Source organism: Trifolium pratense, linkage group LG2 (genome assembly GCF_020283565.1).
Source record: "Trifolium pratense cultivar HEN17-A07 linkage group LG2, ARS_RC_1.1, whole genome shotgun sequence".
Lineage (NCBI taxonomy): Eukaryota > Viridiplantae > Streptophyta > Magnoliopsida > Fabales > Fabaceae > Trifolium > Trifolium pratense.
This window is the reverse complement of record NC_060060.1, coordinates 58,931,682-59,061,386: the sequence shown is the minus strand read 5'-3', so window position 1 is coordinate 59,061,386 and position 129,705 is coordinate 58,931,682. Positions and strand designations below refer to the sequence as shown.

The 129,705-nt window shown below is 33.4% G+C and overlaps 9 protein-coding genes, 2 long non-coding RNA genes and 1 pseudogene across 26 annotated transcripts; 4 read left to right on the top strand and 8 right to left on the bottom strand.

Annotated features, from left to right (window-relative positions):
* Nucleotides 1-4,023: 4,023 nt before the first annotated feature.
* Nucleotides 4,024-4,738, top strand: LOC123909006. The gene has a single exon (XM_045959773.1). It carries the CDS (start codon nt 4,225-4,227, stop codon nt 4,663-4,665), a length of 441 nt encoding a protein of 146 aa, XP_045815729.1. The 5' UTR covers nt 4,024-4,224; the 3' UTR covers nt 4,666-4,738.
* Nucleotides 4,739-5,460: 722 nt separating this feature from the next.
* Nucleotides 5,461-6,860, bottom strand: LOC123908828 (small heat shock protein, chloroplastic-like). The gene is made up of 2 exons (XM_045959553.1): nt 6,475-6,860; nt 5,461-6,011 (listed from the first exon to the last, which is right to left on the bottom strand). Exons 1-2 carry the CDS (start codon nt 6,764-6,766, stop codon nt 5,575-5,577), a joined length of 729 nt encoding a protein of 242 aa, XP_045815509.1. The 5' UTR covers nt 6,767-6,860; the 3' UTR covers nt 5,461-5,574.
* A 14,376-nt stretch (nt 6,861-21,236) lies between these two features.
* LOC123908894 lies at nt 21,237-22,209 on the bottom strand. The gene is made up of 2 exons (XR_006809779.1): nt 21,923-22,209; nt 21,237-21,695 (listed from the first exon to the last, which is right to left on the bottom strand). It is a non-coding gene; the product is annotated as an uncharacterized LOC123908894 (long non-coding RNA).
* Nucleotides 22,210-29,997: 7,788 nt separating this feature from the next.
* LOC123906262 (probable LRR receptor-like serine/threonine-protein kinase At3g47570) lies at nt 29,998-33,596 on the top strand. The gene is made up of 2 exons (XM_045956127.1): nt 29,998-32,933; nt 33,066-33,596. Exons 1-2 carry the CDS (start codon nt 30,344-30,346, stop codon nt 33,482-33,484), a joined length of 3,009 nt encoding a protein of 1,002 aa, XP_045812083.1. The 5' UTR covers nt 29,998-30,343; the 3' UTR covers nt 33,485-33,596.
* Nucleotides 33,597-47,845: 14,249 nt separating this feature from the next.
* Nucleotides 47,846-51,569, bottom strand: LOC123906260. Of its 8 annotated transcripts, none has more exons than XR_006808820.1 (3): nt 49,059-51,516; nt 48,910-48,976; nt 47,846-48,162 (listed from the first exon to the last, which is right to left on the bottom strand). It is a non-coding gene; the product is annotated as an uncharacterized LOC123906260 (long non-coding RNA). The 8 variants fall into 8 exon arrangements; XR_006808819.1 differs by lacking the exon at nt 47,846-48,162 and adding an exon at nt 48,360-48,802 and having other exon boundaries at nt 48,910-50,184; nt 50,317-51,569; XR_006808816.1 differs by lacking the exon at nt 47,846-48,162 and adding an exon at nt 48,360-48,802 and having other exon boundaries at nt 48,910-49,965; nt 50,098-51,540.
* A 1,461-nt stretch (nt 51,570-53,030) lies between these two features.
* Nucleotides 53,031-56,514, top strand: LOC123906259 (LRR receptor-like serine/threonine-protein kinase EFR). The gene is made up of 2 exons (XM_045956126.1): nt 53,031-55,670; nt 55,795-56,514. The coding sequence occupies exons 1-2, from the start codon at nt 53,078-53,080 to the stop codon at nt 56,214-56,216; spliced, it is 3,015 nt and encodes a 1,004-aa protein (XP_045812082.1). The 5' UTR covers nt 53,031-53,077; the 3' UTR covers nt 56,217-56,514.
* Nucleotides 56,515-58,151: 1,637 nt separating this feature from the next.
* On the bottom strand, nt 58,152-61,619 carry LOC123908963 (growth-regulating factor 7). Its single transcript, XM_045959716.1, is given in 5 exon segments — nt 58,152-58,425; nt 58,427-59,003; nt 60,180-60,570; nt 61,026-61,157; nt 61,325-61,619. Coding segments are annotated over 5 exon segments (1,374 nt in total). The 5' UTR covers nt 61,548-61,619; the 3' UTR covers nt 58,152-58,374.
* A 20,045-nt stretch (nt 61,620-81,664) lies between these two features.
* LOC123909179 (probable galacturonosyltransferase-like 3) lies at nt 81,665-85,090 on the bottom strand. The gene is made up of 2 exons (XM_045959956.1): nt 83,675-85,090; nt 81,665-83,435 (listed from the first exon to the last, which is right to left on the bottom strand). Exon 1 carries the CDS (start codon nt 84,762-84,764, stop codon nt 83,748-83,750), a length of 1,017 nt encoding a protein of 338 aa, XP_045815912.1. The 5' UTR covers nt 84,765-85,090; the 3' UTR covers nt 81,665-83,435; nt 83,675-83,747.
* A 400-nt stretch (nt 85,091-85,490) lies between these two features.
* On the bottom strand, nt 85,491-86,200 carry LOC123907318 (annotated as a pseudogene).
* A 4,049-nt stretch (nt 86,201-90,249) lies between these two features.
* On the bottom strand, nt 90,250-94,690 carry LOC123911129. Of its 2 annotated transcripts, XM_045962483.1 has the most exons (3): nt 94,485-94,690; nt 90,567-90,700; nt 90,250-90,495 (listed from the first exon to the last, which is right to left on the bottom strand). In XM_045962483.1, the coding sequence occupies exons 1-2, from the start codon at nt 94,605-94,607 to the stop codon at nt 90,587-90,589; spliced, it is 237 nt and encodes a 78-aa protein (XP_045818439.1). In that variant the 5' UTR covers nt 94,608-94,690; the 3' UTR covers nt 90,250-90,495; nt 90,567-90,586. The 2 variants fall into 2 exon arrangements, with proteins under 2 accessions (XP_045818439.1, XP_045818438.1); XM_045962482.1 differs by having other exon boundaries at nt 90,250-90,700; nt 94,485-94,688.
* Nucleotides 94,691-99,613: 4,923 nt separating this feature from the next.
* On the top strand, nt 99,614-102,885 carry LOC123909449 (GRF1-interacting factor 2-like). Its single transcript, XM_045960292.1, has 4 exons — nt 99,614-99,781; nt 100,450-100,526; nt 102,241-102,334; nt 102,430-102,885. Exons 1-4 carry the CDS (start codon nt 99,728-99,730, stop codon nt 102,673-102,675), a joined length of 471 nt encoding a protein of 156 aa, XP_045816248.1. The 5' UTR covers nt 99,614-99,727; the 3' UTR covers nt 102,676-102,885.
* Nucleotides 102,886-107,135: 4,250 nt separating this feature from the next.
* Nucleotides 107,136-115,130, bottom strand: LOC123909926. Of its 8 annotated transcripts, none has more exons than XM_045960864.1 (16): nt 113,937-115,130; nt 113,157-113,207; nt 112,841-113,071; nt 112,480-112,578; nt 112,331-112,386; nt 112,128-112,239; nt 111,859-112,038; nt 111,367-111,636; nt 110,252-110,464; nt 109,964-110,167; nt 109,757-109,867; nt 108,965-109,246; nt 108,763-108,861; nt 108,050-108,534; nt 107,873-107,905; nt 107,136-107,435 (listed from the first exon to the last, which is right to left on the bottom strand). In XM_045960864.1, coding segments are annotated over exons 1-16 (2,553 nt in total). In that variant the 5' UTR covers nt 114,063-115,130; the 3' UTR covers nt 107,136-107,434. The 8 variants fall into 8 exon arrangements, with proteins under 8 accessions (XP_045816820.1, XP_045816817.1, XP_045816814.1 ...); XM_045960861.1 differs by having other exon boundaries at nt 108,965-109,252; nt 113,937-114,437; XM_045960858.1 differs by having other exon boundaries at nt 108,965-109,252; nt 112,841-113,077; nt 113,937-114,434.
* Nucleotides 115,131-129,705: the final 14,575 nt, after the last annotated feature.

Genomic DNA, 129,705 nt, shown 5'->3' with positions numbered 1-129,705 from the left:
GATATTAAGTGGTTAATGAGCTCAATCTAGAACGAATCGTTTGGGAGAATTTGCGTTCCATTCCTGATGGGACAATTCTTAGCCAAATTTTCCTAACCTCGCAGTCAAACTTTGAATTATTGGGATCTCTTTCCTCTGTAAACAGAAGACTAATGCCACAAAAAAATAATTATACAATATTTACATCATCGATCCCCTCAAGTTGATGAATGAATATCAATCTTTTTCAAGCATGCAAGTGTTGGTTGAATCGTTTTTTTATTGGTAAACCCTTTGTTAACATGTCTGCTCATTCTTAATTATTTGAAGTTGCTCGATGTTTATAAGGAATACTTGAAGATGAAGTATAAGAGGATAATAAAGTGGAATAAAATGTCATCTGATTAGTAGCATCAGAATCAAGAATCCAAGCATTGTTATAGGGATAATACCACAAACACTAAAAGATCGGAAGCACACACTCTTACCAATAATTTCTAGAGACTCGGTCCAAAAGACTTACTAATGGAGGCAAGAATATATTGTAAACGTTTCATGTCATTCTGACCGAAGGAGGACAAGTAAGTTTACCCCTTTGCAAACCTACTTGGATTGGTGCATTGATATTGATTTGGGACCTGGGAGTGTGCTCCTCTTGAGGTCTGAGGTTCGATTCTCTGGCGCCAATTTGGATGGACTAATTTAGCTTCTTCAAAAAAAAGTTAGGACTTATTTTGGTGCATATTTCGAGAGCCTCTTCCTCAACTAAGAACTTGCTTCTTCCCATGTAGTTTGAAACATATGTTCTTTGTATGTTAGGACTTTTTGTAGTACTCACGATAGAATATATCACGAATACTATTGAATGTGGACGGTGGTGTCTTGGTTTGCTGCCTACGAGTGCTGACACATCAAGAAAATGCTCGCTAATCATAGCATGACGACGAGTCTCTTCACTATGAACCATGTAAAAAACTTGGACATCCAATTAAAAGGATGCACAATTGCACATATACTACTTCCTCCGTCCCGAAACTTTGGTTCTTTTAAGATTTTGATTTTGTCCCAGAACTTTTGTCTTTTTAAGAAATCAAGAAATAATTACACATTTTTTTCATTCATACCCTTGTTAAAAAACAAAAAGTTAAAACTAGGTGGAATCTATGTTGTATGGGTACTCCATTTTAGACCAAGTACCGGTACCGAGTATCGGTATGTGTATAGTACTCTCCCAGTACGCACCGACGCCGTACCTATTTTTTTTTTTTGTTTTTTGCAATGGGTACACGCGTTGTACACCCTTGGTATGCGCGTGGTATACCAATCCACAAAAAAAAAAGTTTTTTTCTCCTTTTTCTTTTATTATTAGTTTTTTTTTATAGGAAGATTTATGTTTTTTATTTGTTTATATAACATAAAAGTCGCAACTATTGCTAAAAAATAATAACAAAATAGCCGCCGAAATTATTCACTAATTCATTGAAAATGAATAGACTCAATTCAAAGAGAGATGAAAATCTAATTTTTATTCATACCAATCTTCGTCTTCTCTCAAGAAAGAGAAATATTAATACTTATAATGAAAGTACAACAAAAATGTGGGATATTCGTAGATATGAATGAGATTTATTTAATATATAGTTGATATTCTTGAAATTGATAGTCTTTTTCGCGGTGAACCTAACTAGAGGTCACTCTTTTTAGTGATGACGAAGAGGGAAATAATTGACTCTTTTTGAGCTAATTGGTTTTTAATTTCATATTTTGATGTTTCGAACAATTTAAATTACATTTAAAGTGTGGTGTGATATTTTTTATGTTTAATTATTTGTTTTAACAATATAACTCTATTATTTGATATATATAATTATATTTTAAAAAAAATTATAGGAACGTATCCATACCTTAGTTTTTCTAAAAATGACGTACCCCATACCAGTACCGATACACCACTACCGTACTCGCATCCGGGCAACATAGGGTGGAATTAGTTAGAAAATAGGCATATGAAGAGTTGCATTGCATGCAGGCCGAACTGTTCTTGAAAAAGTAAATGAGCAAACACTTTTAACTTGCAAGTGTATTACGTGTTCTTGAAGTACAAATTTAATACAAATTTGAATAAAAAAATAAAGGAGAATGTTAACATGTGCACTAAAGGCACATGTTAAGAAGATAAATGTGGTAAACATTAAATGCTAAGTTTGTAAATTCAACTCTTTAAACATTAAATATTTTGTATCATTAAATGCTATATTTCCTTTTTAGGTAGCTTAACATGTGCCCTCTATGCACATGTTAACATGACCCAAAAATAAATAAGTAATGAGGGGCAAATAAGTCCATAAAATTTAAAGTTAACTATTTCTTAATCTTTGTGCCCAACTTCAAAAGGACAAAAATTCCGGGACGAAGGGAGTAGTTTATAGGAATATTAATTTTGTACGTGTGTAGTCAATTAACTATTTGCTTTAATTAACATAATCTATTTGAATAATAAAAAAAAATATAATCGAATTTTGAACTTTATACTGGTGAGAGATAGGTTCATTTGATAGGCAAGTGAAGGGGGTTAGGAAGGTGCGATGTCAGCAAATTCTAAATAAATTACTAAACAAAAGGGACTTTGGGGATTTAGAAAATCTTTGTCTAATTATGTTTTAATTATCATATAGGACAGTGACATTTTATGTTGGGCCCAAGGCTACCTACCGGCACTCAAAGCAAAAAAGACTTGTTATTAATTTTTTTTCCACCGGACCGTCTAAATTTGATTTAAAGTTCTGAAATCAAGTGGTTACAACATCCTTTTAATCGTAGTTGTTGGGATTGAATTGTGGTCCTCCTTACTAAGTCCAGTGTTATTCACCACTTGACGAACTAATGACTTGTTTATTGGATTTTGATACTGCATACTTGGTAAGCAAAACCTCTAACGATTAATTTTACATAAACATAATATTCCTGGATCATCATTTAGTTATGAACTTATAAACCCAAATTGTGTTTCTAACTTTATATCATACTAGTATTGATTTGTATGTACATAATATATGGTTGAGAAATTCCTGTGCATTGGAGCACTCTCAACTCAAAGAGTATGACACACTAGTCACGGTCACATGGCCAATTTTAAAAGTAGTCATGAAATGTAGATACATGATAATTTAGTATAAATGAAAGTGCAACCTACTATACCTAAACTCTTGGGCCTTATATTACCTGAACCATATCATATTATCATTTGTTACGCCACTGCCTCAGCATGACACACACATTAATCTTAATTAATCTCAACTTGATTTGGTAGTGTCTATGAAACAACTCTTTATTTACTATATCTTTGACGTCACAAAAACCATGAACTAATGCAAAATGCAATATAAATGGTTCAATATCTAAGATATATCATAGATGAATATATAAGGAACAAAAATATCTCTCTCAACTTCATTTGAATTTAAAAGTTGTTTTTTTTTTAGTTCCACCAAATTGGGACATTGATATTTGATAGTTAGTTCAAAATGAAAGCAAGCCACCCACCCTATCATATTCATGAGCATAAGAGTAAAGTTGCATATTGGTCTAAAGGTTCTTAAAAAGTACTAAGTTAAAATGATCAAATGCAATTTCCCCACTTTCCACTAACCGTCCTTTTGTTGCATGCGTGTGGACAAATATTCCATGTTCAATTCTCAAATGTACCCTCATTCAATTCAATTTGGATTGTATGCAACAATCAACCACGTTTAAACTTTCCGATCAAGATCGAATGGTCTATATTTCAATACAGAGAATTCCTTTCACCAACTTTAATACCATCTTAGAAGCTTTACAAAACCGGCTTGTAAGGTGAGAATTACACTCACTTATAAAAATATATTCAGGCTATATTTTAACTCAATCCTACAAAACCGAGAATTACTCTCACTTATAAATATATATACAGACCATATCGCAACCGATGTAAAACTTCTTACCTCTCTTATTCTCATTCATTCTTTCCCTACTCCACAAGTTTTATACTCAACTAAAAAACAGCTTTCTACTCCACTCCACACGAAACAAACCCATCTATTTTTAAAAAAGACCTACCACACTAGTAGTCACACTATATATCTTACTTTCTTTCCCTTAAATCCCACATAACTTGCATTTTCCTCTTTATCTTTCCCTCACTCATTAAACTCCTTCCATTTTGTTATTACCACCATCAGTTCCAATTTATACTCATTTCAACAAAAAATGGGTAATTATCTTACCCTTTGTAAACCAATTTCAAGATCATGTTACATATTTGACACTATGGAAAAACATGTTAAATTTGTTAGAGTAACAAAAGAAGATGGTAAGATACTAGAGTTTAGTTCTCCAATCTATGTCAAAGATATATTAACAAATTTTCCTGCTAATAGTATTGGTGTTACAAAGAATGCAACAGAGACTTTATCACAAGATGATGAATTGAAGGGTGGAAAATTATACTACATGATTCCACATAAAGAGGCAGAGCCAGAAGCTGGAATAAAGAGGATCAAAGTTTTGATAACAAAGAAGCAGCTTCAGCAATTAGTGACTGAACAAATATCATTACAAGAATTACTATCATTTGTTAAAACAGATGGTGTTAATTTGAGATGTGATAAGAAGTCAATATTGGATTCTATACCTGAAGAAAATGAGTAACATAGAATTAATATATGACTATTTGTATTATTTTTCATTATTTTTCTAGCTGGTTTAATTAACTTTTGGTTTCCTTCTTCCATGTTGTGCTATTGTTCTTTTTTATTTTTTTTTATGTAGAAGATATATGGTAGATTTATTAAAGTTTTTGTTTTCTTTTTGGTTATAATTAAGGACTCACAGAAAACAATTAATGTAAAGGCAACCATATAACCTAATATGAAATAATTAGTTGGATATGTAGTTTACACTTGTGTTTTTATGTAATAATCATGCTCCTAAATTAAGATATGCACATATTAATGGAGGTTATTGATAAAATGTTTGTTAAGAATTCTCACGTCGATATGACCTGAATATATGTTTAAAAAGTAGAAGCAATTCTCATCTTACAAACCAGTTTTACAGGGTTGAGTTAAACTTAATATTCAATTCAAGATGGCATCAGAGCCTCCTCCATGATCCGCAGTCCAATTGAGCTGGGCGCGAGGGGTGTGTTAATTAAAAAGTCTCGCATTGATTGCAAGATGATTTGAACTCCTAATACTAGGATGTTTTTAGTAGTTAGTTTATAGTGGTTTAGTAAGTTTTAGACGTAATTACATGGAAAAAATAAGGAATTTAACTTAGTTGAAGAGAGTACAAAAGTTTGAAGACAAATCAGAAAACAAGCTAAAACTTTTGAGTCATAAATCAATTTTGTTACCAAATAACCAAACACTCACCATCTCTCCAAAAAAGAACCAAACACTCACCAAATATATAACAGAATGAGAAAGTAAACATTTGAAGATATTAAGAAATAGTAAATCATCTTATTTATTCAACACTTGATTAAACATAGTTACACAACAACAAAAATGGAAAAGCACACTATCTCAAGAAGACACTATAAAAAGCCTTAACATATCACTGAATTTGGACATCAATAACCTTGCGTTCAACTTTAGTCTTAGGAACACTAATATAAAGCACACCATTTTTCAACTCAGCCTTAACCTTATCCTTCTCACAATTATCAGGAAGCTTGAGCCTTGAATCATAAGAACTATAGCTCTTTCTTGACCAAGAATCTTCTTCACCACTTTCTTCCTTCTTAACATCACTTTTTATGACAAGAACATCATCCTCAACTGATACCTTAACATCTTCTCTAGAAAGACCAGGCATGTCAAAACGCATTTTGATTTCATTCTCTTCATCTTTGATGTCCCAAGGGACACGAATCTCGCCACCTCCAACTCCAAGGTTTGTTCCTGGGAATATCATTGCATCTTCGAAAATTCGGTCCATTGTGTCTAGAATTTGACGCATGCTCCTCATAGGTGACCATGGATCCAATAAACCTATAATAATTAAGCCACATCACAAATTAGTATTATTAGTAATATTGAAAACAACGAACAAGTACTCTAGTTTTTTTTCTTCTGGAGATATATGTCTGGTGTCCAACACGTGTCGGTATTTTCAAAACACATCAATTAAACCACTTATTCTTGACAACAAATTAAACACTTTTATTTTCTTCTACAATTACATACTCCTCTGATCTCATATATAAATAAAAATTATTTGTTCAGATTCATTAAATAACTAATATATCAGGTTCATATTATGAACTAGATACATGAGTTATTCAATAAACATTAAAAAAAATTATTTACCTACATTTTAGATCGGAGGAAGTATCTGAAATCCGATGTCCAACACGTGTCAGTGCGTTCAGACACATATCAATTAATTCATGTTTTCAATGTTAACGAAAAGGAGAAAGCAGTGCTTATATAAGAGAAAGATAAACTCACTTACCAAATGGTGAAATGTCGATGGAACTACCTCGGCGAGGCTTCCTCTCTACGGCGGTTCCTTTATCGCCGCCTTCATCGTATTTGTTAACATGTTGAACTTCCAAAGAATTGTCTTTGTTATCACCACCAGCCTGAGCTCTCACCCTTCCTAATCCTAGCCTTGGAAATTGTCTCTGTGATCGAAATGTGGCCATGCAAGGTGCAATAGTATTGTTATGTGATTTTACAGAGTACCCTGTTTTTTGAGAAAGCAGAGGTGAAACAGTTGTTGACAATGACACTGATTGAGCCATAGTTTTTACTATATGAAAATATAAAGAAATGAGCAATTAGAATGAACAACAAGAATTGGTTCCTAGAATGAGTATTTGCAATTGTTGATGAGAGTGGGAAGTGAGAGTTATGAATATATAGAGTTGATGTGAAAAGTTGAGAAGGGTCTTGAGAGTTTGAGAGAAATTATGAATGTTCTGGACACAATACTTGTCTTTTGCTATTTGTTTTTGTTTTTATCTCTCACTCTCATAGTTTCTGGAATTATCATCAAAACTCATTTCACATCATCACTAGGGAACAAATATGAGTTAATCTTGTTACGTTTTTGAGTCTTTTGTTTTTGTTATTTAAGATAGACCATGTTTCTTCAAATTTTCGACTCATCGTATTAGCTAAATTAGTCCACCCAAATTAACACTAAAAAGAAAGGAACCTGAAACTTTAAGAGGAGCAGTGCTACTACTCTCACTTAGAGCTGTAAAAAAGGGGCCGGACTATCGGGCCGGCCCATTAGCCCTATCATTTTAGACAGACCGAGCTTCATAAAATGGGGCCGGGCCTTATCGGGCTGGACCTTATCGGATCAGACTTTTTCATGGGCCGGCCCATGGGCTTTTGGGCCGGCCCATTAAAGAATTAAAAAAATTATTTAAAAAAATTCTATAATCTTTTTATTATTATATTTTGGTCCTATTTTTATGCATAAATTCATATATATATATATATATATATATATATATATATATATATATATATATAGGGGGCTGCTAACTTAGACTCAGTTGGGTCTAAGTTAGCAAGGTGCACCTTTTCAGTTGGACCAAAATACCTATTCTTTTTAATTAATTAACCAAATTACCATCAATGGACGCGGATCCAGTGTCGCGCGCGTACCGCAGTACCATGGTTACAGGCTGTTGATTTCCATCAGACAGCCAAGATCTGATCTCATCAAGACTGTCTGATCAATCAGACAGCCCAGATCATCCGAATCCATCAGATTCCAGCGCGTGCACCACACTGGATTACACCCTGGAGAGAAGAATCTACTTTTTAAAAGCAGGACACGTGTCGCTGTCTGATTGGCTGGGCGTGATTTTTTTCCATTTAATATTTTGAACTCAATTATTTCGTTGTAAATTAATTTTTTATTTATTTTTTTATACCAAAATTCATAATTTTTTTTCTCTACAAATAGAGACTTGGTTCGTTTGATTTGGACACAGAAAAAAAACCCAATTTTTCACTACCTTAATCTCATTTTTCACTACCTTACATCAACTCACTGAAACCATTCTACCAGCAAAATGGTTTCAGATTACAACTCTCTGAAACCATTGTACCAGATAAATGGTTTCAGAAGCAAACACAATTAATAAATTACTCACTGAAACCATTCTACCAGTAAAATGGTTTCAGAATACAACTATGTGCAACCATTCTACAAGCTAAATGGTTTCAGAAGCAAATAACTAATAATCAACTTACTGAAACCATTCTACCAGCAAAATGGTTTCAGATTACAACTCTCTGAAACCATTGTACCAGATAAATGGTTTCAGAAGCAAACACAATTAATAAATTACTCATTGAAACCATTCTACCAGTAAAATGGTTTCAGAATATAACTATGTGCAACCATTCTACCAGTAAAATGATTTCAGAAGCAAACATTAGTTTTTAATTACAGTTTTATCTCATTTAATTAACTAAAAATAGTTTCAGGTCTCCAAAAATTTCATAAAATATACCAAAACTTCCAGAATATTATCTACTATTTTCCTGGTATAATGGTTTCAGTGAGTTGGTTGAGTGGTGCGTGTTAAATTACAACACACAAGTAACGTATTTAGTAGACAAAAAATGAGATTAAGGTAGTGAAAAATTGCGTTTTTTTTTCGGTGTCCAAATCAAACGAACCAAGTCTCTATTTGTAGAAAAAAAAAAATTATGAATTTTGGTATAAAAATAAAAAAATAAAAAATTAATTTACAACGAAATAATTGAGTTCAAAGTATTAAATGAACAAAAATCACGCCCAGCCAACCATTGTGTGACACGTGTCCTACTTTTAAAAAGCAAATTTTTCTCTCTCCAGGTTGTAATCCAGTGTGGCGCAGGCGCTGGAATCTGATGGATCAGGATGATCTGGGCTGTCTGATTGATCAGACAGTCTTAATGAGATCAGATCTTGGCTGTCTGATGGAAATCAACGGTCTGTAACCATGGTCCTTCGGTACGCGCGCGACACTGGATCTGCGTCTACTAATGGGTATTTTGGTTAATTAATTAAAAAGAATGGGTATTTTGGTCCAATTGAAAAGGTGCACCTTGCTAACTTAGACCTAACTAGGGTCTAAGTTAGAAAACCCCATATATATATATATATATATTTTATTTTTTTTATTTTTGTTGTTTTATTGTTATTATTTGTGTTTTGTTCCTATCTGTAATCTGTTTTATTCCTATTTTTAAGCATATCATGTTTTTATTTTTATTTTTAAATTTGTTTTTTTAAATTTTTTTTTGTGCAATTAGAACGAAGGATATAAAACTTGGAATATGGTTATTTTAACCCTATCATCTTTTTATTGTATTTATTTTATATTCTTTCTATATTTTTATTTTTTTTTTTACTTAAATTACAATGGATGAATGAAAGATATAAAACTTGGAATTTTTGTTGGTAGTAATAATAATAATATGACAAAAAACTTATTGGATTAAAATGAGATTATTTGTTAGAGATTTGTTTGTTTGTTTGATGAGGATAAAGAGGAAGATATTGTTATTTGAGAGATTATGTGAGAAAATATAAGAATACGAATTACCTTCTTGAAGATTTAATTGAGAAATATAACATAAATTTAGTATAATATGTTTTTTCTTAAAAAAAAAAAAAACTATGAAAACTAGTGGGTCAGTCCATCGGGCCATGTAGACTTTTGCTTATCGGACCGGGCTAAGCAGGCCGGGTCATGAAGTTAACGGGCCGGGTTTAGGCAACCCCTTTATTTGACTGGGTCAGGCCGGACCGGGCCGGCCCTTTGACAGCTCTCACTCCCCACTCCCATCATCTCTATATATTCACACTCCCACCCAAATATCTTCTGGAGCAGTGCCACTTGCTAGCTTAAAAAAGACCAAAACGATAGACAATAATATGATTATTTTTATTTAAAAAAATTAAGTGATATTTTTGGATCTAGATTCTCTTCGGCCCTTCGTCTTACGTTGCCCATTCTGGGTCAATCATTTATCTTTTTCTTTGTCTTATGTTATGTTCTTTTTTATTTTTTATTTTTGGGCATTCAACTATTGGATTAACAAAAGGAGAAAGGGTTGAACAATAACGGCAAGAGAAGATTCAATTTCAATTTTTTTAAAGCAAGAAAAAATGAGAGAAGGGTGAAGACGACAAAAAAAATAATATTTTTATAAGGTTCGCATTCTATAAAGAGAACTTAGTTTGCAGTTTACATCCTATTAATTAAAGTTTTTTTCTTTTCTTTCTTTCTTCTGTATATCTTCAGGAGCAGTTTTTTTTAAGAAGTTAAATTAGCCCACCCAAATTGACACTAAAAAGAAACGAATCTGAAACTTTAATAGGAGCAGTGCTACTACTCTCACTCCCCACTCCATCATCTCTATATATTCACACTCCCACCCAAATATCTTCTTGAGCAGTGCCACTTGCTAGCTTAAAAAAGACAAAAACGATAGACAATAATATGATTATTTTTATTTTAAAAAATTAAGTGATATTTTTGGATCTAGATTCTCTTCGGCCCTTCGTCTTATGTTGCCCATTCTGGGTCAATCATTTATCTTTTTCTTTGTCTTATGTTATGTTCCTTTTTACTTTTTATTTTTGGACATTCAACTGTTGGATTAACAAAAGGAGAGAGGGTTGAACAATAACGGCACGAGAAGATTCGATTTCAATTTTTTTAAAGCAAGAAAAAATGAGAGAAGGGTGAAGACGACAAAAAAATTTTTTTTTTATAAGGTTCACATTCTATAAAGAGAACTTAGTTCGCAATTTAGATCCTAGAATACGAACTCTTTTTTCCCCAAGTTTTGCTATTTTCACACTCGTTATAATATCGGGGGTGCGTGTGAGATTCGGGGGAGCGAAAAGCTCTAGACATGTTGGGCCGGTCAGTTTTTTTGTTTGTCTCTTCTTTTTACTGCTACAGAACAGCTCCAGTCTCTCTTTTTTTTTTGGTTAAGTAACTCTTGTCATTAATTACTTGGCCGTGTTGTGAATGATACTACTACATATGATTGCTTTAAAATTCGACATGCCAAATTATTGTTATAGCACAATAATAAAAATATTGCTAAAAAAGCAATAAATAACTTAAATTTGGAGAAAGATGCCATATTTCTAGAGAAACAAATTAAATAACTGCAAATTTGAGGATGAGAAGTACATATTTATAGAGAAACAAACATGTTTAGAAGCGTGTAATCATCCTTGTTGCTGACTAATTCTTGCTCACATACATACAATAGTAAATATTCTTATACGTACATTACAGTTAACTCATGTGACAAAAATAATTTATTAGTTGGGTATAGTTTGTCACATCAAATTAATTAAAAGTTCTAAATAAATTGTGACCACAACTTCTCATTTAATTTACCAATGGTCATGCAACATAAGGTATGACCAATATTTCTAAACGATGAAATCAATTTCAATCCATACATTGTTGTAAATTTTAGTGTCAAAACAAAGAAACTATAATATGTTTGTTGATAGTGATTTGCCTTTAATAATTTATTGTCAAAGTGAGATGATGTTAGCATAAAAAAAAAAAGAAAAGTAAATGATGGATGAGTTGTATATTATGTCACTTTTGATTTGAAAAGGTCAATACAACAAAATTCTTCAACTTGTGTGTTTTATATTTTAGTCGAAAATTTGTCATGACTTCACTCAAGCAAAGTTGGACTGTGTTCTACCGTGTATGTGATTTTAAGACGCGTCTGTATGATTTGATTAAATGAATGTTTATAAGAATTGATTGATCATACTTATCTAAACCAAAAAGATATAATAGACTAATGATTTAAATCTAGCAAGAGATCTATTTACTCAAAACTTTAAAACATTGATAAACCAATCGTTAGTTGGTTCAATGATAATTAACGCTAAACTTGGTAGGGAGGATGTAACAAGTGTAAAATTGAAAGGATAAAGACAAGGGAAATTGTATTGAATTTTCTGGAAATTAAATCCAACTCTAGTGAGTGGAAGGATACAAGATGTGAACATAGAGAGTTTGGGAGAGAAGAATAACAAACTTCACAATTCACATAACTCACAAAATACTCCTACTATCCTATTAATAGTAACTCATGTCTCCACATAGTCTCATTATTTGGGCTTAAGTTGACTAACTCCTATTTGGGCCTATCCAATATGGTGGGTTCATTACAATACCTTCCCCTTTAAAACCAACCTTGTCCTCAAGGTTGTAGCAATTGCTCACAACACCAATTTTACCCGGATCCCATTGCTTGAACTTGAAGGAGCCAATTGTTGTACACATTTCCAAATGGTGACCAGGGTCCCATTGTTTGCAGTGGGCAAAAGAAATTAGAAACTGATTACAAAAGGTCCAAATGGATGTCTTCACCACCTCAGTTAAGAAAATTTGAGAATTCAAACTATCAACTTCAAGAAGATCCATAATTTGAACATGGTAAAATTCAAGTGCATCATTCCATGATGATGACCGAAGCATCTTCTTATGCCTAATTCTTTCCATCATTTCAACTTCAACAACCTTGATGTCACAAATAATTTCCTCATTGTAAAGCATATTTGTGAACAGACAGGAAATCAATACAACATTGATCATATCATTACCAACTCCTCTAAAAGTGATCTTGTCCTCAAGATCAAATGCTATATTGACAATTAGCTTTGATGATATTCCAATGTGGAGCCAAGTTGCCTTCTCACACTCAACTTGATCAATAGTAGCATGACATTTTGAATGTAGTTGTTGACTTTTAATTTTGATCAAGGATGGAACAACCGTGATAATGAACAAAGGAGTGGAATTTATAACTATGTGAATATTGTTACTCATGGAAAGCATGTAGAGATTGAGTATAAAGACTAGAACATTAGTTCCATTTGAAGCTAGAAATGCTACATGTTTCATATTGGTGTCAGGCATACGAGTAAGGATGATTGGAGAGTTCTTAACAAGGTTATCAAAACCGGACCGGACCGGCCGGTCGGACCGGTCGGACCGTGAACCGGTCATGAAAACGGTTCGGTTTTGAGCAAAAACCGGATATGAAACCGACCGGCAAAAAACCGCTTGAACCGGGGTCGAACCGGGTCGAACTGGCCGGGCGGTTCAAGTGGTTTTGCATATTTTTTATTTTTTTTAAAAAAATAGGGCAAACGACGTCGTTTTAACTTTTTTTTTTTAAAAAAAAAAAAAGAAACAAAACAACGACGTCGTAGGAATAGGAAAGATTTTTGTTTTTCATCTATTCTTCATTTGGTTTGAATTATAAATTTTATTTTATTTTGACTTGTGATATTTTATCTTTTTAATGTGTGAAATTATGAAATATTGAGCAATTATTCATATATTTTTATTTATATATTAATTAAAATATATATTTAATTAAAAACGGTTCGACCCCGATTGAACCCGGTCCGACCAATTGAACCTTGAACCGATGAGCTCGCCGGTTCGATGACCGGTCCGGTTCTGACAACCTTGGTTCTTAAGCATTAATGAAACAACACTAATACTAAGGTCTGGATGAAGTTGGCCAAGTAAGCCAAAATTCCAAGGCCTAATAATGACAAGCTTAACAAAGGAATCAACCTTTGTGAGTGTCATAACATAAACAACTGCTTCAAAATAAACAACCTTCACCATTGCCACATCAAAAATTTGGTTCAAATGAGAGCGTGAACTTGGAAAGGAATTAGTTGTTGGATGCATCCGGTACAATATACCGAGGGAGTGATTTGGTTGCTTGAATGAGCTGAGAATGACAATGAAACTTTTAGCAAAACTCATTGCAACAGAAACCACTGCTAGTAGCTTCTCATGAAGATATAACAACTCTTCCAATGTTTCACAAACATTATTATTTCCAAACAACAAAGCTTGAAAATAATCAAGAAAGTAATTAAGGGAATCCCAATCTTCCAAGTTAGGTTCCATAATATAACTTCCAGGTCTAAGAGTACACAAAATCAAATCACAATTTCGGGGTGATAAGGCTATAGATATAAACCTTTTGTTGACAGTTTCGGGAATCCAAAGTGGACTGCATTTATGATGAAAACATAACCAAGTGTTTGCAATTGTCTCAAGAATCCACTCCTTAACAAGTAACAATCTCTCTTCCTTTAAAGGTTTGTATGGCTCCAAAAAGTGTGGCTTAGAATATTTGAGAAACAAACTAAGAGTGACACCCTCAATAAAATCATCGAATCGAATGAAGTGAAACTGCTCTCCAAATTTCACAGCAAGATATTGATGCCATGAGACAACTCCTCTAAGACTCATAAGCATGAAGGAAGAGACATATAGAGCACTCTCAAATGAAGACAGAATGTACAATGACTTTGCTGTTGCTTTCTCCATATGAGTCCATTTACTCAAATTTACTCCACCTTTTGCAACTGATCTTGTGTTCAATGAATTAAATTTTTCAATATCAAGTGGAAGACTATAAGAATAATTAGTTCCAACCTCTAACATGTGGTTTTTAGACCAATGCAAATAAACACTTAGGAACTGCCAAAAGAGGTCAACAAGATGTGTCCAACATAACAAGCTTGAGTCACCCATGTCTAAAGCTAAAACATGTCCCAAGTCATAACCAACATAAAGATGTGTTGAACTTTGATCTATGTTTATAGAATTTGTGAAACCATTAATCTCTAAATTTTTCAAGGTTTGGAGTATATGGTGAATCCATTGTTTTGTATCACTAGTAAGACACAACACCAAGCCAAATATGTTGAAACTATGTTGAACATACATAGAACTAGTGTGATACCAAGTAATCTGGTTTCTATGAGGCATATAATCAAACAGCTTTTGTGCATCAAACAGCTTAGCAGAATTTCCGCCAGGGTCAAACGATTGAACGAGGTGTTGTGGTGGTGCTGTGGATATAGTGTTCAGAGCCGTCTTCATCGACAATGGTACCACGGGTGTAGGAGCAAATGTTGCGAACGCTAAGTGGGAATCGTAAACCAAATCTGGAATGACAAAATTAAAACCGAAATAAACTCTTTGATCTAAATCCTTACCAATTGCATTGACAAGCTCCTTTTGTTAAGCAATAACCACCGGAACCGTGTCGGCAATAGCGGAGAATTTTCTCCCTTTTGTTATGAGCTCATACGGTTGGAACTTGTTGTCGTCAAGCTTTGCTGTTGCGGAAAGATCCAGAACATCTTCAATTAAATCACTCGTCGGAGTTACCATTTCCACCGATAGACTCTGCTCAAGAGGAGAAGGGATATTGATCTGTTCGACGGGAGGAAGTAACTCATCTTAGGTTGGCATAATAACACTCAACGATTCTGAAATTGGCTTAGCGAGGACCTCGATCTGTTTTGCAGATGAACGAATTTCATCCTGAATCGGAAGATTGACATTGAATGGCTCAGAAGTAGGGATGTCTTTGGATGAGTTCGATGCACCATGGGAAGAGCTCGGCAAGCAGTTGTAGTGTTGAAGTAGAATCTCCAATTTGGAGAGGATTCTGTCGAAAGCAACATTGTTGCGAGCGTGCATTTTCTCCCATCGATCCCATGGATCCTTTTCGGCGATGTTCTTCACGTACTCTGCCATGGTGAGAATGAAAGCACCAATGTAACAAGTGTAAAATTGAAAGGATAAAGACAAGGGAAATTGTATTGAATTTTCTGGAAATTAAATCCAACTCTAGTGAGTGGAAGGATACAAGATGTGAACATAGAGAGTTTGGGAGAGAAGAATAACAAATTTCACAATTCACATAACTCACAAAATACTCCTACTACCCTATTAATAGTAACTCATGTCTCCACATAGTCTCATTATTTGGGCTTAAGTTGACTAACTCCTATTTGGGCCTATCCAATATGGTGGGTTCATTACAGAGGATCACGGTTCGATCGCCCGCAACTGCGATCGGGTGGGGGCTAAAACTACTTGATGCCAGAACTGACCCCGAACCAGATTAAATTGGTGGTGAAAACAAAAAAAAATTAGAACATTGATAATATGCATATTTTTTATATTCACCATTAAAATCATTCGCAGTCTATGCGAGACCGACCACTATACATCAAACGATCATAATAATACTAATAAGTTTATAATTAAATAGTACTTGTTTGCACATTGAGATTTATATAAGTGTAATTAACATCATTATTACTTTACCTCCTTAGTCACTATGATCATATGTTTACATATTCATCATTTTCATGGCATCATTTGCAACAACATCACATAGGCTACCATTAAAAATGGTTAAAATGGACGGTTATAGACATAGAGAGGCAGTCTAGAGACTGTCCAATACATGTTTACGATGAATGGAGGATTGATGCCAAAAAAAGCACTCCAAAATATAAAGATAGAGAGAGGGAGACAATTTGTCTACTTTTCATATATATATATATGTTTGTCTGAAATTTGTTTACTTGTTTAACGTAAGTTTGTCATTTTCATTAAATTTTGAGTTAATTTTATCTATAAAAAAAAGAAAGTGAAGCATTTCCCTAAGACAAGTAGAGAGGTTTTGGTAAACACGGTATCACTAGTCATTCTCATTCTCAGTTCTCACGTATTGTATGAGTACGTCTCTTATAGTTATAATATACATATATGGAGTTGAGCGAGTAACTCATCTAATTTAAAGTAAGGATTAAGGGAATTAAAAGTTCAAAGTTTAAGTTCTAACAAAAGTGAAAAATACTAATTATAACAACTCATTACTAATATTAGCCTTTTTTTTTTTAAAAAAAAGAAATCTCAGGTAGTAGTTAAAAGGGGGCTTAAAAACATCCAATGATACAATTTTCAATAGCAAGTTGGGTGAAAGGCTTTGAATAAATTAAGGTGTGTTCACTAATAAATCATGTAACTGGTATACATGAAGACAAGATGTTTACAATCCTTATTTCAATCATATGTAGCTTAGAACATCCTTAATATAAAGTGTAGATTGTTCAAATATTTTTTCTTTAATGCTATAAACTAATTTATCACTATTTTTTTTGTCAAACAAACCCTAAATTTGCTATATAAGACGAATTAAGAGGGATGCAAATTATACATGCTACAAAACAGCTCTGATGATTATTGTATTTATTTTATATTCTTTTTATATTTTTATTTTTTTTTTACTTAAATTACAATGGATGAATGAAAGATATAAAACTTGGAATTTTTGTTGGTAGTAATAATAATATGACAAAAAACTTATTGGATTAGAATGAGATTATTTGTTAGAGATTTGTTTGTTTGATGAGGATAAAGAGGAAGATATTGTTATTTGAGAGATTATGTGAGAAAATATAAGAATACGAATTACCTTCTTGAAGATTTAATTGAGAAATATAACATAAATTTAATAGAATATGTTTTTTCTTAAAAAAAAAAACTATGAAAATTAGTGGGCCAGTCCATCGGGCCATGTAGACTTTTAATTTGCTTATCGGACCGGGCTAAGCAGATGATAAGTGCCCAATCTTAGTTATAATGTTTGATAATTATGAGCACTTACCAATACTTTTATAAAGAAATCTTGATTAAAACCCCTTTTGGTGTAAATATAACAGAGGAATTGATCCCAAGGCATTTTTTGTTAGGAATGGCTAGAAAAGCAGGTTTTGAAGCCTTCGCTCAGCGAAGCCATAGCGAGCTACAGCGAACTAAATCAGTGGATTAAGGGTCCATGGCGAGCTTCAGCGAGATTCAGCGAGCAGGATAGCAAAATAAACGTTCGCTCAGCGAAAGATAGCGAGAGATGGCGAGCACAACCCGGGAGGAAGGGTCTGTTAGCGAGAGATAGCGAGCATCGGCGAACAAAGTGATGAGTCAAGCCTTTTGCTACGTGTCAAGAAACCCCTTGCTTAAGTAACTAGTTCGCTCAACGAACGTCATTTCGCTTAGCGAACTCCTCTGTCCTGAAAATCTATAAATAGAGCTCAGAAGCCATTTTCTTAGATATAGAGTTTTGTAATAGTTCAGAAATATTAGTAACATTAGTTTTAAGAGTTCTTGAAGGTGAATTCATCATTGTACTTGAGAAATCAAGAGATGTTCTTCATCCCTTTTTCTTGTAAGTTTACTTTTATCATGTCTAGCTAAATTCCTTTGTTGTTGGGATTAGATGTAGTTATTTTGTGAACATGTAGTCAATTTAATCTTAATATATGTGTTTTCTTTATCAATCATTATAAGTGTTATCTTGTTTTAATTGTCTATTTCTAAAAGATTTGAACAACATAGACATATATTGTTTGAATCAAGAGTAAAAGATAATCACTTATTAAACTTCAATGTTTAGACATAGATGTCGAGTTTAGTAATCACGTCAAATATCAGATCTTAATGCTATTATGTCGATTAATGATTCGAGACATCGAACGTTGATAGAGATAATAGATTTCACGGCGTAATCCGAACACGGATACGTTCGATGTGTGATATGTGATAATAATGATTGGTAAATGAAATATATATAGTGAGGTTAATTGATACATGCTAACGAGATAATGAATCTAGTTCCGACAACTTTTTATCATCCGAAAGTTTAAAAATCCTTTTATCCAATTGCACTTTTATGTTTTCGAAACAAATCTTACAAAAACCCGCACTTAAAATCATGGAAATTGCAAATCAACGTTTGATATCACACTAGTCTCTGTGGATACGATATAACGAAAATACTTGCTTTTGTATTTCATCAGCAGACCGGACCATAAAGTTAACGAGCCGGGTTAGGCCGACCCCTTTATTTGACTGGGTCAGGCCGGACCGGGCCGGCCCCTTTGAGAACTTAGTTCGCAATTTACATCCTAGAATGCGAACTCTTTTTTCCCCAAGTTTTGCTATTTTCACACTCGTTATAATGTCGGGGGTGCGTGTGAGATTCGGGGGAGCGAAAAGCTCTAGACATGTTGGGCCGGTCAGTTTTTTTTGTCTCTTTTTTTACTGCTACAGAACAACTCTAGTCTCTCTTTTTTTATAAGGTTCACATTCTATAAAGAGAACTTAGTTCGCAATTTAGATCCTAGAATACGAACTCTTTTTTCCCCAAGTTTTGCTATTTTTACACTCGTTATAATATCGGGGGTGCGTGTGAGATTCGGGGGAGCGAAAAGCTCTAGACATGTTGGGCCGGTCAGTTTTTTTGTTTGTCTCTTCTTTTTACTGCTACAGAACAGCTCTAGTCTCTCTTTTTTTTTTTGGTTAAGTAACTCTTGTCATTAATTACTTGGTCGTGTTGTGAATGATACTACTACATATGATTGCTTTAAAATTCGACATGCCAAATTATTGTTATAGCACAATAATAAAAATATTGCTAAAAAAGCAACAAATAACTTAAATTTGGAGAAAGATGCCATATTTCTAGAGAAACAAATTAAATAACTGCAAATTTGAGGATGAGAAGTACATATTTATAGAGAAACAAACATGTTTAGAAGCGTGTAATCATCATTGTTGCTGACTAATTCTTGCTCACATACATACAATAGTAAATATTCTTATACGTACATTACAGTTAACTCATGTGACAAAAATAATTTATTAGTTGGGTATAGTTTGTCACATCAAATTAATTAAAAGTTCTAAATAAATTGTGACCACAACTTCTCATTTAATTTACCAATGGTCATGCAACATAAGGTATGACCAATATTTCTAAACGATGAAATCAATTTCAATCCATACATTGTTGTAAATTTTAGTGTCAAAACAAAGAAACTATAATATGTTTGTTGATAGTGATTTGCCTTTAATAATTTATTGTCAAAGTGAGATGATGTTAGCATAAAAAAAAAAAAGAAAAGTAAATGATGGATGAGTTGTATATTATGTCACTTTTGATTTGAAAAGGTCAATACAACAAAATTCTTCAACTTGTGTGTTTTATATTTTAGTCGAAAATTTGTCATGACTTCACTCAAGCAAAGTTGGACTGTGTTCTACCGTGTATGTGATTTTAAGACGCGTCTGTATGATTTGATTAAATGAATGTTTATAAGAATTGATTGATCATACTTATCTAAACCAAAAAGATATAATAGACTAATGATTTAAATCTAGCAAGAGATCTATTTACTCAAAACTTTAAAACATTGATAAACCAATCGTTAGTTGGTTTAGTGAAGATTGACGTTGAACTTGGTAGGGAGGGCCACGGTTCGATCGCCCGCAACTGCGATGGGGAGGGGGCTAGAACCACTTGATGTCAGAACTGACCCCGAACCAGATTAAATTGGTGGTGAAAACAAAAAAAAACTTTAAAACATTGATAATATGCGTATTTTTTATATTCACCATTAAAATCATTCGTAGTCTATGCGAGACCGACCGCTATACATCAAACGATCATAATAATACTAATAAGTTTATAATTAAATAGTACTTGTTTGCACATTGAGATTTATATAAGTGTAATTAACATCATTATTACTTTACCTCCTTAGTCACTATGATCATATGTTTACATATTCATCATTTTCATGGCATCATTTGCAACAATATCACATAGATGAGACTTTCATGTTTGTTGGTTTTTTTTTTGTTTAATTACATATTTGATTTGATTTCTTACGTTATTGATGTTAATGTAAGTACGCCATTTTCATTAAATTTTGAGTCAATTTTATCTATAAAAAAAAAAGAAAATGAAGCATTTCCCTAAAACAAGTAGAGAGATTTTGGTAAAGACCGTAGCACTAGTCATTCTCATTCTCAGTTCTGACGTATTGTATGAGTACGTCTCTTATAGTTATATTATACATATATGAGTTGAGTGAGTAGCACATCTGATTTAAAGTAAGGATTAAGGGAATTAAAAAGTTGAAAGTTGAAGTTCTAACAAAAGTGAAAAATACTAATTATAACAACTCATTACTAATATTAGCCGTTTTTTTAAAAAAAAAAAAAGAAATCTCAGGTAGTAGTTAAAAGGGGGCTTAAAAACATCCAATGATACAATTTTCAATAGCAAGTTGGGTGAAAGGCTTTGAATAAATTAAGGTGTGTTCACTAATAAATCATGTAACTGGTATACATGAAGACAAGATGTTTACAATCCTTATTTCAATCATATGTAGCTTAGAACATCCTTAATATAAAGTGTAGATTGTTCAAATATTTGTTCTTTAATGCTATAAACTAATTTATCACTATTTTTTTGGTCAAACAAACCCTAAATTTGCTATATAAGACGAATTAAGGGGGATGCAAATTATACATGCTACAAAACAGCTCTGATGATGATTATTAAGTAGCTCTGGTCATGATATTACACATGGTTGCTTTGAAATTGAGATTCTAATAGTACAACCAAATAATAGGATACAAGTAATTTGAATTTTGAATAAACCCCTTAAATAAAAAAAAATATTAAATACTCCCTCTAAACACTATTATAAACAAAAAATCACTTTTTAATTTCATTAAAAAAGTAATGTATTTAGTCTATATTACTGACCATATAACTAATTTTTCATTGAATTTAAAAAATGATTTTATTTATTTATTTATTTATTTTTATAATAGTGACAGAAGAGATGACTAAGTAATGTTCCGTAAAGTTGAGATTTTCCATGTATTTTTTTATTTATTTATGGATAATGATATGCTCCGCCTCCACCTGGGCCAGTAGTAGGATAACCGCCAACATAAGTGTTTTGGAAAAGTTTTCGTCCTGCGCCATAATAATTAAAGTAAGTCAATATTGATTTAATGAAAAAGAAAAAGAAAAAAAAAATCATGTCCACTACTATAAAACATAGATAGATGCATTGTATGGTTAATTAATATATTTTGAATTTGTGTATGATATTTTTTTTTTTTTTGAAAGAAATTTGTGTATGATATGATTCTCACAATTTTATTTTAAATAAAATTATATAAACAAAATAAAAAACATACCGAGTTTAACGTTGGATTGGGCAGCAATAGCCATAATAGATGACATGAGTAATAAAAGTATTGCTAAAAGAGAAACAAGTGACTTCAATTTGTAGAGAGGTGCCATATTTTTCTTACAAAAATAAAATCTATTTATATATGTAGTTAATATTAATTGCAAGTTTAGGATGAGAAGTACATATATCAGTTGTTGAAGAGTAGGTATTTATAGAGAAACAGAAATGAAGAAATCAATCTCAAACCCATACATACATTGTTGTATACTTGAAGGTCAAACCAGAGAAACTAAAAAGTAAAAACATGTGTGTTGAATGTTGATCGTGATTTGTATTTTTTAAAAGCTAGTTGATATAATATTAGTCTAAAAAAAGTAATCGAGGATGAATTGTATTATTTGTATATGATATCACTTTTGATTTGATTTGAAATGGTCAGTACAACAAAAAGTCTACCACTTTTGTGTTTTAGTCATGGAGCAAGACTTCCATGCTTGTGCGATCATACAATCACACTCATATAATTTTTTAATTATTTATAAAATAATTAAAAAAATAAAATATAAAAGTAAATTTTGTAAGACTAATTAAAAAATTTATATTTGGTCACGTGACTAATTAATCAATTCTTTTCTTTGTCTTGTTAGAACATTTGTCGGGGGTCTGCTGCAAATGACTTGAACAAGAAGAAGATGATGAACGACATGATGAATATATTGCACAAATTCCAAAGCATGTGTATCATACTAAACTTTAGGTTCGATTCGCTCCCACCAGTTTATGTAAACCGGATGCAAAAGGGTTAACCGGCGAATCCCCTTCAGGATACTTTGGAAACCTTGACATGGATTGCACATACACATCAAGCATATCGATCAACGATATTTTACGGAATAAAGTTTCTTCAATGATCCTTGTGCACTAGAGAAATAAAGAAATGATTTAGAAATAATTTTGACAGAATTGACTCATGAAATTCATGATTTCTCTTATGTATTTTCTGTCTCCTAAGTGTCTCTATTTATGGTGAAACTTATGTCAAATGATGAAGGGACACAACCTTTAAAAGGATTTCAAAAATGTAAATTTGAATTTCAAATTAACCATTGCAACCTTTCAAATATATTTTGGAAAATCTACAACAACCCCCCACCATTTTCAAAATATATCTAAATCCATTATTCCGGAAATCTCATGGATTCAATAAAGGTATCTCATGATTTGAACTATTATTTAGTAAGTTAAGTTTTCACTCATCCCCGAATAGATTGGTAGACAAGCTTTGAACCAATTATCCATTAGAACAAGTGTTCATAACTCACACATGAAATCTCAGTACCATTGATCGAATTTATCAAAATGACACATTAAGACCTTATGTCTCATATTCTTTTCATGAGAATTTAAGAGTCAAGCCGTTGAACTCTATGAAGCGGCCCCACTTCATTCTCATATAGGTAGACTATATCGTGATATATGTCTATTAAGAGAAAAATCTCATCCTAGCACGTTTTCTTTTATGGTCCAAGTACTTTTATCCCTTGGGATGTATTTGTTATTGTCAAGTACTTCAATCACTCTAATAGTGTACTTTCATCATTGAACTCAAGACTTGATGTTATTCAAGTGTGAGTTGAGTTTCCACCATTGGTGATCAATTAGATATGGGCTTGTACCACATCCCCAATGATGTCTTCAATTACTTAACCATCATTATCCGAAAACATCATATCTTTGTCAATCTTTTCGTCAAAGAATTGCAATATTTTCCAACTTTATAACCTTTGAATATTCAATCAACCACATAGCTATGCTTTTTAGAAACTTTGAATATTCCTTTATATTCTTGATAGTTTTAACCGCTATCACAAAACCATGACTTTTTGTCATTCTATTGTCATTGTGTCATATACTCATATGCACAAACTTTATATCATTATTCTCTTGTTACATATTTAATAATCATTTCAATTTGAAGTTCAACTTTCACTTGAATGTATACATTCAATACATTAAATATGTATAACATCAACAAATATGATCATAAAGATTTGTCATGACCAACATTTATTTCATAAGATGGTTTCACACATGTAAGTCATATGAACTTAAAAATACATTAATACTCTAGAATTTATTTCATTTTTATCACAAGAAACATTTTCATATTAGTTATCATATAACTAATACATGTATCATAAATTCTAAATGTCAAAATCAAGCTTCATGTATAATATGTTCTATGGAAAATTCAAATAATCATCATAATAGAAAGATAAACAATGATTCAAAATCATTAATATTTTCTATAACATAATTTCCTCCATGAATAATTACCAACTTACAATAATTTCAAATACTCAACCAATCTTATTATCAATATAAGCAAGAAATTAACAATAACTTTCATATTTATCATACACATATAATATGAGATCATCACTTTTAAATTTAATAACTTCTTGCACAAAATAATAATAATAACACTAAAATATGTATTTCATATTTTGACAATTCATATACCCTACTTTTATATTAAAAGAAGATCATATAAAAGTATGTCTATAAACCAAACTTATTCAAACTTGTCAAAATTCACAATTCACATACTTTGAGTAGTTTCTGAATCATACATATAATAATCATATATCCATACAATTTAAATATGTACCTTTCACCGTAGTCATTATTATATGTATGTTCATCTTTCATTCAACGTTGCTTGTTAAAATCAACACTAAACTGTCTATGAATTGGATTTAGTCGGCAATCCATCATGCACTGCCGTAATTCTTCACCAAATGACATATCATCGGTTGGAAACAAATAAATAGTAGAAAAATCATGTCAAATTTAAATTAATCAGATACATAGAAATGAAATGGTGATACATTTTTCCTAAACAAGGCTTCCATACACACATATCCATAGCCTATAAAATATTCTAAGCAACTTCTGAATTTTAAAAAACGTTATATTCCAAATATAATGACTATATATCCATTAAAACCAATGTGATTTCCAACTAGTATGTATTGCTTAATACACTCAAGGAAACATAACACAATTTATCATCATATATGAAATACTACAAGTCAAATTAAAATTATCCATATAATCCATTCACGACAAATTTCACATCATCACAGAAATAACAAACACGATTTTGATTGTAATTAAAGATCATATAATCCAAGATAAATAACAAGTACAATTGATAACAAGTACAATTGATGACATTGTATATAAAATAAGAATGGATAGTTATACTTATCTATTTTGCCATTCGTTGCAACGGCTATATGATCTCCTTTAAAAATTGCAGCCACATAAATAAATCATAAATTGAACCTAAAGATTGCAGAACATTTGTCGGGGGTCTGCTGCAAATGACTTGAACAAGAAGAAGATGATGAACGACATGATGAATATATTGTTCCAAAGCGTGTGTATCACACTAAACTTTAGGTTCAATTCGCCCCAACCAGTTTATGTAAACCGGATGCAAAAGTGTTAACCGGCGAATCCCCTTCAGGATACTTTGGAAACCTTGACATGGATTGCACATACACATCAAGCATATCGATCAACGACATTTTACGGAATAAAGTTTCTTCAATGACCCTTGTGCACTAGAGAAATGAAGAAATGATTTAGAAATAATTTTGACAGAATTGACTCATGAAATTCATGATTTCTCTTATGTATTTTCTGTCTCCTAAGTGTCTCTATTTATAGAGAAACTTATGTCAAATGATGAAAGGACACAACCTTTAAAAGAATTTCAAAAATGTAAATTTGAATTTCAAATTAATCATTGCAATCTTTCAAATATATTTTGAAAAATCTCCGACATGTCTTTCAATTCTTAAGAATCTCATTCATATAATCTTTTCTTTGCGATGTAAGAGACAAATAATTAATAATTTCCAATATATTTCTCGTCAAAAGCAATTTAAAAATAAATTCATTGCAAAGTATTCAATAATTGACAGGCTATAACTCGTTGATATGAGCATAAGCTATCTTTAACAATATCATCATACACATAAGGTACCACAAAATGAGCCTCATCTAGTATATCTCTAGCTCTTGTTAGTGTACTTTTTGATTCAAGCCACAACCATTCTCTCTAATGTTTCGTTTATTTTAAGAGATTGACTTTCTTGTTAACCACAAAGAAAAAAAACAAAGAAATATTATCATTCTTTTTAACAACCGTCACAAGTGCCAATTGGAGTTAGTGAACAAAACAATACCATTTTTTTTTTTTACAAAAGCAAAACAATAAACATAGAATGCACAATTATTGTCTTATAGGACCAAACCTTTCAGGTCATTAAATTCGCCATACATATTAGTAGCTACATCATATACTCCCTCTGTCGCATAATGAGTGAGCCAGTTGACTACGTCACGCATGTCAATGCATGACTTTGACGATTAATATTTTTAATTGTATAATAATAAAAATTATAAAAATATGATATTTTGAAAATAATCATCGAGATGAATCCATCATCTTATATGCTAATATTTGTTTTTATTTATCAGTAGAAAAATAGGGTCAAAACAAGATATGTGAATAATGCATATAGTCAAAATGACCCACTCATTTTGGGACGGAGAGAGTACTTCTTTGCAAACTCTTGACAAACTTAAATTGAACTTTAATGACTCTAATGCTAACTTTAAATATATTGCACTATAAATTTTTCCACTCTCTCGGATGCTTCTTCTACTTTAAGAGATTGACTTTCTTGTTAACCACAAAGAAAAGTATCATCTTCTTTTTAACAACCACCACAAGTGCCAATTAGAATTGGTGAGCAAAACAATAAAGGGTAAATAGTGTTATACCCCCTGCAAAATAGGCGAGTTTTGCGTTACCCTCCTGCAAAATATTTTTTTGAGATTACCCCCCTGCAATGTCAAGATTCTTTGCGTTACCCCCCTGGCTCAACAAGTGGGCATATGACATGGAAGAATCTTGACGTGGCATGACACGTGGAAATTAATTAATTTTTTATTTATTTTTAATTGCCAACTCATTAATTAATGTGGGTTTGTAATTAAAAAAATGAAAAAAAACTTAAAAGTTGTTATATTTTTATGAACTTACTTAAAAGAATTTTTTTTTTTTTTGACTAAAAGTTGTTATTATATATATAAAAAAAAATTCTTATATATATATAATAACTAATAATAGAGTAACCAAAAAAAAAAACGAAGATGAAAAAAAAACTAATAATAATAATAGTAACCAAAAAAACTAATAATAATAATAATAATAATAACTAATCATAATAGAGTAACCAAAACAAAAAAAAAACTGCAATCACATAGTAACGTAAGAACAATCGCTTTGCCCTAACCCCCAAATTGAAATTGAAAACGAATAACAATCGCTGCATATGAACGGAACGAAAAAAAAAAGTTTCTTTAAATAAAAAAGTTTCTTTAAAAAAAAGTTTCTTTAAAAAAGTTTTTTTTTTTAAAAAAAGTTTCTTTAAAAAAAAAGTTACCGTAAAAAAAAAGTTTCTTTAAAAAAAAAGTTTTTTTCATTTTTTTTTTATTAAAAAATAAATAATTACTAAGTTGGCAATTAAAAATAAATAAAAAATAAATTAATTTCCACGTGTCATGCCACGTCAAGATTCGTCCATGTCATATGCCCACTTGTTGAGCCAGGGGGGTAACGCAAGGAATCTTGACATTGCAGGGGGTAATCTCAAAAAAATATTTTGCAGGGGGTAACGCAAAACTCGCCTATTTTGCAGGGGGGGTATGACACTATTTACCCAACAATAAATATAGAATGCACACTTATTATTTATAGGACCAAATTTTTCATGTCATTACATTAGCCATACATATTACTAGCTACATCATCATATACTTCTCTATAAACTCTTGAAAATGCATCAAAGAGGCAAAAACACACGTTCACTTAGTTGATGTATTCAGAACCGTCGAATTTTAGTCAAACAAATTGGTAAAATAAATTTTAAAATTTTCAATTTTAAACTTGATCCGTCCCATCAAGATCAAAGGACTTTATACATGCCGATTGTATAAATGTGAGATTTTTCTGACCGCTGGGAATTGGATCCCCTTGCTGACTAATTCTTGCTCATACATTATTGAATATTCTTGTGCATTACAGTTAACTATGACAAGTGATTAGTTGGGTAGTTTGTCACATCAAATTAGTTAAAACTTCTATAAATAAGCTTTGACGATAATTGTTGATTAAATAAACTATTAATTAAAAGCTCGGCATTGAACAACATAAGGTAAGACTAATATTACTAAATGAAGAAATAAACTCAAACAATACATACATGATACATTGTTGTAAACTTTAGGGTCAAACCAAAGAAACTAAAAAGGCTGACTTTACATAAAAGAAAATTAAGGATCAATTTGTGGAAAAAATATGTTTAGAAGCGTGTTAAATTCTTATTCATATATCATCATATTTTGTGGAAAAAATAAGTTTAGAAGCGCGTTGAATCCATTATTCATATATCATCATATGTTTTGACCGTGGACTAATATAATTCTTCTCATATACTCACTCCGGCCTTATTTATAAGTAAAAGTCAACAAAAAAATTTGGCCTTAAATATAAACAAAAGTCACCAAAACCAACTTTATTTAATGCTATTTTACCAAAATTACCCTCATTAATTGTTCAACTTTTTATGATGATTGTAGAATCCCAATGTAAAATTAATATATTATAAGGGCATTTTAGTAATTGTAATAGAACTTTTACATAAAATCAAGACAAAAAAGCAACTTCTTAATAAGTGTGCAAATTGGAATATTTGCTTATAAAAGAGGCCCGAATAGTACATTACCATCAACTGAGGTGCATTACAAAGTCACTAGGTTTGGTCTAGTGGTGAGAGGTTTGAATAATATGCTATAGGTCTTGGGTTTGATCATCAACTCATTGTAAACAAAAAAACTGAGGTGTATTACACACTTAACCGTGACAAAAGTCCTTACTTAATTGGGTAATTTGTCATATTGAATTAATTTAAAAAACTAAACACCAGCTAATAGGCGACTCATACTATTTTGAACCAAATACTAATAATAATACAATCATACTATCACCGCCAGTCAACAACCGAATGTACGAGTAAAAGAAAAAAAAACCGAACCTACGATTAATATTGCAAAAAATTTAAAGGGATAATAAAAATCTAAAACAAATCTCTTACCTTTAATCTGAGATGTGATTACTTATTGAAGTTGATATGGTTTTTTGTTCTCTCATAAGTCTTCTTTACTCTGCCAGAAGTGTTACATGCATTGTAAGCACAAGAGCAAATAATACTTATGAGAAAACAAAAAACCATATCATGTTTTTGGTTCATGTAATATAATCACTTTTATTATAATGAATTGATCTAAATAATAAATGTTTGATTTATATCTAGTGCGTAAGGAAAAAATTCAGTTGAGACTTGAGAGAGAAGAACTTACCTTATGTGCCTTCGATGAAATTAGTCGAAAAAAATAATTACCATTTTTTTACACAAAATAAAGAAGTTTTTAAGTGCACACATAAGCTACTATTTGTAGCTTCTTCATTTTCACGTCCAAAACAGTTTTGGGATGCGAGAAAGGCCAAAGAAACGTAAATTCAAACAATATTTTATCATTTGCAATACATTTTTTTAGATTCTACCTATGTGACAAGACAAAATTAAACATAATTATTATATTATAAAGATCAAAAGCAAATAGAGAACCAACTATAAGACCAAAACATAAATTACCCCAAAGATTTTCAATTTATTTTACATAAACCAAGTATTCTCTACGAGCAACTATAGAGACTATACCAACAAATTTTGTGGAATCTAAATAGACGGCAAACTCTTACTAAAAGTTTTAACGATGTTGCATGCCTAAAGCCGAACTTGATTATTCAAATTTTAATTTTCAACTTCAACCATTATATGTACGAGTTTTCATCATTGTAAGTAGTAATAGATTTTTCACAATAGACATTAAGATCTCGCACTTTTATAAGCACCCTACTTTTGTGAGAGTAGTATTGAAAATTAAGATAAAGAAAATAAGTTAAATATAACTTTTATACATATATAAAAGAGAAGAAATATCAAAAAATTCATTATTCTTTGGTGATGAAGAACTAATATGTCTATTGATTGTGATTTGTGTTTTTTCTCAACTTTAGTAAACAGATGAGTTGTACATTATCAAACTTTTGACTTGAAAATGTCAAAAACAAAAAAAAAATCTTCATCTTGTACTCTGTTAGATTGACCAATTCTTTTCCTACTACTACTAAAACCATAGTCCAAATGCAACATTAAATCACTTATAATAATTTGATAAATACCTGCATGCACATTAAGCTATACATCAAAGATCAGTCACTATGATCCATATAAGATTTATTTTGCTCCTATGTATCCTACTTCATAATTTTCATGTCATCATTTGCAACAATAACACAGACAAAGATATACTTCTATCTTTCAAACTACAAGTAACTGATCCAAACAATGCTCTATCAAGTTGGAAACAAGATTCTAATCACTGTACCTGGTATGGTGTAAACTGTTCCAAAGTTGATGAAAGAGTTCAATCTCTAAACTTATCAGGACTTAGTCTTTCTGGTAAACTACCTTCTAATATCTCCAACCTCACTTATCTTCATACACTTGACCTTTCCAATAACAGTTTTAATGGCCAAATTCCCTTCCAATTTTCTCATCTTTCACTCCTTAGTGTCATTCAATTACCTGACAACAATCTCTCTGGTACACTTCCACCTCAATTGGGTCAACTTCATAATCTACAAATTTTGGACTTTTCTCTCAATAATCTAACAGGTAAAATTCCATCAACTTTTGGTAATCTTTTTTCTCTTAAGAATCTTTCATTGGCAAGAAACATGTTTTTTGGTGAGATTCCAAGTGAATTAGGCAATCTCCAAAATCTTTCAAGACTACAACTCTCACAGAACAATTTCACCGGCGAGATTCCTAGTTCTTTCTTCTTCAATCTCTCTTCCTTGGACTTCTTATCCTTAACAATGAACAACTTATCAGGCATTTTACCACAAAAATTCGGTGACTACTTTCCGAATTTAAGTGTACTTACTTTGGCAACTAACAGATTTGAAGGGGTGATTCCTAATTCCATATCCAATTCATCACATCTTCAGACTATTGATCTTTCTAACAATAGATTTCATGGGCCAATACCTCTTTTCACCAACTTGAAAAATCTCACTTATTTGGCTGTTAGTAATAATTTACTCACTTCCACCACATCATTGAATTTTCAATTCTTTGATTCTCTTAGAAACTCTACTCAGTTGGAAATTCTTATGATCAATGGTAACAACTTGGCTGGTGAACTTCCAAATTCTGTTGCTTATCTTTCAAGCAATCTACAACAGTTCTGTGTTGCTAATAATAAGCTAAATGGAACTATTCCTAAGGGAATGAAAAAATTTCAAAATCTCACATCCTTATCTTTTGAACATAATTATTTCACCGGCGAGTTACCATTAGAATTAGGAACACTCAAAAAATTGGTGCAGCTATTGATATACCAAAATAGATTGTCTGGTGAAATTCCAGACATATTTGGCAATTTTACAAATCTGTTTATTCTTGCTTTAGGAAACAACCAGTTCTCAGGTAGAATTCCCACAAGTATCGGACAATGTGAGGAATTGAATATACTTGACTTAGAAATGAATAAGCTTGTTGGTGTCATACCAATCGAGATTTTTCAACTCTCTGGCTTGACAACTTTGTACTTACATGGAAATTCTTTGAACGGTTCGCTTCCTCCTGTATGCAACATGGAGCAGCTAGTGACAATGTTTGTTTCGAACAACCAGCTGTCGGGGAACATTCCTGAAATCAAAGCAAACGGCTTGAAGATGCTTTTGATGGAAAGAAACAAATTTAGTGGCTCAATTCCAAATAGTCTAGGGGATTTAGCATCCCTTGAGACATTGGATTTATCATCAAACAATCTCGCTGGTTCAATTCCTGAGAGTTTAGAAAATCTCAAATATATGGTCAGCTTAAATTTGTCTTTCAACAAATTGGAAGGAAAGGTTCCTATGAAAGGTGTTTTTATGAACCTAAGCCAGGTTGATCTCCAAGGTAACAACAAACTATGTGGCGTTAACAATCAAGTTATGCACAAGTTAGGAGTCACTTTGTGTGTTGCAGGTAAGAAAAAGAACAGAAACATTTTACTTCCTATCATACTCGGCATTATAGGCGTGACTGTTTTGTTCGTGTCAATGATCTATCTACTGTGGCGGCTAATGTCCTTAAAGAAGAAACACAAGGAGGAGATAAGAACTTTGTCATCAACTCCTCTAAAGGGGCTGCATCAAAATATATCCTATGGTGATATTAGGCTTGCTACAAACAATTTTTCAGCTGCAAACATGGTTGGAAAAGGGGGCTTTGGATCTGTTTACAAGGGTGTGTTCAACATCAGCACTTGTGAGAGTCAAACTACCACACTTGCTGTTAAAATTCTGGACCTGCAACAAAGCAAAGCCTCTCAGAGTTTTAATGCAGAATGTGAAACTTTGAAAAATGTTCGTCATCGGAATCTGGTCAAGGTGATCACTTCTTGCTCCAGCACTGATTACAAGGGGGATGATTTTAAGGCCCTTGTTATGCAATTCATGCCTAATGGTAATTTAGAGATGATTTTATACCCGGAAGATCTTGAGTCGGGTTCTTCACTAACCTTGTTGCAAAGATTAAACATTGCCATTGATGTTGCATCTGCCATGGACTACTTGCACAATGACTGTGATCCACCAATAGTCCATTGTGATCTGAAACCTGCCAATGTCCTAATAGATGAAGATATGGTTGCGCATGTGGCAGATTTTGGATTGGCGAGGTTTCTCTCTCAAAATCCATCAGAGAAACATAGTAGCACTCTAGAATTGAAGGGATCGATCGGCTATATCGCCCCAGGTACTTACTTACTAATGAGTTTTTTCTACTTTGAATTGTACTTTATTTAACCTTTTATTTATGCATAGCTATATATGTATGTATGTATGTATGTAATATATAGATATCTAATATTTGTGTGACATGTTTCAGAATATGGTCTAGGTGGAAAGGCTTCAACTAGTGGCGATGTGTACAGTTTCGGAATCCTATTTCTAGAGATGTTCATAGCGAAAAAACCAACGGATGAAATGTTCAAAGAAGGATTAAGCATGAACAAATTTGTATTAGACATGGATGACAAGCAATTACTTAAGGTTGTTGATCAAAGACTTATCAACCAATTTGAGTATTCAACACAAAATTTCAGCAGTGATTGTAATAGTAGTAGGTCTATCGACAACAGTTACAGTGACGGCATCCCAGTTTGGATGCACAAAGCTGAGGAGTGCATAGCTGCTTCAATGAGAGTTGGCTTGTCATGTATATCTTATCATCCTAAAGATCGGTGGACAATGAGAGAAGCCTTATCAAAATTGCATGGAATTAAGCAGTCTATACTAGGCTTGTGATGTTGGTTTCATTCCTGCGTATAGCGTATAATCTGTCAATATTTGTCATAAATCTCATGTGCTTCCATAACAAAATTTATATATGAATAGGAATCTCAAAATAGTTATGAAATGTATTTAAAGCGACACACAAAAAATTTGCTAAATTACATGCTAATAACTGATATAAAAATAAATGAAGCACTATTTAAGATATAAAAACATATAATTCAATTACTCAGCACCCTGCTAATCATATTATCCCGTTAAACTTTCACTATTGATTCCAAGGAATAATCAATATTACCAATCTAAAACTGTAGGATTAGGTTTGGATTAAAAAGCTTATCACATTTGGAGTATGATACCTAAAGTCAGTTACTTTGTGCCATGAACTCAAACTTAGAGACTTATCATATTTGGACCTTTAACATGTTTGTACCTTGCGCGGGGAAGGAACATTTGGTGTACGAAGGACAACCTTTGATACTGAACCGCTCGTAGCAACTATTGAAACAGTTTGACGATTACATGCCTTAGAAGTTCTTTTTATTTTCTTGGGAGAAGTTTCAGAATCAGAAGTGGTTTCAGAATCAGAAGTGATTTCAGGTTCCTTTGATTTTCTTTTCTTTAATTCTTTTGAGGATGAAGAATCGATACTAGTACCTCCCTCATTCATTGATACATCGTCATTGCCACCACCACCCTCATTTGTTGCTACATCATCGCTGCCACCACCCTCATTCGTTGCTACATCATCGCTGCCACCACCCTCATTCATTGATGATCACGGAAGCATTACTTTTTATTATGTTCTGTTGAAATGAAATTACACAACTCTGATCTTTATATAGACCCTTTTCTGCTATTCTCATAAAACAAGTAAATACTATTAATAGCCCACTATCTCTTGGCCTTCCAACTACAACAAACTCTTTGTCTTTCCACTAACTTATTGATAGAAACCCACTAACATTAAAGTTTATTCAACAAAACTCCCCTGTAAACTTAAATGTTCCTTCCATCTATCATGCCTATCAATTTCTTGCCTCTGTCGAAAATTTCTTTCGATAATGGTTTTGTGAAAATATCTGCTGCTTGATCCTTGCTTGCTACATGCCTCAATTCGACACTTCCTTCCTTCACATGTTCTCGAATAAAGTGGAAGCGAACGTCGATGTGTTTGCTTCTTTCATGGTTTACAGGATTCTTTGCTAACTCAATTGTTGATTTGTTGTCCACTTGTATTACTGTTGCACCTACCTGTTTTAGCTCCATTTTGCTCAACAATCTTCTAAGCCATATTGCATGACAAACACACCAAGATGCTGCCACATATTCAGCTTCACATGTCGAGAGCGTCACTATCGGTTGCTTCTTAGAAAGCCAAGTAAATGCGGTATTTCCCATGAAGAACACATATCCTGAAGTGCTTTTTCGATCGTCTACATCTCCGCACCAATCACTGTCGGAGTAACCAACCAACTTGTAATCTTCTGTTCTTGAGTAAAACATTCCAAGTGACACTGTTCCTTGGATGTACCTTAGGATTCGTTTCAATGCCTTCCAATGTGAATATACTGGCTCCTCCATGAATCGACTTACAATGCCGACACTTAATGAAATGTCCGGCCTTGTACATGTGAGATAGCGAAGACTACCTACCAAGCTTCGATATTTGCTTGCTTCGACACGTTCTCCTCCATCAAATTTTGACAGCTTTGCACCTGGTTCCATTGGTGTCGAAACTGGATTACAATCTTTCATTTTGAATCTTTTCAGGATTTCCTTTGCATATGTCTCCTGTGATATGAAGATTCCTGCTTCTTCTTGTCGAACCTCCAGACCAAGAAAGAATCTCATCAGACCTAAGTCTGTCATCTCGAATTCACGTGTCATTGTGCCCTTGAATTCTTCTATCATCTGACCATTGTTTCCCAAGAAGATTAGATCATCGACATAGAGAGCAACAAGTAACATATTACTGCCATTCTTCTTTACATACAGAGCATGTTCGTAGGGACATTGCTTGAAACCATTCTCTTTGAAATATGTGTCGATGCGTGTATTCCATGCTCGCGGTGCTTGCTTCAACCCATAAAGCGCCTTCTTCAATTTTAGCACTTTTTCTTCTTTTCCGACTTTCATGTATCCGGGTGGTTGTTCGATGTAAACGTCTTCTTCGAGCACACCATTTAAAAATGCTGACTTGACATCCATTTGAAATATCGGCCATTTGAATTGAGCAGCTTGAGAAATGAGCAATCGAATTGTCTCCATTCTTGCAACAGGTGCAAATACTTCATCATAGTCAATTCCTGCTTTCTGTTTGTATCCCTTTGCAACAAGTCGCGCTTTATACCGTTCTATTTCGCCTTGAGCGTTCATCTTTTTCTTGAATACCCACTTCACACCAATGGGTTGACTGCCTTTTGGTAATTCTGCTAGTTCCCATGTGTTGTTACGTTCAATGGCCTTAATCTCTTCGTTCATGGCAGTTTTCCATTTTTCGTTTCGCAGCGCCTCTTCGAAGTTAATGTTTTCAGTATCTGCCAAAAGACATACAAGGTGTACCTCTTCTGTCGTTTCATACAAATCTTGCAGACTTCGCATTCTGGGTTGTAGAGGTTCATCTTCACTGTCAGACTCTTCAAGTTCTGTTGAAATGCTTGTTGGTACGGCGACAGATGATTCTTCAACTTCGACATTAACTTCTGTCGAATTGTTCCAGTCCCACTTGCTCGCTTCATTTATTCGAACATCTCTACTCACTATCACCTTCTTGCTTATGGGATCGAATAGCTTGTACCCTTTTGTCTTCTCATCATACCCAATGAATATGTACTTCTGACTTTTGTCTTCAAGCTTCGTTCTTCGTTGATCTGGTAGATGTGCATACGCCACACTACCAAATACTTTGAGATGGGAAACTGTTGGCTTCTGTCCGCTCCATACTTCTTGTGGTGTTTGATCTTCTAACTTCGCATGTGGACATCGATTCTGAACATAAATAGCACATTGTACAGCTTCTGCCCAGAATTGCTTCGACATGTTCTTGCTTTTAAGCATTGATCGAACCATGTCGAGAACTGTTCGATTCTTCCTTTCAGCCACACCGTTTTGTTGAGGTGAATATGGTGCAGTTAGAAATCTCCTTATGCCCTGCTCTTCACAATACTTCATAAAAGCTGTGGAGGTATACTCACCACCTCTGTCAGATCGAACGGCTTTGATGTGTCTGTCAGTTGCCTTCTCCACCATTACTTTGAACTTTTTGAACACCTCGAATGCTTCAGATTTTTCTTTCAAGAAGTAAACCCAGGTCTTTCGTGAGAAATCGTCAATAAAGGAAATGAAGTACCTTTTGCCACTGAAAGATTCTGGTGTGATTGGCCCACATATGTCGGTATGAATCAGTTCGAGAATATGTTTAGCTTGATATTCTGCCTTCTTTTGAAATGAGGTTCTTGTTTGTTTGCTAAGCACACATTCTTCACAAAACTTTCCTTCATAATCCATGTTTGGTAGCCCGTGCACCATATTTTTTTTCGCCAACCTTTTCAAACCAGCATGATGTAGATGACCAAAGCGTAGATGCCACAACGACGCTTTGTCTTCGACATTGACTTGCAAACATTTTTCTTGAACGCTTCTCAAATTCAGTTTGTACATTCGATTTCTCTCCATCTCGACTTGAGCAATCAGATGCCCTAGCTTGTCCTTCAAATGCAGTATCCGATCTTTTATAAGTATCGAATAACCTTTTTCTGTAAGTTGCCCCAAACTCAAGATGTTGGTCTTGAGATCTGGTACATAATAAACTTCCTTGATTGATCCAATCAAGCCATCCTTCTGTAAGTAACAGATTGTACCCTTGCCTTCGACTTTCACTTTCGATGCATCTCCGAAAGACACATGACCATCTTCAATCTTTTGCATTTCTTTAAACAGGTGTTTGTGACCACACATATGATTACTTGCCCCTGAGTCGAGATACCACATAGTGTCATTATTGGTGTTGATTTCATTTTGAGCCATCAAGAGAAAACCTTCATTTGCTTCAGCTTCCAAAACTAGATTGGTTGTTTCTTCTACCTTCTTTTCGACTTGACAATCCTTTGCAAGATGTCCCACTTTACCACAGTTATAGCATTTGTAGGAGTTGCAATCCTTCGCGTAATGACCATACTTCCCACACTTGTAGCATTCGAAGTTGGAGTAGTTTGATCGACCACCTCTTTGACCACGTCCTCTGCCACGCCAATTTTGCTGGCTTGACTGTCCTCTCTCGAAGTTGCTGCCTCGACCACCTCGACCACGACTTCCACGGCCACGTCCTCTTCCTCGGAAGTTTTGAGAAAAGAGTACCTTTTCGTCTTTAATTGACTCCTCGACTGCTTCTTCTTTCTTTTTCATCTTACGTTGTTCGTGTGCTTCGAGAGAACCAGCGAGCTCTTCGACTGAGAGCGTCGAAAGGTCCTTCGACTCTTCTATTGCACACACAATATTCTCAAATTTATCTGTTAAAGATCTCAGTATCTTTTCGACAACTCGTGCATCAGTCACCGCTTCGCCATTTCTAGTGAGTTGATTCACCACTGTTTGGACACGCGTGATGTAGTCAGATACAGTTTCTGACTCCTTCATTTGCATCCTCTCCAATTCACCACGAAGAGTTTGGAGTCGAACTTGCTTCACTCGATCTGCTCCTTCGAACGCTTTTTTTAACGTGTCCCATGCTTCTTTCGACGTAGTCGAACCGGCAATTTTCTCAAAGCCTGAATCGTCAACTGCTCGGAACAACATGTACAGTGCCGTCTTATCCTTTGATCGCGTCTCTTTCAACGCCTTGTTTTGAGCTGCCGTATATCCCGCAGTATCTGTTGGTTCTTCAAACCCATCTCTGGTCACCTCCCACGCCTCTAGAGCTCCAAGAAGAGCTTGCATTTTGACACTCCAGTTATCATAATTTGACTTCGTTAGTTGCGGCAACGGCATTTGACTCATCACGTTTGCCATTTGCTCTGATACCAATTTGATCACGGAAGCATTACTTTTTATTATGTTCTGTTGAAATGAAATTACACAACTCTGATCTTTATATAGACCCTTTTCTGCTATTCTCATAAAACAAGTAAATACTATTAATAGCCCACTATCTCTTGGCCTTCCAACTACAACAAACTCTTTGTCTTTCCACTAACTTATTGATAGAAACCCACTAACATTAAAGTTTATTCAACAATTGATACATCATCTCCGCCACCACCCTCATTCATTGATACATCATCGCCGCCACCACCCTCATTCGTTGCTACATCATCGCAGCCACCACCCTCATTCGTTGCTACATCATCGCCACTACCACTCTCATTCATTGATACATCATCGCCACCACCACCCTCATTCATTGCTACATCAACATCGCCGCCGCCACCACCCTCTTTCTGATCAGTAGCAGTGGAACTGATCATCTTTGCTGCCTCCTTCTTATCACCCTCCTCCATTAGGCCACACAAATTAAGAAGAAAATTATGATTTTCTGTAATCTTTAGTTAATATCAAGAAACTATATTGAATGTGCACAGAGATGGAATATTTATAGTAAGAACAGATAGATAAGAAGGAAATGTAACTAACTAGTTATAACTACTTCTAACTAATAAACTATCTTAACTGAAAACTTCTAACTAATCAACTACCTTAACTGAAAATAGCTAGGAAGGAAATGTAACTAACTAGTTATAACTACTTATAAGTTATAACTACTTCTAGCTAAAGCATTGGAACTATATGACACTTAAAGTCATGAATTTGATTATCAAGGGATCCAATCTAAGTTCTAGTGGTCTAACTAAATCTATTTTTGTTTGAAAATTACCGCATTCTGAAGATATTGTATACTAAAGGAGACAAATCTGAGGGTTTAGTTCTTGAAATTCCAAGTCATATTGCATCATCACATATGGCTTTTCTTAACTAATTATCCATATACTTCTATGAAGACCTAAACCACTTGTAATTTTTGAAATGACTTATTTTTAGACATATCAGAGAACAATCAATTAAAGTCTCAGGTGCTAAGCCTTATAATCGCTTCCAAAACCTAAAATCTACCATACATGACATCGAGTACCACTCGCCCTACTTCTAACTCTCATGTAATTGATTGATTTTCAAACAAGCATTAGAATTCTTAGCATATATATATATATATATATATATATATATATATATATATATATATATATATATATATATATATATATATATATTATATCAGAACCTCTTGTCATGCGACAACCATCATAATCATATTTATGCAAGCATATATAAATTGTGCATACTTATGATATAAAATTATTAGCATTTACCTCTATCCTAGATTTGAGAGATGAAATCAAATAAAAAAAATGTGTACTTACCTGTGCAAAAAGAAAGAAAGAGAATTTCATTACATGTTCTGATTCTTATCATGTGACAGACAGCAAGCTAGCTCATAAGATGCCCGGTGGTAGGGTGTTCCTGCAAACACTCGGTACTCAAGTCAGTATATGATTTTTCTGAGTAAGAGGTCTAGAATAAGACATACCTTAATAGGCGATGATGCGAGACACACCTTAATCAGATTTTGATAATAAGTTTGCAGTCGAAAACATTGACATATACATTGTCTACAATATCATGCTTTCCGAAAACAGCCTCCCCTTGTGATCCCATTGAGAATTTGATACTGCCCAACTACAGCCAAGAGAATCCAATCCAACAATAACAAATAGGGTAAATCCCTCATGTCCAATCCCAATTGGAAAAGATAGCACTGAGTAACACATTTACAAGTAGATATTTACAGTTCAATAACCATGCTTCAACCAACTAGATATATAACTTTGTCATAAGTGTTAAGAGCTAGCATGCAACCAATCATAATCATATATATGCAGACTTATCTAAATTGTGCATACTTATAGGGCATAACAAATCTTTTATACACAACCAAAGCATGTAATCTCAATCATGTTTATCACCCACACAGACATTTTACTCATCATGAACTCCCCTTTTGGCCATGATACTTTAATATTTGTCATTTCAAGCGTAGAATCAAGTCACACGTAAACCTCATTATGATGCAGAGCAAGGGAAACGAAACGAACTAAGTTGTTAGAAGACAGAAGGTTGGAGTTATCCTTTTTTTCTTCACTAGGTCTCATCTCATTCTACTTTTATAATTTTTTCTAACCGTGCCTTATTACAACATCTTCTCCAAATACCAATTGCTTTTCTGGTTAATAATGATTTCTAGTGAATAACTTATAAGCAGTTCTGGCCATGAGACATAAGACTGTGTCCGAATTGAAAATGCGATATTATTTTGATAGTACTAACAAACAAGATACAAATAATTATTTGAATTCATCAACAACAACAACAACAAAAATTTGTATAACTCCTTAATGAGGCTGGAGGGGAATTAAATTAACCAGCAGCTAGAAAACATCTCCTCCGATGATTATTTGTTTGATTATAACTGGTGATGATATTACAATATGGTTTCGCTGAAATTGGACATATATGCCAACTTATTCTAATAGAACATTAATACCAAATTAGATACAAATAATAATTTGTATAACTCCTTAATTATTAGAAATATATGGAAAAGCTATACTAGTATATACTGATTAGCACCTCGATAGGGCTAATTAATAATTATATGGTCTCCTGGTGAATCTGTATATATATCCTCCAGCACCAGGTTATGGTTTTATGGAGCATAAGGATCATGGTGGTGAATGTGTATATGCTCCAGAACCACTAGGGAAGTTGTAACCCCCAGGAAAATCACCAGGAACACTGTCTCGAGTCTGTGGAGAATGAGGATCATATAATAAACCACCTTGGAAAAGCTTTCGACCTGCATGCGCCACATATAATTGGAAGTGAATGATTTATTTCAGGCATTCTACAACAGTTCTGTGTTGCTAACAATCAGCTAAATGGAAGCATTCCTAAGGTACAAAAATATATTTCACCAGGGAGTTGCCATTAGAATTAGGAACACTCAAGAAACTGGAAAGTCTATCGATGTACAAAAATATATTGTCTGCTGAAATTCCAGACCTGCAACAAAGCAAAGCCTCTCAGAGTTTTAATGCAGACTGTGAAACTTTGAAAAATGTTCGGCATCGGAATCTGGTCAAGGTGATCACTTCTTGCTCCAGTACTGATTACAAGGGGGATGATTTTAAGGCCCTTGTTATGCAATTCATGCCTAATGGTAATTTGGAGATGAGTTTATACCCCGAAGATCTTGAGTTGGGATCTTCGCTAACCATGTAGCAAAGGTTAAACATTGCCATTGATGTTGCATCTGCCATGGACTACTTGCACAATGACTGTGATCCACCAATAGTCCATTGTGATCTGAAACCTGCCAATGTCCTAATAGATGAAGATATGGTTGCACATGTGGCAGATTTCGGATTGGCAAGGTTTTTCTCTCAGAATCCATCAGAGAAACATAGCAGCACTCTAGAATTGAAGGGATCGATCGGCTATATCGCCCCAGGTAACTTACTAATGAGTTTTTTCAACTTTGGTTGTACTTTGTTTGACCTTTTATTTATGCATGGCTATATATATATGTATGTATGCATGTAATATATAGATATCTAATATTTGTGTGAGATGTTTCAGAATATGGTCTAGGTGGGAAAACCCACTTGGACTGGCCAATGAAAATAGAGCAGCTTTTTTTCATTAGACGTATGCTTCGACTAGTGGTGATGTGTACAGTTTTCGAATCCAACTGATGAAATGTTCAAAAAAGGATTAAGCATGAATAAATTTGAGTATTCAACACAAAATTTACTTAAGGTTGTTGACCAAAGACTTATCAACCAATTTGAGTATTCTACACAAAATTTCAGCAGTGATTGTAATAGTAGTAGTGCGTCTGTCAACAACAGTTACAGTGACGGTATTCCAGATTGGATGCACAAAGCTGAGGAGTGTATAGCTGCTTCAATGAGAATTGGATTGTCATGTGTATCATATCATCCTAAAGATCGGTGGACAATGCGAGAAGCCTTATCAAAATTGCATGGAATTAAGCAGTCTATACTAGGCTTGTGATGTTGGTTTCATTCCTGCGCATAGCATATAATCTGTCAATATTTGTCATAAATCTCATGTGCTTCCATAAAATAAAAATTTATATATGAATAGGAATCTCAAAATAGTTATGAAATGTATTTAAAGTGACAAACAAATTTTTTTGCCAGGGTTGAGAATGCTGAATGACATGCTAATAACTTACTGATAAAAAAAGAAATGAAGCACTATTTAAGATACAAAAACATATAATTCAAGTACTCAGCACCCTGCTAAACATATTATCCCTTAAATATGTTACCAATCTAAAACTGTAGGATTAGGTTTGGATTAAAAAGCTTATCACATTTGAGTATGATACCTAAAGTCAGTTACTTTGTGCCGTGAATTCAAACTTAGAGACTTATCATATTTGGATCTTTAACATGTTTGTACCTTGCGCGGGGAGGGAACATTTGGTGTACGAAGGACAACCTTTGATACTGAACCGCTCGTAGCAACTATTGAAACAGTTTGACGATTACATGCCTTAGAAGTTCTTTTTATTTTCTTGGGAGAAGTTTCAGAATCAGAAGTGGTTTCAGAATCAGAAGTGATTTCAGGTTCCTTTGATTTTCTTTTCTTTAATGCTTTTGAGGATGAAGAATCGATACTAGTACCCCCCCATTCATTGATACATCTTCATTGCCGCCACCACCCTCATTTGTTGCTACATCATCGCTGCCACCACCCTCATTCATTGATACATCATCGCTGCCACCACCCTCATTCGTTGCTACATCATCGCAGCCACCACCCTCATTCGTTGCTACATCATCGCCACTACCACCCTCATTCATTGATACATCATCGCCACCACCACCCTCATTCATTGCTACATCAACATCGCCGCCACCACCCTCTTTCTGATCAGTAGCAGTGGAACTGATCATCTTTGCTGCCTCCTTCTTATCACCCTCCTCCATTAGGCCACACAAATTAAGAAGAAAATTATGATTTTCTGTAATCTTTAGTTAATATCAAGAAACTATATTGAATGTGCACAGAGATGGAATATTTATAGTAAGAAGAGATAGATAAGAAGGAAATGTAACTAACTAGTTATAACTACTTCTAACTAATAAACTACCTTAACTGAAAACTTCTAACTAATTAACTACCTTATCTGAAAATAGCTAGGAAGTAAATGTAACTAACTATTTTTTTTGACAAACTTGTTATAAATACTTATAAGTTATAACTACTTCTAGCTAAAGCATTGGCAGTATATATGACACCTAAATTCATGAATTTGGTTCTCCGGGATCCAATCTAAGTTATAGTGGTCTAACTAAATCTATTTTCTTTTGAAAATTACCGCATTCTGAATTTGAGCCGTTTTACACAATTTGGTACATGCATCACTGCATTGTCATTTTGAGTTTCGCTTACAATTTGGTCATAAGATTTGTTGTACAACTTATTCTCACTTAGATTTACAAGTTTGATATTTTATAGCTCTTAGCCTAATTTTAGGTAGAATTATCCCACAATTTAAAGACAACTACCTATTCACACAAGTTTGATATTTAAGTATGATTTCTGCATAATTATGCAGAAGATATTGTATACTAAAGGAGCACACTGATAAGTAAAGAATAATATAGGGTGATTTTTCAAACTTGAGAAAAAAGATAGAGAATGTCATCGCCTGTTCTTATTCTTATCATGTGACAGAGAGCAAGCTAGCTCATAAGATGCAACAATGTCTAATCATGCCAGTGCAGAAACTTCTAAATCTGTGATGAGGCTCCACTGCAAAAAAGGAAAAAAGCTAAGATACGAGAAATATGCATTTGAACTTACACTCTTTGAAAAATAAAAGTATGAATTATATCACAGGTAAGTTACAATATGAAGAGCTTTTGTCAATGCAAAATGTTCTGATCATAAATCAGGTATTATCAAGGAAGATAAAGAAGCTCAAATGATGGTGAAAGAAATACTCCATGAACGGTTGTGTTCGGCTGGAATCCACGGAGGAGATGATGCCCGATGCTAGGGCGTACCTGCAAACACTCTGCACTCAAGTCAGTATATGATTGAGTTGGGTAAGAGGTCTAGAATAAGACATATCTTAATAGGTGATGATGTGAGACATACCTTAATCAGATTTCACAATAAGTTTGTAGTCGAAAACATTGACAGATATCATGCTTTCCAAAAACAGCCAAGAGCATCCAACAATAACAAATAGGGCAATCCCTCATGTCCAACCCCAATTGGAAAAGATAGCACTGACTACTGAGGAGTACTTAACACATTTACAAGTAGATATTTACGGTTCAATAACCATGCTTCAGCCAACTAGATATATAACTCAATAAATATAACTCTGTCGCATAAGTGGTAAGATCTAGCATACTGTTTCCGATTTCCATGTGCAAGTTGGGCTTCATGAACCCAACTTGGAGTCCCACATCGGAAGTCATGAATCCGGTGTGAGAGTTTATATAGGATTGGACAATCCTCCCCTTTGAATCATGGTTTTGAGGTAGAGTTAGGTTCAGTCTGTATCATTTGAACCCAACTTGGACATGGAAATCAGTAACACATACAACTGATCATAATCATATTTATGCAGACTTATATCAATTGTGCCTGCTTATAGGGCATAACAAATTTCTTATACACAAAACCGAAGCATGTAATCTCAATCATGTTGATCACTCACACAGACATTTACTCATCATGAATTCCCCTTTTGGCCATGATACTTTAATTTTGTCATTTCAAACACAGAATCAACTCACTCACAAACCTCATTATGCAGAGCAAGAGAAAGGAAACGAGCTAAGTTGTTAGAAGATAGAAGGTTAGAGTTATCCTTCTTTTTTTTCACTAGGTCTCATCTCATTCTACTTTTATAATTTTGCTAACAGTGCCTTACAACTATTGATTTTCTGGTTAATAATGTAATACTCTTCATGATCAAGGCTTTAAAAAATAGTAACTATATTATGATTTCTAGTGAATAAACTTAATTACAAGCAGTTTTGGCCATGAGACATAACATTGCATCGGGATTGAAAATGCGATATCATTTTAATAGTACATTAATACCAAATTAATAAGATACAAATGATTTGTATAACTCCTTAATTATTAGAAAAGCTATATAGTAAGTAGTACTGATTAACACCTCGATCGATCCAGTATCCCCTCGAAAAAGCTAACTAATTAATAATTATCTGGTCTCCTGGTGAATCTCCAGATTATGGAGCATATGGTTCTGGTACATATCCTCCACTACCACGAGGTTTTGGATAAGGATGAGAAGTTCCAGGGGCTGGAGGATTAGGAAGTCGAGTCTGTGGAGGATTAGGATCATATAAACCACCTTGGAAAAGCTTTTGACCTGCATGCATGAGCCAAGTGATCATGGTTTTAATATTGAAACAAGAAAAAAGAGATCATATGTATAGAAATCATCAATGATCTATCCCATATTTGTATTATTAGAATAAGTACAAATGCATGTATTTAATATATAGATATCTAGGCTAATGCTACGGTGCACCACCTTCACAAGTGGTCCACCGTGGACAAGTGATCTACCGAATATGAATTTTATGAAATTTACTGTTGGATTGAAAGTTTATATCGTATAGATCATCCATAAATTTTTTAAAATTTTTTGAAAATCATTTGATATGTTATTGAGACCCATCAAGATTTACGTTATTTAATAAACCGTTAATCTTGATGTGTCTCAATAACATATCAAATGATTTTCAATTTTTCTAAATTTTTGTATGGATGATCTATATGATATAAACTTTCAATCCAACGGTGGATTTTGTAAAATTCGTATTCGTTATAATGTTATTCATGACTGGTCCACCATGAACCACTTGATGAAGTGGTCCGTATTAGAATTTACCTAGATATCTAATATTTGTATGACATGTTTCAGAATATGGTCTAGGTGGGAAAGGTTTCAACTAGTGCTGATGCCTGATGTGTACAGTTTTTGGAATCCTACTTCTAGAGATGTTCGTAGCCAAAAAACCAACTGATGAAATGTTCAAAGAAGGATTAAGCATGAACAAATTTGTATTAGATATGGATGACAAGCAATTACTTAAGATTGTTGATCAAAGACTTATCAACCAATTTGAGTATTCAACACAAAATTTCAGCAGTGATTGTAATAGTAGTAGTGCATGGAATTAAGCAGTCTATACTAGGCTTGTGATGGTGGTCTCATTCCTGCATATAGTGTATAATCTGTCAATATTTGTCATAAATCTCACTATCTTTGTTGTTTATTTAGTTCTTCTATCATTTGTTGTCTTGTGTACGATGTATTAAACTATTTGAAAAATAAGAATTTTTGGATCAATGGAGTATTAGATGTAGCAACAAAGTTTCACTCTAATATGTAACAACCAACCCGTTTCACCCGTCACCCATGTTACCTGATGCCCTAACAAACCGAAGATGTAGACGGTCGAGATTAGGCCCAAATTCAGTAGTTGCAGTTTTACCAATTTGATGATTTTTGGCCTGAAACCGACCGATGCTCAAGCCTAAGTCTGTTGTTTTCGGATTTAAAAAACCGTTTAAAAAATAATTTTTAGCCACCGAAGAGTTTACTGGATTGAGTCGCGGACTAGATCGCTCTCTTTAAGACGTTTCGTGGTACTGCCCAAAATTGTGCAAGCAGACTATCAACCACGCCGTCCCCATGATAAAACAGTCCAGTTACAACTGTATACCGATATGCTACTCCACGGTAGAAATCGGTCAAAGAATACACCTTCTTGAATGGTACTACAATACCACTCGAATTGATGCTACGACATCAATCTATGATTCAGTACCACTCAAATTGATGTTATGACATCAATCTACACTAGTAGAAAAAAGCTTTTTTACATCTGGCGAAAACCACTTTTTACATCTGAACAATTTCAGATGTAGGCGCACGAGACTTAGTAAGTATACACGTTTTACATCTGACCCTCTTTAGATGTAAAATCAACACTTTTTACCTCTGTTCTCGTACTGACCATTTATCAATTATTTTTATTAAATTAAATTGGACCTTTTACATCTGACCAAGTCCACCAGATGTGAAATCTTAACTTTATTTAATTTTTTTTAAAAAAAAACCTGCGTTTTTTTTTTAATATTTTAAATCTTTTTTTTTTTTAATTACAAAAAACTAACCCACAATGCCAGCAAATCTAACATAATTAACTTGAATCAAGAACATGATACTAAAAATTCAACATCCATAACCAAATTCAACATTCAACATATAGTAATAATGTCGTTAAAATACAACCATTGAACATCCAAAATACAAATCAAAACATCGTCGTAATTAATACTAATCGATCCAAAATACAAATCAAAACATCATAATTAATACTAATCCATTGTAACTTCACACAAACCTAGCTAGCTAGCTCCTAATCTTTCTCATCAGCATCATAATCTACCTTAGGATTATATAGGTCAAGAAAACAAGTTGCCCAGCGGTCTCGCAAATCATACAGCTCATCCTCTGTTAATGCCGTGGGATCATTGAACACCTACAATATGTAAATAACTTAATTCAGCCACTTATTACAACTTAATTCGCCCACTTAATTCAAACTAAGTACTAAGCTCAACATGGCACATAAAGTAATTAACTACTTAGCTAAATGCACTAAACTTTGAGTCTCATGATTTAGAGCTCTTTTATGAACAACAGAGAGCTTAACAAATTTTTTTGAAAAAGGCAAAATTTATTAGAAATTAAGTACAAGGAGTACTTATAATATACAAGATAACAGCCACAAGAAAGCAAGGCAGAATAGCAACCAAACGTCTATCCTAGAAACCACAACACCATAATAGCAGCAAACAGCAAAAAAGCAAAACAGTGCCTCCTAATTAGGAAAAAAATGTGACCAAAACCAGCAGAAGCAAACAGCCACCAGCACACACCAGGAAAAAACACACCCAGCTACTATTCCAGACCCACAAATTCATTACATAGAAAAATACAACCTTAGCTAAGTGCATCAGATTCTATAATAACATGTCAAATTAAAGGTTCAACTCCAATGTCGATAAAGAAAAATATAATATCTCCATCCAATTATTTGTAATACTAGCAGAGACAATGTCAATCATATTCTTCATTACATAATATCCACAGCCATTGCCGTTAGGCTGTACCCTTGTCTACATATAAATGACATTTAGTTAATACATATATATATGCAAAAAGAAATAAAAATCAATCATGTGTTATGAACGTAAATAAATATTAAAATTTACACCACACTTACTTTGGGAAAAATTCATGTAGTCTTCTTTCTATTATCAAAAGTTGCTAATTGATGAACTTTAAAAGCACTAAAAAAATTTAAAAATCAACAATGTTTTAATAAACAATAAGCGGATGAACAAAGGCAAACTAAATAAAATAATAACTTACTTTGTAAAAAGATTCTTCACTGCTTCAGGTATCTTATGGTGTAATGAACAAAGGCAAACTATTACATTGTTCTTAGGACACATAATTATTAATTGCCAATGCCCGCTGTACACATGAAAGAACATAACATGCATATATAACCCACAGGCCAGCAAGACTATATATAACATGCATATATAAACATAATTTCACAACAAACAACATCCAAAATTAAAAATGAAGAACATGACACTACATTTGAATTAAGGCAAATAGTAATGTTAACAATACTAATATGTACCATTCAACATCCAAAATTAATATCAAAACAATTCACCATATAATAACTTCACACATACCTAGATCCCTTCCTAAATCAAGATAGTTCACCACACTAAAATGCCAAAGCCTAATACTTACTAAATTCAAATCACATATGTACAATAGCACCATACTATACATCCCTTTCCTAAATTGCATCGCTAATATTGTCATCAAAATCAAGACAGTTTGCAAGACCTAAGAGCTCCTATATAGCAACTTACCAAAACTTAAACTAAACAACGTACAATGTCAAATAAGAGAGAAACCTGACCTCGCTCCTAAATAGCTGCAGTTTTTTTTTTTTGGGGAGCACAATACTCTACTCAATGTGAAGCTGCAGCATAAGAAACAAATTAGTGAAATTAGTCAGAAACTAAGTTAGTGAAATTATTGATCCAAACAACACTATAAAAAAATTGGACATTCTACATACAAGGACTCTAAATTTCTAATTCTAATCAAAATAGACCTAGTCAGAAACTCCTTTTCCTCTGTCTTGCTGGACCATTTTCAATCATCAATTGGGTCATGAATCGAAAAGATCTACCTTCATGACTAATACGGCATAATGTACGATTTAAGGTTCCAACCGAACTTCCCTTTTCTTCAGGTACACCAAATATCATAAAAAACATGAAGAATCAATCAAATCATGAAGAAGATCAAACTGAAATGGATAAACACAATACACAAAAATGCAAAGAGGAACTTGGAAGAATGCAAGAAATATGTTTACCCGCAAAAGTCACATATATTTGAGATATAATTTCGGAGCTTTTTCATCTGTTATGTTCAATGATGACACTGTTCTTCCATGTGATTCCTGCCATTTGTGAAGGGCACACAAAAATGCAGTTAAGAAAACATAGCAATCCCCAGGAAGACAAAGTTATATGCATTTCGCAAAAGCAAGTCCATTTCCAAGGCGTTGTTTTGTGTGAAAATATGCACTTACCTATTTAACTATGCATATACATCATAAATATTTGCAAGCTCCACTTGAGTACTTGAGCCATTTAAGTACAAACATAATTTCAAAGTGCAAGTTAAGCCTATATTATTGGCCCCTCCCACAACTATAGCCATTCTTTTATCATATGTAATCAAGGCATTAAATTGCAGACCGCATCACATGATACAGCCTCAGCATCTAGGTTGCAATGGTCACCGCCACAATCACATCACACGCACCGATTGCAAAATGCAAACCACGTGACAATTAGCCAGCCCGGGCAACTAACTCATAATAGCCACAATGCAAACATGGCAGCAACTGTAACTTAAAACCCTAGATCTAATTATCAACAAGATTAATCTGATCAATAACCAGAACCCCTAGACCCAAACTAGGCAAACTTGATTCTTTCTGACCAAGAAAACCACAACACAGTTCTTTTGATGCCAAAGTTACTCATATGATACGCTAAATGACTCTCTAACTTTTAACTCCATTTATTTTAATCAATAACACTTAGATCCTAATTCATAATAAAAAAATAAAATTTTAATACCATGTGCACAAGATAATCACTATCATTAATTTGACAAGTAACAAACAGCTCAGCCTAATACGCAATCAGAATGATACTATGAATTTATAAGCAATTGGTACCTTAACCAGCCTCCTAACGATAACAAAAAAGCAATCAATCATAACTAAATAGATTACATGATTATGAGATAAAAAAAGGGTTGAAAGATAGATTGTAAAAAGTACAAGAGCAGTGAGAATGAATACACAAGGAAATAAGAAAGCTAATATAAGAATGGTATGAAAAAGGGTTCGATAGGAAGTATGGCGAGCTGCGACCTTGATCTTCATTAAGTCAATAAACCCATTGTTTGTGCTCGATATTGTGATACTTCTCATATTAGGCGAGAAGTGAAGCTGCATCGTCGTTTATGAATATGCAGCCTCACATCCACAATAACCCTAGCACCAAAATTCCAGAACGATAACAATAAGAATAGCGTGACCCATTTCATCCAATCGCACACCATCAGATTCAGATCCAATAATCGGATCCAATTTCTATCTGGGTCGTCCTCAGATCGATCAAGTTTGGGTTCCAGAGAGGATGAGTGAGAGACGACGAGAGGACGAGTGAGGGATTTCGATTGAGAGAGTTTCGAATTGATCGTCCGAGTGAGGGTGAGGGTTTTGTTCGTTGTGAGATTCGCTTTTGTTCTTGAGGGAGAGACCTGTTTGTCGAGAGAGTGTTTTCACTTAATTTACTTATTTGGTTCCAAAAATTTTTTTTTTTTTTACTCAACCTGACTTTTTACATCTGAGGATATATATGCCCAGATATATATTTATTTTAGATAATTTTCGCCATAATTACAGGATTGCCACCGCGTCCAGTTATGCTTCTGGTACATTGAAACCAGATGTAAAAAGTTTTGTCTATATATTTTTTACTTCTGTGGATATTGAAACCAGATGAAAAGACTACTCCATATAGCTTTTCACATCTGACATATGTTCCGCAGATGTAAAATGCTTATGTAATATGTCATTTTTCTACTAGTGCTATGAATGACCGGTACTACGATACCATATGTGGTACTACAATACCACATGTATTGATGATACTACAATATCAATCAATATAATGACACTGAGGTCATTCCAATATGGTACTAAGACCATTCAGGGATTATGGTACTAAGACCATTATTTACTTCAAGGAACTAGTGATACTTTGATCACTCTTAAACCAAATTAAAATAATATGGTTTCCCTTTTGTTCAAAATTTCAACTTATGAAATATACAAAAGCTATTCTTACTTTCTCTTTTCACGATAGAAGTTTTGTTAAAATTATATAAGTCTAACAAAACAGTAGATCAAACGCCATGTAGAGACACCAAAAATAAATTCTACATCATATTCAGCATTAGCTTCTAAAATGTAAATACACGGCAAATCACTGAAAAATAGTCTCAACAACAGTACTAGAGTTTGGTCTAATACCAATCATACATGAGTTGCTTTATTCAAATTCAATTATCATCTGTACTTACTAATTACACCATAGAATTGATGAAATTAGTGTGAGGCCGTTAGTATGCACGAGCATCATTGCAGAATATAATAGGATATAATCATTAGATGAATTTGCTCATAATTCAATTCCTGATAGATAATATTCAAGCCACACTACTACCCACACTTGTGGTCTTTCCTGTTTATGTGATAGATTAATCTGAACAAGTGTTTCCGACTCATGGTTTCTTAGATTGTTCTCAACTAGGCTTATCTCTTTTTAATCAAACTTTTTCAGTGTAGCCATCAATAAGATTTATTCTCTCATAAATTAACGGTTACAAAATAAGGGAAAATAAATCACAATTAAAGGGGAGGAAAATTATACATGCTGCAAAACAGCTCTGATCATCATTATTCTTTTATAAGCAGATCTGGATGATATTACACATGTTGGAGCTAATAATTTCATGGATAATTTCCTACATCTCCATTATGACCAGGATATGCATAAGGAGGGTCATAAGCCTGTCGGAAAAGTTTTCGTCCTGCGCCATAGCAATAAAATTAAGTGAATATTATGAATTACTCCGTTGTGTATTAATTAATGAAACAAGAAGGTGAAAAAAAATCATAGATGCATGTATGGTTAATTAATATTTTGAAAAATTAGTGTATGAAGCAGCATATTGAGCTATAGATCAAAGTGTGAAGCAGCATCATTACTATGATCCATATAAGACTTATTTTGCTCCTATGTTTACTTCTTCATAATTTTCATGTCATCATTTCCAACAATAGCACCACAGACAAAGATATCCTTATATCTTTCAAATTACAAGTAACTGATCCAAACAATGCTCTATCCAGTTGGGGACAAGATTCTAGTCACTGTTCCTGGTATGGTGTCAACTGTTCCAAAGTTGATGAAAGAGTTCAATCTCTAAACTTATCAGGACTTAGACTTTCTGGTAAACTACCTTCTGACCTCTCCAACCTCACTTATCTTCATACACTTGACCTTTCCAATAACAGTTTTGATGGCCAAATTCCCTTCCAATTTTCTCATCTTTCACTCCTTAGTGTCATTCAATTACCTTACAACAATCTCTCTGGTACACTTCCACCTCAATTGGGTCAACTTCATAATCTACAAATTTTGGACTTTTCTGTCAATAATCTAACAGGTAAAATTCCATCAACTTTTGGTAATCTTTTTTCTCTTAAGAATCTTTCATTGGCAAGAAACATGTTTTTTGGTGAGATTCCAAGTGAATTAGGCAATCTCCACAATCTTTCAAGACTACGACTCTCACAGAACAATTTCACCGGTGAGATTCCTACTTCTTTCTTCTTCAATCTCTCTTCCTTGGACTTCTTATCCTTAACAAAGAACAACTTATCAGGCATTTTGCCACAAAGATTCGGTGACGCCTTTCCGAATTTAAGGACACTTACTTTGGCAACTAATAGATTTGAAGGGGTGATTCCTAATTCCATATCCAATTCATCACATCTTAAAATTATTGATCTTGCTAACAATAGATTTCATGGGCCAATACCCCTTTTTACCAACTTGAAAAATCTCACTTATTTGATTCTTAGTAATAATTTGCTCACTTCCACCACATCATTGAATTTTCAATTCTTTGATTCTCTAAGAAACTCCACTCAGTTGGAAATTCTTATGGTCAATCATAACAACTTGGCTGGTGAACTTCCAAATTCTGTTGCTTATCTTTCAAGCAATCTACAACAGTTCCTTGTTGGGCATAATAAGCTAACTGGAACTATTCCTCAGGGAATGAAAAAATTTCAAAATCTCACATCCTTATCTTTTGAACATAATTATTTCACCGGCGAGTTACCATTAGAATTAGGAACACTCAAGAAATTGGTGCAGCTATTGATATACCAAAATAGATTGTCTGGTGAAATTCCAGACATATTTGGCAATTTTACAAATCTGTTTATTCTTGCATTAGGAAACAACCGGTTCTCAGGTAGAATTCCCACAAGTATCGGACAATGTGAGAGATTGAATATACTTGACTTAGAAATGAATAATCTTGTTGGTGTCATACCAATGGAGATTTTTCAACTCTCTGGCTTGACAGCTTTGTACTTACATGGAAATTCTTTGAACGGTTCTCTTCCTCCTGTATCCGACATGGAGCAGCTAGAGATGATGTATGTTTCGAACAACATGCTGTCGGGGAATATTCCTGAAATCAAAGCAAGTGGCTTGAAGATACTTTTGATGGAAAGAAACAAATTTAGTGGCTCAATTCCAAATAGTCTAGGGGATTTAGTATCCCTTGAAACACTGGATTTATCATCAAACAATCTCACTGGTTCAATTCCTGAGAGTTTAGAAAATCTCAAATATATGGTCAGCTTAAATTTCTCTTTCAACAAATTGGAAGGAGAGGTTCCTATGAAAGGTGTTTTCATGAACCTAAGCCAGGTTGATCTCCAAGGTAACAACAAACTATGTGGCCTTAACAATCAAGTTATGCATAAGTTGGGAGTTAATTTGTGTGTTGCAGGTAAGAAAAAGAAGAAAAGCATTTTACTTCCTATCATACTAGGGATCATAGGCGCGACTGTTTTGTTCGTGTCAATGATCTATCTACTGTGGCGGCTAATGTCCTTAAAGAAGAAACACAAGAAGGAGATAAGAACTTTGTCATCAACTCCTCTAAAGGGGCTGCCTCAAAATATATCCTATGGTGATATTAGGCTTGCTACAAACAATTTTTCAGCTGCAAATTTAGTTGGAAAAGGAGGCTTTGGCTCTGTTTACAAGGGTGTGTTCGACATCAGCAGTTATGAAAGTCAAACCACAACGCTTGCTGTTAAAGTTCTTGACTTGCAACAAAGCAAAGCCTCTCAGTGTTTTAGTGCAGAATGTGAAGCTTTGAAAAATGTTAGGCATCGGAATCTGGTCAAGGTGATCACTTCTTGCTCCAGTACTGATTACAAGGGGGATGATTTTAAGGCTCTTGTGATGCAATTCATGCCGAATGGTAATTTGGAGATGAGTTTATACCCAGAAGATCTTGAGTCAGGATATTCGCTGACCTTGTTGCAAAGGTTAAACATTGCCATTGATGTTGCATCTGCCATGGACTACTTGCACAATGACTGTGATCCACCAATAGTCCATTGTGATCTGAAACCTGCCAATGTCCTATTAGATGAAAATATGGTTGCACATGTGGCAGATTTTGGATTGGCAAGGTTTATCTCTCAAAATCCATCAGAAAAACATAGCAGCACTCTTGAATTGAAGGGATCGATCGGCTATATCGCCCCAGGTAACTTACTAATGAGTTTTTTCTACTTTGAATTGTATTTAATTTTACCTTATATATTGCATCTATATATGTATGTAATTATGTAATATACATAGATATCTAATATTTGGGTGACATGTTTCAGAATATGGTCTTGGTGGAAAGGCTTCAACTAGTGGTGATGTATACAGTTTTGGAATCCTACTTCTAGAGATGTTCGTAGCCAAAAAACCAACTGATGAAATGTTCAAAGAAGGATTAAGCATGAACAAATTTGTATTAGACATGGATGACAAGAAATTACTTAAGGTTGTTGATCAAAGACTTATCAACCAATTTGAGTATTCAACACAAAATTTCAGCAGTGATTGTCATAGTAGTAGTGCGTCTGTCGACAACAGTTACAGTGACAGTATTCCAGATTGGATGCACAAAGCTGATAAGTGTATAGCTGCTTCAATGAGAGTTGGCTTATCATGTGCATCACATCATCCTAAAGATCGGTGGACAATGAGAGAAGCCTTATCAAAATTGCATGGAATTAAGCAGTCTATACTAGGCTTGTGATGTTTGTCTCATGCCTGTTATACATGTATAATTTGTACCGGATCTGTAAATACTTGTAATGAGTCTCATGTTCTCCCAACCTTAAATCTAATTTGATCCTATGAACCTCGCGCATGAAAGGGTCATCTAATATCCGGGTTAATTTGTAACAAGCTTAAAGTTTAGCAAACTTTAGCTTGAGGGGGAGTTTTAGATACTATATGTTTTGCATCTATATTATTTATTATGAGTACATTTTCATTTCTTGATTGACAAACTCCCGATGCTTCCAGTTAATGCATCGTAAGTTTGAGCCGTTGCAAACAAGATCAAAATTTTGACGTTGCAACATGCATCAATGCTTAACATACCATACCATTTCAAAAAAGCAAAATACACCAACCAACACCAAATTGGATTTGGACCTACAATGACTTAATTGTTGTTACTTATTGGTCGGATGAATGGAAATCAAGATAACACATGAGTGTTGAATCTAATCTTACATTTAAATCACATGTGTTTACTTTTGATGTTTCCTTCCTCCCAAGTTCCAACTTCTACATAAAGAAAATATCATGAGACTAAATATATATATATATATATATATCAAGGAGACAAGAAAAATATTTCACATGGTCTACTTACTATATATGAGAGTGATTGATGGTGTAATAGTTATAGAAACTTGATATATCATGGACATTATTCAAACCCCACCACTTCAACCTCACCCCAACCACATACACATGTTTGATGCCTAGGATTTTTGTCGTTACAATAGCAGCTAATATTGTACTTCACTACACTTCAGAATTTCATACATGTCTCCTTAATGCTTATAGTTATTTTATTTGTGACAAAATCAGCTATGTTCCAACAAAGTACGACCCATGTTAATTATTTGCAGAAGTCTCTTTCCACAAATTAGTGTAATTTAATAGTTAGTACATTTTCAAAATAAAGAAAGATCAACCATATTATACTTCTATTTTCACCCATATGATATTTATTACACATTTAAATTGTTGTTAAATAATCAATGATGAATTGGTCCAAGTGGTAAGAATTTTAGTCCCCTTAGGCATGCATGTAGTCAGGAGGTTGATTTTTGCCTCATGTGTGTGGAGAAAATTCGGTTTGGAGGGGAGAACTCACCTTGTATGTCCCACGGGTTCTTAGAAAGAGATTAATCATTACTAACGGCAAACTTTATACCAATATTATGGTAACCCTGAAAAAAATTGTTGCTAAATAAAAAGTGTATACACAAAGCAAAATAAAAATGAGTAGGTGTAGTCTTCATTAGCATAACTTAGTTGATAGCGACATTGTATTTTATATACGGTGGTCAAGATTTAAACTTGAGATTCTCCGATTATTTACCTCAGAGGTTGAACTTTTAGCCATTAGACTATTAGACAGAAATAACGAGTATTTGTAGTAGTTGATATTGTAGGGAGTAGAATAATAGTATAGGAAATGATATGAAGATATTGTTGGTGGAATTAATATAGAGAACAAAACACTGAACAGCTCCTTGGTTGACATAGTCAAAGCTATAGATCTATGATCGTATCCGACAACAATTGGGTCTGGACCACACAACAAACAACTCTATTGCATTCCACCAAGATGTAGTACAACACAATACATCGAAGAGCTAGTCTTGTTCATTCACATAAACAGAAACACAGCTTGTTTCATAGTGTTTTTCTTCACTTATTTTTGTCCATAGAGAGAAGTGGCAAGCACCACTGAAATTCACACATAAATGTGAGGTTTCGGGTTTGAATCCAGATAAAAGCGTTTAACTTAACAATATCAACATTGGAAGTTGAACTAGAATTTATGTATCCATGGTGTTTTTCTTCTACTATATAAAATAACAAACCGCACTAAACAAACAATAGGCTATGTATAACAATGTTGTCTCTTATGGATCTACGGATGTAGTTTATAAAAGAATTGGTTTTGCCATTCAGAAAGGATTAGCGGCGCAACTTGTTGCCGTTTACCTTTCATTCATGTGCAATTATTTTATATATATACTAAAATTATCACAATTTTATTACAAGGCATAATTGAGTAAATATGCAAGCAAAATAAGATTACTTTACAGAACAGAACAATAAACCTATGCTAAATGAAACTTAAGGTGCTGACTAATTAATTTACATTAAGACATTTGATTGAAGTATTTGAGTAAGGCAATTTCAGAATTGACCCTTTGATGAAGCAATAGTAGGTGTACTATTACCACTACTATCAGAAAGATGCAAAACACCAGAAGGAGATGAAAACATTCCTGTTGCTGAAGTTTCAATAGATTCAACATGGTTTATTCCAACAGGTGAACATGGATTAGAGTTTGTTGCATCACTGATGGAAGTTACACTGCTTTGCCTCAAAACTTCACCTAATGGACCTCCCATTGGTAAATCAAGAGATGAAAGAGAGAAGTTACCAATTGATGTGGCAGAAACATTGTGGTTGGTGTTAGCATTGTTTTCCACTGTTTCTGCATTAGACCATGCATCAATGAAACTAAAATCTCTTGGTTTCTCATATTGGAGAATTTGCATTGGAACAGTAAGGGAATTAAAGAAGAGAGAAAAGGGTTTTTCTTGTTGAGAAAGTTCAGAAGTAGTATATAGTGGAAATGAATTCATATACTGAAATTCAGTGTTATTTTGATAGGAACTTTCATTGGTTAATCCAAGTCTGTTGTTATGCATCAGAGAGTGCCATCCTGAGTTAGAAGCACCAAGATATATTGGATCTCCATTTTGCATCCACTCCAAGCCCCTTTTCATTCAATTCACCCAATCAATAACAGAATAAAATAAACAAAGAACTTCTCTAATAAAGAGTGAATTTCATAGAGGGAACAAAACTTCAAGTTTTATTGTTTTGTTTTCTTTTGTTTAAGAATTTAGAGTCTTTAGCCTAATGAAAGAGATGGTGTGAAACAAGGTTGTCAGAACCGGACCGGTCATCGAACCGGCGAGCTCACCGGTTCAAGGTTCAATTGGTCGGACCGGGTTCAATCGGGGTCGAACCGTTTTTAATTAAATATATATTTTAATTAATATATAAATAAATATATATGAATAATTGTTGAATATTTCATAATTTCACACATTAAAAAGATAAAATGTCACAATTCAAAATAAAATAAAATTTATAATTCAAACCAAATGAAAAATAGATGAAAAACAAAAACATTTCCTATTCCTACAACGTCGTTGTTTTGTTTCAGATTTTTTTTAAAAAAAAAAAAATTAAAACGACGTCGTTTTGCCCTTTTTTTTTAAAAAAAAAATCTGCAAAACCGCTTGAACCGCCCGCCCGGTTCGCCGGTTCAACCCGGTTTGACCCCGGTTCACGCGTTTTTTTGCCGGTCGGTTTCCTATCCATTTTTTGCTCAAAACCGAACCGTTTTCATGACCGGTTCACGGTCCGACCGATCCGACCGGCCGGTCCGGTCCGGTTTTGATAACCTTGGTGTGAAACATGAAAGTGAATAATGACATGCAAACCAAACAAAGACATAACCTATGAAGCATAGAGACTCCTCAGGTTAGGCGTGTCCCAGTGTCGGACACCGACACTTATGATTACACTAAATTATGTCATTTTCTGAAATTATTATTAGTGTCCGTGTCTGTGCTTCATAGGACACAACATGTTTGGATTGAAGGTGAATTTAGCTAAATCACATATTTTAGCAAAACCCTCTTCAAAACTTTAAGGATCAACAAAATCACAATGGCAATCTAATTTCACCAAACTCACGGTGATTCCAAACATAGAATCGGTAAATGCTTGAATTGACAGTGAGATTGACAGAATCACAATGAACCAAAACGATTTTGATAAAAGCTACATTTTAGAACTTCAGTGAAATCACATTGTCACCTTAGTTTCGTCAAACTCATCGTGTTTCCAAACAAATATAGTAAAATCAAAATATAAACTCACCTTGGCTGCTTATTTGAAAAGTCAAAACTTTGAGTTTTGATCACAAAGCCATTATTCTCCAAACAAAGGAAAGTTTGTTGATAAGGTTGAAAACAAGTGGAAGCATGAAAATGTGATGAAGATCCACCATATGTCCTTATAATTGAATTAGGCATAGCCACAGTCTTTTTTATTTGATTATGACTATTGTCATTGGTGTGAAGTTCCACATGCTTTCTTGAACGGGGACGAGAACGACCTCTATGCATATGTCTTTCGCAATACTTGTTATTAGGAGCCACTTCTCTTGAACATCTCCATTTTTTACCATCTGTTCTTCTGCATCTACCTTCTTCTGGATCATTATTACTTTTATTTCTTGATGATGACTTCTTATTGAAACTAGGATCCACTATGAAAATGCAAATTTCAAGAAACAGTAAGAGAAAACAACACATCATGAAAAATGGTCACAGGCAGAAACAGTAAGAGAAAACAACACATCATGAAAAATAGTCACACGACACGGACACCAAACACAACAAGAACACTAACACATCGACACCGATAATAATTTAAGAAAATGACATAATTCAGAGTAATCATAAATGTCGGTGTGGTGTCATGTCGGTGTCCGACACTGGAACACGCCTAATCTGCGGAGTGTGCGTGCTTCATAGTCACACATTGATTGAATGACAAAAGGTAAATAGCAGGAAAAATGGTAAAGAACTAAAGATACAAACTTTAACCAAAAATGGACTTAAAAAAACAGAAAAAGATAAAGGGGCATTTTATTTTTCTGTGTTTGTGAATCAAATGTGAAAATTAGGAAAAAGAGAGAAAAGGGTAATTCATAGTTCATACATGAGAGAAGTTCAGTAGGAACAGGAAGAGAAGCCACCAAATACTTGTAAATCATAGCTTGTCTTTCAAGCTCTTTCCATTGTGAATATGTAAAAGGGGATCCTGATGAAGCCGCCATTCCAACTGCTGTAACTGTGAGAATGTGATTGACCACAATCAAACACACAAAACACAAACAAGTATATTCAGAAATTTGTACAGAACATTTTCTGACCACTATTAAGTATTAATTTCACTTTTTTTTTTCTTCTGAATAGTAAAAAAAGATGAAAAAAACAAAGAACAAAACACTAATTAACCTGAGGGTTTGAGAGCTGTGGTAGCAGAAATGTTGTGGAAAGGCTGCAAAGTTAAAGGTACACCGCTATTATCAATGGTGGTAGCATCTAGAGCAGAGGAATCAGAATCACCGCCAAAAGACATGATGTAGCTTGTGGGACCATAACCATCAGGAATAGCAGAAGAATCATCATGATCAGAGGAAAATAAACGGTGGTGATGATTCTGGTGCTGCAACATCATGTCCGACCCAAGAACACTAGTAGTACTAATGTTGTTGTTGGGTTTTTTGTTGTCTTGAGAGTGAAACTCACTCATAACTGAAATGAAACCAAAGCACACTTTACTGAAAATAGAAAACAACTTTCTTGTTCTAAATGTGTTCTAATGTTAGTACTTCTTATTTTTATAATAATAAAAATAACCACCCACCAAAATTAACTTTTTCAGGTAAGGAAGATAGTGCTTTTTTATAGCATTTGGATTATTGAAATGTAACTTTCTATATATATATATATATATATATAACAGTATTGAACGGTACATACCGATTGTTAGTTGATTCAGTGGTGATTGACATTGAATTTGGTAGGAAATACCACAGTTCAATCTCCTGCAATCAGGAAGGAACTGGAACCATTTGATAACAAAACTGATGCCCAAACCAGATTAAACATGTGGTGTAAGTCAAAAAGAAAAATTAAACAGTACATATCACATATTAATAAAATTATATAAAAATGATCTCACCTATCCATTTCAAATTGGACAATTCCGATATGTTACAGCAGCATCAGTAGAAAATCCAAATCTGTAATATTATAAGATTAATTAATGTAATGACTAATGAGCCTTTAAAAAGAAAATTAATGTAATGACAGGTGTTGGAATGTTGAGAAAGGAAAAAGGGTGATGGATTTATGACTGTATGATGGGTTACCGCCACTCTTGACCTTTGATTTGCTTCCATTTTTCCAACATTCTCAACATCACACTAGCAGACAAATTCATAAAAAGGTGACATGTTCCTTTCCTCTTACTACTTTTTTCTCTCACCCATTTTTTCATCTGTCATTATAATGGTATCTATCACTTTCTACCCGTAAGGTTAAAAACCACTATCCACCAAAACTATTCAATTTTATCTAGCTGTTTTAAATTATTTATATATATATATATATATATATATATATATATATATATATATATATATATTTGTCAAATTTTAAAATGTTTAAATATTAATTTTTAATAAAAACCTATTTTTGTGTCAAAAAATAAAGACTAAGGGATAGATTTAAATCTAACATAATATCAACTATCCAAAGTAAAAGATTAACTTACAAAACAAAGAGACATTTTCAACTAATTAGATATATAATTTCAAGTTTCAACCAAGAAAAAAAAGTTCAAGTTTCAACCAAGAAAAAAAAATTAAAATTTGCAATTCTTATTTCAAATTGTGAGACCGTTGGCGGACTTTTGAAGCTTCATTTTAGAATATAATCCTTATTTTAAATTTTCAGATTCAATAAAAATCTTTAAAATCTCTAATTATGCTAGTCCTACTTATACTTCTAGAATAGAGCTTTGGAATCACATTATTGAGTTAAGAAGAGACATTACTGACCCCTGGCTTCTTATGGCAGACTTTAACGATATTATCCTGCCAAGTGAATAAAAAGGTGGTACCTTCTCTCATTCTCGGGCTGGGGCACTGCAAAATGTGTATGATAAGTGTAACCTAATGGACATTAAGACGACGGGAGGTATTTTCACTTGGAATAGAACTTGCTCCGGAAATCGCATGGTTTTTCGAAAACTCAATCGGGCCATTGCTGATGTTCCTTGGTGCATGGCCTTTCCAGATGCTTATGTTGAAGTGCTTTGCAAATTCCATTCTGATCATAACCCTCTTCTTTTGAGATGTGGGCGTCCCCTGACTAACCATGGCCCTAGACCCTTCAGATTTGAAGCTGCTTGGATTACCCATCCCAACTATCATGATATTGTCAAATCGGCATGGGGAAAGAATACAGGTGATATTGTTAATTCTCTTCAGGATGTCCAACAAGAGTCTATTAATTTTAATAAGGTTAGTTTTGGCAATATTCGCAAGAGGAAAGAGCGTATCGAGCGGAGGCTTAAAGGAATCCAAAGCTCCTTAGAACGGGTTGATTCAGCGAGACTCGTTTACCTTCAAAGGGATCTCCAGAAGGAATATGACATCATTCTCAGTCAAGAAGAAATTCACTGGTTTCAAAAGGCTAGGGATGATTGGATAAAGCTGGGGGATCGCAATACAAAATTCTTCCATACCAAAACTATTATTCGGAGGAAGAGAAACAAAATCCATGGTCTTCATCTCCCTAATGGTATTTGGTGCACTGATGATTCTACTCTCAAAGATGAAGCTCAATATTACTTCAAGAACCTTTTTTGTTCTCCTAATTTGAGTAATATTAATGATATAGATGATCGCCAACTAGCCCCAACCCTCAATGATGAGGCGTGTCACTTTCTCTCTAAACAGGTTACTAAAGATGAAGTTACTCAGGCTTTGAATCAAATGCACCCTTTCAAGGCTCCTGGCCCTGATGGTTTCCAGGGCATTTTCTTTAAACAGTACTGGCATATTGTCGGAGATGATGTCACCCATTTGATTTCAGTGGCCTTTGAAACAGGTGAATTTCCCCAGTCCCTTTCGGAAACTCTTATTGCATTAATTCCCAAGGTAGATTGTCCTAAAAATTTTAAGGAATTCCGGCCCATTAGCTTGTGCAATACCATCTACAAGCTTATTACAAAAATCTTAGTCAACCGCCTGCGGCCTTTTTTGAATCAGATTGTCGGCCCTTTCCAGAGTAGCTTCCTGCCAGGGAAAGGAACTACCGACAATGCTATCATCCTTCAAGAAGTTATACACTCTATGAGAAAATCCAAGAGAAAGAAGGGTGATATGGTGTTTAAAATTGATCTGGAGAAGGCTTACGATAATGTCAGCTGGGAATTCCTTCAATTCTGCCTGCAACAGAACGGCTTTCCTCCTATAACGATCAAATTGATTATGTATTGTGCCTCCAGCTCCTCTTTGTCTATCATTTGGAATGGGTGTCGCCTTCCTTGCTTTACCCCTACCAGAGGGCTCAGGCAAGGCGATCCTTTATCACCTTATTTATTTGTTCTGTGTATGGAAGTTCTGTCGCAAAGTATAATTAAAAATATTGACGATGGTCGTTGGAAACCTGTGAGGCTCTCTAGGAATGGTCCTCCGCTATCGCACTTATTCTTTGCAGATGATGTTCTTCTCTTTGCTAAGGCTACCAAATCTCAAGCTTTGAATATTTCTAATTTGCTAACAAGGTTTGCATCTTATTCTGGGTTGAAAGTCAATGTTGCTAAATCCAGGGTTTTCTTCTCTTCTTCCACTAAGAGGGGCAAAATCTCCGCTATTGTTACTAGCACAGGTATCAACCGTACCCTCGCTTTAGAGAAATACTTAGGCTTCCCTATGATGCATGGTCGGCTCCAAAGGAAGGATTATGAATTCTTAGAGGAGAAAATTAGCAAGAAACTTGCTAGTTGGCAGCACCGTCTTCTTAATAAGGCCGGCAGGATGACTTTGGTAAAATCTGTTTTGAATTCCATTCCGAATTATTATATGCAAGTGGCCTGGTTACCTCAATCTACTTGTGATTCGATTGACAAAATGGCTCGCAACTTCTTATGGAAAGGCACGTCTAACATGGGTATTCATCTTGTGGGCTGGGATAAGATTACGAAACCTAAAAAGCTTGGTGGTCTTGGTATTAGAAAGGCCCGAGAGGCTAATACTTCTCTTCTCGGCAAGCTGGTTTGGAATATCCACAAGAATAGTGATACTTTATGGGTTCAAGTGATAAAACATAAGTATCTCAAAGAGGAGCTACTTCTTACTATTAAAAAAAAACCGGGATCGGTCACGTGGAATGCCATCATGAAAGCTTTGTCGGGCCTTAAAGATGGCTTTCAATTTCGACTAGGAGATGGGAAGTCATCCTTCTGGTATACTGACTGGTCCGGGATTGGTATTTTAGCTAACCATGTGTTATATGTTGATATTCATGACATTGAAATTAGAGTTAGGGATGTCTTCATTGATGGAAATTGGAATTTCAACTTGCTTTATACAACTATGCCCAATGAAGTTAAGGAGCACCTGAGTAACCTCCCCATGATTCTTAACTCAAATGTAGCAGACTGTCATACTTGGAAAGGCAACCTTAACGGGCTCTATACCGCTCGGGACGGTTACCACTGGTTAAACCGCAACGACTTCTCTGACAACTCCACAACTACTGTCACTTGGTCTTGGTTGTGGCACATCCCGGCACCGGAAAAAATTAAATTCTTCCTCTGGATTGCGATTCATAAGGCCCTCCCAACTAAAGAGATGCTTTCTCATCGAGGTATGCTTCAAGATAATTCTTGTCCTAGGTGCAATAATAACATTGAAACAACAATACACTGCCTGAGAGATTGTGAAGTTGTGAAAAATGTTTGGAAATCTGTGGGCTATACTAATAATATGTTCTACCAAGGCGTGGATATTTATGTGTGGTTGCGGAGTGGTTTGGATAGTTCCTCTACTTTTCTCTTCATGTCGGCGATTTGGCTAATCTGGTGTACTAGAAACAAACTTTGTTTCAATAATGAAATTGTTTCGCAATTTTCCCTTAGATTGCAAATTGAGAATTTCGCCCTTTTGCTTAGAGCTTGTTTCCTTACCCAACAGATGGTGACAACAACAAAGTTAGTGAAGTGGAATGCTCTTGGCAGCACCGGCATGATCTTGAATGTAGATGGGAGCAGCATCGGCAACCCGGGTGCCTCCGGATTTGGGTTTGGGGGTTTAATTCGTAACTCAGATGGAGCTTGGGTCCATGGCTTCTCGGGGAACATTGGTTTTTCTAACATCTTGCATGCCGAACTCATGGCTCTTTACCATGGTCTACTCCTAGCTTGGGAGCTAAACATCAAAGACTTGCGGTGTTATTCCGACTCCGCGACTGCTATCAAATTGATTACCGAACCTGTTGACAAGTGGCATCACTATCCAGCTATTATCCTTACTATCAAGGACATCATAGCCAGAGATTGGAGAGTCAGAATTTCCCACACTTTGAGAGAGGGTAATGCGTGTGCAGACTACCTAGCTAAGCTTGGAGCTCGTAACAACGAAGTCTTGTCCATCATAGCCAGTCCACCTGTTGGATTAAATTTACTCCTTCTTGCTGATGCAAGTGGGACTTGTTTTTATAGATAGTTGTTTCTTTCCTTCTTGTTTTTTCTTTTTTTTCCCCATTGTACCAAAAAAAAAGAAATTATATAAACCAATTGTTTCACCAAATTTTATAAAATAAAAAATAAAAAAATTGTTTCACCAAATAAAGAAAGAAAGGATAAAGTGGTGGAAAACACTTCATCACATAGATCTTTAATTTTCAATTGTGAAAACAGAATAACGAAACATAAACCTTTCAATTGCCGGTGTGAGTCTTGTTTTTTCTCTTATTGAAACTTTTGGTTTCCTTACCCTGCAATTGATCACAAATTTGTTAAAGTAAATAAAAAGAAAGACAACTAAATTGATTCCAGTGTTGGAACTTTAATTTTCAATGTTTTCTACTTCTGGTTTCCTTACCATGCAATTGATTCAATTGATTAGAGATACATGCAGCGACCTATTGATTGCAATTAGGAAAAGAGAGAAAGCAGAGAGGGTAATCGATTTTCAGAAATGAAGGTAGGAAAAGAGATACATGCAGAGACATATTGATTGCAATTAGGAAAAGATAGACATGCAGATAGGGCAGTTGATTCTCAGAAATGAAGTTAGGAAAAAAGATACATGCAGAGACCTATTTTTGTTTTTTGAACAAACATGCAGTCTATTGATTTCAATTAGGAAAAGAGAAACATGCAGATAGGGTAATCGATTTTCGGAAATGAAGGATAGTTGTGAGGTGAGAGGGAGTGGTTGCATAAATAAGAGGGAGGGTGAGGTTAATGGTGGTCATATGTGAGAGTGAAGGTACTTGAGTTGAGTGAAAAAAGAGAGAAGTTTTTTTTTTTTTTTTATAAATTTTGTTATTGCTGAGTTGTTTTTAAAAGCCTAAGTTTTAGGGTTTGTTAGTGATTTTACTACTTTTATATTAATAATTAATTAATAATAAAGATAAGTATCAACTTTTTTTTATTACGTTCAAAAAAAAACTTTTTTTTATTTTTACTCATATATATTTTGTTCTTGAAATATAGTAGCAACCCGTAACCAAAAAAAAAAGAAATATAGTAGCAACCGTCTCTTATATAATGTGTCTTATTTTGGAGAGCGACATGCTTCCTAAATTTTAGATAGCGGTATGCTTCCTAAAAAAAATCTAATTATATACTAAAATCTAAAATATTGCTTTAGGTTTAACTACACATTTAGTCCCTTACATTTATTTTATGTTTCAATTTGGTCTCTTACGTTTAAAAAGTATCAATTTGATCTCTTACGTTTATTTTATGTTTCGAGTTAATCCTTTTCGTTAGTTTTGTCACTAACACCGTTTGAACAGTACACGTGTCAGCGTGTACAAGTGCCACGTGTCTGTCTACATATGCAAATTGATTGCCACATGTGACAAAATTGACGAAAATGACTAACTTGAACCCTAAAATAAACGTAAGAGATCAAATTAATACTTTTTAAACGTAAGGGACCAAATTAAAACATAAAATAAATGTATGGGACCAAATGTGTAGTTAAACCTTTAATAAAATATCATTATACCTTTTTTTTTTACACCGAAAGTATCATTATACTTTATTTATTAGCATATTTGTAAGGCTTAATTAGTAAAATGGTCCCTTAAAGACATTTTTGTTTTCAGATTGGTCCCTTAAAGAAAAAAAGGTCCAAATAGGTCCCTTAAAGAAAAAAAAGTCCGAATAGGTCCCTTAAAGACATCTCCGTTAATCAGTTTGGTCCCTAAAAAGTGGTCTAAATAGGACCAAACTGATTAACGGAGATGTCTTTAAGGGACCTATTCGGACTTTTTTTTCTTTAAGGGACCTATTTGGACCTTTTTTTCTTTAAGGGACCAATCTGAAACCAAAAATATCTTTAAGGGACCATTTTACTAATTAAGCCTATTTGTAATTACTTTGATAAACACATGTAACGATGATAAAACAAAAATGTATTAGCATATTTATACTTTATAATGTATTGATTTTATGATGTTACTACTGTCTGACGGAACGGATTCTGCGCTTGTCTGTGTCTATTATGCAAACTTATGTAAAATATATATATCTTATGTTACGGTGAATTTGTTAATAATTTTTTTTTGTACTAACTAATAAAAGATTTTTGTTATCCAGGATATTTTTAATATTATGAAAAGTTCACACTAAAATTTTTTGTACCTCTTTATATATAGGTATGGATAACAAACTTTTTTTGGGTACAATTGTTTTTTTACAATTTATTGAATCTATGAATTTATTGTAAAAAAAATAATATATATATATTAGGATTGCCATGAATTCTACAGGGATAAGTTTGTCAAACAAAAAAAATGAAATGAATCTATTGTCAAACAAAAAATATAGATATGATGACTGTCTTCAATTCTATACGGATTGCCAAGAATTCTATACTGATAAGTAACATGAAATCCTAATGTTAAGGAATTAATGTTAAGCTATATTTTTTAATCACGATACTAATTAAAAAATATGTCAAAGTATATGTATATATATTACTATTACTAATATATTAAAATCGATTACTATCGGGTGGGATGGGTAGCTCAACTGGTTAAGCTAGTTGAACTAAGAGTTAAGGAGCAGGAGGTCCGGAATTCAAGTCCTAGCAAAGGAGAAAAAAAAAACTAACATTGTAATACTAACAACTAACATTGTTTATAAAAAAAATAAATAAAAAAAACATTGATTACTGACGGATAGTTGTCTTCGATTTGTTTGTTTGAAAGGTATCTTTGCGGGTAATAGTAAATGACAGAAAATTAAAGAACAGGAAGTAAATGACAGAAAAATAAATGTTGTGTGTGTGACCACACGTGGTGGTTAAGTGTGGTCGGATCCCTTCCTTACTCCTGCTTGGTGGTTATTTCCTTGTTTCCCTCTATCAGGAATTAGACTGTTAAAAATAGCTTCATAAGCACTCGTTAGTGGTTACCCTTACCCTGTTTAAATATCCTTGCCCCAGGTTCCACTTTTTTGTTACAAACATTGGTATCGTTACCTTAGTGGCTCCATGTGGCACAAGCTGTCATGTGTGCCTCTAACTAGTCCTAACCCTGTCTCAGGTAGAAATTATCGTTCATTCTAATCATATACTAAGACCTCAGATACTGAATTTAATGGTCTTATCTTGGACATAGCACATCGTCCTTCGTTCGGATTACTAGCTTTGTTTCCTATGCGATATCCAATAGGTCCTTAGATTTTATTCTAATGTGATCAGTATTAAAATAAATATAAAACTAGACAATAAAAGAGTTTGAAAATATAAACAATTGAATTTATACCCAAATTATACAAAATCAAGCATTCGTAAGAGAGTTTCTCGACTCCACCTAACATAGGAAAAATAAATTACAAAGACAGAAAGAAACAATCTTATTGGCCTTGGAGTTCCTTGACATCCTTGCCTCCTCCTTAGAGTTCTTCTAACTCTAGAGTGAATATTCAATATTCTGAATATTGAATATTTTTTGTGAATGAATAATAGTAGAGGAGGAAGACTCTATTTATAGTTTTTCAGCTGGGTTTTGGGCTTTTCTACGCGTCCATCGCACCCAACATGGCCACGATGGCGTGTAATTTTGTCTTATCGTGGCCACGATGGATCATATCGTGATACGATGGAAGATTTTCTCAAGATTTTCTGCGTGCTTTTGCCGTCATCATCGTGTCACGATGACAAGTCATCGTGGTATACGATGGGAAAGATTTGTTGCAGATTTTCTTCAACTTAAACTGTCTTCTCATCACGCCACGCTAGGATCTCATCATGGGTACGATGGTTGTGCTGTTTATTACGTTTTTGCTTTTTTTTGCTTTTTTTTCACTTTTCTTACTTCTGGGCCAAGTAACTTTACTTTTCAAGGTATTTGCTTGCTTTTAGGCTTCAGTTGCTATTAAAACTACCTTAAATTACTACTAAAAACATCATATAATTGACTGTCATCAATTACATACAAAAAAAAAGTATAAGATGAATATAAAAAAAAGATCATCTATGAATCTATACATAAAAATATTTTTTTTGAAGGAGTAATTAATCTATACATAAAAATAGGAACAAAACAAAAACAATAAAAAATATATAATAAAGTTTTTTGACTAATAGAGATAATTCATATAAAAACATTATAAAGCTAATTATTATTAAAATATATATTATAAAGTTAATTACTATCAAAATTATTAAATTACCATAAACATTCCTAATAAAATTTTTAATTTAATTGTCGTAATCGTCTTTTTGTTCCACTAAAAATGCAAAATCTTATCTTATTTAAATTTTCGTCAATTTTAACAACAACTAAATATTATTTTTTTCCACTCAATTATACACTACTTTTATTTATATAACTACTCTTAATAACTTAATAAATTTTTAGTAAAAAAAATAACTTAATAAATTTAATTACTAAATTACCCTAAATATTTCTAATTAAATGGTCTTAAATCGTTATGAGACAAGTGTTGACAGTGATACATAATTTTTTTTCACAAATACTTTAACAATATTTTATAAAAAAAAAATTAAATATTTTATTCTTAATTCTAAAAAAATTACTCCATCCGTTTCAAATTACTTGTCTTTTTAGAAAAAAACAAGAAATTAAGAAAGTGTATTTTTGCACCTTATTTTCCTATTATAACCTTATTTTAATTCATCAATTAAAAAGATACAATAAAAATATTTAAAATAAAATGATTTAAAATAAGGAGAGTATAATAGACAAAATATAACATAAATTATCAAAAAGACAATTTTCTAAAATGTCAAGTAATTTGAAACGGAGGGAGTAACTTATTTTTTTATAAAATACTTTTTTTAAAATTTAATATAATGACAAACTTAAATATCACACGAGTCTCTAAACTAGTTATTGTATATAAGGGAAGACATGCAACAAAAAAATTAAAACTTCCGCAATCCGATAATTTTTATTTTTTTTTTACAATTCGAAATGTGTTTTTCTCTTCTTCTTTTATTTTCAATTGTTGGAATTTTTTTTACATTGTTATTGGAGTGTCCATTATTTTTAATTACTTCATCTAAATTAATTCATTTTAATTAACTTATCTTCTTAGTACCCACTAACTTAGATGTGATACTGAACATTATAATCTCAATCATTTACTTTTCACACGGTTTGATTAAATTCTTCAGGCAGTAAGAGATTACTCTCTTTCGTTAATTAGATCAAATTTGTTTGGATATTTTAATTGAACATTTTGAAAAATAACAAAGATGTGTGGCCTAAGCTTTGAGGCCTAAGGTTATGGTCTCGATTATTTTACTTTTTACACGAACTTAATTTAGTTCTTCACACCATAAGAGGTTGTTCTATTTCGTTAGATCAGATTTCTTCACATCATATTTTTTTAAAAAAAAAATATTTAGAAAGACAATAATAACATTTTTTTTTTAGAAAGACAATAATAACATAACATACATAAATTTGTGGATTAAAGTCTAGAACTATTATTTTTAACAAAAGAAAAGTCCAAAATTACAAGCATAAAACAATTAACTAGTATGGACGACATTAAGGTGTGGTCGTTATAGACAACACCATTAAATATCATCGTTACGGACAACGTCATTAATGACATGCTCTTTAAATCTATTTATGACAACGGAGATGTAACAATTAATAACTTAGAAACCTTGGATTGTGGCTCACTATATTGTGGCTCACTGGCTCTTGATCTGAAGAAATCTTGGATTGGGTCGTTGAACCTATGTTTTGAGATTAAGGTGAGTCAATTAGGTGATCGATCACGAGTCTATTTAAATTAAAAATATATTTTATATTTCAATTTATCTCTATAGATGATGAATAAAAATTTAAAATGAACTTATCCACATATCATAATATTTCTTGTGAATACAAACACACAAAAATTCATCATAATTCACATAACATAAGATGGCAGCTAGTAAAGTTTTCAATTATATAGTCATTAAAACAGTTGTGTATAAGATAGTAAGACAACATTAAATTGCAAAGGGGCACACAGGAAATTTCCAATTATACACAAGAAGAATTCAATGCGCTTGTTGAGCATCTCAAAGATTCTTCATGCAATTTAAACATAAACTGTTTGGTATATATATAAGGTTGAGTTATGTGTCTAAAGTCCTAAAGTTTGACATATGAACAATACTGTTCATGGCATACTCGTTAGTTCAGTCTATTTAATACTCCATCCGAACACAATTATAAGTAAAAAAAATCACTTTTTAGTTCATTGAAAAAGTAATGTATCTAGTCAATAATATAGACTGGATACATTATTATTTCAATAAATCTAAAAAGTTTTTTTTGCTTATAATGGTAGCCGGAGAGAGTAGTTTTTTTAAAAAATTTTATGGAGAAAATAAATGTAGTAAATGAAATGTGTGTGCTAAAAATAAAATTGACTCACTTAGTATCAAATTCAATTTAAATATGTTATTAAATACTTTCTCGGAGTGCGAGGTTGGGAAAGCTTCTGGTAGTTATCGGTTTGGTTTTGATTTCAGGTGACCGAGACAGTCGGAGAACACGATGTGGTGGCCGCCATTATCGGAGGAAGAAGAATAAGGTGTATGAAGCAGCTGTTGGGAAACGAAAGAGAGTTTGAACAAATCGCGTATGTTGTGTTGCATGGTGTGAGGGTAATTTTGGCAAAATTTGAAATAAAGCATATTTTTTTATATTTATTTGACTGAAATCAATTTCCCCTTTATTCAAAATAAAATAAGTGGGATCAACACACATTTATTGCTCCTTATCATGTGTCTTAGGTGCACAAGATAACATTGTCCTTTTTATAATTTGGGTGCTGTTAACATGTGCATACAGGGCACATGTTAATGTATCTATAATTAGAAATTTGCATTTAATATTACAAATAAATTTAATGCTTAAAAGATATAATACACATGTTTCGAGAGAATATTTCTATATTTATATTCTTAACATGTGCCTTAGATGCACATGTTAACATTTGCCTTATAATTATCTATTAACATTTTTCAAACATCTTAAAAAAAGTTTATAGTGTAACTAATGTGTTAGTTGAGTGTGTTCAAGCGTTGTTTTTAATTTTTATAGAGCAAATAAACGTAGTAAATAGGGTGTGTGTGAGACAAAGAAATAATTTGGACACATGTATATTCAATTTAGACTATGTTATTTAGTATTCCTTTCCTCCCTTTTTATAACCATCTATTAATATTTTTGACACATTAAAAAAAAAGTTGATAGTGTAAATAATATGTTATTCAAGTGTTGTTTTTAATTTTTATAGAACAAACATAGTAAATGGGATGTGTGTCTTGGACAAAGACATAATTTGGAGACATAATATCATATTCAATGTAGACTATGTTATTAAATACTCCTTTTGTCTTTTTATAATCACCCGTTGATGGCGGCTCTGCAAGTGCACAGAATCGCAATCAAGTAATAAAATGATAAGTTACCGTCCTTCATAGGGATTGTGCCAAAATTACTAGTTTCACTTAGGAATGGTTTTGCATTCGCTTTGGTGTTCGGATATAGTTGTGCTGATAAAATAAATTGCAGGAAAGTAAATAACTGAAAAATAAATAAAAGTGTGTGTGTGTGTCCACGTGGGGTGGTTAAGTATTTTCGAATTCCTCCCTTACTCCTGCTTGGTGGTTAATTCCCTTGTTCCCCTATATCAGGATTAGTCTTCTAAAATAGGTTCGGAAGCACTTGTTGCCTATTTCTATTACAAGCTGGTCAGAGCCTAGTTAGGGTTGCCTTTACTCTGCTTAAATATCCTCGCCTCATTCGGTTCCACTTACTCGTTTAAACTTTGGTATCATTACTCTTAAGGCTCAATGTGTCGCAAGCTGTCATGTGTTCCTCAAACTAGTCCTAACTCTGACTTCAGACAGAATTTATCGTTCTAGACTAAGCTTTCAATCCTATACTAAGACCTCGGATACTGAATTTAATGGTCTCATGTTGGACCTTAGCACACCGTCCTTCGTTCGGGATAACTACCTTCGTTTCCTATATGATATCCACTAGCTCCTTAGATTTTATTCTAATGTGATCAGTATTAAAATAAATATAAAAACCAGACAATAAAAGAGTTTCAATAGGAACAACTGAATTTATACCCAAATTATATAAAATCAAGCATTCGTAAGGAAGTTCATCGACTCCACCTAATCAAGAAAGAATAAATTACAAAGACAAAAAGAACCTTATTGGCCTTGGAGTTCCTTGGCCTCCTTGCCTCATCCTTAGAGTTCTCCTAACTCTAGAGTGAAGGATGAAGACTCTATTTATAGTTTTTCAGCTAGGTTTGGCTTTTTCTGCGCGTCCATCGCATCCAAAAATGGAGTTATTGAATTGGTTCACTGCAAAACACAGGAGCAATTAGCTGATATCATGACAAAACCTTTGAAGCTTGACACGTTTTGTGAACTCAGAAGCAAGATGGGAATGGTTGATCTTGTGTGCTTAAACTGAATTTGTTTCTTTTGTCTTTGTTTGTATGATTCAGTTTAAGGGAGGGTATGTTAATAGTTGTTAAGTGTTTTGGGTCTTGCCTTGTAATTGGGCCTTGTGTATTAAGCCCTTTAGTGTGCCTTGTGTGTCATGCCTATATAATGGCATTGTAAACTGATTTTGCAAATCAATGAATAAGCTGAAGCTGTTACAACAGGTTTCGAGATTGATTTCGATAGCTTCTCCTTCTCCCTTTCGTGCTATTCGATTACGCTTTTACGATGGTAATAGAGAAAGATCTTAGAGGAAGGGATGAAAAAATCACAGCAGCGGTGTGCTGGTGTTGAGATCAAGCTTGTAATCCTCTTCTTCTTTTTTTTATAATTAGTTTTCTTTTAAAAAAACAACATATAATAAATTAATATATGTGGCATTAAATAAATAAAGAAAAAAAAGCCACATGGACATGCCATGTCATTCATTTATTCAGTCCTAGTTATCTAACGAGGGCTAAAATTAGATAATCTTGACATTACAAAGGAAAAATCACAAAAAAAATATTTTACAGGAAGACAAATCAAAACTCGCTAACATGATAGGATGAAAAGACCTATTAAGTAAATGATTAGAAATTCAATTTCTGACTATTCTTATCTAACTGTAGAGACTCAATAAGAGTATAGGAATTTTTTTTAAAAAAAAAACTTGATATTTGATAAAAGAACCGACTAATTTGAGAGACCAATCACATCGTTCACTTCCAAGGACTCCATTTAAAGCTACAATTTTTTTCTTCTCTGTATCGATTAGTCTACCGAAATTGATATTAAAAGAAATCGAATCTGAGACCTTGAGAGAAGTACACCCTAAAATTTTAAGCCAAAGTCTAGGATGTATTTCATTTTGATTTTGATTTTTTGGTAACACAATCATCAACTATGTATTTCTAAATTTGATTTTAAGGGGGAGAGAGTTGGAGAAATCGACACGTGTGGAAGACGACTGAGGAACAAATAAACCAAAACAATAATGATGGTATGGGGTAGTTGGGGGACGTGTGTGTGTTTTTGGTATTAAAAAAAAATCGAAACTGAGACATTAAGAGGAGTATAATCTAAAATTTCAAGCCAAAGTATATGATGTATTTCATTTTGATTTCCTTTTTTTGGTAACATAATCATCAACTATGTAATTCTAAATTTGATTTTAAGTGAAAGAGAGTTGGAGAAATTGACACGTGTGAAAGACGAGTGAGGAATAAATAAACCAAAACAACAATGACGGTATGGGGTAGCTGAGAGATATGTGTGTGTTTGGTATTAAAAGAAATCGAATCTAAAACTTTGAAAGGAGTATACTCTAAAATTTCAAGTCAAAGTATAATATGATGTATTTCATTTTAATTTTCTTTTTTTGGTAATACAATCATCAACTATGTAATTCTAAATTTGATTTTAAGAAAGAGAGAGTTAAAGAAATTGATACAAGTGAGGAACAACTAAACTAAAACAATAACGACGGTATGAGATAGTTGGGGGACGTGTGTATTTGGTGTTATGTGTCATCCTATCCTATATGGTCCCTCCCTCCCCACCTTTATCCTTTTGATATCAATGATATGATTCCAAAGCTACCACCGCCAAGGAAACACCACCGACTTTGCTATTATTTTCTTTCATTTTTTGCATTCTTAGCTACTTGTAGGACTTCATTTTTACCTTTTCTAATTCGATAATGTAAGAAAAGAAATATATTTGTAATTCAATAATGTCATCGTAGAACTTGTCTTACCAAAAGAGAGGGACCATGTCTATTTATATCTTCTCAAGATCAGACCGTATGGGTTTCCACCTCGTTATAATATGGTTACAAATTACTATAAGGATGGATTCAAGAATTTCGAATGTAAAATTACACTCCTATATATATATTATACTCTATAAATACATGTTGATAAGTCATGTTGATTTATAGGTGATTTGGAGTGATCAGAATCGGTGACCGATGTTAACTGTGGAAGTATTTGTAAATATTTTATCATTTGACTTTACCTTCACAAAAAATATTCCGACAGGCAAAACTTTTCGATAAGGGTGGTAAAACGAGTCGAGTCTGTCGGGTTGGCCCATTTTCATATTTCCCTTTCCGTCAAGGGAGGTTTCGCCATATTGATTCTAGAATTTAGTTCTGCACACCTTTTGAAATCGTTTAGCAGGTGATTGCCGCAAGTTTCTTCACTCCAAAATGACTGAAATATAGCAATAGCTTTGGTAAATTATGCACGGTATAATCTATAATCTATAATCTATAATATGTAAAAAGTCAGACTTATTTGCCTTTCTCTCTCCTCTCCTCGTCATGCATTTGACATTTAATACTATTATTACAATATTAAATATTATATGGTTTTTTTTTAATTGTAGTGATAATTGTGTCATAATTGGTTTTAATAACACAAAATTATTCATGTCAAATTTTTTTCTCTATACATGATTTTGTCTAAACACTACAACTCACAATTTTCCAAATCTTTTCTTTTAGTTATTCCTCTTTAGTTATTTTACTAATTGTTATTGTTATTTATTTACTCGAATGTTTAAGAAAATGCCTCCAAAATATAACTCGATTTCTGGAATTTATTTCTGGAATTTATGATATATCTCCTTCAAAAAAATTATGAAATATTCTGGATTGTATTATAATCATACTGCAATTGGGTGTATTATGATTGCAGATATCATAATATTCATATAAATGAATCATATTCTTGATTGTATTATAATCATACTAATAGCAAAATTGGGTGTATTATGAATCATACACCCAATTTTGCTTATGTGATTCATTTAGCATTTATTGATATTTGTCAAATATTTATTCTTCATATTACTTCCTCATATATCAACCAGCTCCGTTAAATTATTATGGAAATATATTGATTGACTTTGACCAGAAAATGCATAATAATTCAAATGGTTACCGTATTTAAAATTTAAATTTAAAATTTAAAATTAATAATATAGGCTACGATTTATTTATATTTTGATAAAATAAGTTCCGAAATTTTAGTGATACATCTATCAATTTCTTTAATAGTTGTCGGTAGCCACACAATATAGTGTATATATATATATATATATATATATATATATATATATATATATATATATATATATATATATATATATATATATATATATATATATATATATGCAGTATGTTTCCATAACTAAGACCGTACCATTTTATGTTCTTCAATTTTCAGTATCATGTACTATTATTTTTCATATATGTATAATTTGAATTTGATTTTTTTTTCTTTTTCGTTGTTTCATTTTCATTGATTCTCTTTTTACTTAAATAAATTAATTAAATAATTTAAATATTATTTTTCAATTGTTGTTGACATTCATTTCCTCAAGTCAAATCCGATTTTGAAAGAAATTTGACCGGATTGATTTACTTCCCTCATTTAAATGCATTCATCAATTTCTCAATGATTTTTCATTAATGTTTTCGATTTGAAATAGGTTACCTTCCGTAACATTTAAATGCATTCATTCCTTAATACAATGAAATACTCCGTATTTTATTCCTTAATACAATGAAATATTGATGTAAAATGAAATATTAGCATTAACGTAAATTATTATTTATTAATGATTAATGATTTCCTTTAATTGATTGTGTTTTTTCTCTAAGTTTGTATCAACATTATTTTGCTATAAATATATAGTGCTATCATTCCTTGCATCATTCGTATGTATAATTCGTATGTATTTTCTTCTGCTTATAAACTTTTTATAATTTCATAATTTTTCTCATTCTAACTTTTTTGTCTGTTGGTTCTAATATAATGGTGCCAATTCTCTAATGAAATATGTAGATTCTAATTTTATTATGTGTAGCTACCGACAAAAGCAAATTGTTCCAAGTCTGTGACATTGGTGTGTGAAGTGTGAACTTTGATCATTCTCTTCTCTATTGATAACTCTACGGTATTTGTTCATTAATCCATCCTTTATTCTTTTCTTTTTCGTTAATTAGTTAATTTTAGTTGTTAATTTCTTTCAAAATTTGAATGTGATTTTTCTAATCCAAGTTTTTTTCTTTTTTTCAGATGATTCAAGGTTCCTCTTTGATGTTTTCAAGATTTTATTGTCAGTTTCAAGATTCATAAACTATCGATTTTGTTGTAATTATATTTGAATTAATTAGATTTTTGAAATGTTTACATGAAAGACATTTTTTATTATTGAATATGAACTTGAAATGATCACTTTCTCTAATAAATTCAGACAAGGAAACACAATAAGACATCCTATAAGCAGACATACACAATGTATTTATAGTAATAGAAAACATGTATACACTTAGGTCCTAAACTAAATTAGCCAAAGTTGTTAAAAGAGAAATAACTAGAGAGTGCAGCATTTTCTGTCGAAGAGGTACAAGTAACATGTTTGTCTTACATATAATCTTTCTACCTTGGCAGAAAATGTTTGAAATTTTAAAATTTGTAGCATATCATTTATGTCTAGCAGTTTATGTAATAATTAGAAATTGCTATAATTTTCAGGAGGTCGGGTGCCACTTAAGGGTCCAGCTATAGACACTATCCTTGCATCAATGAAATATTTTCTTCAAATTGGACAAGAGGTAATAAACTCTAAACTTCATGTTTGTGATTTGTGGTCATATAAATTATAGCACAATAATATATCCTTAAGGAACTTACAATTTTTCAGTTTAAATTAGATTTAGCATATATACTTTCATCAACTACCATTTTTTTCTTTCCGTTTGTCTATCATAAGTTATCGAGATAACTAGAATACCTAATCAAAGATCACTACAAAAGAAAGCATAGTCAATAGCTTTTCTATTAATTTATATTATTGCAGTGCAATGTTTTCGTCATTGTTGATTCAATTCAAGCACACTAAAAGAGTTTAAGGGACCTATTTTTTTAAGGATGTCTTCTTTGACATTTCAAGCACATCATAAGAGTTTAAGGGGCCTGTTTTTGTTGGTATGCTTTTCTTTTAAAGAACTATTCATATTAATGTTACTGAGATTAGAAAGTTTAGATCCCTTGGGATAGGTTGCAGGGTAGGCGTATTTGCAATTTATCGTTTCTCTAAGTGCTATATATTGATTTTACTTAACTTATCCCTTTCTTCACGTTAAGTAAATGACAGATATGTCGAGTTGCTTACAAACTGCGCTGTCATGACTCAATTGTAGAGATTATGCATAGTTTTCAAGAACCATTATTGTTAATTCAAATCTCAACATGGCGAGGCTCGAGATCATATTTGATATGAATAAGTATATAAGTATATTTCTAGAGGATTGAGGCTATAGATTTGGATGTTCTCTTTATAATGCTAAAGAAAAATAATCTCTTTTGTATATATTTTCAGACTTGCTAAGAAGTGAAAGGGGAAATAAGAAGAGTTAACTACAATTTCTTAATTGGAATGATTTTATTTTGTGCTAACCCTCACATGAATGATGTTTATCATCAATTTTGTTAGCAAGTTTATCATTTTTTTTATATAAAAAATAGAGTTCATATGTATGATGTAAATTTTTACGAAATTATTAAATAATCACGTTAACTTGTGCTTTAAGGACACTGGATAAAGTATTTAAATATATAAATTTTGTATTAAACACTATAGTAAAAAAAATTAATTTTAAAAAAGTTGAATACACAAATTTCAAAATATTATTTCTACTTTTGGCTTAGAGGCATATGATATATAGGTGTATGAGTCAAATATTGCATTTCAAATTATATATAAGTCGTTTTGACCATTCCATACAAATTAAAAAAATGTAATTAATTTTGTATGGAAAAGAAAAATTACGAGTTTATTTGACAAGATTATTGTTCCCTTATGATATAAGAAAGATGAATTAAATAATTGAAAGAAGATGAAGTAAATTAAACATAGGATAGGCGTTTTTTAATTCATCTTTTGAAACTCTTGATGTAAATGAGATACTTATAAGAAGATATGTCTTTTAAAGATGAATTAAGAATTAATAGATTGAAAACACACATGTAAATCTTCTCTCAGTAAGTTTAAAAGACTTTTCTTTTACAATAAGGAATGATAAATCAATATAAACAAAAGTCATGATTGAATACCACAAGATTTTATCATATAAAGAAAAAGTCTTTTAAAATCTCTTAAAATCCTAACCAAGTCCCTTATTTTGCTTTTATAAAAATCATAATCGAATACCACAAGATTTTTTTAACGCAAAAAAAAATCTTTTAAAATTAGTTAAAGAAACATATTTTCACATTTGGTTTAGACACAAAAATAAAACTTTGATCTTTTTATTCTAAAAACTAATCTTTGAGTAGTAAATTATTTATTTTTGGAATTTTGAATCATTTTTAATGATACGGAATGACATTTTCTTATTGGCATGGATATCCAGCGTTACTTATTATTCATATTCTATGTGATAATTTTTATTTTGTAAAAAAAAATGTTTATTTTTAGTCACATATTTTACCCGTGCTTGGCACGGGTTCGGATTCTAGTTGTATATCAACAAGGCCATCAATTATTTAATGCAAAGAATAATTTAATTAGTTGTCGTTTATTACATTAAATGACATCTAATTTACTTATGAAGCACACACACCTCTATGATTAGACATGTCGCGGTTTCAGACACTTTCTATGAAGGGTTGCAGAAGACCCACCTAATCATTTGCTCAAAAGTCGGATAGATAGCAAATAACACAAAAATCTGCATGAAGTACATACATATTGTAAAGAACCTACTCCCCCCCTAAGCATACAATGAAAGCACTCAAAAATAAAAACACCACAGTGAAGCTCCTGGTATGTGCACCACTTAACTACCTCCCATGCACATCATAGGCTCCCTCATCCAATCCAACACAGAAGCATCGTGACTTCTTTCAATTTTAAGCATAAGCCAACTCCAGGCCAAGAGTTTGCATTTAAAATAATTGCATACTGACAAACAATCTTCCCTTCCAACACCATTTGTTCCTAGCTATCCATAAGGACCAAATTACAGACAACCACACTACTAGGTGCCTAGTCTTTTTCCACTTATTCCCTGTAAACATCCCACCGTGTTGCATAAAATGATCCACCGCGGTTGCTGCGAATGTGCCTTCAAAGCCAAGCCACCTATAGATAGATGTCCACACACCATACGTGAACGGACAGGAGAATAGTACATGAATACAACTCGCAATATCAGACAAACAAAACACACATAAAATGCTAACTGCGTTAATAATTCCTTTTGCATATGTTCCTTCGTTGTAATTCTATTGAGAAGAACTCTCCATCCATGAATAACAAACTTTGTTGGTGCTGAACACTTCCAGAGCTTCTTATAAGCGTTACACTTACACTGTCCTTCATCACCTTGATCCTGAACCAGCAACTCTTGCAGCAAATTATGCGGATTTAACAGAAAAACCAGCAGCTATATCATACTTCCAGACCCATTTATCAACTGATCCGAGGCTCACAGCCACGCCAGCTAGCATCTCTTCTAACTCCATCAGTTGAGCCTCCTCCCAGACATATAATCTTCTCCGTCAACAATGATTCCATCTGTCGCCAGCATTAGACACAGGCCAAAGAGAAGTATTTTGTTCTCTTTCAAAAAATGTTTTTAAGGCCTCAACATCTCTCATGGTGAAATAATTTTCTTTTCACAACTGCTATTCACTTCTTTGTGACTAATGAATTTATGATCCATAAGTTCCCATTATTTAAGACAATTGCAATAGGGTCAATCAAAATAATGTAACCAAGCAAAGCAATAATTACAAAAACAAAAAAGTTTCACTAAATTTTGAAATTCAGAGCTTGAATGGCAGGTGTATACCACTTTGAATTGCTTGGCAATGGTAAAACAGAAAATTTAGAATGCATCAATAATAATAACCATGGTGAAGACAAAGAAAAAATGGTGAATCTGAATCTATAATCATCTTCTCAAATCCAAAAGGAAAAACATAGCACCAAAAGCCATGGTGATGCACAACAATAACCAAACATCTAAATGCCTAATCTAAATCAAAAAAAAAAAAATACCAGCTTTCGATTCCACCATGAATAACTCTTCAATCCCTTTCCACTTGGATATACCCTTCATTAAATGGACCTAGTGTGTGTGCCGATTTTGTGGCACACACAGCTTGCTGCCTTGCCGTGCCGATCATCATCAAGGTGTGAATGAATGATCAACAACAACATAAAGTAGCAGTCCATCTCAAATCATCATTGAGGTTTTTGTACAGCATTCATTCAATTCAAATCCATTATATACATATCCCATAAGAACTCTGAAATCCAAAATGATAGAATAATATTAGATAACTAAAACATACCATTACTATCGCTATTCTTTAACACTACTCTTAACGACTAAAGTTAGTAATGAATTGTTAATGCTAATATTTTTCTCATTCATCAGGAACTTTGAACACCCTGGTCCTTTTACTCTTTAACCCTGAACTAGATAATTGAATTATAAACGGTAAAATTGACTACAAAATCCATCTAGAGAGGAAAAGTGATTAACCATTTCATTAACCCTTTGGTCGAACATATCTACAACAACCTCCAGCATTTTTTCATTCTTCATCAAACCCTAATTAGGAATCATTAAACAAGGACGGAGAATGGCGAAAGAGATCATAAGGAGCCCACAAACTATCCAACGGACAAGGCTTCTTGGAATCAATTCTAAGCCATGGCTTCCCTTTTCCACTCCAATGCAAAAGACTGACCGGACCGGGATGCAAATCACGGCAAAGCCCTTCCACATTATCACCACCAAGACCATGCTGATTCCACCTATGCTCCACTCTCTCCACATTACCTGCAAACACCAAAAGAAACGGCGGAAGAGATCCAAGTTCATAGATCCGACTCCGTTTCTGGATCCGCATCCAGTTTTCAAGCTTCTCAGTGTATCTTCCTTCACGCCATTTCCATAGATCAATCACCATTACACCAGTGTTAAAGTAACATGCATCGCGTCCTTTAAACGACGCCGCATAAGTAGGATTCGACCAGAACCGGTGAGTGAAGTAGTTAGTGAAGTTCGCGTGACAATACTCCGGTGCGCCAAGCACGTGATCTCCTAAATCGATACTCCAAAGTTTCGCCACGTCGTCAACGACGATTAGGTCTGAATCGAAGTAAATAATTCGCTGAGCGGTCGCCGGAACAAGATCGGCGAGGTACATACGCGCGTAATTGAGTGGCTGATCAAGCGCGCGGCGAATCGAGTACGAGATCTTTCCTCTAACAAGATTTGAATCGAAGTGATAGATGTGGAAATTCAGATACGGGAACGTTGAAATGATTATACGACGAAGCTCTTGTCGGCGACGGTGCGTGGTTGTGACGAAGTGGAAAACTACGTTTTCTGGACATGAAGCGTGTTGAAGAACGGAGAAGACTCCGGCGATGGAGCCACGGAGGTAGGTAGCGTCGAGTGTCATTGCAATGTGGATGACGGAGGATGTTTCGCTTGGTGGACATTCTCTACCGTTGCGGAATGCTGGTGCTTCACGGAATAACTGGAGGAGTTCGGCGGAGGAAAATGAAAAAAGTGCGGCGGAGAAGATGAAAAACGCGAGGTAGCGCGTGAGTGTCGGTGACATGGTGGTTAAGTGGAAGATTTGATTTGAGAGTTTGAGAGAGTGAAGTGAAGAATGAAAAAGAAGAAGAGAAGAGTGTTGTTAGTTATTGTTATTTTTGAAGGGTGAGGGTAGTTTTGGTAATTTGGTGGTTAGTAGTAGTAATTGGATTGGTGTGGGGTTTGGGGGTGGAACAGTGTGGTTGGTAAGATGCCAGGCTGGAAAGAATAAAAGAGGATTCAGCTTCTTCTTGTTATTACAGACCCTTATCGGGGTTGTGTGTTACTGTGTCGTCCGTGAGTGAAGCGGTGAGATATGAAATAGAATAGATTAATGAACGGTTGTTAATTGAAGGTGGGATTGAGATTGTGATTATGATGATTATCCGGTGGGATTTGTCCGCACTTCATTATCGCGATTCACGACTCAATGAATGAATGAATTGTGGGGACAATACATTAATATTACTATATTATTACTACTATTAATAGATTGATTGATGTTTGTCATTAAATCACCGTGAGAGGTCGCTTTTTTGTTTTTATATGTTTGTGATTTGTTTGTACAGGATTTATAAGTAACCAGAACATCGACTCGTGCGTGCACAGGTCTAATTAGCCGTAAGATATGTAATTATAAATTACGATATGATAATTGCAATAATATAAGGTATGTGAAATTTTTTGAGTAACATTAAATGATAGTTCAACAATAATTTTGGATAAATATTTATACAAAGGAATGTATATTACGGAAGACTTTCTTATAGACCATATTCGAAGTCTTAGTCGAATCTTCTCCTTCATCGTAGATGATCAATATTTTTAATCCTTCTCCAGAAGTAACACTTGAAATCGCAACATACAGTTGACCATATGAAAACACTGGCGACGGAAGATATATTCAACATACTTTAAAGATTGTCTCTGACTCTTATTAATAGTAATTGCAAAAGAAATCATTAAAGGAGATTGTCTCCGTTGAAATTTAAAAGGAATTCTTACGTCAGATGGTGTCAGAGAAAATCTATGTATGAAAACCTGATCACCAATATTACTTCCTGAAATAATTTTTCCTTCAAGAGCACGTTTTCCCAATTTTGTAATAATAAGTCTTGTTCCATTGCATAATCCTAATTTTTTATTCAAATTCCTTAATAGCATAACAGAAATTTCAATTTCAACTTTAAGTCTCAACTTGTGATTTGGGAGTCCCGACGTAGAAATCGTGTTAAAAAATTCGGGAGTATGGACATAATCCACTGTTTGACCATCTACATTTTTTGTGAGTGGACTATCATAACTCAAATATGTTTTTTCTTCACCAGGAATTAAATCCAACATATAATCATTTATTGTGTCGACTATTGAATTTTTAGGATCTAATATAGCTCTATTTTGGAAATACGTTATATCGTTCATGTTTTGTAAAAGTTGGGGATATGTGCTTTCAACTATAGAAGCAAGAGGATCACCTGATTTGGAATCAATAAATCTGATGGAATGTCAAGTTCTAAATCATCGTCGTTGTCATCTTCAATTTCTCCATCGCCAACACCCAAAACTTATTCAGAAAACAATCTTTTTTGATCTGGAAAGGTTAGGATACATTGTTAGCAAAAGAACAAATGTGAATCAGTGATTTTTTTTCGTAATTAATAATATAGTCACGTTGATAAATACCTGAAATCAACTACTATTTGCATAAATATCACCTTGATATATATTTGCAGTAATACGATCAACCATACTCCTCAACATGAATAAACTTTTAAGTTCAGAAAGACATAAAAAAAGTATATTTTTCTTAGCATGTTTAGTTAAAAAAAGTAACTTTTAAGTCCAATAATTTTTTTTCTTTCCGTAAAAAAAATAACACTAAGAAAATGGTTAACATGTGTAGTTAATTAGTTTTGTCAAGAAAAAAAAAAGTTTTGTTAATTACTAATTAGTAAAAAATATTGAATTAGGATAAAAAAATGTAAATTTTTTCGAAAAATAAAACACTAAGAAAATGTATGATCTGATGATTTGCTAGATTTTTAATTGTTTAAACTGTGCAATGTAATTTGATGGTGTTTAATTGTTGTATGAAATTTTTCCTATGAAAATCGATAGTGCTTATCAATTATTGCAGATAATTATAATTACAATTGGTATACTTGCTATGGTTGTTGAAAATATTGCTTTGCACTAAAGGGTCGCAGGTTCGAATCCTAGTCAAGGCAAAATTGTATTATTTTTTAATAAAAATTGCAAGATAAAATGGAGGGAAAACGGGGAAAACAAATTAGTGTTTAAGGTTTGCTTGTGTATACAAGCTTATAATATAAAAGATATGATATACTTTTAAAATTGATGTTGCTTATCAATTATTGCACATAATTTTAATCACAATTGGTCAGTGGCGGAGCTAGCCCGAAAAATTGGGGCGGGCCGCTACAAATATAAATCGAATATGCAAAAGAAATTACTAAAAAAAAGACATATCATATTGAGAGTCTGTCTAGTATGGATATTTCAAAAATAGTCAAAAGGTGGACCATTAACATGTTTATTAAATAAATTTTAAAAATATATTATGAAATATATTTTATGTCAAATGTGTAAACTTCATACTTTTTAATTAGTTTTTGTATTTATGTTTATAATATTATATGCATCTCTCTAACAAAAATTTAAATTTTTTTAAAAAAAGATTGATCAAATATGAATTTTTATGCACAAACTCTATTTTAAATAAAAATTTGAGTAATTTTTTCTCCAAAATAATATACTTGAATACTTCGACAAAATAAATTACACATTTTAAGACATCTATAAATTATTAAACAATAAAACATTAGAAGGGATGCTTAAAAAAATAAATTAAAAAAGTATATTTGAATCATTTGAATTCTGGGACGTACAAATAGCGGGGGTTTTAAACCCCCGTATAATGAAAACCTGTTAAAGAATATTGGATTTTATGGTTTGAAACCCCCGCAAAACAAAATATAACAAACTACACAGATAATTTAGCGGGGGTTTATAACCGCCGCTATACCTATGAAAAAAATTAAAAATTCTGGGGCGAGCCATGGCCCTGTCCAGCCCATGAAGGGCTCCGCCCCTGCAATTGGTATACTTGCCATAGTGGTCGGAAATATTGCCTTGCATTGAAATGTTGCAGGTTTGAATCCTATTCAAGACAAAATTGTATTATTTTTTAATAAAAATTGTAAGATAAAATGGAGGAAAAACAAATTAGGGTTTTGGATTTGCTTGTGTATGCAAGCTTATAATATAAAAGACAAGACCATTTTTATTTTATAGGTCGGTTTTGTACTGGTTTTTGTCAATATTAAAGTTGAATTCAGCTCACCGATTTTTTGAATCGCATCCCAAAATTTATGATCGGTGAGTCGATCTCAACTTTAATATTCATAATTGACGATGTGTACTGTATTTGCACAAAGTAATCAACGTTTAAATATAGTAACGCTATCGGCTAAATTATCTCAATTTTGTAGTATATTAATTGATGTTGGCAAAATTGACTTAACTTAATACTCTCTCCGTCCTATTTTATAAGAATTATTTTGACTAAATAACATTATTCATTTATCTTGTTTTGACCATATTTTTCTAATAATATATAGATATAAATATTAACATATAAAATCTTGTTTGATTTGTTTTGATGAGTATTTTCAAAATATAAGTTTTTATAATTTTTACTAATAAATAATTAAATATATTAATGATCAAAATTGTGTTTCGGCATACGTGCAGTAGTCAAAGTGATTCTTATATTTTGGGACAGAGGGAGGAATGATCAGCATGTCAAAATTTTCTTTAATATTAAGAACTGTGATTTAATGGTTTCTGATAAATATTTTGTTTCGCCTCTTTGTTTGTCGTTCTTTTTATTGACGACATATGAATGTACACATAATAATGTTGTTTCCTTGAGTAACATAGTATAAAAAGATTGCTAATTCATTAATTTTAGAGGGGTAAAATACCAAAATAATTATCACTGATTCAACTTGTTGATCAAATTTTTGAAACATTGACCACAACTACCATTCTTTTCATACACACCATGTTACGTCTACACCACTTCAATTTTCCACCGTAGACAACAAATCTTGACCTAATTCCGCACTTTGAAGCTTCGAGTGGCGGGCTTAACAGTGACGGTTTTCAATGGATGGATTGATTGGTTAGTCTTGTTCATTGTTGGATATGTCTTGAAATCTCGGTAACAAGAAGTCAGAAAATCATGTTTTTGGGAGATTCTGTCTGCTCATGCCCAGGCGTGGGAGCTGGCGCTCAGGCGTGCAGAACTGGGATCAATTATGCCTTCTCACGCCCAGGCGCAGCGCGTTTTGACAACATGTGTTGTTTTGCTTTTTTTTGGGAAAAATTTTTTTTAGAGGGTACTCTGACTTGGATTTGTTTTATTTTAAAATAGATTTGTCACTAGCTTTTTGGCATATATTTTTCTATAAATAGAGATCACTTTATTCATAGAAAAATTGAGAGAAAGAGAGCAACTCAAGAGAGTAGAGATGTAGAGGCAAAGATTAGGGTTTGCCACCACACAAGAGCTAGGGTTTTAGAGAGGAAAAAAGGTTTTCTCTTGGTATAACTCTAGGGTGGGAGAACTATCTTTGTGGTACACCTTGGGAAACACTTATCAAATTGAGTCTCTTGGCCACGGGAAGAGATTCGGGTTTTGGGTAGAATTAGGATTAATTCTTGTAACTCAATTGCAACTCTTTGTAAAGTTACTCGTTTGATATAGTGGAACGGAGGGGCTGCTCTCTCCCCCAGACTATGTCATTATTGGACCGAACTGGGTAAACAAATTATCGTGTTCTTTCTTATCTTTTATCTTGTTTATCAGTTATTATTATTATTGCTTATTCCGCTTAATCAATGGTTGCCGTTCTACTGCTCCACACATCAAGTTCTTTTATTGGTGTGATTTTATAGACGAATTACAACATTCATGAAGTGTAAGCCAGGTACAACCTACGTACAAGAGAGAACAATAGATGGAGGAAGAAGCTTCTAACAGCGGTAGGAGTTTGGAAGGAGGAGGGAAATATAAGTCACCTAACGATCGAGGAGCATGATAATGACGAGCATTGCAACCCCTCTTTCAATCTACCTTCTTGCTAACTTAATGGGGACTACCTCCCTCCAAAAAAAAAAAAAAATCCATTGTTGTTTCTTTTCCCCTAATATTGCATTGTTCTCGAACATGTTTATATTTCCCGCTTCTAATATCGTTCAAATGCAACCATACCTCACTAACATGAAGCAATCACAAATTTGTTTTTATATCTCAAATTATTCAGAGCTTTCAAATTCAATTTCTTCATACATATCTAAACTCATTTTGTAGTTAAAGAATCATAAACATATTTTAATTGAAAATTTCTAATAACAAATAAATTAATCTACTCTACCTTAATATACAATTTTGGTTAGCTGATAGTTTTTGTCATAGATAAATATTGTGCGTTAGAGTAGTCATTTTATTTTCAAGCCATATGCAGTAACTAAATAGAAACACAGCCAGCTTCAAATCCCAAATATTCAATAATCACCGAACAAGATGGTGATAAAAGCTATAAGTGCTCCGAGCTAAAAATAATCCAAAAATACATCTGGATACATAACTATTCCGAAGACTTATGGTGAGAAAGTTGAGCCAGATGAGATGCCATAAAATGAGTGAAATAGAACTTAAGCCTTACAAGTGTAAAAAGTGAAAAGTCATGGTCACAGTGAGTACATTCAATAAATTTTCACGACAACAATTAACTACAGTGGATACCTCAATCCCCAAACTTATGCTGTAGCTTCTGCCTGTTCTGTAGCTTCCGCTTGTTGTGAAGTTTCAGTTTGTTTCAGTTTTTCCAAGGAAGAAATTCGGCTGTCTAGTGATTGGTAGAGACCATTCGCCTGCATAAGAAAAGAAATTTCAGTAATCAAATGAAGCACCACACAAATTCTTCAAACAAACCCCCCACTCATTCCCTCCCGTGCAAAAAAAGGAAGGACCAAAGAGATTGTTGCTAATAGTGAAGAAAAGGAAGGATCGAAGATTCAAAGATATATTTCACGGTTCAGATAGATTAGTTAGATTGATGCATGCCTAATTCCTAGGGAAACTGGAAAAAGTTCATGCAGTAGATCCAAAGGTATATACTCGATGGATGGTATCACAAGTCACAATTATGCAAAGCAAGCTTTGACATTGTGCCATGCAATGGAAATTATAGAAACAAACAAACACAAAGGAACAATTTTACTTGATAATTGAAAATAGGAAATACAATTCTCCTACAAAGAGTTCTCCCTTTTGCCACTAAATCACTGCTGTATTTTTCCAAATTAACAAATATCCATGTTTCCTTTTTAAAACTCCCCTTATTTATTCAATCAAGTATCCTCAACTAACTACCCTAACTAATTTTCCTAACTATGTGGACTCTCTTTTATTATACATTTATACCCCTCTATCCTAAGAATATAACCCCCCATTTCTTTCAAGCGCAACTTCATCCTAGAAGGATGAAAGTGGCCAGGCTGTATGGTTCACGTTGCCGGTTTTCCAAAATACCCAGTACAGTCCCCCCCCCCCCCCTTCATCCCTTCAAAAACTAGTAGAACTCCTACCATCACGTTCCAGTCTAAATTCTGGGTAGAGCCAAATGTGATTTTGGTTGTCCCCAATGAGGTCCAACCTTGAATTGGACTAGGTGCGTCTACACAAGTTGTTCCAACAGCTATCAATTTGGCAATAATCTCCCCCGCCTGAGTGTTTGCTGAAATGTAATACAAAGACTTGGAAATGGGACCTGATGAAATCATGCAAGCCCTAGGGTAATTTTTTACTCGAGTCTTTTGGGGCAAGGTCAGAGGAGCCATGTGAATGCACCTAGGACCCCTGGACCGTGCTGTTTTATAACAACCAAAGTGGAACCCAAACTCACAGAAAAAAGGAAGAAACTTGGAAAAAAAGAAAAGAAAGAAACAAAGTGACTTAGCGACTGACAGTGGAATAAAGGCATGAAAATAGAAATAGTGCATACATATACCATCAGAGTAAATAGAGGCCAAAGCTTTGCCACCACACAAGATCATGTTATTGTTTTGTGAAACATGCGAGATGTGACCATGCTTCAAACTTTATTTAATGTCTAACTGCTCTTAAAGTATACTTCATTAATGAAATAATTAGATGCATAGACGATAAGAGTAGACAACCAAGTACCAACCTAATACCCTAATTTCCCTTTCTAACTTCCAACTTCTTCCTTCAGTTAGTGGTATTTTAGTTTTTTCAAACACCCAATTTACCCTCCATTTCAATTTCAAATGTCTTCAGAAAACTTATGCTTATTATCCTCTATTGCAAATATTAGGTGTGCCTCCATTTCTTCCTCTACACTTCATTGTTTTTTATTTTTTTCGTCAATTATATGGATCGTCCCACCACTCACTCCTAGCTCCGCCCCTGCTTTGAGGGACCTCTAATTGAGAGATATTTTATTGTGGGATCTATGATTGGGAGCTGAAGCTGGGCAGCCGATGCAATATTATGTTTGAGGAATAAATAGAAACCATTTCTTGTTTCTGAATTGCAGTCCATTTGCCTATAGGCTTCAGCTTTGCCAGTTAAAGTATTAACCTCAGTTGGACGATTTGCAATGCCCATCTCCGTGTTCAATTCGCGAACCTAAATACTGACACCATTTTGTGGCAAAGCCCATTGGAAATCATATCCACTTTGCACACTATTGCCTATTGCTAATTTTGCCCCTCCCTTTATCTCCTCCAGTACCAAACCACAGACGCCACTAAGGCTACGTTTGGGAGCTTAGGAGGGGAGGACTTTGGGGAAAGAGGAGGTGGAAAGAAAAAAGGAAGGAATGATAGTCCCCTAACTTGGATGGGGGGTTTATTTTTCTTCATAACATAAATCCCTACTAATATGGGGCAAGTCAAAAGATATATTGGAGGAGGATTTTGGATAGCTTAGATAAATTCTTCAAGTCCTTGCAATGTTTTTATAATACTCTCAAAACTAAAAATATATTAATTATTAGCATTTTCTTCTCATTCTCTACAAAAACACTCTCAATAAGGTAAAAGATTTCCCTCTCTTTTCCTCTCCCCGCCTCACCCCAAATCCCTCCCGTCCCCTCCCTAACAAACTTAAGATATGTGCCTCTCTTACACAATCATGACAGCTTTGCTAATGTCGACCTGTTAGCCTGCTAACGGATGGTGTCTTCAGTGGCGGTGGGGGTGGCGGTGCAGCTACACTCTGTTTAACCTGGATCTCTAATACCACTGCTTGAACCAAGGCTTGTATGAGAACTTTTACGTAAATGGAGAACCATAAACTATTTTTATAAAGAAGTCCTATAAGCCAGAAGATAATCCAAACTGGGCTTCGTATGTTTCGAGTTCGTCGTAGTATGAAGTTCTTTCAGCTCAGCACCTTCTCAAAAGGGTTTGTGTTTGTTTAATACACCTGAAAGAGTTTATATTTGGTCCCAGCAACCCCATCCTAACAGACTAATGCCACCGAGATTGGGAAATTCAATCTTGTTGTCTCATAACAGGATTCATGGTTGCTGCACACCTAATTGAATCTGTCAAAATTTTCTTCCTATTGCTGCAACAATGCCATCTCTGGAGACGGTCGTGTCTCCAATCTTTCCACCTCGCAATCATGTATCTATTTTCCATCCTCTGACCCAATGTCTGCTTGCAGAACAACCTCAAATTCTCCATTTCTTCCCCACAAGAGATCCACTAGGACAGACCCATTTGTCAGGAACCCAAGGAAGAGAAATAGATAGAAGATGGATAGAAACAAATGTAACATACAGTTTTATACCCTAATAACTAATCTCAACCAACTCCTCTTTATTCTCCTCTACCATTCTATCCTAACAGAATATGAATCTTTAAATATTTTTCACCTTTTTGTGCCATAGTTATAAATCAATACACTATACATGCCAGTGTCAGTAGTATGAAGTGTGACAAGAATTATGCACTTCTTTTTAAAGGAGTTGTTGCCATCATTCTCCACATGGTAATGCGGTTAAGGTGAATTTCTAAATAAGCAACTATCTGTGAACCATGAATTCCACACAAGAGTAGAAAGAAAAAAGATTATTACAGAAGTGTTAATAATGTACTCTCTCCAAATAGGACTTAAGTGAACATTACTATCCCAAAAATTGTATGCAAAACACAATGTTTTGCTGAATAGTTTTTTTATAGTGTGAATTATGACAATTAGAAGAAAGAAAAAAAAAACAGCAACTGGATTCTCTTTATGTGACAGTGAAAAAAGCACATTCATTAGGAGATAACAAAAAAATATTAAGCTGGCTGGTTAGAAGCTCTCATGGCATGGAATAAAATAAATCCAATAGAATTAGAATTAGAATAATACAGTAGCTTTAAAAAGAAGCATTGCTTGCTATAACCATTGAAATCACATCACATAAAACAATAACAACAGATTTATGAAACCAAACATAAGACACAACCAGACAGACAAAAACAATTATGTGGCATCAATTATGTTCCTCTTTCTAACAAAAAATCGAAAACGCTAAATCATAATCTAATCTAATCTAATCTAATAAATAATTGGAGCAATTAACATAAATCTTGTTGTAGCGGGATGTTGGAAAAGAAAAGGAAAATAGATATGTACCTGTTGAGTAAGGGATTGATGCGCGAGTTTGTAATCCCTATGAAGGATGTAGAGACCTGCAAACGACGCCGTTGCAGCACCGGTGAAGAAAGACGCTAATCTCACTCTAAGCACGTACCCCATTATCGTCGATTGTTGCAGGAAAATGAATAACCCCTTTCTTTCTTTCTTCTCTTCTACGATGCTGCGAAAACGACGCTTCTCTCTTCTACCCCTTTTTTCTTATTGTTTTTATTACTTTTTTATTTTTTTTTGGGTCAAGATTGTTTTTATTAGTTTAAATATATTTTTATCTATTTAATGTTGGATATTTTATAGAATAATTTATTTTAAAGTTAATTATTGTTTAATGATTAAATTAATAAATTTATTTGTGACCAAGTCATAACATATTATTAAGTAAATGTTTATCTTTTAATTCTTATTAATTGGTTTTCAATACTAATTACTAGGATTTTATCGTTGGAAGGTTAATATTTTTTGAGAGGATCCAATGTATTGTGCTTATAAGAAAGATACCAAGAAGAAAATAAAAAGGACGAGAATGAGAAAATTTTCATGGAAGAGATTGCTTCCTCTTCCTTTGTTTTATATGAGATCAAAAATCACACTATTAAAATAGAAAATTATTTTTCTCTTCACATATAATTGAGTTATCTTCCTAGATTACATCACCGGTGTTTAATTATTTCTTGCTAGTTCTGTCACCTCGAATATGATTCGTATTCGGGAAGGACCTGTTGAATCCTGAGGGATTTGCGCTTATGAGGCGGATAAATCCTTAAGGACAGTGCGATCAGCACGCCTCAGGTATTTCTTATGCTTCAGTATTTTGCAGGTCTAATTCGTTGTTTACTATGCGGGTGTCTACATCAAATTACTACACTCATAAGAGATAAGTTCCTCCGAACTCTATTTTAATTTATTCTCTATAATATTTGTTGAGTATTTCAAATTTATATGAGGTTTATTATCTGAGTAGGTCCAATTTTTACAACAATCTTAAGGATTTAGTCTTGTCTTTGAATTCGATTCACAAGAGTTTCATAATTTTGGGTGCGGGAGATTTTTGTGTGTTATTGTGAGGCAATGTGTTGAGGTAATTACAGAGAGCTGCATGGTGCGTATGAATGGTACGCTCTTAGTACAATTTTTATCAGTAAAGATATGAGGAACATGGTCGTTGCTTTAATTTGTTATATTGTTGGAATTGAAGATTTTATAATCTCTTTTGTTTATAAATCACATGATGTGAGCTCATGACATTATATCCTGATGTATTGATTAAAGTTGAAGGCCAGTGTTACAATACTAAATAATTGTGTTGTAGTACAGCAACAATATAATCAAGTGAATTTATATCTATTTTTGTGATGTTTGATTTTTCAATTGGAGAATTTGTGTTAATTTTGTGAAAGGACCTTCTTGTATGTGTTCTGCAATATTATTGTGTATATATGCATACCATTATTTATCTAGCTTGTGCATTAAAATAATATAATAAAGTGTTAGGATTAGTTATTTTATTTTGATTATCCTTCTCTAAAATTGACGTGACCAAGTTTTGCTATGAGTAGTACTTTCTATAAATTATGAATTTGTTTGTGGCTTGGTTTGTTAGAATGTTACTTATTATATATGAGTTGTAGATGAAACTTGTGTTTAACCTGATAGTGAGATATAATTTTTATTTGAGACAATAAGTAGAATATATTTGAATATTTGAATTATACAATTTAATGTTGAGAGGCCACTATGATAATATTTTTTTTACACATGCACTAATGTCGATCGACCAACTTGAGGTTAATTAGATGCTAGTTATGATAGTGAAGACAAAGGCTATTAAAGTGATGCTAAATGAATTTGGTATTTATGAGAATAATATAAAAGTAGTCTTATTTTGTTAATCGACGAATTTGTCGCTTAGAAATATTCTAAATAGACATGTATATGATTTTGATTCATGAAATATTTTTGAGATACTATAAATTAAAATATAGTATATTGTGGATTATCCATTGTATTAAAATAATTAATACAATGATGTTTAGTGAAATTGAGGATTATCCATTGTATTAAAATAATACAATGATGTTTAATAAAATCGTGGATTATCCATTGTATTAAAATAATACAATGATGTTTAGTGAAATATGAGAAAACATATCTCTATGTGCGGCGGCATTATAAATTGTCTCAATTATGGGGACATTGTAGTAGACCTGAATAAAATTTCACCTATGTTACCAAATGTGGGGGTGATGTCGCTTGATAGACTTTCAAGTAGACCTTATAATAAATCAAATCTTGAGTTTTATTTTCTCATTTGTAGAGATGTTGTCACTTAGAATTTATCTAAGTAGACATGATGAATTATATTATGAATGTCGATTTGACAATAGGTGATATATTGTTTATAGTGGATGAACCATTGTTTTAAAATAATACAATGATGTTAATCAGATAAAAGCCGGTGAGAATAAATCTACAAGTGAATTTAATTGTTCTAAGTGATAATGTTGTCGCTTAGTTAACTAAGCAGACCTGTATAGATTTATTGTGAAGAACAAGTCCATCGTTATAGACTTGTATTAATAATTGTATAAGATTAATTGACTTAGAGACGTCTTAGTCAATATTATATTTGATGAAAGAAAAATGTCTTCATCATTTGTGTAAAGTATGTACTAAACAAAGCCCCTGAGAAGAAATAATTTTGTGACACATCGAGGGGAATTGAACTTTAGCCATTTTGAAATCAACAAGTGATAGGAACCCAACCTTTGTGATTGGAGATCCCATGAATAAGGTTCATATGGGTAAGAACAAGTTACTTGTTAGATCTGCTAGCACCAAAAATTAATTAATTAATTTTTGTTTAGTCCTTTTCCTATGGTGTGAGTGAAAAAGTGCTAGATACTGCATTATTGAGAGGGTAAGCAATAAAGCTTTTAATGATTTTCATATCCCTTATGGGTGGTGTATGATTATACACTTGATGAAATCACCTATGTGAGTGTCAAGTGGGACCGCTTGTATGAGATCTTGGCGAATTCTCTAGAGCACTCATGAAAGAATCCAGGCACGCGCATGGCCTATTCGCGCAACACAGCGGCAACAGCAAGAACTGTGGGGTGTAATGCGATTGATAGACCGCTAACATACGCTAAGTTTCATTGGTTAATATAGCTTGCTACACCAATGTTACTATGTGTTAAGTACTATCAGTCTAGCACTGGTTCATATAGCTTGCTACACCAGTTTGATGCATTACATCAATGATGTTAATCCAGGAAATGGTTTTTTGAGTATTCTTGAAAAATTTTAAAATAAATTGTGGGGGATTGTTGGATATTTCATAGAATAATTTATTTTAAAGTCAATTATTGTTTAATGATTAAATTAATAAATTTATTTGTGACCAAGTCATAACATATTATTAAGTAAATGTTTATCTTTTAATTCTTATTAATTGGTTTTCAATACTAATTACTAGGATTTTATCGTTGGAAGGTTAATATTTTTTGAGAGGATCCAATGTATTGTGCTTATAAGAAAGATACCAAGAAGAAAATAAAAAGGACGAGAATGAGAAAATTTTCATGGAAGAGATTGCTTCCTCTTCCTTTGTTTTATATGAGATCAAAAATCACACTATTAAAATAGAAAATTATTTTTCTCTTCACATATAATTGAGCTATCTTCCTAGATTACATCACCGGTGTTTAATTATTTCTTGCTAGTTCTGTCACCTCGAATATGATTCGTATTCGGGAAGGACCTGTTGAATCCTGGGGGATTTGCGCTTATGAGGCGGATAAATCCTTAAGGACAGTGCGATCAGCACGCCTCAGGTATTTCTTATGCTTCAGTATTTTGTAGGTCTAATTCGTTGTTTACTATGCGGGTGTCTACATCAAATTACTACACTCATAAGAGATAAGTTCCTCCGAACTCTATTTTAATTTATTCTCTATAATATTTGTTGAGTATTTCAAATTTATATGAGGTTTATTATCTGAGTAGGTCCAATTTTTACAACATTTAAATATATATCAACTTTTTGAGCTTATTTTTGAGCTTATGCAAACAACTTATGCAATTTTTATTATTATAAGTTTGTCAAGGTAGTTTATGATAAAATAGCTTATAAAAATACAATTTTCACTAGTGTCAACTTATGAAATAGCATAAAACCTAATTTGTATTGCATAAGCTATTTACATAAGGTTAAAAATAAGTTAATCCAAAAGAGCCCTAAATTGTATACTATTTATAATTTTAAAGGACAAAAGGGAAAGAAAAAGTCAAGAGGTCAATTTGTCTCTTATTTATTTATTAGTTTCATATTAGTCTTAACTAATCAAATTTCATAGTAGTCGTAACTAATTAATATTATAAATCGATCATTTAACTATTAAATATTATAAATTAATCTTTTAACTTTTGTTAATATTGGTCATTTTCGTTATTTTTTTTTAAAAAAAATAATAATTTATCTCCAGTTTAATCATTTATGTGTAACAAAAAAAATCATTTATACGTACATATAAAGAATAACATAAAGTAAAATTAACTTATTTTGACAAAAACTAATAAAAATGATCAATATGACAAATAAAATTATAGTTAAGGGACTAATTTGTAATTTTTTTTTTGGCTTTTACCACAAGTTTAATCAAATGGTTCCAGCTCGCTCCCGAACTTAATTACAGGGATCGAACTGTGGTCATCCCTACCAAGTTCAGAGTCAATCACCACTGAACCAACTAACGATTTATAATGTTAATTAATTAGTTAATAGACCAATATGAAACCAATAAATAAGTTAAATGACTGATCGTTCAACATAGCCTAAGATTACTTTAAAAGATGAAAAAGTGTTGTAAAAGGAAAAGGGAGGACACTAAACTTGTTAGGGACGATCACAGTTCGATCCCAACAACTACGATTGGGAAGAGACTAAAACTAATTGATATCCTAAGTCATAACTAACACTGGAACTAGATTATGCAATCAAGTTTGTCGGATACTTAGCCCCCATTTTTTTTTTTCCTTATAGTTATTCCTTACGACTTAGACTTATTCATTTATTTTTATTTAAACCAACGCATAAAGCAAAAAACAGCGAAAACTGCAACATTTGAACTCGTTTCAGGGGAAGAAGAAGAAACGCTGTCTAGGGTTTTGCGTTTGATTTGCGTTTTCGTTTCACACTGCGAAAGACAAGAATCAGAAAAATGATGAACGCTGATCCTTCTCTCCCTATGTTAACAACCGAACAGATTCAAAAGGTTCCAACTTTTTTCCATCACCAATTTCTCATTTCTCTTCTCCATTTCCTTTTTCCCTTTACGCTGTATTTGAGATTGTAGATTCATCTTTACGCTTATTTTCGTTTTGGGGTTCCATAAAAATGTAACCTTTCGCTGTTATTCTTTTTTATTGTCTCATTTGCGTTTAGGAAATGTTACCGAATGTTTTATTTTGTTCTTCTCTTTTCCTTTCCTTGTGCCCTAAGTTATTAATTTACTTTTCTTGTTTTGTTGATTTTGAAAGATTTATTCAATCCAATGTATGTGATAACATTCGTTTTGTATGTTAATTCAACCCGAATAATATTCTTCATTGGTATGTTTACTTTTATGAATGAATGTGTTATGTGTGTTTGTGTTATTCTTTTTTCCTTTTGTCTTAGACAAAATGGCAGCAAACACCACGGAAATTCACACACACACACACACACACACACAGTGACACAACTGTGAGGTCCTGGGTTTGTGAAGGTGTTCGGTGTAACAATACCGGCATTTGCCAGTTGAGTTAGGACTTGTGGACATGTTTGTCTTATTCTAAGATGAATGCATATTGCACTTTGCTGAAAAGTATAGGCCTTTTAATTAAAATATGTATGTTTTACCTGAATTTATCGCATATAGATTGATTCTTATTTTTGTGGCAGTGCTTGGAGGAGAATAAGGAGTTGATATTGGCAATACTGGAAGGTCAAAACCAGGGGAAATATGGCGAGATTGCCCCGTTAGTAGCCTTTTTTTTTGTTGTTTTTGTGTTTAATTTGCATAGCTTATGTTTGTTTTTAAGTATTATCAAGTGGATTCAGTTGCATTATCTTTTCTCTGCCATGAGTCTGAACTGAATTATTTTCTTTATATTTCTGAATTTTATTGCATACAATTTAGTACTCTATGGTAGTTAGCTTTGACACCCTCTAGTTTTCGTAAACATGTCATCCCAATTTGGATGTTGTTTTTAAGGTCATTAGCAGATGAATTACTGACGCTGTGGTTCAGTTGACAAATTGCAATGTGTGCTTTGCTAACCCTTGGTAAACAAGGAATAAATATGTTATCCTTCTTAGATTGCAGTGCATGTGTTCTGATAAATGAAACTTAGTTAATGTAAAAATAAGGATTAATGAAATACTCCCTCCGTCCCAAATTATAAGGAAAAAAAGCCCATTTTTTTTGTCCCAAATTATAAGGGAGAAAGTCATTTTCAAGAATGTTTTTCTCTTATTCTCATAAAATTAAATGCAAATTGCATTTAATTTTCCCTCTCTACCCTTTTATCAATAAACAACAACCAATAAAAATTGTTTTTACATCTTCCTATGCAACTTATTCTAAGGAAAACCCACAAAAACATATTTTAAATTCTCACATTTTACTTTTTCTTAATAAGTGTGATTTTTTTTATTTTCTCTTATAATTCAGGACGGAGGGAGTAGTGTGTAAAAGAATTATGTTTCATACACAGCCAACATTTAATTGTATTATAAACTAGAGGTTAAAGTTTTAATGCAGAAGATTGCAATTTTGAATTACATCATATTGAAACACATAGTAGGAATAATGTAACTTTCCACCATTATATCCTTTTGTACCTTGTCGATCCTTGCAAAGGTGAAAATTGGTCTTAATTTAGTTTATTAGAAGAGAGTTTTAGGAAGAACACATTTTTATAAGTAGCTCAAACTGGTGCTAAAATAGAATTTTTGGCAACAAAGAATAGTGTACCCAAACTAAGGTGCTCCGAGCAGGAGAGGATGATAGGTTTTACTACACGACCTTTGCTTTATGCATTTTTCACTGTATCACACATTTTATCAACAATTATAATTATGCACTATATCAATTAAGTGAACCTCTCTCTGCAGAAGAAACATAGAAGAAATGTCTGGCATCTGATATGGTCATATGATATGACCATAATCATAAGTGTGGGGAAGCACAGAATTTTTTTTCTTCCTTTTCTTTTTGTGAATTGTGTGCCATGAGCTGATTTCCTCCACATGTTTGGAAAATGATTGTGAAACAAGTATTTGGATTGCCTATGTAAGTGCTCAAGATTCTCACACATTTTATGCCCTGTTACATTGAAGTATAATAGTTGAGACCATTTCACAAATTGAAATAGTATTTATGTTGTCCCAAATTATCTCTGTCTTTCCAATGAAGAATATTAGGTAGTGTTTGGTAGGCAAGTTTTTTATTTTGTTTGAAGCAATTTGGTAGACAAGTTAGAACAGAAAGTGCAGTGCATGATACAAGTAAAATATAACATGACATTAAGAAAAAGAGATCTAGTTCCACTCTATTCATATGCCAAACACAGTCTTAGAATTCTAAGCTGTTATTCAATTTGAATTTGTATATTGCAAGTGTATGCAGTGGTTGCCTTCTCTATTATTATCTATGACTTATCATATTTTGTATATGCTAATGTGCCACAGATATCAAGCCAAGCTTCAGCAGAACCTGACTTTTCTCGCCAAACTTGCTGATGTTGGGCCCCAGGCTGGTCCTCAGGCACAAACACATTCTCAGGTTTGTTAAAGATCGATCGTTTGGTTAACAAGGTAAACATAGGTTTGAACTATAATTTATGAGATTGCGCCGCTTATGTGAAAACTGTACCACAGGGGCAAGGGATGCAGCAACAGCAGCAGCAGCAGCAGCAACCTCAAGTAGCAATGTCCCAGCAACGACCGGACTTCTCTTCTGTAAACCCGGGTTTCGATATGAACGAGCAGCAGCAACAACAACAACAACAGTTCGCGATGTCTTTACAACAGCCTGATCTTTCAACTTCAAAGTTGGGTTTCCAAATGAATGAGCAGCACTCTAAGCAACCAAATTTCTTCCAACAGCGTCAACTTTTTCCCTGAAGGCATGAATAGCCTTACTGGTTCTAACAACATTGGCATGCAAACAAGAATCCTGGTTCTTTCAACTTCAGATGTAGGTCCTAGTTGGTCTTAGTAGTAGTTAACATTTTGGATCCTGTGAAAAACTGGATGTATACAAAACCATGAAAATGTTGTTCAACTTTTAGCCGTCAAATTTTTCGCTAATATCAAAATGAAAATGTTTTATTTTCTTCACTTAGCTGTTATTTTTTATTTCTTTTTGAAGTTCTGTAATGTTAGTGCTGTTTTTATTCTTTTCTTACCTGTTAAAATATGCATTCTGTTCTGTAAACTGCTAGTGTCTCTAGGCAAAAAAATTAACTTTGAAGTTCTACGTTTTTTACGAGGCGAGTCCCGATGTAAAAGAAAATATGCAGGTGGAAGAGAGGAGATCCTCTCCCATGGATATTTAATTGGAGGAAGTTCAGTTCATATCCACAGCATCCAAAATTCTGTCATTTGACTTTAGCCCCTCAGTCATCATAATGAATGCTCGAGATCACACCGCAAAGTAATGTTTGTTTTCGCAAGGGGAATGTAAAAAATAACGCCCATCAAAGTGATGGATAAGGTGAAAATGGTTTGAGGAGAAGGGAGTTGAAAAGATCTCCAAATCATAGTTTTAAAATTTCGATAGGTGATCGAACCAGTTAAGGTATTAGGTTATTCGGTCACTGGTCGGATCGTATGATTATTAACTCAATCTATATAAAAATCAATAAAAGTGCTATGAAAAAGTTGATAAAAAAATCCTTACATTTTAAAAAACACAGTTAACAATAAAAACAAAATTAACAATGTATTTTATTAATACATATAGATATAGATCCAGATGATATCTAAAACTAATTTATTTTTGCCCCCTTCCCTGTCATCAATGTCCTACCAAACGAAGTCCTTTGGCTTTGTTTGGGTATTGGTGAATAAGATGAAATGAAGTGGTGGTACAAATTAAGATTTCATCAATTGAATTTGTAAAATATGAATTGAGTGGTGTAGAATTACTTTCATTTTATACCGTCAGTTAGAGTTAGTTGAAAGAAATAAGAAATCTTCAAATAAATCTTATGTATTGGCTCCATTTCATTTGGTTTGGTGTACATGAGAATCATAAGATATTTAAGAGAAATCTCTCCCTTGAAAAAATTCACACAATATTATTTTCTAATTATCATTTGATAACATTTGTATTTCTCTCTCCAGTTTTAGAATTTTTCATGTTATATTCTCGTGTTACGACTGTGTTACTATTTTCTTTACATTATTTTTAAACAATCGGAGTTTTAGTTCGGCTTAGGACTAGAACTCTCGGTGTGATGTATAGTTGCAAGTTGCAACATTGTATGATCTCCTGCATCAGAAAAGAAAATGACATTGTAAAATAAAAGTGTTGTTTTGAAAAGGTTTTGTTTATGCAAGAATTGAAAGTGTGCCCATATGAATACAATGTTTGTATCTTATTTTTTCTATTTGTTTACTCTTATCATAGTGTTATGAGTTGCAGTTAAATATTTATTTTAGAAAGTGAGTATGCTTAAAATTTGAGATTAATCTATGTGTAATAAAAAAATTCATAGTTTATTTTCCAGTTATCATTAGTGATTTTTTCCCCTTAATTTTAGGATTTTGCATGTTAGGTAACGGAACACCCTCCTAGCTTTGTGATTTTATAATATCCACTACTTAAATAGCGGACGGCATTTTTTAAAAATTTCTCATATTTATAATGTCCACTATTTATGTAGCGAAAGGATATAAATGGCAACACGTAAGACATACGAGAAATAGGTAGGGTGGCAAAAAAATATCTCATCGGCTACGGGGGTATCCATGTTCAAAAATCAAACCAAATTGGTACTAATTCATAGATTGGTTCCTAAAAACCATTTCCAGAAAAACAGGTTATGTTTTGAAGCAGTTTTATTTATTTTTTATTTTTATAAGCAGTTTTAATTTGATTTTGTTCTAGTTCAAAATCGGTTTTCTATGTACTTCTAATTATTTTTTTCTACAATTATACAAAAAACGACTATTTATGCCAACTCTTGAACAAAATGATGGATGTGCATAGTGCATAGTGCATAGTTGTTGGGTTGATTGCAATGTAAACATTGCTAATGAAGAGAAAAAAAAGGTCAAAGGAATTATATTGAAGAAGTCTCACATCGCTTAAAATGGTGAAGCAATGAGGGAATCAAGACTATATAATGGACATAAGTTCTTTGTTTATAATTGCACCACTCAGTAACACTTTAAGCTTATATCTGATTTTTTTGGTTTTTCTTCTGTACTCTTGTATTAGAGGGTTGAGAGATGTAGTTAGCTATTTGTTTTGGAGAGTGTGGGTGTATTGGAAGTCAAGGGAAGGTTGAGAGTAGTCTATGTGTTGTAACAATTTTCACATAGTGTTTATTATCTGGTTGTCGGTTTTGACAACGACCGTGGTTTTTTCTCCGGTTTGAAATTTCCACGTTATATTCTTATGTTGTTAATTGCATTTTTTTATTTTTTCTATGCCTATTTTTCCTAACAATAATGAATAGGGAAATAGACAAGGAAGATGAGCAAACTCTCAAGTACAAGGGCAACATAACAAAAAATTGTACAATATTAGATAGTAAGTATTGCTTTTAACTTCACTCTCCAGCAAGACAATTGCAACTTGCTGGTGCTTAATATACTTTCAAGGATAATTCTAATATCCACAAGCACATGTTTATGTGCAGTCTACACACACACAAAATTGTGAATAAGACAAAAAAAATTATATCATACACCCTACTTTAAACCACACTATAATATTTCTAAGTTGGATCATATGACCCATTACATGTAATAAAATTTCAGAGAAATTCTTTCAAGTTGGATCATTGCCGACCTGTTTTCCATCGATATTTTCTCTTCCCCCTCCCATGAATCTTTTATACCCCCCAATATTCCAATTTTGCCCTTGCAAAAACATTCGGTTCGCAGAAACCGAAATTTTTCTAGTACAAATTCAGAGTAAATTTCGGTTTTTAGAAATCGAAATTTGTTTTCAAGGCAAAAAAAAACTTCGGTTTCTACGAACCGAAGTTTTTTCAAGGGCAAAATTAGAAATTCAAAGGGGATAAAAGATTCATGGGGGGTGGGAAGAGAAAACATCTTTTCCATCTTTTCAAAATCAAACTATTTTTCATCTTTCAACAACTTCATGTTTTTTCTTAATCAATATTTTTCTTCTGTGATATAAAAAAAAAATTAATATTTTTCATCTTCTTCAAGACACTAATTTTTCAACTTCATATTCTTTTTGGTGACTAATCCATTATTCATTTTTTAATCATCAACAAACTATTTTCGTCAAAAAAAAAAACCATCAAACTGAAAATCACCCACTAATCTTCAACAACTTTTTTGTTAATGTATTCAAATTGACACACTTCATCTTCCACCCCCTCTTCAACCATATTGTGTTTCTTTCCTCCTCTACAAAACCTACATCTTTATGCAAATCTAGAGTTTTTTGTGAAAAAAAAGAGATTAAACCCCTCTAAAAAGAAATCAGATTCAAATAAGGATTTGTTGTGTCAAAAAAAATAAAAATAAGGATTTGTTAAAAATAAGGAAAAATAACGAATTGTTAAGACAAAAGAATGGAAAAAATGTGGCTTCTTCTTTCTCTTTCTCTTCGCCAGATCCAGTACAACTCTTCATCTTCCTCCTTCAGCAAAACTGATTCAAATAGCAAAGATAGGAAATTGAATTTGGGCATTAAAATTGAAACTTGGTAACTTCATTTTCCCCTGTCTGTGCAGGTTCTGTCTTGGGAGAGATTTCGTATTTGTTTCCTTTATTTTTCTGATTGTACTCTTGTGGAATTAATAAATTTGTTGTTTCCAAACAAAAAAATAGAAACCAAAACACCATGACTATCTTTTCTGAACAAGCAAAACACCATGACTAACAACATAAATTGTGGTATTAAGAGGAATCACCATGAAGAGGAATGAAGATGAGTGGGTTGTTGAGGTGGGGATGAAGTATGTTGAAGAAGATGAAAATATTGATGAAGAAAAAATATAGATTTGCAGAAACAAGTACTAATTAAGAGCCCAAGCACACAAAACGGGTTAAATTTGACCCGACTTGTGCATAAAAAAAAAAGGAAAAAAAGGTATCCAATTGGATACTTCCGCTGCAACTCAACCAAAATTTTACACTTGGTTGTGATATGGTGTGGTCAATTTTACAACCATAAGGCTTTTAAAATCAATCCTAACCATTGAAATGTACCTATTTTGGACTTTAGCTAAAAGACAAAAAAGGTGTAGACTGCACAAGAACATGTTTTTATGCATATTAGAAGCCACCTGCTTTCAAAGTCACAACAATTAAAACACATTCATGACTAATGCAGACCAATTTACTAATAATATAAAAACAGGAAAATGGAGTGCTGGCAAACTGAAAATGATAACTACATTGATTAATCTTTCAAGCATTCACAAAAAATCAGTTAAAAGATGCAATGTATGCATGAATATCAAAGCTCGAGGCCAAATTAACAGAAGCACACTGATAAAATTGCGGGGGAGAAATAAATTACTACAAAATATGGGGATAGCATCATCAACTCAGATCATAATTAATTACTGTGACGATGCTTAAATAAGTTCTCCCACAACAGTAAGACATGACCATATATGTTTCAATCTTCAACCTGGCGCCACAGGATAATCTACGTCCCTGCACCTTCCCTGAATATAAACAGAAATCAAAATTATAAAGCATGGCAAAATTAATACATGCGACTTGAACTATTAAAAAATACTGTAAACTTGCATAATGAGGAAGAAAAAAAATTCATTCAGATAAGATAAATCTAAAAAAATGTCACGAAAATTGGCCCAAGACAGAAATGAGAAATCTGTGTAACTAGTGACTATGGCGAAGTCATTCAAAATGCAGTTTGTAGAGGGGCAGAGAATCAACCCGAAACTAAGGTTGATCTTAAGGATTCAAATAAATTGAAAATAAACTAAATTCTAAGCAAATGGTAGGGCATGTTATAACAGGCCATGAGTTTGGGACAAAAATAGAAAGGCACATGGATGGCTAGGTCATAAGTAAAGAACAGTTACAAGAAATCAAAGCAAACATAAATAGAATTTTAAGTTCCAGTAAGAAGACTCACTATCTTCGAGAAGGGTGCACAGCGGCAGTCGACCTGTTTAAAGAAAAAGTTAAGTTTGAATTCCTTATATGCATGTAACTATTAACATCATAAGATCATTCAACAGTCAATGTATATATCATTTAGTATCGAATGTCAAACCAGGTTTGCTGTTTAGAATTAAAGCTTGAAACTAACCTCCCATTTGCTGGGACGGAATTTTGGCCACTGATCATACTTGGTCTAAGGTTTCCCCCATTTCCAACGGATAATTGTGCAGAAGGCTGGATAACACTATATTCAGGGCCATTCATTTCACGAGAATCCTTGGGCTTACTCAAAATCTTAACATTTGAAAGACCTCCGGCAACATTGAAGCACGCACCATTGGATTGTTGATGCTGCATTAATGACAGTTTAGACGGATCGTCACCCATATTTGAAGAGATGACTGTATATTCCTGAAGTGCCTTTTCAGTTTTCATAATTTTAGAGTCAGTTGAAGGAGATTTCTTTAAGCGATGAGATTGAGCCATTGGTGTGACTGCTACAGCGGGCATATACGAAGAATAAGGAGATGATGCTGCGGCAGCTGCAGCAACTTTTGCAACAGCAGCGGTTGCGGCTATCATTTTATGTGCCCCTTCGCGGAGTTGAATAAAGTCACCCTCAATCAAAAATAACTGAAACAATTAGGGGAAAAACCTATCAGGCTCTAATGCAAAAATGTGATGAACAAGCAGATAACTGAATGAAAAATGCTAGACAACCAAAAAAAATGACAGAACCACTTGGCATGCAGTGGTCTTGGATGGATGAGTGGTTCCCACCACTTTAATGCATGCAAATACCAGCCGTTGATTTAGCTAATTTGTGTAAAATGCTGTACAAACTGTAACTTTTAAACTTACTTCAGGATGGCTAGATACAAAATCTTCCAGCTTCCCGTATTTTCTTTTGTAATCATGCCAATGTAGAGGTGCAAGCATCTTGGCCAGTCTATTAGGGAGCTGTTTTTATATCATAAACCAAATAAATTACTTGAGGTAAGCAGGGGAAAAGCCATCTTTTATAAAAAGCTGGAAGTTACACACTTAAACAACAAATACTAACCGTTGAACTAATTCGAATTCGGCCAGCAGCTGGAATAGTGCGGACAATACATGCTAACAATGACCTTTCATCAAGAAGAGCAATCTCTGGAACCTTTGTAATTGTTGTTGAAGCTGTCTGCACAGAAGAGGCGAATGCTTCAGACAAGACTGTATCGGAATTGTTCTGTATCATTTCACCAGCAGAATGACTTGCAACAGATGATGCATTTGCAACAGAACTTGCTTGCTCAGCTAATAATATTTGGCTCGCAGGTCCATCATTAGATAATGTCACCGAATTCTGCTCCTGAGGAAAGAAAATTGTTAGATCCAAGCCTCCACCCTCATCTGTAAAAGTATTACTTTAATTGCTTTTTACCCGGCACCATAAAAACTGATGTACTTGATAAATTCCTTAAAAGGCACATCTAAAAAGGAAAAAACTGTTCCTTTGAAGTGATTATCTTAAAGAGAATAAGGGTGCATTTGCATGTTAATGGGTAAAGAACACATTTTTAACAAAATCAAGGGTGGAAATGTCTTTTTTACTAACTTCAATACAGCCTGATACTTACAAAAATACTGTGGTACTTCCCCAACATGTTTCAAAAGCATGCAGACTATCTGGAAGCTACTGTGTTCCTTAAGTTAGTAAAAACACCCAAAATATCTTGACATCTTTGTAAATTTAAGATGAAACACAACCATCTTTTAAATAGTAGCATTTGACACCACACCCCAAATGAACTTAGTCTATCAAACGAAGAAAAACAAGGAAAGCATCAAACAGGGCGGAAAATTCCGAACAAACCTTTATTTCACCATTTGGTTTAAAAGAGTTCAATCTTAAGGCCTCAGAGAACTGTGAAGAAATCTGTTGTAAACTTTGTTGGGAAGCAATAAGTTGATCTTTATCAACCGACTGAAGAACATCAGAAAAATTCAATTATTCATCAACACTATTATACACAAATATTAGAAGTTATACAAAGAATAAAAAGAATCATTAGTCATATACCTGTGTCTCCCCAGTGGATGGTGAAACCACAGTTTGTGCCTCCTGGCGTTGGTGGACATGAGCATCTAAATAGTCTCTAGGAAGATTTTGCCCATTAACAGACATTTCATAATTAAACTTTGCATCTGATCTGATCAAACTTTGATCAGCTTGGGATGAGGAGGGATTATCCTGTACGGATGCCTGCAAGCCCTCTGAAACAACCTGAAAAAACAAGTATAAATTATAAATCACCAAAGTTTATATTTTTTTAAAAAATAGAACATGCATATATGCAACAGTAGATACCTGTTGATTTTGCCACTGTTGCAGAGGTGACATTGTGGGCACTGGATGAAAATGTCCAACATGAGACTGAGGGACATGTGGTGCAACAGAATTGGGCACTCCTTGTTGATGCATAACAAATGGGTGCAATGCAGCAACTTGACCAGGTGGGAGGTATGAGTGGGGTACAATCAGAGATGATGGAGCAATGGGGACACTATGAGCATGATCAGTCTAGAAATAACCACAAAAGTATTGTAAATGGGTAAGAAATGACATTTTCCAATCCAGCGACAACATGTCTATCGCATGTTACATAGAAGGCATGGAACAAAGGCCAAAAGTATATCCACCTAATAATATGGGACAGTGTTTGATGTAATTTGAAAAATAAAAAGTAAATATAGGTTTTATACAAATAATTCCTTATTAATAAGCTGATGCTGCTATCTGTATTCTGTATCAATATAAATATCAACCTATTAATTAATATCCAGATTCGTACGAAGAGAACTAGTAACATGCCATAAGTTTCAAGCATTGGGCATATGAAACTTTCAGCATTATCAGTTTCATCGTCGTAGATTATTATCCGTCAATCAAAAGATTCAATATTCCTGTCTGAGATATATCTTAATCTTCAAATAAAACCATTACATATCGGGTATTGCATTTTCGGTTGTTTAAATTGAAAACAACAATTTTCATTTTGGACCTACTTGGCTGGGCACATAATTTTCAATCCACAACACAAACAACCATGTTTAGCTACTAAAAATGAGGTATTCAATTTAAGAGGGGAGAATGAAGAGTGAAAGCCATTATAACAACTGAAATTAAGAATGTATATCAAAATATGAAATTGTTTAGATCTAAGCTTCCCATTAATGGCATCAGCATCTCACTTTTCCTCCAAAGTTACTCCTTTTAGAGGAGCAAATTCCCTTACATTTGAGATCATAATAGTTTATTCAATACAGAGAGAATATATATGTATACGCTAGTGCTACATAGTTATGACTAAATGTATGGATTGGCATATAAGACAACATGTTGCACTAAAATTGCAGGGAATAAAACAAAGTAAAGTGATTAGCCGTTTATCTATTATTCATTAATTGAAGCAAGCAATGCACCTGAATTGAAGGATTGCCTGAAGTTGAAAATTGGGGACCATTTTCTGAGTTCTCATTTGTAAGGAGACCATTATTTCCACCAGAAGCATTGCCTCCATTCAAGTCAAACTGGCTTCCATTTTCCTGTCCATACTGAGCTACATTACTTTTTGAATTTACTTGGGACATTCGAGAGTCATCATTGTAAGTCCCAGCCCTCTCTCTTGCATCAGCCAGCTCAAGCTGTAACTGCTGAATAGCATGCAAATGAAGTCTCTCCATCTCTGCAAACTATAGAAAACAGAAAAATAACATTCTTATAAAGCTCACCAGTTCAAATTATTTGAAAATAATTCAAAGATACTACAAAACTTAATCACAACTATGAAGTAGATGGTGAGTATCTATTTCAAAACGGTGCAGACCGAGACACGAATACAAAAGGACATACAATAACAGTGGGAGTGAAAAATGAAACTCTACTCTTGTAGCAGAAAAGAGATATAGATCAACCTGTCTCTGATAACCCATCCAAAGCTGACTATACTGTTCTGTGCGCTCTCGCAATTCAGCCTGTAATGACTGGTTTGTTGTTGATTGGAAAACATCCATCTCGCGAACACGAGTTATCCATGCTTGGGCCTCTCTAACCTGTTCCTCTTTAAACATAATTGTCTCCTGAGCAACCCTATTCTGAAAGGACGACACATAAGAAGGCATGTAAGCCGATAAACTTTAAATAAATTTTTATGGGAAAAAATTATATAATATAAGCAGCCTACTTGTTCCTGCAACTCAATAAGTTGCCTATCTTTTTCTTGAATATGTTCTTGCAGATCATGTATTTGTTGTATATGCTGAGCTCTTTCAGCTTCTGAATGATCACGCTCCCTTCTGCAAAAGGATTTGCCCAATAAAACAAGTAGCGGAGTATAAAAGCAAAACTTCAAACATCATATATATAAATTTGGATAAAAGAAAAAACCTGAAGGATGCAAGTTCTTTGTTTTGCTCACGGAGAAGGTCTTGTTTAGCCCACGCCTATGAAATAATTGAAGAGATTAGCATGTAATCAAAAAACTAAAGAAAGATCGAGAAAACTAAAATAAAAGAGATAAGAAGCATTCAACAAACCGCTTCATTATCTAATTTAATATTATGTAGCTCTCTGTCTTTCTCTTCCATTTTCCTTTCCAGTTCATGAATTGCACGCTCCCTTTCTAAAAGTTGCTCCTGCAAGGCCAGATCAGAAGTTTTTAAAGCAAACAACAGTTCCTAACCAGTGGGAGCCAAACATTAAACTTATAAGTACAATAGCATAAGGATAAAGTGCCCCTTTTCGACATCAGAATTCAACAGTTATGTCTGCTACACAAAACTATCATTTGTCAATAAAATTTTCATAATCCCCTAGGTGTTATATAAAGATACAACTAACTAAGCATCTAAAAGTTTGGTTTTCTTGTAACAACCGAGGAAATGTTTGAATACACACCTGAAACTTGCTGGCATTGTTAGCATGCTCCTTGAGTTGAGCATCAAAGTTGCTTCGCATTTCCATTATCTCAGATCTGGCAATGATTTGAGCTTTTAGTTCAATCTCCATTTGCAGTATTTCCTGCCTTTGTCTAACAACAGTCTGGATCTGTTGCTGTATGATATCACTGTCTAATGTTCCATCCATTGTTATCGAACAATAATCAACATCTTGAGGCTCTCTTCCTTGCTGCACCTTGAAAAACAGTAAGAAATTATCTTCCGGATCCAAATTCCCTAAAACCTAAAAGCAGCTTCTCACACCATCTCCTTACCTCATATATGGTTCTCTCATCTGATTGCCCTAGTTTTGGGTTTACAAACTCCTGCACCTCATAAGATGTTTGTTATCAAGCAAACACAAAAAAATTAACAACAAACAAAGCAAAGCTCCCATTTACACACCACAGCACATCTAATGACACAATGTTAAGCTATCAAATATTCGGTACTTAAATACCAACAATCATAACTCTATAAATGAAACCATGAAAGTTCAAACCCCTACAAGGCGGTGGTAACATTAAACTTCATAAACAAAAGTTTGAATTTGAAGTAGATTCAACTAAAAATTTGCACTCAGACTATATTGTTCAAATGGCCGCGGTTGTGTGGTCCGAAAAAATTCATACTGCCAATAAAAACCCATCATTTAAATTTTTGGCTCAGTCAACACAAGAAGAAACACAACCGAAACCGACAGGAACTGAAGACAGTAAAACTAGAAGATTTTCTTCAAACAACGAAGACACTTAGATAATCACAATGTCCACCTAAGCTGGCACCTTATTGACATAGGTTTTCCGGAAGATAAAGTAACAAAATTTAAGAAAACTCACAAACACTGAAGCTTAAAACGACAACAGAAACCAGCATTGCTTAAGTAAAACGACACTAGACTCCTTATGAAACGGAAAACCCTAATCCCAAATCAATACCATAAAAAAACCCAGAAAACCTAAAGTATTGAACCCTCTCAAATTTAAAAATCGCACTTTTCTCTATCACACAGTTGAACGCACACAATGTGAAGTGTTTCCGTGTAAAATCAGTACCTCGTCATCAGGGTTTCTTGAGGAATGATGATGTTCAGCAACAGCGCGCCATTCTTTCCTCGGCGGAGTCTGCAACTGAAGAGAAACGCCGCGAGCGGCAGCTGCTGCGGCGGCCGTGGCCTCCATTAAACAACAACAATCAACAGTGCCTCCACGCCAGAAGACAGTGCGAGAAGAAAACTCAAACCAGCAAAAAACAACAAAAAAAAATTGAAATGAAAAATCTGAAAAATCCCTAACCCTAGAAATCAAAATGGGAAAAAAAATCAAGAAAAAAAGAAGCTCTGAAGTAGAGAGCGATGCGATTAGGGAAATGAGAGAGAAAATTGAGAGAGTGGAAAGTGAAGAGAAGGAATTGATGAAGAAGGGTTTTGCGGGTGGTGAGATAGCGGAGAAGAGAAAGATGATTGGTTGTGGCACGGTGTGAACGACGACGTTTATATATATTGGGGCATTTTCACTTCATAGTTATACTTACATGTCATGTTATCGTTTCACGCTATCTGGAAGAGCGTGCATCATACTTTCTTTTCTTCTTTTTTTTTTTTTATTTCTTTGGGCTTTCTTTCGGTATTGTCCATTTCGTAAGTTTTTTTAGTTACTTTTTGCACCCTGTATAATAAGAGAATTTCATGACTATTTTTTGGTTATTATTTGGTTATTAGATTGAAACCTTAATTGATTCTATTTAATGACATCTTTTAACGTTATAAAACTTATTTTTTATGTTATTTTATTCTAGACATGTATAATTTTAGAAATTTAAAAGAAAAAAAAGTTAATGTATCTGTTGTTTGTAACTGTATGCCACGATGAAAATTATTATATTTTTTCATTCATTTATTGATGATTTCTAATCGCGTTCAATGAGTACGTATTATTTTAAGTTACGTAGTTTAAATTTTTTTATAATCAAATATGTATTGATTACAACTTAAATTTTTTATATACATACAAATTTAATTTTTTTACAGCCCATCCGAATATTTTGATCTAACTCCGCTACTGCGCACAAGACCACCATACCATGCTTGTCCTAGATTCGTTAAAGCCTACCACCAACATCTAGGACCAAAGCATCATTGTCAGCATGTCGCCGAGTTACCAAACACTCGTTATGATATGTGAAGCTTTTGGAAAAAACTGAGGCAATATGCTCCATAGACAATTGTATTTCTTGTACACCACAAACTCCACGTAATCAAAGTAGCTATGAAAGAGTAAGTAGGAGAAACATTAACACATCGACGTTCTAATACAAACTTAGTTGAAAGAGAGTTATATGACTAATCAGCCAAATAAAAAATCGAAGACTTGCTGCAATCAATGAAAGCCAGCGGAACTCGTCAGTTATGAAGAAATTATAACAATAAAATTTTATGAAAGATCTTCTATGAAGAAATTATTGAAATTAATAAAAAAAAATCACAATTTACAAAAAAAATAAATTAACAATGTATATATATATTTTTGGTCCAGAATTAACAATATATTTTATTAATACATGATAGATAAAAGTGATAGCTAGAAAATATATGAAAAAAAGGTGATGGTGTTGGTATTGTGTAAAATAAAAAGTGATGGTTTGAAGGAGGTAAAACTTTGGGAGGCTAAAAATGACGAAGGTAAAACTTGGGAGGTGAAACATGGTATTGGTATTGTCAATGGTTGAAAACTTGGGAAGCTAAATTTATTATTCTTATTTTAAGACTTATTATTTACTGCAACTACACAAAAAAAAAATTCAATAAAATAAAAAAAAAAATCATTATATTTGGTTCCCTAGTAAGATTTTGGCTAGTTTCGCCGCTACTGAGAAAGAGTAATAAGTAGGAGAAACATTATCACTGATGTTGTAGATCAAACTTAGTTGAAATAGAGTTATATGACTAAACAGCCAAATAAAAAATTGAAGACTTTCTGCAATCGATAACACCTCAATGTTGGGAGGAGGAAAGGAATGAGTGTTATTCAGTTAAATCTGGTTACAATCTAGCCATGAGATGTATTATTCGAAGCAATAGGCACTATGTAGAAGGAAATTGGAATGATATTTAGAAAGCTCAATCTCCTCACAAAACGCATTATTTACTATGGATGTTGTGTAGGGGGTGTCTGCCGACGTGAGTTCGCTCGAGACAACGTTATGTAGAATGTGAACTAAGCTATCATGTGTGCAATGTTGGGGTCGAAGATGATATTCATGTGTTTTTTGGATGCGTAGCAACTCGCGAATGTTGGTCGGTCGCAAGCCTGTCACAGTTGCTGCATAATGCAGCTTACCAGCATGGGACTGTCGTAAACAGGGTATTTCGAATGTCCAGAAACGAGGACAGTGCAATGACGGGTTGCATCGTTATTTTGGTGCATTTGGCATAATTGAAACGACAAGATCTGAAATGACAATATTCAGTCCCCGAGCCAAGTTGGAAGCATGGCGTTCGTCATATGGAATGAGTGGTTTACTGTCCACCAACTGCAGCGTCATAACGTTGTTCCTGTTAAGGATCCTAGGCCGGTTCGGTGGGAGAAATCAGGAGTGGGATGGATAAAATGTAATGTTGATGCTGCGTTTGTAGTTGGGTCCGCTGTTACTTCTATGAGTCTTTGCTTTCGTGATACCAATGGGCATTTTGTGGCTGGCTTGACTAAATGGCAGCAACCTTTTTATTCCATAGTGGAAGGCGAAGCATTGACACTATTACATGCTATGAAAGAGGCTATCCATCGTGGATTTGAGCGAGTTCAATTTGAAAGTGACTCAAAGTTGTTGGTTGACGCTATCCATTCGAGAAAACGGGGCAATTCGGAATTTTGTTTAATTGTTAACGACATTATTCTTCTTATGTCATCTTCTTATGTAAACTTTGAGGTTAAGTTTGTTAGGAGACAAGCGAATTTGGTTGCTCATACTCTTGCTAGGGCGGTCAATGTTTGAGCTAGTTTCAATATATTTGAGATTATTCCCTTATGTATTGAACATTTATTAGTTAAAAAAAAAAGTTACATATTTAGAGTCATGAATGACCAATTTAGTTTGTTAACTATTGAGTTTATAACCGAGGAAACTAAATAGGTGAGTAAGAGTGGCTAATACAATGAGCATAAATAGTACTCCCTCCGGTCCTATATATAAGAGAAAGTTTATTTTATAGATTCATTGTAAAGTTGTTGTATCTAGACTATAAATACATCAACTTTACAATGAATCTAAAATGTAAACTTTTTCTTATATATAGGACCGGAGCGAGTAATTAATTAATTAATTGGGAAAGTTATAGAATTGTAAAAGTTATATCCACAAATTTATACACGGTTTATGTTTGTAGCAATTTACATAAAATTATTATTTTTATTTATTTTATTTACCTAAAATGAGAAGTTGCATGAAATTATAGAGTGTCACATTATCACAATGCTGGATTAAAAGAGTTTTCCACAATCACATACCTTCTCAACCTTTTTTGTTATAAGCCCTTCTATACTATCAACAGTTGTTCCCCATCACAATTCTCGCAAAGCAGGAGGAGTGGAAGTGGAAATCCTCGTCCTAACGGAAAGCACGATTGATTTCCACTCATCTTTCCCAGATTGTGCTCGGTTGTCACACCACCACATTCACCAACAAACCCCATTTTGTAGAAAACTTCTCCTCTCGCCATGGGTTGCGCATGCAATCAAATTTTACCTCCCTTGCCTTTTATTCCTTTTTTGTTGTTGCGTAAAATTTGAATCTTTGGTTGAAATTCCTCCTATGTATGTTTTAGCCGTCGAATGCAAAAGGGGTGAGGGAAAATGTGGTTTTGATTTGTGATTTTGGGGTTTTAGTTTAATGGGGTTCTGTCATTAGAAGTGATTATTGAGTTCTAACTCTGATGGGGTTTTGGGTGGAAAAATGGAAGAATTAAATTCAATTTATCACACACAATTTTCTGCAGCGGAGGAAAAAGGGATTTAGGTGAAAATAATTGATAGGAATAAGCACTTAAGATAACGAAAGAACTTTTAACTGTTAATACTACTTTTGGATATTTGAGGGATCCAGGTCTCTCCAAGTTCCCAATTAGAAATTATATGATCTCGATAGACCTAATCATCTAACTCATATTTACAGCAAGTAATCTTTTGTTTAACTTACTTCTTCCACCAACTAATAAAGCTACTAACTATGTGTACCTACCAATAATCATAAAAATGTCTTTTATACCGCCATTTTTTTCTTGTTTAACCTTTACATCTCTCAAGTAACTAATTAACATTTAAATGTCACTGAACACAGCTTGTTCTCTTAGGTGATTCTGGTGTTGGTAAAAGTTGTATTGTTCTACAATTTGTCTGTGGTCAGTTTGATCCAACATCTAAGGTAAGGATATTTTCTTTTTATTACGTCTCTCTTTTCATTTTATGTAAACTTTCTTAATACTCTCTCCATTCATTATTATAAGCCACTTATTTTAGCAGCTGAAATCTTACTAAATTTTTAGGAGCTACAAAAACATGAAAACCCTGATATATTGATGGTACTGGTTGGTAATAAAGATGATCTTCTTGAGAAGTGGGAAGTGGCAGTTCAGGTATCGCAACAACCCTAAACATTATTGTTGTCCAACTCCAGTAAAAAAACATGTTTTGTTCCTCTCTTACTGTGTACTATATTCTTTTGGTGTAGGATGGCGTTGACGTGTCTTGTCCCACAAGTATCTGAAGACAGTTTATGTGTTATTATGTGATATATTTTTGAATTTAATCAAATATTGTTTTGGAGTAAATCTTGATTGAAGAATTATTTTGAAGTAAATCTTGTGAGCTGACCAATGAAGATTCTAGTTGTTTATTTGAAGTCTTGCTCTCCAAGTTTCTGGAAGGCTGTTTATATATTATTTTAAACAAAAATATAATTTGTTATATTTTTGCGTGAAACAAAAAATTGGTTATATTTTTGAAATTAATTTAGGGCTGGCCGTAATTCTTCCAGCTGTGTTTGTCTGAAGACCAAGCTTGCACATCAAGACAATTGAAGACTATATATATGTGAAGCCTCAAGCCTATACATCTCATGTATTCTAAACCGTGTTTTTACAAAGGTGTGAGTTTTTAGGATTTAGAGTTTGTGTTATTTGTGAGCCTTTCTTGTGTCACTTTGATGCAAGTTTAGGACTGTGTTTTGATAGTTAATTGTAAACTACTCATAAGCTTTGAAGCACAGAGTTAGTGTGTGTGATTCACTCAAGAACTTTTAAGCAAGAGTGAGATCTAGTTTCTACGAGGGTGTCTTCATCTTGATCGTTATAATTGACAGCAGCACAGTACGTGTTGTTAGAGGGAATTTGGAACGGTGTCTCATTATCTAGGAGGGTCCTAGATAGGATTGCACGGGTAGTGTCTAGGCGAGAAGTCAAGTACCGGGTGTTAGTCGAGGGCTTTGAACTAGAGCTATTATAGTGGATTCATTCCTAGATTAGTATCCCCAGAGTAGCACGTTGCACTGAACTGGGTTAACAAACGGTCTGTGTTATTTATTATTCTACTATTTATCACGTTATTATATTCAGCGCCTATCTTGCTGCAGCACATGTTGTAGCATCTTGTGTAGCATTGTGTTAACTGCGTGCCGAAATTTCAAAAAAGTCGGTAGAGACTGGTGTTGTTAAATGCATCGTAGTAGTTGGTGTAGTATGATCATCATCTGTGATGAAGAAGTAAAGGATTTTAAATAGTTTCATCGTGGAGGGAGGAACGATAGTGATTCGAGGAAATACGTAAGAAGTATTTTGGATGATAGTCACCACGATGTGATTAGTGATTAGTCGAATGGAGAAGAGTATCCTTGTGCAATGCAAGATGATGGGAAACGTGAATGGATGGATTGTGGGCGAATTGAAGATGTCTTTTGGAATCAACGAGATAGGAGTTATGATTGTTTGGAGAACCAATTTTAGGTAGTGACCTAATTTTGAAGTAGTGAATTACTAAAAGATTAATGAGGAGTGGTATTGGAAATGTTTGCGTTCAGGAATACAAAGGTTGGTTAAGAGATTACTTGGAAACAGAGTAGTCGTATTTGGATTTGACTCAATGATTGGAGATATGTACGAGAAGAAATTTGACGGTTAGAGATGGTAGTTTTTAACATGTATCAATGAAAATTGAGATATTGGTCATCAAGTGAATGTTGAGATGGTATTATCGAGTGATAAGTTGGAATAAGATTCGAATATGAATAAGTGATGTAGCAGGGTTAAGTGATTCATGAAGGAATCAAAGACTTATAGGATTGTAGAGTATTCCACGGAGGTATCTTTTCGAAGTGTGTTCGATTGGTTTGTGAAATTATGGCAGATTGGTGGAAAGATGCTGCAAAAGATGCTACAGTATCTCGTACCAGTACAGAACAAAATAGACAAGTTAAAAATAAATTAAGTGCAGGAAGATAAATAAGACAGATCGTTTGTTAACCCAGTTCGGTGCAACGTCACCTAATCTGGAGGATTACCAATCCAGGAATGAATTCACTATAATAGCTCTAGTTCAAAGCCCTCGACCAACACCCGGTACTTGACTTCTCGCCTAGACACTACCCGTGCAATCCTATCTAAGAACCTCTTAGATAATGAGACCCCGTCCCAAATTCCCTTTAACAACACGTACCATGTTGCTGTCAACTTTATAACGATCAAAGATGGAAACACCCTCCTAAGAAACTAATACCTAGCCAATACTTGACTAAGTTCACAATTTTGGAGTTGCTTACAAGCTTCCTCCAAGTACAATACTCAACTCATTACCTATAGGCTTCTGAGTGAGGACATAGTGACCATCTCACAACCCGAGTGGTTCACTTACACAAACTCTACTAGAGAGTGGCTCAAAGACACGAAAACTTAAAGACTACATCTTGATGAACAATGGCTTCGGTGCACAAATAGGTCTGAGTCTTCATGTATTTATAGCCTTGAATTGTCTTGATTTGCAAGCTAGGTCTTCAGACAAACACAACTGGAGTATTACGGCCAGCCCTAAATTAATTTCAAAAATATAACCAATTTTTTGTTTCACGCAACAAAAACAAATTATATTTTTGTTTTAAATAATACAAACAGCCTTCCAGAAACTTGAGGAGAAAGGCTTCAAATAAACAGCTGGAATCTTCATTGGCCAGCTCACAAGATTTACTTCAAAATAATTCTTCAACAAAGATTTAATCCAAAACAATATTTGATTAAATTCAAAAATATATCATGATATATTTTTGTATCAAATAATAACACATAAACCGCCTTCAGATACTTGTGGGACAAGGCACGTCTTGGCTTGTTGGATAAGCACGAAAATTATATCTGAAACAAATCTTCCAAAGATGTGATATAAAAATTCTGCGTAAAACAGAGCATCAATAATGTTGTACGCGATGCTACAGCATCCTGTGTAGCATTATGGCTATAACTTGTTTTTGCAAAATGTAGCCAACATAAAAACCCCAACAGTTTGTACTTGTTTCGGGTAGTGTCGTGAGCCGTAGAATGTGAGTCTATGGATGTTTCGTGCGAAGTGGACGTTTTAGCGGTTTGATAAGAAAGGTTTATGCCGATATCATGATTGTTAACTATCTATCGACAAATTGAGGAACTAGCTGTCCTTGATCTCTTGTTGATAATAGACAAAAATTGTGTTGGATGAGATAAACTAATTTTGTCAAGCTTAGTTTTGTGTTGCGTTTGGGGTGTTTTGTTGGAAAATGGATAAAGGAGTTATCCGGGGTTGTTTTAGTCGAGTAATTTTCGAGGGCGAAAATCTTTTAAGTGGGGGATTTAATGACCCGATTTTTATTATTCGCTATTTAAGTGTTTAATTAATTGTTGCGATGACTTTTAATTACGTTAGTGGCGAATAATTATTTATCGAGAGTATTAATTAATGCGCGAGTTAGTGAGAGTTAACGCGAGTTGGGCCAAACAATTCGGCTTGAGGCCCAATGGGCCTTGGACTTAAGGAGGGGGCGCTATATAGCCCATGGTAGAGAGAGAAAGACCATTTTTGGTCTTTATAGAGAAATGAAGAGAGAAGGGAGGGCAAGGAGCTAATGCAAGAGCTTGAAGGAGAGATTCAAGGAGCAATCGTCGAGTTTTCGTCGGATTAAGGTATGAGAGTTAGATTCCATATTCTTGAGTGATCCGAGAAAGGGGAGGATGTCGATTCCTCCGTTCCCAAACTTTCCCCACTCAATTTCGTTTTGGGTTTTGGGTGATTTTCTTAACCAAGTAAAATCTATTGATCATGTTTATTATACTCTTTTCATATAGTAGACACGAAATTATGGGTTTAAAAATGGGAATTTGTTGATGTTTGAGCAAGAACATTGGTATTTATGAGTTTTTGAGTAAAAGTGTAGAATCACTACTTTTTGATGCGTTTTGTTGTAGATTTGTGAAATGAACTGTCATTTTATGTTTATATACATGTTATATGCGTGAAAACAAACTTATTTGGGATTTGGAACATCAAGAATGAGATTTTTGGGTGGATTTATGCTCAAACCCAAAAACAGGGCACTTGTGGCTGGCGTACTGGCTGGGCCAGCCTTGCAGCGAGGTCTGGCTTTCTCTGGCTGAAGCCAGGAAGCCACGGGTTCCTGCTAGCTTTCTCTGGCTTTCTTTCGCTCAGCCACCATGACAGACTAAAACTTATTTTGTTGATGTTTCTAAGTGCAATTAATGGTTTATAACATTGATTAATTGTATTGTTGATGATTGTTGATGTTGTTTGATGATGTAAAGGAAGTATATTAAGATAGAGGTATCTTAATAAAGACATAAGTTGAATTATGTTCACTTAATAAATGACGAGCAAAATGCTAATTGTGTGAGTGTGAATTCATGGATTAAATAAATGCATTCGTGAATTGTTGATGTATATTGGATATTCCAATAAAGACGGATATCAGATTATATTTATCCGATAAAGATGAATATTAGAAGTGAGATACTCTAATAAAGACGAAACAGTACCACATGCATCAGATATGTCTAGGGTGACATAGCATGAATCTGAAGCATTACAATGCATTAGGTTATGTGTACATTACGTGATAATTGTTTTGTGACACATATATTTGGAAATTGTTGATGTGTTTGTCTATATGTGTTAGACTTGTGTGATGTGTTGATTGTCTGATGATTGTAAATGAAATTGATTTCAATTACTTGTACACTATGATTGATGATGATGATGTATATTTATGATTTATGAATATGCATGAATTGTGATGAAGTGTTTAAGTATCATTTACTTACACTTGTATATTTTGATTATGTTATCTAACTCTCCGTTTTGTGTATTTGACTGGTTTGGGACCAGATTTCACAGGTTATGTGTTTATCGATGTCGAGTCATCGGTGAAGCTCCGCTCTGATTGTGACACGGGAAAAGAGATTTTATATGTATATAGAGTCTACTTATCTAGGTTGTTTTATATAGTTAATGAATACATTATTTGATTAATTAATTTGTATAAACGAGTTTTACTAATTAATTACATTAGTATTATTTTGATTGAAGAATGTAATACTCGAACCGATATTCTATAAACTAAATTGTGATTTTCCGTTGCGTATTTTGAAAAAGATTTTAATAAAGGTAAAATCACTCGAGACAATATACTTAGTAAAAAATTGAAAACCAAGTAATATAGGGAAGTTTCAGTTAGAGAGACAAACAAGGCTAATGCTACGGTGGACCACCTTGTGGACAAGTGATTTATCGAATATGAATTTTATAAAATTCACTATTGGATGTGTTATTGAGACCCACCATAAATTTTTTAAATTTTTTTGAAAATCATTTGATGTGTTATTGAGACCCATCAAGATTTACGTTATTTAATAAACCGTTAATCTTGATGTGTCTCAATAACATATCAAATGATTTTCAATTTTTCTAAATTTTTCTATGGATGATCTATATGATCTAAACGTTCAATCCAACGATAAATTTTATAAAATTCGTATTCGTTATAATGTTATTCGTGATTGGTCCACCATAAATCACTTGATAAAATGATTCATATTAGAATTTACCCTAAATTCTATTGTCAAAACTCAAAACTGTGTCGGTGGGTTATACCTTATTATTGTATTATGGCATGCAAATTTGATGAGTTGTAATGATTTTTTTTTATTCGTGAGTATACCATTTTTTCTAAGTCATGACGCGTGCGTATTCTAAGGGAAAAAGTAACATGCAATAAAAATTGAGGCTTGATTGCACTTTTAGTCTCTTATCTTTATTTTAGGTTTTAAATTAAACCCTTATTTTTTAAAAGTTTCAAATTGATCCTTTATTTTTTCTGCAGGTTTTAAGTTGGTCCCTTCTGTCAAATTTTTACTGTTACCGTTAAATTTGGACACGTGGCAAACAAAAACCACCATTGAAAAGATGACACGTGTCCAAATTTAACGGTAACTGTGAAAAATTTGACAGAAGGGACCAACTTAAAATTTGCAGAAAAGATAAGGGACCAATTTGAAACTTTTAAAAGATAAGAGACCAACATGAAATCTAAAATAAAGATAAGGGACCAAAAATGCAATTAAGCCTTCATAAAATTAACCAAGTTACTAACACGCTTATTCAATTGTTTAAATTTGATTAACCAAGTGGTTAATGTTATACTATTAAAGATGAATTGTGAGGAAGAATTTTTGTTCGATTTTCAACAAAACAATCTTTGATCATTTATTGGAGCTGGAGTGGGAGGTTATAGTGCATCATTCTAACAATGAAGCTGCAAATGTTTTGACTAATTATGGTTGTTCTTTGAGTTATGAGTGTTTTTCTTTGAGTCTTTCGGACCAAGATTTTCTGCTGTCAAAAATCTTAGATTGAAATCTAACAGTACAAATTTAATACCATCAGATATGTAAAAGCTATTTGATCAAATTCAATGAGATTCACCTATAGTCGTTATATGGCTGCAGGGAATTCATTTCCGTGCCTTGCTCCATTTTAAGTTTAGTCGTTTGTTGCATGGTGATGTTATGGTGATCTCTACCCATCGTTTAACTTTGGTGTAATTTTTTTTTTTGAACTTAGATCCTCTATATAATAATTTTTTTTTACTAGACTTTACTTAACTTCTTTAACCTAAATCTTTCGTTGCAATGGTATGTTTCTTTCAAGAACAGGATGCCGGTCAATAAAATAAAAATTGTTTTAACCAATTGTTAGTTGGTTCGGTGATTAACGCTGAACTTGATAACGATTCGATTCCTCATAACTGTGATCAGAATGGGCTAAATCCTAAAACCACTTGATGTAAGAACTGACCTCAAACCAAATTTAAACCCTAAAAAAACAAAAATCATTTAAATAATTTGACTTGTAGAATTTTTCTATTATCCAGGTAAACGAAAGTCAGGGTCAGAGAGGTAGTGATATATATATTTACATATTATTATTCAAACTCTGGTCGTGTAAGATATGAGGTTTATTTTTATAGATTTCTATGGACTTTTGTGACAAGGCTTATTCTAGAAGAGCTATTCTAGAATTAGCTCTTCTTGTGAACGGGACTTTTTTTTCACCGCTTATTTTGCAGTGTGTGAATACAAACAAATGTTCATATTTGCATGTGTATATTAATATTAATTCTATCATCTACTTGTGCCAATTGTTTTGCATATTCTTGGTGCAATCTTTTGTCATTGTACTCGTTTGTTACATTACATCACATGATTCACATTCTTAATATTTGCATAAATAACGGCTTATGTGAAATTACAAAAGAGATTTGAAATTTAGTAATACAATCCACACTAGTTTTGGACTTAAAACTCTAGCATTGTTGATATACTAGTTTCTAATATATAAAAATCATGTTTATACTTGTTTGGTTGATTAAAAAAAAGGTACAAAAATAAAAATGGAAATGTTCAATGAGAATGGATGGAAAAGGTAATCAAATATTATATATACTTTGAAATTTGAAGAAAGAATGAACATAACTTTATGGAGTTTGAAATTTAAATAAAAAAAATTTTAATCTATAAAAATGTAAGCCGGTGATTTGGTACAAGAAAGTAGTAGGGCTTGCATGAAATATTTGCAACTCAATTTCAAGGCATGACGTTTCCAATGGATTGAAAATGTGTAACCATTGGTGCAGTTTTTCTAAGGGATATTATAGGAGTTTTACATTTAAGTAGATTTTGTGCCATTAAAAAAAAAATAAAAAATCAAGTAAATTTTGTTCTCGAGTTCGATGTCAAAAATTAACATAACTATTAGTAATTATTTTGACTATGCACCAAAAGAAAAATTATTAATTTTGACTATAAAGCAAAAATTTGAATCAACATTTTCAAAAACACCTACGTGATTTCAAGTGTGACAACAATGTCATTTTTTTTTACGACTGCATTATTGCAACCACAATAATTCATATTTATTCGTAATTTTATACAATATTAAGAAATCTGTCTATAATTTTAAATCTTGATAATTGATGGAGCTCAACATTGCATGTCTTATATCCATATCAAGTACCCAGCCAGCAACATCAATATGTTTGCTCTTTATTTTTATTTTTTTAATTGTATAGAATTAATAAGTGATTGCTTATTTTAAGAGCTATGAGAATTTCATGGATTCACCACAACTTTAATTTTTTTCTCTTTTAGCTTAATGTTGCTTGTGCATATATAGGCTCTGTTTGGTAAAATTAAGCTATAAGCTAGTTTATAGCTGATAAGCTAGCTGATAGCTGAAAAGCTAGTTTATAGCTGATAGCTGAAAAGCTAGCTGATTGAAATTAAAGTGTTTGGTAAAATTAACTTTTTAAATGATTGATAAATATAAAAAGACATAAAAGGATATTTATATGTAGTGGGTAGTTTTTGTTTTAGTGGGTAGTTTTTTGTTTTATAAAAAATAATAAAATTAAATTAAAGGTTAAAAATTGAAAAAATTGTAAAAAGCTATAAGCTATAAGCTCAAACGCTACTTGAAATAGCATCTCAAAAAAAACTATAAACTCGTGAGAAAAGCTTTTTACCAAACACTTTTATTTTTTTCAAACAAGCTTATAAGCTAGTCCAATAAACTATAACCTAGCTTATTGGACTTACCAAACACACCCATAGAAGCCTTGAACAATGGTTAAAGACTTGTTATTTGAATGAGAACTTGAGAAGTAACAACAAAGTCATCACTTTAACTTTTGGGCCCCACCATAGTAGGAGCTTGTCCCCATTTTTCAAGTTTAATAAGCTTCTAGTTACTTAAGTTCTGTTGGGTTTCACGTGTGAGTGTTTAAGTCCCACATCGACTATATGTGGGGAAAATGTTGGATTTATAAGAGAGGTGACCCATTAACCTAACACCTTAAGGTTTTGGGTTGGGATGTGGCGTCTCCCTCTCTTGTGTGGTCCTGGAGCATTGACCCATTGTTTCTCCCGAGCTCCCCGGCTCCCCAACAAGTTCAAGGGGGCTTAATTACCTATTTAAACTTAAGTGAAGTCTTCATAGTTGTGTAAAGTAATAAAGAAATTATACCAAATTTTCTAGAATTTTAACATGCATTTTGATACATGAATGGATGAGTGGTGGTTATGGATAATTTTCCACTTCAACCATGCTTTTTAACTTAAGTACTAATTTTTGAAATAACTCTATTACTGCTTGAGAAAGTTTTCACATAGCATATATTTGTGTTTATTGAATCAAGATTTTTTATATTTACGCAAAAATATAGTAATTGTTAACTGGAATAGTCAAATCTCCAAATCAAGTGACTCGCATTCCAATCCTATATTTTAGAAATACAAGTCGTCAGACTTTATTCCAACAAAATTTTAATTACATACATATAAAATATGATGTTCCTATCAATTAAGTTAAACTCACATGAACTTATACTTACTATATGCATTATAATTATTGTGGTAGGTTTAGTAGAGTCGAAACATGTAAATTGTCTCTAATTTAGATTTTATTTTTATGATTCCAACACAAATATAAAAAGCTTTCATGCCGAACATGCCAACTCTCTATATATATATATAACAATGGAATAATCCCTTTAATTGGATCATACAATTTCAATTCAAATATGAAAGCTTTCATGCCAAACACGTCTAATTGTCTCCACACTTTAATCATGTTTTTCTTCTAACATGGAGAACCATATAAAAATTCCACTAAGAATTTCAAACACGGCTTAAAATGACAGGACAGAAAACCAATATCAAAGATATCAAAGATTTTGCTTATCCAAAGTTTTGTATCATTATTATTCATCTTAATTCATTCATCATAGGGAAACAATTTATACTTTCCCAATGCCATGTCATTCCCACTAATAAGAAGACCAAAGTTATTTAGTGGAGCAAATAAAATATGTAACATCAACATTTCTGTAATGGAGATTTTGCATGAGGATTTGACTTGAACATTTTATATTAACTTTTCTCATCTTGGTTATTAAATAAATGAATATATCAACATTTATATTATTGTTAAGAATGCGAAAGATGTGATCAAAATTATTAACTATATAGATTCTTTTAATGAAATGATGTCAATTTCAGCATTTATATCAGTTAAGTTAAAATTTGTGAACTATTAATTCTTAGAATTTGGGGTTGCATCTTAAAATTGGGAGTTGAGTCTAATTCAAGTATTCAACTCTACAAAACCGTCTTATAAGATGGGGATTGTTTCTTACTTATAAACCCTTGTCCAGGCCAACTTATATATGATGTGAGACTTTTTTAACATACTCTCTCATGCCCAACACTATTAGATTTGATGCACATATATAAAAGGTGGGTGACCCGATAACGAAAACCTGAAAATAGGTGACCCAACGGATCTTGGAGAGGCTCTGATACCATCTTAGAATTGGGAGTTGCATCTTAAAATTGGAAGTTGAGTTTAACTCAACCCTACAAAACTGACTTTTAAGGTAAGGATTCCCTCATACTTATAAACTCTTGTCAAGGCCAACTCACATCCGATGTGAGACTTCTTAAGCCACCCCCTCACGCCCATCACTATTGGGCTTGGTGCGTAGATATAAATGATGAGTGACCTAACGGATCTTAGAGAGACTCTGATGCCATCTTAGAATTAGATATTGTGCATAATATTAAAATAATATTTAGAGGCAAAATATAATTTCTAACCGTTAAAATCTTTAGAAATAAAGGCTCTGTTTGGTGAAAATAAGCTATAAGCTAGCTAATAGCTGAAAAGTTAGGTTATAGCTGATAGCAATGTTTTGAAAACCGGACCGGACCGGCCGGTCCGACCGGTTCGACCACGAACCGGTGCCCTCGGCGGTCCGGTCGACTAGCAAGAACCGCTAGTCAGTGGAACCGGTCAAAAACCGGTGTGAACCGGTATGAACCGGTGTGAACCGGTGTGAACCGGTGAACCGGTGAACCGGAAAACCGGCCGGTTTTTCTCTCACTTAAAAAAAAAAAAAAAAAAACTGATTTTTTAATTAAAAAAAACGATGGATTGAAATTGAAAGGTTAAAAAATCAAAAATCTTTCCTTTCCAACCATAGACTCAAACACGTGAAAAAATTATATGAACGGTTCAATATAAACGGTTCAATAACGGTTGAACCGATCTGACCGGTTGACCCTTGAACCAGTTGTCACAACGGTTCGACCTCCGGTCCGGTTCTTAAAACATTGGCTGATAGCTTATGGGTGATAGCTTATGGCTGAAAAGCTAGTAGAATAAAATTAAAGGGTTTAGCAAATTT

Coding starts and splice junctions, on each gene's coding strand:
- LOC123909006 (XM_045959773.1), top strand. CDS start 4,225: ATGGGTAATTATCTTACCCTTTGTAAACCAATTTCAAGATCATGTTAC.
- LOC123908828 (XM_045959553.1), bottom strand. CDS start 6,766: ATGGCTCAATCAGTGTCATTGTCAACAACTGTTTCACCTCTGCTTTCT. Junction 6,012..6,474: donor CATCGACATTTCACCATTTG/GTAAGTGAGTTT, acceptor TAATTATTATAG/GTTTATTGGATCCATGGTCA.
- LOC123906262 (XM_045956127.1), top strand. CDS start 30,344: ATGATCCATATAAGATTTATTTTGCTCCTATGTATCCTACTTCATAAT. Junction 32,934..33,065: donor GATCGGCTATATCGCCCCAG/GTACTTACTTAC, acceptor GACATGTTTCAG/AATATGGTCTAGGTGGAAAG.
- LOC123906259 (XM_045956126.1), top strand. CDS start 53,078: ATGATCCATATAAGACTTATTTTGCTCCTATGTTTACTTCTTCATAAT. Junction 55,671..55,794: donor GATCGGCTATATCGCCCCAG/GTAACTTACTAA, acceptor GACATGTTTCAG/AATATGGTCTTGGTGGAAAG.
- LOC123909179 (XM_045959956.1), bottom strand. CDS start 84,764: ATGTCACCGACACTCACGCGCTACCTCGCGTTTTTCATCTTCTCCGCC.
- LOC123911129 (XM_045962483.1), bottom strand. CDS start 94,607: ATGGGGTACGTGCTTAGAGTGAGATTAGCGTCTTTCTTCACCGGTGCT. Junction 90,701..94,484: donor ATCAATCCCTTACTCAACAG/GTACATATCTAT, acceptor TTTCTTATGCAG/GCGAATGGTCTCTACCAATC.
- LOC123909449 (XM_045960292.1), top strand. CDS start 99,728: ATGATGAACGCTGATCCTTCTCTCCCTATGTTAACAACCGAACAGATT. Junction 100,527..102,240: donor AAATATGGCGAGATTGCCCC/GTTAGTAGCCTT, acceptor AATGTGCCACAG/ATATCAAGCCAAGCTTCAGC. Junction 102,335..102,429: donor AGGCACAAACACATTCTCAG/GTTTGTTAAAGA, acceptor ACTGTACCACAG/GGGCAAGGGATGCAGCAACA.
- LOC123909926 (XM_045960858.1), bottom strand. CDS start 114,062: ATGGAGGCCACGGCCGCCGCAGCAGCTGCCGCTCGCGGCGTTTCTCTT. Junction 109,253..109,756: donor AACCAAATGGTGAAATAAAG/GTTTGTTCGGAA, acceptor TTCTTTCCTCAG/GAGCAGAATTCGGTGACATT. Junction 107,906..108,049: donor TCCGTCCCAGCAAATGGGAG/GTTAGTTTCAAG, acceptor TTCTTTAAACAG/GTCGACTGCCGCTGTGCACC.